This window comes from Podarcis pityusensis (assembly GCF_964106645.2).
Source record: "Podarcis pityusensis genome assembly, chromosome: 8".
In the NCBI taxonomy this organism is placed as follows: Eukaryota; Metazoa; Chordata; class Lepidosauria; order Squamata; family Lacertidae; genus Podarcis; species Podarcis pityusensis.
Window position 1 is genome coordinate 14,359,864 of NC_138033.1, and position 140,411 is coordinate 14,500,274.

The following is a 140,411-nucleotide window of genomic DNA, read 5'->3' on the forward strand; positions in this document are numbered from 1 at the left end:
CCCACCCACCATCAAAGTTGGCCCATTCTCCTGATCAAGTTTCCCAACCCTGCAATAAATTCAAGTGGAGAGAGAGGGAGGGAGGGAGAGAGGGAGAAACACCAGCTCAGTAACTATTGACAGGGATGGAGACCCTATGCTGCCCCCTCTTGATTTTGCTGAATTACACCTCCCACAATTCCTGGGTAAGCGCCAGGAACCACAGGAATCTTGAACCGCTAGGAGATTGGGGTGGCATCATAGGTGTCCACTCCCTGGGGACCTGGTTGCCCAACCCCCAAAAAAATTCCCCATGAAGGGGCCGGGCAGCCACAAATTTTGGTGTTGCATGGCACCCACAGTCCTAGGCACCCACGCTTGTGGGGCCAAGCCAACACTCCTGGGTGGCATGCAACACTGGGAACCAGAGTAGGGGAGAGTTCTCTTGTGCTTAGTTTCTGCTTGCAGGTTTCCCACAGGTGTTGGTGCGACCACTGTGAGAACAGGATGCTGGACTAGGTGGGCTGTTGGACTAGTCCCACATCGTTCTTATGTTCTTAATGCACAACACAAAAGGTACAAAGCATTTTTGCCTAAAGCAAATTCAAAGCAAGGTTGGGTGGTTGCACCTTTGGTGAAATGTTTAAGGATTGTGACAGAAGCCCAAAGGGGAATGACTGGAGGATGGGTAACTATCTTTATCTAAAATCTGAAAATGGATCTGAGATGAGGTGTTTCTTCCCTGTTTCTGTGCTTGCTCTCAGTGCCACGACTGGGGGCCAGGGCAAATGGCTTACAGGTCCTGGATGCTTCTCACAGGATCCAAGGTGCCGCCCCACGGAGACATGAACCTGGGTTCAAATCGCCACTCAGCCATGAAACTCTCAGCCTAATGGACTATATGGAACTGGCGGAAATGACTGGCAGAATCCGTGACCAGGGAGAATAGTCGGTGGAGGAAGATTGGAAGAAATTTAAAGATTATCTACAGAAACACTGCAAAATTAATGAATGTTAGAGTGATGTTGGATTGAAAATAAGTGGTTTCCAGCTGTACAGGATAAAGTTATAGATAGATCAAGATTAAAGATTAGGATTAAAGAAGTTTAAGGGAATGGAAATTTGGTACTTAAGAGGTAAAATTTTAACGTTATATTACAGTGAGATTAAAGATTAGGATTAAAGAAGTCTAAGGAAATGGAAATTTGGTACTAAAGAGGTAAAACTTTGATGTTATATTAAGATTAAAGACTGGGATTAAAAAAGTGGAAAAGAAATTGCTGGACAAACAATTTGGACTGGAATACAAAAGAGGGAGGTATGAGGAAGTCCAGAAAATAAGTAAATTTAAAAACGGAAATGAAAAAGTGATATTGTTTTTAACTATTCTGGGTTTTTTTTTGTTTTTTCTGCTTTTTTGTGTGTGTTTATCTTCCTTTTTTTGGATTATGTATCGTGTATTTGTGTATTTCTTTTTTATGTCTTTCTGTCTAACTTTTTATTGAAACCTTAATAAAAATCATTTATTAAAAAAGAAAGAAAGAAACTCTCAGCCTAATCTACCTTGCAGGCTTGTTAGAATAAAAGAGCCGTCTTGCCTTGCCTGCCTCCATAGAGGTATCTGCTCAAATCCAAACTCAACATGTGGCTAATATGTTAGGAGTCATTCTGCAAAGAAACTGAAAAAGATGCTTGTAACTTTAAGAACTGTTTCTTTAGTTTATGGTGTGGTTTTCTGATCTGATAGGGTACAGCTGGTTATGAGTATAAAGGGAGATGGATTGCGATTTGTTTTTGCCTGCAAAGAGGACACTCACACAGTGTGTTTGTGCTTGTAAGCTTGTAAATAAAACTCCGTTTGAGTATTTTTACACCTCGTGGTCTCTGTCATCTGCTGCCAAGAGATACAGCTCCAACATAATAATGTATTATCATGAGTTTGATCATACTACAAAATATACAAATCATAAGCATCCACATATAATTTATGCATAGTTATGCAAAGGTTCTTAAACAAGAAATAATAAGCATAATAAATTGCTGTCAGGGAACACCGCGACGAAGGCAGGATTCCTTTCAATAGCAATATTGTAGAGGTAGGTGCTCCAACGCAGGGAAAATATATTCAAATCGCTTTGGAATGCAGCAATAAACAGCAAACAATACAGGAACAGAACAGTGTTTCAAGGATAAGTCAACTGTTTAAAGTCAGTGTTTCATAGAATCATAGAATCATAGAGTTGGAAGAGACCACAAGGGCCATCGAGTCCAACCCCCTGCCAAGCAGGAAACACCATCAGAGCACTCCTGACATACGGTTGTCAAGCCTCTGCTTAAAGACCTCCAAAGGAGGAGACTCCACCACACTCCTTGGCAGCAAATTCCACTGTCGAACAGCTCTTACTGTCAGGAAGTTCTTCCTAATGTTTAGGTGGAATCTTCTTTCTTGTAGTTTGGATCCATTGCTCCGTGTCCGCTTCTCTGGAGCAGCAGAAAACAACCTTTCTCCCTCCTCTATGTGACATCCTTTTATATATTTGAACATGGCTATCATATCACCCCTTAACCTCCTCTTCTCCAGGCTAAACATGCCCAGCTCCCTTAGCCGTTCCTCATAAGGCATCGTTTCCAGGCCTTTGACCATTTTGGTTGCCCTCCTCTGGACACGTTCCAGTTTGTCAGTTTCCATAGAGGAGCGGGAGAATAAATGGAATGAGTCATAATATGTAAGGTGTGTGACAAACCGGTTAGAAATGCATCACATTTGCCATCAGATTTGTTGTCTGAATCCAACGGTTGTTCCAGAAAGTCCTTGAATCCCAGGTAGATATTGCACAATACAATAAGAGGGACACCTGCACCCAGTTGCCTTACAGGTATTTACACAGCACAGCAATCCTTTTACTGCAGTTCATTGGAGCAAGTCATTCAATGTTGACATAGGAGCCCCATCCATAAAATGCCCTGTGCACATAAATCTGGGCGCAAGAAGCACTCAAGCTCAGCCTTGTCCCTAGCCCTACCTTACGACACCATGGTGCCTCTCCTTGTGGTCTGCCTTCTTTCCCCACTCTTAGTTGCCTCTCAGGATCCATGTAAGTTATTTATCATTGATCACATCCATTTTCCTACTATGCTGTTAGGGACACAATGAAAGACCAGTACTATGGAATGACATATCAACTGGGCCATCGTTTGATGCTAATCTAGGGGGGTTAAAAACTTTGCTCAAAATGCTCTTGCCACAGACTGATCTTTTATCAAAAGAAAGAGCTGAGGTGTGTGGAAGAGCTAGTCCCACCCCCCCGCATTTGGACTCCCATGCTAGCTTTTGAGTGGATGCATTTGGTGATGGGGAACCACAGAATCATAGACTAGTAGTAATCTGTTAAGCCTGCTGTAAGTTCTAAAGGTAGGTTGGCTGAAATATACAGTATTTAGCTAAGTGCTACTGTGTGTGTGTGTTTGTGTGTGTGTGTGTGTGTGTGTGTGTGTGTGTAGTGCAATGGATGAGCCTAAGTCATGTCCACTAACTTCAAAAGGTCTACTCTTAGTAGGTAAAAAGGGTAATGGAAAAGGACCCCTGGACGGTTAAGTCCAGTATGACTAGCATTGGGAGGCATATTTTGCATGGATCTATCTATTTATCTGTCTGTCTGTCTTTTGGAAAAACACTCGGGAAGGCCACCACCTTCCCAAGGCACCGGGGGGGGGGGTGTCTCTCCGGTGGTCACTGTCTGGTTGTAAATCTTCCTCAGTCCAGAGAGACCGGTGATAAGCGACCCCTCCCTCCTGAGAGGAGCATGCTCGTCTTCTGGCATCTCATAGCAGAATAAAGAGTCAATTAGTAGCTCTAAAACTACTTTAATTTACACTCTATATACAAAGAATCCATCAGCATGTCTGCGCTCTCTCAGCACCAGTACAGAACAGCATCTCACACAGAAGTGAAACTAACTTTCAACAGAACTCCAACATTACTGAGACTTCCTGTCTCACACTCTCAGACACTCACATGTTATAAACAGCATAGTGCTACTTGCTGAGCAGCATGGGTAGATAAAATCCTAACAATATCAACTGTGCCATCATTTGATGCTAATCTAGGAGGGTTAAAAACTTTGCACAGAATGTTCTTGCCACAGACCGATCTTTTAGCAAAAGGAAGAGCTGAGGTGCACACAAGAGCTAGTGTTTTTTCTCCATTTAGATTTCCACGCTAGCTTTTGAGTGGATGCCTTTGGTGATGGGGAATCATAGAATCATAGATTGGGAGTAATCTGCTGTAAATTCTAAAGGTGTTGGCTGAAATATACAGTATTCAGCTAAGTGCTGCTCAGAGTATATATATTGCAATGAATGAGCCTAAGTCATGTCCGCTAACTTCCAAAGGTCTACTCATAGTAGGTAAAAGGGGTAATGGCAAAGGACCCCTGGAAGGTTAAGTCCAGTAGGACTAGCATTGGGAGGCATATTTTGCATGGATCTATCTATCATCTATCTATCGATCTACTATCTGTCTAAACAACCCAGGTAGCTATGTTGCCCGCCATGTAAGCAGCAAAATGCTATTGCCTTGGTTGTTTTCTACTGCTGGTTGATCTTCTCTTGACTTTCTTGACTAAATCTCAACATGCCACAGGCAGTGGTGAGACTGGGGCCATTGGTGGTGTGGGTATGAAAATGTGCCACTCTTGATGACACAGAAAATTGGTGTTTGTTAGTACACCACCTCTATACTGCACTCAAATGCAAGTTGTGTGCCCCATTTTACAAGAGCAGCATGCACAGCTGCCTTTCTGGACATATCTGGGCAGGAGCTAGGGACAGTGCATCCCATTTCTTCACTTGAGATGACATGGGAAGTACCGCCTTGCCCTGCCCTTCTAGTGACGCCATACCTGTTGCCACTGTCTCCGCTTCTCCCCCTGCTCGGCTGCCTTGGCTGTGGGTGGAAAAGCATTGCTAGCACTGATGCCTAATTCAGGTACGATATTGCTGAAATGGCCGAAGTTACTGCATGCTTGCTAGATCATTCGTGGTGGAGGAGGCAGGGCAGGTGGGGCACCTGTGAAGCTGCCACCTTTGGAACTTCTGCTGCCTGAGGCAGTTGCCTCTGTTTGCCTAATGGCAGTTCCCTGCTGGTGCACTGGTGGGGTTGGAGCTGCAAAGCCACCAGTCCAGCACCCAGTTAACATAATTAGCAATTTGTTTAGGCCTGATGAAAGAAGTGCTTCCTCTTGCACAACAACCCATAAAGCACCTTCTGAAATTCACTGCCACAAGGTTTGGTGGTGGTACTGCCTTAGAAGGAATGAAAGTAGAATTAGATCAATCACTGAAGGAGAGGCTCCTCAGTGGCTTTGAGCCATGTGAGCTAAAATTTAGATGCTAAATGTAACCTCCTAGTTTCAGAGGCACCATACCTCTGAAGGCCAAGTGCTCAAGACAAACATCTAGGAGAAGGGTGATGTCTTCCTGCCCTGTGTGTGACCTTCCTGGACCAGGGCATCCACTGGACAGTGAGCCCCGTATTCAAAGCTTTGCTTGAAAAGGAAAAGGAAAAAGAGAATGTGTCTAGGATAGGGTTGCCATTTTTCAAAAACTGAAAATCTGGACAAAAAAGTTGTTGAGCTTTTATTGGAAATTCACAGAATCGAGACTTCCGACATCGGTGTCATATGTCCAGATTTTCCTGGACATTTTAGCGATTTCTGCCCAGACGCTGCTTCTGACTGCAGTATTCTGGCTATGTCTGTGAAATTCTGGACATATGGCAAAGTTAGGGTAGTATTTCGACAACCAAGAATATTAGGGAAGAAGTACAGTCTCTCTCTCTCTCTCTCTCTCTCTCTCTCTCTCTCTCTCTCTGAGAAATGTGCTCCCCAGCTTTCAGTGTCCCCCCCCCCTTACCTACCCATGAATAATTGTTTTGGGCTCCCATGTTTCTGAAGGCATGTAGTAGATCACTGGAAGGTGAAAACTGGGCAAGATGGCATTTTGGCTGGAAAAGCACCTTACTTTTTAGAAACACTTCTATTAAAATTTGTTAATTATAACAACGGCACACATGTAAAGCACCTTGCTTCCGCCAAAGAATAACAGGAGCTGTAGTTTGTCAAGGGTGCTGAGTACAGTTGTACTATGAGGGGTGAGCTACAGTTCTCAGGATTTTGGGTGGAGGCTAAGTGCTTTAAGTATGCTTTAAATGCATGGTGTGTACGCAGCCAAGGTCAGAACCAGGAGGACACATTTCACATTGTGGTGTGTACTCTTGGGAATATGCTGCCCACAGCCAGCATTACGCACTGAATGGGACATCCTGCTTCTATGGCTTTTCCCCATTTTGTTCAATGCCTGAGGGTGCTTCAGTCTCATAGTTGTATGATGTCCTTCTCTCGTCTTCCAGCAGCCTTGAAATGTATACAAGGCTATGATGCTACCCAAGCTCCGATAGAATGTTCCAGTGATTTCAACACCTGTGTGACCATCAAGGATGAGTACACACTGACAGGTAAGGAAGCGTTGGAAGAAGGTGAGGGTCATGGAAGCCTGACAACTATCTGGCATCATGTGGTTCCTCTTGGAGGCTTTGAGAATGATCAGGAATCAGCATGACAATTGACAGGGTCAATGCCTTGCCCAGTGGTGTGCCGAGGGTTGCTGGCACCCGGGGCAGGCAAGCAGCCAATGCCTCCATAGCACACACACCCCTCATCGGAACCAAGTGGGGCCGTGCTACACCACCTACCTGCCCACACAACTCAACTCTTCATGGGCGAACCCCCCTGATGCTTGTGAAGAAGAGTGCCATGCTGTACTGTGGTGGCCTCCCTCCACCCACACCCAGTCTGTGAGGGACTGGGCTGCTTTGCTGTCTTCACCTAGGCAAGGTGGAGATCCCCACAGAAGCCGGAGCCTGTCTGCAGAATTTTGCACCCGGGGCCACTGCCTTCCTGGTCCACCCACCCTATGCCACTGGTCTTGCCTCTGGTACGGGTGCTATTTAGGGAGCCTGTACCTCCCCCTCCTGTGTTTCCGACCTCAGGGCAGTTATGTCTAAGGTGGTTTTTGGTTCAACCTGCTGGATGGTAATGATGGCACATGGCTGTGTATGCCAGTGGCACAAATCCCTTTACTTAAAAATACACTACAACACACCTAGCAAAGTTGCAAACAGGAAGCCTTTTCCACAGCTCTACCTTGAGATGGTGGGATTGAACCTGGGAACTTGGTCACCAAAAGCAGATGCTCCTATGTTTCTATGATTATACTGTGTTCTTGTCTGATCTACAGGCTCTTATACTCTGGGAAGCCATATTCCCTTGGGAGAACTTGGAACCAAGGTGGAAGGACAAGGCAGAGTAGAGACAATATAGTTAGGCAGAGAATGAAGGAGAATTCTGGGGGATGGGGTCTCTTGACCTGCTGTTTGTCTTTTTTTATCTTCCGGTAAACAGACCCAAAGTTTAATGCAACATTCTATACATGTGGGAGAAATTTTTCTTGTGCCCATGCTTTTACCATCACCATAGCAGATGGGAAATATTTGCGCCACACCTCGGCTTGCTGTACCACAGATGGCTGCAATGCAAACTTAAAATGGGGAGGTAAGTCATCATCTGCCCCCTCTCTGACAACAGAATTGCAAATCTGGGTCCCTCCAGGTGTCATTTTCCTGGTGCACCCAGGTTGATTTCTGCTCATGGTGCTATTGGGGCGGTTTCAATCATGTTTGTGTGTGCAAAGGTTTTGGGCTAGTCACATGGCTTCATTTCCAATCAGTGCGCATCCCATTACTTCCCGTGGAACCCCCTTAACTTTTCATTCTATAAATGTATTGGTTTATGTTTTCCCCACTTTTGTTGCTCTATAGCCAGCCCCTCCAGCCAGTGATAACGATGTAGTAGAATCAGGGAAGCATCACTGAACAAATCAAAGCAGGATAAATCCGCCATGAATGCAGTGTTATTGGTTCAAGAACACACTGCAAAAAGAAATTAGAAATTGTTATAACGAAAGAAAAAAACTCTATGTAAAATCGTGTAGAAAAGTTTTCTGCTCTATGGTGCCATCTGGTGTCACAGCATTATAACAAATGTAAAACGTTCTTTCTTTACTAATGTTTCTTTATTACTAATGTATTCTTTATTCTTTATCTGAGTCCATACACAATTTGCATTTGAAATTGGTAGGAATAGCATGGAGTGTATGAAGTTATAGTCCCTCTACCTGTTCTCATCCTAATGTAAGGCAGGCAAAAAAGTTGTTTCTGGACCTCATTCTTCCTGACAATGAAAATGTTAGAAGAAAACAACATCAAAATAAAGTGTTTGTGGGGGAATGGGCTCAGTGGGTGCCTGCATGTTGCCAACCACCACCGCCCCCTCAGTTTGGGAATGCCGTCCATAACAAGCAGGTGTTCTTAGACAGGTGTGGGGAACCAGTGGCACTCCAGGTGTTGCTTAACTGTACCATCCTTCAGCCCCAACAAGCATAGCCAGCGGGCAAGGATGTTGTGAGTTGGTAGTTTACCAACATCTGGAGGGCCAAAGTTTGCCCACACCTGGCGTGAGAAGAAGGAACTCTGAGTGTGGGACAGGATTGTGTGGGGAGAAGCTGACCTCCTGATAATGGTGTTTCTGTGGCCTGCCTGGAAGAGATGAGGGTGGGTTCAGAAAGATGTGGGTCTACAGTGAGCCAGTCCAGAGCTTCTGCTGTTGCATTCACACAACTCCAACCTCCTGCATCCTTTTCCTGCTCCATCATGTGCAAGTACCCCATGTACTGCTGTTTCCCATCTCACTTCTAGCACACACCAGTAGCAGCCACTGTGGTGTGATGGATCAGGCAGGGCAGTTGCATGGGTGCTTGGTGGTCCTCCATACAGATAAACGGCAGAAATGCCAGCATTAGGAGGGTTGCTTCACCCCAAGACACTGGCTGCTACCGGTGCATGTGTGAATCAGGCCTGTCAAGGTACCATCAAGCCTCTTCTTAGATTCCTGTTTAGAAATCCCCACACCGCTTGCTTCTCTCTTCTTTCCTTCCTAGTTCCTCCAGCTTCTTCTAGAAAGAATGGGCTCGTTTGCCCAATTGGATGTTTTGCTGAGACAGAGGAAAGTTGCAATGGTGGAAAAGTCTCATGCACAGATGCAGAAAATACTTGCATCAACGTAACAGGGACCTATGGCCCTAATAAAGGTACTTAGCAGGGGAGGAAGAGGGATTGTGTGGGGTAGAGGGAACAGGTGGGAGGAGAATGCTGTCTCTGGAGCTTCCAGAGATGGTCCAACCATGAGCCAAGATGAGATGGACACCTCATGTGGCAGAGCGAGAGACCTGCTGCCCTGAACCTCAAGTAAGAGTCTTCCAGGGTGTTCTCTGTGTGCATTGTCCTTTGGTGCACTAAAAGGTTTTGGGTGAGGGATTGAATCTGGGCTCCTTCACATAAGTCATTTTCAAATGAGTAGAACCTTGAGATGAGACTATCAAGCTAAATGTTTGAACGTTCAGATTGGCCAAATAAGGAAGTCTTGTATGAGTCAGAATTAGGTACATGTAAAGGAATAGAAGGCACATTTCATCATATGTGATGGACTTGTAGAGCAGCTAAAGGATTTTGGGAGATGATACGCAATGAGATGGAAAATATATATTAAGAGGACTCTCCCAAAAAGACCAGAAGCTTTTCTTCTAGCGATAATTGGACCAGGTGTACCAAAGAATCAAAGAATCAAAGACAAGACAGCTTTCAAGGAGGATCGGAAAATGTTTATAGATTATTTTTAAAATATTGTAAACATGTTAAAATGCTAGCAGGTTTGGAGTAAGCTCACAGCAAAAGTTTTTTTGAGAATAAGGTGGAGAAAAAAAGGTATAGAATCATTATAATATGCAGCAGCAAAAGATAATTTGAGAAAACCAAGGAAGGGTGGAAGGGAAGTTGATTACCAAGGGAATATTGGAAAATTTCTGACTAGTTGTATTTTATTTTTCTAAATTTATAAATAAAATTTATAAACAAACAAACAAACAAACAAATAAACATTCTTTGCCTAGTACATAGTTAAATGATGGGATTCGATCTTATAAGACATAGTGATGATGGCCACCATGTTGGATGATTTTCAAAAAGTATTGGACAGATTCATGGAGGATAAGACTGTCAATGACTATTAACCATGTCTACTTGCAGATTCCAAGTCATTTGTCATGAAGGGTTGTGGAACAAGCAACGTGGGTGAACTCTATAGCCTAATCGGGTTCATTAACGGAACCTGCTACCAAATGCGAACCGCAATATGGAAGTCTGCTAAATCCTCCAGCACCAAGCATATCCTGGGGAAGAGTTCCTTCCTCCTCCTGCTACCCTGTATCTCCAGCATTCTCTTTATGAAGTTTCTCTCCTGAGTTTTATTCCCATGCCAGCCAACTTGTAGGATCCATGCTGTGAGCTTTTGGGCACCGGAATGGACAAATCTGTCAAGATCAGTGCTCTTAAGTTTCTCATTTTAAAAAAATCTTAAATTCAATTCTCCACAATACTAGAGCAATCCACATTTTTTTAATTAAAAAAACACTATTGAAAATCCACCCACATTTTAGCATCAATTTCTCCTAATAAACACAATTTGTAATTGCAGTTTGACTAGAGTTTTGCTAGGATTTCCCCCCCAAAATGCATTTGTACATATGTTATTATCACCGAAATATGCACTTTTGGCACTTCCCCTACATAGATGCATTTTTGTATACACTGTTTGGTTTATGAACTACATTGCAAAATTCTGAGAAACGGGATATTTGAAAGCTGAGTTTTAGTTTACATATTGATCTGGGAAGTGCAAACGAGTTAGTTTCTCATTAATATGCAGACAAAATTGAATTTCTTCCTCAACCCAACTTGGGGACAAAACCACAATGCCTCCCCATCCTCCTCCAGGTTTCTTTTCAGGGTTCCCAACTGTTTTCTGAATGAAATATTGCATGCCCAATAAAGAATATTCAGTCCAAAAACGGTTATATTTACTTCTCCCAGATGACTGTCAATAAGAGTTTAAGGAAGGCTTTAGCACTAAGGGGAGGTCCCAGTCAGAGGCTTCGTGCATGGCTGGGTGGGGTGGCGCAGGTGAGGCTACAGAGGAGATAGTTGTGTTTCTTCCTAATGTAACTTTGTATTGATTCAAAAAGTGATTTGGTCAGTCTGGGGCAAAGCAACACTACTTAGGTTTGTCCAAGATTATTGTATATAAAAAAAGAGATGAACTTCAATTAAAACAAATGAAGAAACTAAAACCCCAAATCAGAAGCAAGCCTCACTACCATTCCAGCCACGCCTAAGTTCCTAGCCATATCTCCATTTTGTCAAGCAAGAAGCCTGAGCACAGCTCAAGGACATAAACCAGAGAGTGGAGCCCAGCTGGTGAACAGTAGCAGATTCAGAAGTGTCGGGTTCCTTCATAGTAGGCACCAGTGAGAGCAGTGAATGTCCTGTGTGAGTGCATGGAGGCGGTTGGATGATGGATGGTGGTCAAGGGATTGAGGTTGAACCCAGACAAGACAGAAGCACTGTGTGTGAGAGTGTTTATGGGAGGAGTTAAGGGCTCCAAGTCTGGAATCTAAAGAGACAGAGCAGCTAGGGGAGAGAAAATAAGCAGGACTCCAACTTTCTCACTTTTAAAACCTGCCAAGATTTTGAGGCCTTCAAGCAATCCATAAACTCAGAAACCATCAAAGCACCAATCAGCTTTTGCAAAATGCTGCGCCTTTGCCTTCCATGTTTGAATTCATACCATATGGGCAAAAATGGATCACCTGACCTCATGGGGACATCAGCTGATTTATCGTTGGGCAGCACACCCATCCACCCGCCATCAAAGTTGGCCCATTCTCCTTATCTAGTTTCCGAACCCTGCAATAAATTCAATTAGAGAGAGAGAGAGAAATATCATCTCAGTAACTATAGACAGGGATGAAGACCCTATGCTGCCCCCTCTTGATTTTGCTGAACTACACCTCCCACAATCCCTTACTGTTTCAAGCTGGCTGGGGCTGATAGTGACCGGATTTCAGCAAGACTTGGATGGCCAGCTCTGCTGTGGACTGATAAGCAGAAGCTGGAAGAGCAAACTGCTGATCTCATAATCATGTTAGACAATAGGTGTTCTAAGCCTCCACAGTTGCTGGGTTTATGCACCTGAAAACTCTAAGAAGCTGCAGCAATGATTCTTGCTCTTCTGCCTAATGTCACTGAAGCTTCTACGAGTCGAAGAGGCTGAGTGGGCACCTATGGGGTAATGCGATCCTGCAAGTAACTCGGTCCCAAGCTGTTAAGGGCTTTATATACATATGGAGGCTGTGGTCATACAGCTGTTTATTCCATTTCCCCAACGTTTCCCTAACTGTTGATTTCCCCATTATCTCTGGCAAGTCACATGACATAAAAGCCATTTGCAGAAAACTAATGGAATATAGTACATATTTGGAACTCATTTCCATGTTATTTGATTCCGGAAAAAATATCAGTTTGCAGCTCACTTAACCTGGAAATTCATGGGAGTAAAGTCATGAAATTTGGGGTGGTTAGATCAGCATACAGTCCTTTCCTGCTATTTCCATGGGGGTCTCATGGGGGAGCAGAAGCATACATGTGTGGAAAGGGTGGGTAAGCAACAACAACGTCCAATGATGTTTGTTGCTGTGTCATGCCCATTGCTGCAAAAGAAATTTAGCATGTCCAGGACATAGGAGCCAACTCCTAGGGCCCCCTACAATAAAACATTTGAGAGTCTGCCCCCCCCCCCAAGTTGAAGGGCATTCCCATTCAAATGGTATGTGTGCACTGAGTCATGTGATTGATTATGTGGGGCGGGGCCCACACAATATTTTACTCAAGTTGGCACCCCTGGTCCAGAATATTGGTCAACAAGCCATAGTTCCGCAACACAACAGGTATTGCAGTATGAAATGAATGTTAGGAAACAGGACAGAAGCACTAGCATTATATTCAAGAAAACAAACACATCTTAAGAGTAACACCTTTAATTTGGCCCCATAACATATTGACAATCAGAGAAGACTTTTGGGTAGATGTGTAATAGGATGATAGGGTCTCGCTCCTATCAGCAGTTGTGCTGTCACGTTCTATGCTCGCTACACTTTTCCGACCAAGCACAAGGAAAGTTCCACATGTCCATGGCCAGCAAGCACATATTTGTTGCTGGTCACTCTCCCCCATTTATCTTTGGAGCCCAGTTGGACCACGAGCCAAATCCCCCCACAGCTGGACTGGAATAGAGATCCCTGATGTAGCTGCCATCTGAGCTCGAGTTTCCCTTTCTCTTTTGCATGTGTTCCCAAGGCCATGCAGACGTCTCTGATCGTCTACCTCTTCCTTCTCCTGCCTGTTACAGGTAGGTCAGTAGGACTTAACTCCTTAGGCCAGGGGCAGCCAGTGTAATGCATTCCAGGCACTGTTGGATTCCAGCTCCCATGAGCCCCAGCCCATTGATGAAGGATGATAGGAGTTGAAGTTCAACAGTATATGGAGGCCATAACGTTGGCTACTCTTGCTGCCTTACACCATGTTAGATTATTTGCCTATCTAATTTGATATTATTTACTCCTGCCTTTGCCAATAGCTCCCAACAGATGGGAGTTGTAGTACAAACTGTGGGGTAACCAGCCTCATATAAGCAACATGCTTATGTCTAATTAATGTATGAAGGGCTTAATGTCATAGAGTAAACTGGTCTGCAAGGCTTAGTTAGGCCACTCCCTCTCACCTTGGGAGGAAGGCAATCAAAGGCCTTTGTTTACTTCAATCTACCAGAGAAGTTCAATGAGTGAAGAGGTTTTGAGCTGGTTGCTACAGTTCAGGCCACATGGCTCTTACAAGCCATTGTTGTGTTTGTATACCAATAATTTAGGAACTTTCACCACTGTAACTGTAGTGGTTCAAGGGGTTGCTCGTGCGTAAGCCGGTGCCCACACCTGGCTGCGTTGCCTAAGTGAACCTTTTCTGTCCGGACAGCCACTCACCCGTGGCTGTCTCAATCGCTGGCAGAATCCATCAGTGGGCATTTCTTAAACTTCTTCCAGCAAAGACGTTCTTTCATGCCCAGTCGCCTCCTACTTTCCCTGCACGGAAGCCTTCTGCGCAAGGAAGGCGTAGGCAGCGGAGGACCCTTCCTCCCCCCACTGGTCCCAGGCAAGGAGTCATGTGACTCCCTCTCAGATTCCCCCATCTGCCCCCCTTCTCCACTGGAGCTGAGCTGATTCCCTTCCCCAGAAGATGGGCTGCCTCTCCCAATCCCGTGACGCTCTCTGGGATCCCTCTGGAGCTCTCTCTCTCCCTCCGCCACTGATGGCAGTTCCCTGACATCCACCTCCTCCTCAGGACCCCTCCCACCCCCGGCACCCTTTTCCGACACAACCTCCTCTCTCTCCTCGGCCGACGATGCGGGGAACCCCCTGAAAGAGCTATCATCCTCTTCTGAGGATTCAAAACCAGCCTCCCATCCGCTGGGATCTCTTCCCACTGGTTGAACTTCCCCGTCTGATTCTTCTCCCTCGGACACCTCCTCTCCCTCCTCTTCTGAGGCAGGAAAACCCACAAAGTCCCCTTCGTCGTCTGTGGGTCCAAATTCTTCCTCCCAAAATCTAGCTAATGGTTTGGGCTTATCCAGGAACAAACTGTGGAATTCTTCCACCAGATACTCGTCAGTGATTGATTCAGCCGGGACCCACGTGTTTTCCAACCGGGGTTCCCCCTCCCAGGCTACCAAGTACTCTACCTGGCGACCTCGCCACCTTGAATCAAGTATTTCTGTGGCTTCGTTACAGTGTTCCCTCTCTTCAACCCGCGGGTGGGTGGTGACCCCTTGCTCCCGTCCCGGGAATTCCCACCCCTCCCTGTATGGTGAAAGTAGGGACCTGTGGAACACCGGATGTATCTTCATGCTGTCAGGCAACTTGAGTTTAAATGCCACTGGGTTCACCTGCTGCGTTACCTCAAAAGGCCCCAGCCGCCTAGGCTGCAACTTCTTGCACCCTCCCTTTAGGGGCAACCCTTGGGATGACAACCACACCCGGTCTCCCACCCGTATAGCCTCCCCCTTCCGACGGTGCCTGTCCGCCTGCCTCTTGTAAACTTCCTTGGCCCGCTCTAAGTTCAGCCTGAGTTGCTGGTGTAAGGCCTCCATTTCCTCCACAAATTGCTCAGCCGCAGGTACGCTCCATCCTTCCTCCCCACGCCCCGGGAATGCCCTGGGGTGACACCCGTAATTGGCCATGAAAGGGCTCATTCCCGTGGACACATGTTCAGCATTATTGTACGCAAATTCAGCCAAAGCTAATTTCTCTACCCAATCGTTCTGTCTCTCGCTGACATAGCAGCGTAGGTATTGCTGGAGTACGCCGTTCGCTCTTTCGGCTTGTCCGTTGGTTTCCGGGTGCCTCGCCGTTGAGAAGCTCACCTCGACCTGTAGCAAGCTCATGAGTTTCCGCCAGAACCGGGAAGTAAATTGTTTCCCGCGATCCGAGATTACCCTCAATGGATCTCCATGCAGTCTGAAAATGTGATCCACAAACAGTCTGGCTGTCTCCTCTGCCGTTGCTGCATGTGAGCACGCTACGAAATGGCACATTTTTGTCAGTAGATCGACTACTACCATGACCGCTGTCTTTCCCCTCGACTTGGGCAGATCTGTCATAAAATCAATGGACACCACCTCCCAGGGCCTTTCCGATGTGGGTAAGGGTTCCAGTAACCCTGGGGGGGCAGCCCTTCCCCGCTTTGCCCTCTGGCATCGGTCGCACCCCCGTACATATTCTCTTACGTCTTCCCTCACCTTTGGCCACCAGAACTGCCTGGTGACAAGTAACATGGTCTTGTGCTGTCCAAAGTGCCCAGCTGTTGGGTTGTCATGGAGTTGTTTAAGTACCTTCCCCCTCAAAGTCTCCCCCGGTACATACAGCGCCCCCTTATAGTACAATAGCCCTTCCTTTTCCTCAAACCCTCCATTGACTTCCCTTCTGTCCCTGAGTTCCCTGATTTTCACCTGAGCAAACTCATCGTGCCTGGTGAGCCCTGCCAGTTCCCGTTTCCCAACCAACGCTCCCCCCCCCCACACACCGATCCTCAGGCAACACGTGCCTGGTCTCTGGGGGCCCCTCTCCTTCCATGTACTCTGGTTTCCGGGAGAGAGCATCTGCCCTTACGTTTTCCTCTCCCGGCACATATCGGATCTCGAAGAAAAACTTGGCGAACTCCTGGGACCATCTGATCTGTCTCTGGTTGAGCACTCGTGCGGTCCGCCAGTATTCCAAGTTCTTGTGGTCAGTTCTGACCTGGATCTTGTGCCGCACCCCTATCAATAGATGTCTCCATTGCCGAAATGCCGCATAGATGGCAAGCAGCTCGCGGTCATACACTGTGTAGTTTTGTTCTGACTTGCTCAGCTTCCTTGAGAAAAAGGCACACGGCATCCAGTTCTGCTTGTCCCCAGGCTGCAAAAGGACCGCTCCAATGGCGCGGTCGGACGCGTCCGTCTCCAGCCTCATGGGCTTCTCCGGATCCCAGTGCAGGAGCTGTTCTTCCGAGGCAAACGCCCTCTTCAGTTTTTCAAAGGATTGCTGCGCTCCCTCTGTCCACGCAAACGTCTTTTTGCTACTAAGACAATCCGTTATGGGCGCTGTCAAGTGAGCGAAGTTCCTTATGAACTTCCTATAGAAGTTGCTGAAGCCTGGGAACCTTTGCACATCCTTCCTGTTTTGGGGGGCTTTCCATTCCAGCACTGCCTTTACCTTCCCCGGATCCATGGCTAGTCCCTTGTCTGACAGCCTGTATCCCAGGAACTCGACCTCTCTGGCGTGGAATTGGCATTTTTCCAGCTTGACCCACAACTGATGCTTCTTCAGTCTCTGTAGCACCTCCCTGACGTCTCTGACGTGTTGCCTTTCATCGTCCGAATAGATTAAGACTTCATCCAAAAAGGCTACGCAATTCTTGTACAGCAGGGGCCCCAACACATGTTGCATGAAGGCTTGAAAGCAGGCTGAGCCCGATTGTAATCCAAATGGCATCACTAAGTACTCAAAAGCCCCCAGGGGGGTGAACATGGTCGTTTTCCATTCATCCCCCTCCCTTATCCTGATCAGATTGTATGCTCCTCTGAGGTCCAGCTTGGTAAAAATCTTTCCCTGCCTCACCCGTGTCAATATATCGTCAATCCTGGGCATTGGGAAAGTCACGGGTTCTGACACCAGGTTTAGGGCCCGGTAATCCACGATTAATCTAGGCTGATTAGTCTCTTTCTTGTCCACAAAGAACACTGGACTGCCCCCCACCGCCTTAGATTCCCTTATGAAACCTCTCTTCAGGTTCTTGTCAATAAACTGCCGCAGCTCCTGCAGCTCCCGGTCAGACATGGCATACAGCTTACCCACTGGTAACTGAGCCCCTGGAAGCAGGTTGATTTGGCAGTCAAAGGGCCTGTGGGGGGGGGGGTAGTTTGTCTGCCTCCCTTTCACTGAAGACCTCCTTCAAATCAGCATATTGTGGTGGCACCTGCCCTTTTTGCTCCAGGGCCAACCCCGCCACCCTGGCTACAGTCATCCTTGGTTCCTTCCCTCCCAGACAGTGTTCTGAGCAGTAAGCTGACCCAAAAGTGACCGACCGCTGATGCCATGACACCACCGGGTCATGTAGTGCCAGCCAGCTCATTCCCAGTATTATTGGGGGTCCTGCCAGCGTGGCCACGTGAAAGGCAATGGTTTCTGTGTGCCTAGCAACCCTCATTCGCATTGGCGGTGTCTGGTGTGTCACTTCCCCTCCCAGGAGCTCCCTGCCATCGATGGTGGTCACCTGCAAGGGAAAATCTAGTGGCAACAGGTGGAGTTGGTGCTCCAGAGCGAAGTCTCTGCTGAAGAAATTACACGAGCTACCAGAATCTAGCAGTCCCTCCACCTTGACGGGGTGCCCGTTTGGGAGTTCTAGCACCACCTCTATGGCTACCACTGCCTTAGGGGGGTCAGGCTGGGGCACTTCTATTGGTTGCTGACCTGGCTGCTGGCCCCGCTGGTTGGCAGCCAGGCGTTGGCGTTTCCCTGCGCCTGCCCCTCCTCCCCCTTCTCGTCGTGGCCTGCAGCCCCCATCATGCCTTGCCAGGCCTTTTGTTGAGGGCAGACCTTTGCAAAATGTTCCGGTCGCTGACAGAGGAAACACTTCTTGGTAGTTTTCCACTCCTTTCCCTCCCTTTCCCTCCCTTCACCGGCGTTTGAAACTTCGCGCACGCGCGCTGCATCAATTTCCATCGGCTCTGCCGCCTAGGAAGGCTCCCTCGGCATTTCAGGAATGCAGTTGTCATGGAAACGTTCCGCCCTTATCTCCCACTTCTGAGTCCGCGCTTCCTGGCCTACCCCGATCGCAAGCACAGTCTTTGTGAGTTCATCCATCGACTGCGGGCGGGGTGCTCGGGACAAATCATCCTTCACTTCAGGGGATAAACCCCCCTCGAACAACATTTGCATAGGTTCAGAGCCGAGATCCCACCCAAGCTTGTGGACTAACATCGCGAACCACGACCAGTAGTTTCTGACGGACAGGCTCCCCTGCTTGCACCCCATCAGCTCCCGGAGCGTCACGCTTTGCTCAACCTTGCTGGAGTACATCGCGTCCATCGCCTGATAGAATTTCTTGTGATCTTTCAATGCATCATTCTGCGTTGCCATTAGGGGCCTGATCCATTCACGCGCCCCATCCTGCAGATGTCCCACAATGTAAGCCACCCTCTCCCCGTCATTGGAAAAGTCATCCTTCTGCAGTTCCAAAGCGTACTGGATTTCTGTTCGGAATGCATTGTAGTCCTGGGGCTTTCCACCAAATTTGTGTACCAGCCCCTGAACCTTCCTCCGTATCGGGGTGGCTCTGACCTGTGCATCCTGAGCCCGTCTCTCCTCCAGCCACGCCGTCAGGGTAGCAACATGCGCCTCCAGGTCTCGGTTCCTCTCTACCAGACCTCGCATCAAGGCTTCTTGCTCTGTTCCTCTGGCCGGCTCTGGCCGGCTCATCGTGCTGCCTCTCCGGTACTACACAAGCAACGTCAAGGACTGACGGATTGCTGTAGTGGTTCAAGGGGTTGCTCGTGCGTAAGCCGGTGCCCACACCTGGCTGGGTTGCCTAAGTGAACCTTTTCTGTCCGGACAGCCACTCACCCGTGGCTGTCTCAATCGCTGGCAGAATCCGTCAGTGGGCGTTTCTTAAACTTCTTCCAGCAAAGAAGTTCTTTCACGCCCAGTCGCCTCCTACTTTCCCTGCACGGAAGCCTTCTGCGCAAGGAAGGCGTAGACAGCAGAGGACCCTTCCTCCCCCCCACTGGTCCCAGGCAAGGAGTCATGTGACTCCCTCTCAGATTCCCCCATCTGCCCCCCTTCTCCACTGGAGATGAGCTGATTCCCTTCCCCAGAAGATGGGCTGCCTCTCCCAATCCCGTGACGCTCTCTGGGATCCCTCTGGAGCTCTCTCTCTCCCTCCGCCACTGATGGCAGTTCCCTGACAGTAACTAAGGCAGATTTTACTGCCTGTGCAACGTTTTCTGAATGCTGTATGGAAAAGCACCATGAATATAACCTTTGGAGGGTTTGTAAGTAAACCATTTTAACTTACCAAGTCTATGGTCTTTTTCTATGCTAGGGGAAGAGGTGAACTTTGGAAGGACCTTTGAAGGACGCATTTTAAGGATCTAACAACCTTTATTTCCATGCTTTACTTTGCTACAAATTTTGTGATTTTATAGCTCTACTGGGGTTCACTCACCAAACAGCAGTTGGCTGGATCTTGGCATCCAGGGAATTCTCCTCCATTTTGTGGTTTGTTATGCCATTTTGTGGTTTACCCAGGGTGCCAAAACCAGATCCTCCAATTGTCCCTGTTTTTTAGGGACAGGCTCAGATTTACAGAAGCCACCCAAAGTTTCTGATTTGATCCTGGAATGTCTCGCTTTCCTTAGGACATCCCTATTTTCATTGGAGAAATGTTGGGGGGTATACAAAATGTCTTGGGCCAGCCCTGAATAAAGCTCACTTGCTACCACCTGACTGGAAATCAGCCCTTTATTTAATTCTGCCATTTCCTTTCCCTTCCAGGAGTTTGCTTGAACTGTGAACGCTGCAGCAGCAGCAACAGCAACAGTGACTCGTGCATTGGGACACCCTATACCTGCCCACTATCTGAAGATGCCTGCCTTATCTTCACCTCGGAGAACATCGTTGGTGGGTGATTGTTTGGCCCTTTGCCAAGGTCTGGGCATGGCCACAGGCAAAAATGGGTAGTGCCTCTCTCTGTGTGTGTGCATTTAAAAAGCAAATCAGGATATGAATGTCAAAAATAAATGAGTAAGTAAACAAAAATTAATGTACTCAGATTGACATTGCTGTTGATTTCTTTTTTGCCTTTCCTCCATGAAAAACCCCAGGAAATGACCGATGGTTCTCCACGTTCAAAGGCTGCACCAAGAAAAAGTTCTGCCCTCCGACGCCCATGGGCTTCACTTTCCCGAACCAGCGCAAACGGAGAGCTGCCAAGTGTTGCCACAAAGATCTCTGCAATGCTGGATCAGTGACACGTAAGCACCTTGGCAGGACTTTTCCAAGCTCTTCCTCTTCGATGGGGTGATTCGCGTCACCAAACTGCACCCCAGCATTGCTCCAAGGGGTACTGGTTGCTCCTGGGAAGCATTGCCATGGAGCATTGTGAACCAATCTCAACCAGCAGCCATGATTTGTAACACGCTTCATTGCAATGGCAGTAGTGACCTCTGAGAACATCTAGTATGAACTAGGTCACATTTAAAGCACGTCTCCCCACCTCAAAGAATCTAGGGAACTGTAGTTTGCAAAGAGTGCCAGGGATGGTACCTCCATGATGGGTTAAGGATGGTTCCCAGGATTCATTGGGGGAAGCCATATGCTTGTGAATAGTTGGAATATGTCCCTAGAGTACAGCCATTAGGTTTGCCATATTTCAAAAAGTGAAAATCTGGACAGAAAAGTTGGTGAGCTTTCTCCCCTCTGTTTTTTTCCTTCAAAGTTGTTAAGCTCTGAATGAGTTATTTTTAAGGGGAAATCGCTGGGTTAGCATACGGCCAGATTTCCCTGGATGTTTAGCTGATTTCTGACTGGACAGTTTTTGACAGTCACTTACCAGCTATGTCTGGGAAATTCTGGACACATGGCAACCCTAGCAGCCATCATGTTCTCACCTTCAAAACCTGGGGGGCGGGGCTGTTTGTGTACGGCGGGAACAGGATTGCAACTCTACCTCCTTCCCAGACTTTTGGGTGTTAAGCTGGATGCATACAAATTTGTTTGTAAATATTCAATAAACCATTTCCATTCTTTTATAAAAAGTTTGTCATTTTGATTTCTTTTTTCCCAGGTAAGTTTAATCATTTCTGCATATTCCATAAGTTTTTGTATGCTTTCTTCTTTTGCTAGGAATTCTTATTCTTTCCATTTTGGGGCAAGCAACATTCTTGCTGCTGTAGTAGCATACATGAATAAGTTTCTGTACAGTTTGGGTAGTTCTCTTCCTATAATTCCCCCTTTTTTTTTTTACGGTAACCATTCTTAAGTTGGGAATAGAATAGTTGCTTTGGAAGATGGCGTTTCTAAGTGGTCCATGTTTCGCAAGCATACAGCTAGCAGGAGTGATCCCACTTGCCTTCTTTTGGTGTGTGTGAATGTGTGAATATGCTCACAGAGAGCCAGTGTGGTGTAGTGGTTTAAGAGCGGTAGTCTCGTAATCCGGGGAACCGGGTTCGCGTCTCCGCTCCTCCACATGCAGCTGCTGGGTGACCTTGGGCCAGTCACACTTCTCTGAAGTCTCTCAGCCCCACTCACCTCACAGAGTGTTTGTTGTGGGGGAGGAAGGGAAAGGAGAATGTTAGCCGCTTTGAGACTCCTTTGGGTAGTGATAAAGCGGGATATCAAATCCAAACTCCTCCTCCTCCTCACAGCTATGACACATTGAAGCTGATCATTGGCAGGTTGAGGACAGATACAAGGAAGCACTTCTTCATGTAAGCACATAGTTAAACCGTGGAACTCAATCCTATGGTAGGCAGTGATGGCCTCCAGTTTTAAAAGAGGATATAGACAAATTCATGGAGGATAAGGCTATCTGTGGCTACTAGCCACAATGGCTACACTCTTCCTCCATACTCTAGTGTTGAGTGGAGGCGGGGAGGGCAGATTGTATGCCTGTGCCCCCTTCTAATTCCTGGATCCAGCACAGATTCAATTCCTGGAACAACCTGCCTAGCTTCCAGCTTGAGGTCATGGCCTTCTAAGTATGGGCTGCTTAGGGAAGGTGGTTCTGTGCTGGACAATAAATACGGTAGTTGGGTCCCCCTCCCTTGACTTGTTGGTAGTTAGAAAGACAAATGGCAGAGGGCAGAGTTGTGTGAGAGCTAGAAGCTGGAAGCAAAGTTGCAGGCTGGGAAGCCAGAGAGACAGAGCCATGCCTGGTTTCTGCTTCAATCCAAGGCTGTGGCAATGGGAGAAGCAAGACCCTCTTGGCATGTTAGTGCTATGAATCCCTCCATCATAGGCTCAGGTTGTATATATGTGCAAAAAAACAACAACCCATATACCATAAAGGCGCCACTGTCTCTGCTGCCCATTATTCCAAAGGAAACATGAACCCTGGGTGAGAGCACTGGAATCTTGCACCACTGGGAGATTGGTGTGGCATCATAGGTGCCAGGGCCCTGGGGCCCTGGGTGCCCGAGGGCTCACAGAATTCCCTATGAAGGGGGAACAAAGTTGGGTGGTTGCTCCTTTGGTGAAATGTTTGAGGATTATGGCAGAAGCCTAAAGGGGAATGACTGGAGGATGGGTAACTACCTAAAATCTGAAAATGGATCTGAGATGAGGTGTTTCTTCCCTGTTTCTGTGCTTGCTCTCAGTGCCACGGCTAGGGGCCAGGCCAAATGGCTTACAGTGTCCTGGATGCTTCTCACAGAATCCAAGGTGCCGCCCCACGGAAACATTAAACTGCCACGGCTGGGAGCGCAAATGTGTCTACTATGATGTTTCCGTACAACAGGGTAAGGCCGCATTCAGACAGCTCTTTATTCCATTTTCCTGACGTTTGATTACCTGATAACTTTCACGTTTTATGCAATCTTTCACACGATTTCACTTTGGGAAATCTAGCAGAACCGAGTGGAATTTTAGTGCCCATTTCCATGCCAATTGCTCAGCTTAAACCAAATCAACATTCTTCTCAATTCCTGCAGGTGATGAGATATACACTTATGCCAAACGTGGCTGTGGGACCAAACATGCCTGTGTGAGCGGGCCACGTACTCTCGGGATACCTGGATTGTACGTAGAAATTTGGAAGAACGCCATGTGCACTCCAGCTGTCAAATACATGCACTAGCAAGTTGCTAGGCCCTCAGAACATAAATATGTTTTGAAACATCTCTTCAGCTTCCTGGAAGATAAGACGAGGTTAAAAAGAAATGAATCCAGGCATCATTATTAACAGGCAATTTCCATTTCCACTAATCCTATGCAATTTTATACCTTGAATATTTTTCTTTGCCAGTGAATAAAATCATGTCAAGAGTGAAGAAGTTTCTGTTTCTTTGAAGTTCCTGGGATGGCTCTAAATCACTGCATGCTCCTTTTTCATGGTTAACAGTAGCCTGTGTTTCGGAACTCACTGCAACAGGCACTTTTGTGCAAGCCAGAAATGCCCATCATTTCTACATTGCCATTCTGTAAGTCAGGCATGGGGAATCTTCGTCCCAGATCTGAACTGCCATGTGCAGCAGTTTCGCTCGCAAGGCCATGTTCTTCAAACCACACCCATCTGCTCCACACCTGATGTTATATGTGATGTCAGGTGTGTGGAAGGTGCAGATGTGGCTGGGTTGGCTGTGTGACCAAGTACCCCAAGGAAGCTATATAGTGCAGCCAGTCCCTGCAGAAAGTAAGGTTGAAGTCATTACCCATCAGGAGGGGATGCTCACATGGGACCACAAGACCCCCAAAGGGTTCCCTACACCTGTCCTAAGTTTATTCATGCTTATTGATACTCTTCGTGGCTTTCAAAAATTATTGCGCTTTGCAAAATGGTATGTATCCCCTTTTAATCATCCAGTCTTATGCGAGCAAGAGACAGCAGGGAGATAAGTCACAGTCTTGGTATAAAGTCAGTGTTGGGCTAGTAACTGGTACAGCCAGCCAGAAAAAGGACATTCGTTTAGTTATGTCATTTGCCATGAACACGTTAATGAGTTGCTTGATAACAGTGCTCCCTGGGCAGCTCAGAGAATCAGCAAAGCATGAAAGCACATGATTCAGCCTTAAAGCAATGAAGACACAGATTTAAATGTAATTAAAATGATGGGTCTTTAAAGTTCTGGGGGAATTAATAAAGCTAGCTCAGTGGTAGATCACCTACTTGGCATGTAGATAGCATCAGAGTGTCCAATCCTTTCACCCCATGGATGCAGTGAATGCCTGGAACAAACATCATTTGGAAACCAGCCCATTGGCCCCAGCCCCAGAAGCCTGAGAAGTGACCATTCATTTGCCTTTGCATGTCGTTATGGCCACCAAGCCCAGAACAGGTGCTGGTTTCACCTGGTGATTTATCTCCTATGGAGTCTGATGGAGCAGGAACTGTTCCACACAGCCCATTCTCCTTGCATACCCCACCTTCCAACCCTGTCCAGCCCTGGAGCTATAAATCCCCATCAGCCAGGCTAAGCCAGTCACCCCTCATGCAACTGCCATCTCAGTTCCACACTTCCTCTCCCTCCTTTGCGGGGTCCCAAGACCATGCAGACACCTCTGATCTCCTACTTCTTCTCCATCCTGTTTGCCACAGGTAAGGGCACAAAGAATCGCGATGGCTATGGGTTGCATCCAATTAAGTTCTACTTAAAGTTGTTGTTGTTGTTTAGTCGTTTAGTCATGTCCGACTCTTCGTGACCCCATGGACCAGAGCACGCTAGGCACTCCTGTCTTCCACTGCCTCCCGCAGTTTTGTCAAACTCATGTTTGTATCTTCGAGAACACTGTCCAACCATCTTGTCCTCTGTCGTCCCCTTCTCCTTGTGCCCTCCATCTTTCCCAGCATCAGGGTCTTTTCAAGGGAGTCTTCTCTTCTCATGAGGTGGCCAAAGTATTGGAGCCTCAGCTTCAGGATCTGTCCTTCCAGTGAGCTCTCAGGGTTGATTTCCTTAAGAATGGATAGGTTTGATCTTCTTGCAGTCCATGGGACTCTCAAGAGTCTCCTCCAGCACCATAATTCAAAAGCATCAGTTCTTTGGCGATCAGACTTCTTTATGGTCCAGCTCTCACTTCCATACATCACTACTGGGAAAACCATGGTTTTAACTATATGGACCTTTGTTGGCAAGGTGATGTCTCTGCTTTTAAAAGTCTACTTAAAGTAGACCCATTGAAATGAAGGGAGCTGAGCTAGACATGCCCACTCATTTCAGAATCAGAATAAAGTGAGAGTAAGAAAAAAACTAATCTAAATTAAAGAGAGAGAACAAAACAAAACAAAACAAAACAAAACAAAACAAAACAAAACAAAACAAAACAAAACAAAACAAAACAAAACACCACCCAGAGTGCTTTCTGAAAGGTAGCTCTACACTCTTGGCTCACACAGAATGTTGTGAACCCTCCCAGCTCTCACCTGGGAGCTTTCCTTTCTTCTCCCAGCCTCTCAGGAGATCTTCCTTTCCCTGCCTCTCACTCAGGGTCCTTCCAGTGGGTTGTTGGTGTTGTTGTAATTTATACCCCTCTCCTCCTCCAGAAGGAGCCCAGGACAGCAAACGCATCCAAAACAAAACATGCATTTTTATTTTCATTTTAAGATGAATTGCCAATGGATTATTGCCACTTGTTATTGTGAAAATTAACACCAGATTTGCCCAGTTCCACCTATCTCCTCCAATATTTGTTTGCCAAAATGGACGCAGTGCTTGACTGTAGTAATATTAAAAATTAAAATGATCAATGAAGCAGTTAAGAACAATTTAAACGTTTTAAAATAATTGAAATGAACTGTAAAAGTGATGGAAATGTGCGACTGACAGTCACATTTCCCTTTTGCTTGTCCACTGCATTAATGAGTCACCCACCCCACCTTTTGCCATGCTGCTTTTTCGCAAAGAGTGGGTGATGCTGGAAGCAACAGGAGAAGAAATAAAGAAGAAGAAGAAGAAAAAGAATTTGAGGAAGGGTGGTCTGCAGCAGAGGAGCATTTGAAGCCTGGGCTCGTTTGTCCTCCCCTAGCAATAAATATGCCTGAATTGCTTCCCCACCACACCCATGACTCATTCCAGTGCCTCTTTGTTGGGCAAAAGATTCCTGCATTGCAGGAGATTGGACTAGATGATCCCTGGACCCTGAGGTCCCTTCCAACTCTACAATTCTATGGTTCTGTTTACCCATAGCCTTTCATATACTAACCTCTTAGGCTCTTCCACATCCATTTACTGCTCCTAACCCTTCTTTTAGATTCCTATTTAATAATTTTAGTTGTTTCAATAATTTTAGCTTTCCAAAATGTTTTACAGATTTTAAATGATTGTTCCCCACCCTACTTATGCTGGTCTATGACCGTAATAAAGATTTAATTGATTGATATGATTCTGTGATTCCTTCCAGGTCTTTGCTTGCATTGTGAGCACTGCAGCAGCAACACGGACTCCTGCACTGGGATGCCAGTTCTGTGTGAACAATCCCATACTGCCTGCCTCACCCTTACCATAGAGACCACAACGGGTGGGTGAATGCATTCATTCATTCATTCATTCATTCATTCATTCATTCATTTCTTTTGCATTGATATTGGTGTTTTTCTTCTGTTATAGTGCCCAAGGTGGGGTACATGTGTGCTTTCGATGCAGTCCCCCAGCTTGGAGCTGCCCAGCTCCAGACTTGCTTAGCTTCAGCAAGGAAGTAGCTTTGTATGCTTTCAGATCATTTCCTGGGATTTGCTTCCTAGGGAGCCGTGTTTTCCCCAAGCAATGAAATGCTGTGTTATGTGTGTGTGTGTGTCTGAACTTTTGGTAGGATGAGGGTTAAGCAGTGATGTAGGAGTGGGGGGTAGAAATTTGTTTCATTTTGCATTTACAGGCAAATCCCTCCTTTCTGAACCAATACATGAACTGGAACGTAGCCATCCTTCAAACTCTGAATTTTGCAGTGCAGTTCTCTAGCCAAGTAATTGTACAGAAATGCATAGGGTGTGGCAAAGTGTGCTTTAAATGCATGCGTTTGTGAAAGTGTCATACAAAATGCATTATATTGGGGGGAACAGTTTTGCAAAAATGTGCATACATTAGTCACAATTGCATACAAAGATAGGTGCATTCGGGGAAGTTCACACAAAAATGTTGAATATTCGCGAGAATGTTTGCTCTCTCTCTCTCAAATGTGTAAACGTGGAGAACTGAACTTAGGCTGAACAAATGAGACGCTAAGAGAATACAAAATTCACAGATTCCCCTACCCCTAATGTCTCTATCATTTCCATTCTTTCGTTACCTGCTTTGGAGTTTGTATTTTTTAAAGTAGAATATATAGTGCAAAGATAAATTACAAAACCAATGCATGTTGCTGGCTTTCCTCTGTGAAAACTGCAGGGCATGACGTGTCCTTGGCCACCTACAAAGGCTGCACCAAGCTCATGTACTGCCCTTCATCCCCCATGAGCTTCACTTTTCCTAACCAGCGCGAACGGAGAGCTGCCAAGTGCTGCCGCAAGGATCTCTGCAACACTGGAGCAGTGACAAGTAAGCATCTCTTCCCAGCTTTTCGACTCTCCTAATCCTCTGCACTGATGTGTAGACACAGCTCAAGAGCATCTGCCCGGCCTGCAGAAGGTCTCAGGTTCAACCCCCAGCATCTCTAGATAGGGCTGGGCAAGACGCCTCTCTGAAACTAGGGAGAGCTGCTCGGTGTAGCCAGTACTGAGGTGGATGGACCAATGGTTTGACTCAGCATCAGACAGCTTCCTGTGTTCCTAAGATGGCTCTGAGTGATGGACAATCATGATACTTGGGGATATGTTGGCATGGAGAACGTCTGAAGGTGCGTCTCCACCCCCATCGTTCAGCCCAGACACTGAGGTCCAGCTCAAAGAGCCTTCTGGTGGTTCCCTCCCTGTGAGAACCACCAGAAGGCCTTCTTGGTTGTGGCACCCGCCCTGTGGAATGCCTTCCCATCAGATGTCAAGGAAATAAACAACTATCTGACTTTTAGGAGACATCTGAAAGCAGCCCTGTTTAGAGTAGTTTTTAATGTTTGATGTTTTATTGTGTTTTTAATATTCTGTTTGGAGCCACCCAGAGTAGCTGGGGAAATCCACCCAGGTGGGCAGGGTATAAATAATAAGTTATTATTATTATTATTAAGAGCAGTGAACCAGTCTTTCCACAGGTACAGCAGCAGGATAGGAGTGGAGAACCTCAGGGTCAAATATGGACTTCAACTCCTCCTTGTCTGGCCCCCAGAACTTACACACCCACTCTCCCCAGGCCACACCCCTTATTAGCCCTGCTTCACCCCGCCCTAAGTGTTTTTGCCTGGCTGGAATGTGTCTCATAGAATAACAAAATCATAGAATCTTAGAACTGTAGAGTTGGAAGGGATAGTGAGGGTCATCTCGTCCAACCCCTTGCAATGTATGAATCTCAGCTAAAGCATCTATGCCAGATGGCCATCCAACCTCTGTTTTAACACCTCCAAGGAAGGCGCTGTCCTGCAACTCTGATCACATTTTCTGTTTGCCTGGAAGGAAGGTACAGAGCGATATGGGAATGTGTGTAGAACCTGGCCTGTTCTTCTTATCCTGAGTCAGATAAGTGTTCCATTTAGTATCATCTGCACCAGGGATGGGGGACTGGTGGCCCTCTGGATGTTGCTGGACTCCAAGCTTGGCCAATAGTGGGCTTCAGGAAAGGTTATTCCCCAGCCCTATATGGAGGTGCAGGTGTTCTGCCAATGAGCTATGACCCCTTACCCAAAGTTACTGGGGATTTGGAATTTGGCCAGTTCTGGTGCACCAACCTAGTGTGTGATTCCTTTCCATTGGGATACCTGAAACTGGTTTGTTGGGAGATAGGAAAACCTGTTCTCCACACATTCTCTCTGCTTGCTCCCAGTGCGCCGACTGCAGACCAGACCAAACGGACTGAAATGTCCTGGATGCTTCTCAAAGGACCCAAGCTGCATACCCACCGAGATAATAAGCTGCAATGGCTGGGAAGACAACTGTGTCTACTATGATTTTGTTGTGGAGCAGGGTAAGGCCTAAAAGTTTGTGGTGCAACATCATCTTATGTAGAAGAAATGGGAAGAAGCTAGGGCTCATTCAAGGGGTGTGGATGGTGTGAAGCAAGCTTTGGGGGACAAGGTGAGCATCAGTATGATGTCATGGTTAGAGTGCTGGATGTAGGCTCTGGAGACATGTGTTCAGGTCCTTGTTGACCAGAAAACCTTGAGCACATCACAATTCTCTCAATCTAGCTTACATCATAGGGTTGTTGTGAGAATAAAGTGGAGGTCTTTGGAGGATACAAATAAGATCTGACTCTAAATTTCAATGTTTGGAAGTTGTGATGGTAACCTTCTGAAGGTGCTTAAGAGAACAGAAATTTAAATCTTCCTTTTTTTAACCCCCCCCCCCGTTTTTCAAATTTACAAGAATCATCATCAAATACTATCACATACATCTTTATTTAGACTTCCCTCCTCCCCTTCCTTGGTTCCCTATACAAACATTTACAAAACTGCACCTCCTCCTTAACTCCTTTTGTTTATTACTCTAGTCACCTTTTAACTGCTAGATTTTAAATTAGCCTTGCTAATGTATTTAATTGTTTACATTTTTTTTTAAAAAAAATAATAACCCATCTATCTCCCCCATTCTTTGTTGAAAATTCTTTCTTCTTGATTCCTTAATCTTCCCAGAAGTTTTGCCATTTCTGCATAGTCCATTAACTTTACTTGCCATACTTCCTTTGTTGGGACAGTATCCTCTTTCCACCTCTGGGCAAATAACATCCTGGCAGCTGCAGTTTCACGAATACCTTAATTCTTGATGCATTTCTGTGGCAGGGGTTGAGAACTGGATCTGGCCAAAGGGCCAGATCCCAAAGTGGCAAACCTTTTGCAGGTCACTTTGGCAGACAGGTGAGGTGTCAGGTGATTCGATGGCTGCTCTTTCCACCATCAGAGGCAGTTTTTGGAAATCAAGAGTGGAGAGAGTGCTTGCTGGCGTTCCACAATCATCTGGTTGGTGATGTTTATGAGTCTTGTGACACTGGCTAGGGAGGAGCATGACCAGCAAGAGATGTCAGAAGGGGAAGAAGAGAACCTTGGGTTGGGAGAATGGAGGGAGATCAAGCAGTGTTTCAGAAGAGGGCCCCACTCTACAGCCACCCAGCTCAGGTGTTAAGGTCAGAGGTGTGGAGCTAGTCTGAGCAGTGACCCCAAGGACAGTCCCACCCCAAAGCCACCTGACTTTTCCACTCATCCACCAGGCATCATGGAGGGGGAAGGGGAACCTAGTGAAGATGCTCCAGCCCCACTCCTGGGCTGAGGTTCCCTTAGTAACGGAGGTGCTATCTGGCCAACCAGAGAGCCAGCATGGTCAGAGATGAAGGGAGATGGTGGGATGCAAGTCCCATCACTCAGGACACACTGCCACCAGCACAGATGTGAACAGACTTAGCAGTCCCTTGCCCCCCAGTAGGAGTGCCTGTTGATAGGCCCAAACTTCTCAGTTGGGACAAGACTGATGGACTCGCCCCATTTCTTAAAGAATGGAATGGAAGGGGCATGTCCAGTGTCAGGTCAACAGCTGTGCTTTGCCTAGGCATGTATCCTCGTCTCTGCCATTTGAACTGATAACCTTGGAACCTGTGCTGAACGGACTTCTTTTATACAACTTTTGGGATCTCTCAAACCAAGAATCCAAGTCTTTCATCAAAGGGTGGGAGCCAGGACAATCACTGTGTGAACAGAATGCTGGACTAGACAGGTCATGGGTCTGATCCAGCTGGGCTCTTATATTCTTCTGGTCTTAAAAAAATAGATCAACAGAAAGTTGCATCATTTTTTAAAAGCACCAACTTTTGCTGCAAATGTATGATGTCTAAGACTCATAGGAGAGTTTTATGAGTATAAATAAACGAGCAAATTAAGTTAATTTGGATATGCAGAAGATATTAAAAATAAATTTAAGGAACCTCAGAAGGAGGGGGAAGGAAGTCAAGTTTTGAAATGTTAAAATGATTGTAAAATTAATGAAAAGCATAAACCTGAAAAGCATAAATAATTTTTTTAAAGGATCATAGGAGAGGATGGGCGAATTTCTTACTGAGCTATATTTTATTTTATTTTATTTTATTTACTGTCCTATACCCAGAGGTTTCAGAGTGGTTCACAGTATAATTCCACCCCCCTCCTTTCCTGCAGATGGTCAGATCTACACTTACGCAAAACGTGGTTGTGCAACCAAACGTGCTTGTCTGAATGAGCCACGTTACTTTGGGATCCCTGGAATGTACATGGAAATTCTGAAAAATCCCCAGTGCACTGCTGCTCCCAAAATACTCACCAAAATTGGCAAGTAGCAAGTACCTCAGGAAAACACATCTCATGAAGAGACTCTGGTTAAACTAAAGATCTGCCGAGGCATTTCTTAAGCAGCCGAATACCATTCTTACCAGGAAATTTTCATTGATTTGTAAGGTGGAATAATTTGCTATTCTATTATTTTGTTTGTCGGCAATTAAATGGAATAAAATCATGTTAAGGGTGAAGGAGATTTGCTTCTTTAAGTTTTCCTGCATGCCACTGGATCCTTGAATGACTTATTTTCATTAAATGTCCCATTTTCATCCTGTTTTGTAGGGAGCTGTTTAATTACGGTTTCCCAATTGAGTCATCATGAGGAAATTGTGGTTTAACAAACCAAGATGTCTTTTCTTAAGATGGTTAGGCAAGAGGAGGATGGGAGAAAGGAGCACTCAGAATCATGGGTACGTTTTGCTCCAATAAACCACAGTTTCTGGGTCGGGGATTATTACATCTGAACCAGGTTATTTGTCTGCTCAGTTGATGGTGTGTTTGGATGTCATTACAGGTACCATCCAAAGCAGCATTATCTGTTAGAGATGCTCTAAGCAGAATCCCTGATCTGGAACATGTGCATAGTGAACTTTAATCTTTAACACCACCTGTATTTGTATGTCTCTTTTGAAAGAAAATTATTGCAAATGGCTACCACCATTCAGTGGCATTGAGTTTCATGGGTTAGTAGGTTCCATTGCACACACATACTTACCCACGTAGGTGGTGCTGTGGTCTAAACCACTGAGCTTCTTGTGCTTGCTGACCGGAAGGTTGGGGGTTCAAATCCCTGCAACGGGGCAAGCTCTCGTTGCTCTGTCCTAGCTCCTGCCAACCTAGCAATTTGAAAGCGTACCAGTGCAAGTAAATAAATAGGTACCACTGCGGTGGGAAGGTAAACTTTGCCTTTACCTTTATGCTTACCCATAGCAACAAAAAGGCCTTTGTTTCCTTAGGTTTTAACTGGTGGCAGGATTTTCTTCTCCCAGGCATTTTTCTGAAATGCCTTGAGAAAGTATACATAGACACAGCTTCAGTCTAGGTACACTGGAACATAAGTCAAGTTAGAAGAAGTTGTGAAATTAGAATAATGCACCAACTTTTTTTCCCTTTCAAATTCTCAAGGTCATTTATTGCTCTTGGCCCTCACAATATCCAGCGGCCATAAGTTCCATAGGTTGATCAGAGTGGGTTGAATGTTCTCTGTCACTATTGGTTCTTTATGGCATTGATAATAATAATAATAATAAATAATAATAAATTTTATTTATATCCCACCCTCCCCAGCCGAAGCTGGGCTCAGGGCGGCTAACAACAATCAAAATAGTCCAACATTCTAAAACATTCATTATAAAATTAATTAAATCAAATTAAAATCAAATTAATGGCAACCATCAAGCAAAATTTTGTGCAGATTGCCAGAGGAGGGGGTCAGGCTGCGCCCTGACCAAAGGCCTGGTGGACACCCAGTCCTTAAACCAAAAAGACTCTCAGGGCAGCTTGCCAAAAATTGGTATTAAAATGCTCCCTGCCCTCAAGATGACAATCTAAAAAGACACAACACATGAGGAAAAAGGGAATGGGAGGGAGGAGGGAGGGAAAAGCAAGCTTAAGCACAAGTTCTTCAAGTTCCAGTTTCCATAAAGCAGTTATATAGGATCTGGCTGTCTCGCCCTTGATAAACACCAGCCGCTTCCGGGGAGCGCACTCTCTTCCACATCCTGGACCAGATCCAAGAGCAGAGTGGGTGACAGTGATTGCTTTCACACAACGGTTTGCTTCATGTCCCTGACGCTTCCCTGCTAATATCCACATTATATTTGAGCTTTCATGTGGTGTGAAACCACTTCCAGGAAACTAATGGAATATAGCAAAAAAAAATTAGTACTCATTACCACGACTTGGAAGGAGTCAAGCGATGGAATTCAGGGTGGCAAATAGCTGTTTTCATGGGGAAACAGAAGTACGTGTGTGCAGAAAGGTATAGGAGTATCAGTATTTGTTGTTTTGTCCCGCTAAACCCACCAGTGTAAAGGTAATTTGGTGTGATGTGCTGGTAGATCGGTGAAAAAGCCGCTGTTCCAGAGCACGACAGGTACCACAGTGTGAAAGGAACTGTAAGAAACCGGATAGAAGAGCTATCCTTGTAACCAGGAAAAATTAATTAAATATTCCTGACGTCTGGTGCATCCAGTGTCCAGGTTGGTAGACTATGGCAGTTGAAGCTGCATCTATGGACATTTCCTCCCAACCTCACAGCTACTGAAGTTGCAAGAAGAAATATGTTCCACCTGCCATCTCCAACAATCCCAGGTGTGTGTGTTGGAAATAACCTTCTGACTTGCATCTCTTACCTTTGGCTTCAGTTTTAGAGCCTTGAGGCAAACATTAACTTCTCAGGAGGTGTCGTCATGGCTGCTAAGCTTGCAACAAGGGAAATGCTTCATCCGATAGTAATTGATGTCCCTGGAGCCGGATGAACACAGGAACTAGAAGTTCCTCAAATGCTACCTTAATGAGCTGAATTGATCTGGACTGAGAACTCTTTCCAATATGTGTCAGGGATTGAGGGGTGTGAGCGGGAGGAGAAATTGGATCCGGTCCACATTTAAAGGTGAACCTACTGACTTTGCACTTTCTGAAACCTCAACGTGAACTGAATCACAGCTTTCCTTCACAATTTGCACCTCTTTGAATTTTGCAATGCAGTTCTCCAGGCAATTTGCGTGTACAAAGATGCATATAGAGTGTGCATGCAAATGCAATATATTAGTGAGAATAACATACAGAAATGCATGGCATTAGGGGAAAATTGCTTTGCAAAGTCTGTGTAGAAGGATAGGTGCCCACTAACATACTGGTGAATTTTTATGAGGACCTTTAAAATCTCTCCCCCACAAACTGATGTCGAAATGCAGAGAACTGAATTGAAGATTGGAAATATGAGAAACTGAAGTTGACAGACACACCCATCTAATAATGTACCCCTCCTACACACACACACACACACACACACATACACACCACTCATCTGCTTTAACAGAGTCAAATCATTGGTTCATCCAGCTCATTTAGAGATGGATGTGTTAATCTTTTTCTACTCTGTATCAGTTTCAGGTGTGCACATTCATAAGTCTGTTTGGTTCTATTTCTACATCTCTCTCTCTCTCTCTCTCTCTCTCTCTCTCTCTCTCTCACACACACACACACACACACACACACATTGTATCAATGTCTGCATTTCTAAACACTTGACCCTAAAATATGGCACTTTTTTTTCTTTTTCTGTTGAGCCAAGCACAATATTACAAAATCAGTAGAAGTGCAATAGCCAAACGACAGTTACATTCCCATCTGCACATTAATCCAACAGGTGTGGATCAGGTCTGTTCATTTTGGAACCCACAGAAATCAAATTCCATGAGCAATCTTAGCTGAAGTATTGTCTACAAGGGGTGGGCATGGCTCTCTTTGGTTTTAGATGTGGGCCTTTCCCAACCCTCCTCAGAGAAGCCTGGGAATACGCCTGGGGTTTTCTGGACGCAGGGCATATGTGGCAGCCTCCCTCCTCCACCTTAAAACCTGCCTCTTTAAGTTTCTCAAAAGGAGATGTCGTCATGGTTGCTAATCCAAGACAGGTGCACAAGTGATTGATGTTTCAGGAACTCGTTCCATCCAGGAACTATTATTGTGATCACACACAAACACATACATGCACTGTGCTCTTTCTGCGGCATTTTCAACCCACAGAGCTGTAAATCGTTCTGGATTGAGAGGTGTCTTCAACACACACACACACACACACACACACACACACACACACACACTTTTCAGACTTGGTCCTTTGAGTTTCTCAGCACAATGAAGATTTCTTTGGAGATCTCTGTCTGGCTGCTGACAACCTTGCTAGCTACAGGTGAGTTGGCTGTTTTGAAAGCCACGGGTGACCTTCTCATGTAAGAGCTTTTCTTGACTCTTTTCCAGGGTCTTAACCACAGGGAGGCTCGCCCACATCGGGGATATTCCAGATCCAACCCTAAGTGTTCAGCTGTCATGAAAATGAAAGCGGAAAAAAGATCAAGTCTCTGACCCAATTACATGAGAAAGGATGCAGGCAGCATTCTGCCCAATAGATCACCACAAAGTACAATATATGTGCCTCCAATTTATGATCTATCTCTTTTGCCCTGGCCACCTGACCTCTTAGGCACTTCACCAACTTCTAGTTCTATGGGCCTCCCTTCTTCAAGATACCAGCCTTTGCAAATGGGCAGACATCCTTTGTGGTGCCCCAACATTTCAAGAGACAATGGGACACCCACCACCTTGTCCAGATAGGGGCTGACACAAGATGGCCGTATGTTCTACATTACAGTGGGGAGTCCTCTATTTGAAATGCTTTCAGAGGGCAGTCCTCTCATTGAAGGTGACCTATATCTGAAGGGCTTGTGTGGTCTATGTCTGTTGGTGACCCCTGATCTGGGAAAACTATTAAGGGGCCCCTATGTGAGACATTGATCTCCTTTCTCTCTCCCTCTCCTCCAGGAATCTGCCTTCAATGTGAACGTTGTGAAAGTGCCACGCAGTCGTGCTCTGGGCCTCTGCAGACCTGCAAAGAGCCTCAGAGTGCCTGCCTCACCCTCACAGTAGAGACCCGAGTGGGTAAGTGGCTCATGTTTTGTTGGCTCGGGTGGAAGGTTACCGTATTTTTCGCCCCAGGGGACTCTGCCTTTAGCTGTTCCTCTTTTCTTTTTCTCAGTTTAGCTTACCTCACAGGGCATGTTGCGAGGTAATCATGAAATTATTGTCATTGACAACTCTAGGGTTTGCAGGGTCCCCAAAGGCACAAATCAACAAGAGCTCCTGTAGTTTGGACCCCTGGAATAGCTGGTTCTTGCCTTCTTCTCATGAAACCAGGCAAAACGAGGAAAGTGGCCACTTACAAAGGATGCACCAAGCTTGAATACTGTCCTCCGGGGCCCTTCACCATCACCACTGCGCCAGAGGAACGCATTCGGAGCAACTCAGAGTGCTGCTGCCAGGATCGCTGCAACAAGGGAGCTTTGAGGTGTATGCATTTCATTTCATTGCCTTGCTAGCTCATTTGCTTCCCTGCCAACCAGGTTTATCAACCATATTCCTGCGTGGCAGAATCCTGGAGTCTTGGCTCCAACAACATGTCTTCATTGGGGAATGGGTGTCATTTGGGCGTTCAGCATCTGCTGTGCATGCAGAAGGTTGCAGGTTCAGTCCCCGGCCTCTCCATGTCTGAAATCCCAGGGAGCTGCTGCCAAACGGTGTCAATGGCTCGACTCAGTACAGGCAGCTTCTGATGTACAATTTTATATCAGCTTTGGCTCTCATTCACCACTTCCACCTTTCCTCCTAGGAGCTCAAGATGGTGCCCAATTTATCCCTACAACAACCCTGTGAGGTAGGTCACACTGAGAGACTGTGACCGGCCCAAGGTTACCCAGTGAGCTTCATAGCTGATTGGGGATTCAATCCCAGGCCTCCCAGGTCCTAGTCCAGCACACTAACCACTACCCCATCATCGGAGCAGAAGAAGCTGCCTTACACTGAATCAAACCAATTGGTCCACCTAGCTCAGTATCACCCAAACTGCCTGGCAACAGCATTTCAAGCAAAGGACATTCCCGTGGAAATGCCACTGGGAACTGAACCTAGGATCTTCTTCCTGCAAGGCTGCTGCTCTACTACTAAGCTACAACCCACATGGCTCTGATGATACATGAAGGAATGCTACACAGAAGTGGTGGTTGCATGGATGCTTCCCTCCCTGTTGTTACCACTTCCTTGCGAAGTGGCAATCCAACGGAAAGGATGTGTGGCATCCACATGCAAAGACCAAAAAGTGGCAGCAACCCACATTTGAATCTTGCTGTCCGCCCCTGCCAAAGGCTTCTGCAACCTTAGGTTGTATCCAGCCAACCTCTGCTCAGGAGATCCTTTGAAATGAAAGGACTTAAGCTGACCGTGCCCATTCATCTCGATGGGTCTGCTCTGAGTAGGATGAGCATTAGGCACAGGAACCCTGAGTGTGAAGGCACTACAACCTCTGTCATTCCATTGGTTGTTCTGTCTGCCGCTGATAGGAGTTGTAGTAGGGGCAACCTCTGGAGAGCCAGGGGCTAACCACCTATGTGCTAGACCTTGAACTATGCTGACAAGTCCTCCCCAAGTTCACTGCCATATTTGTAGACAGTCATCTGTTGGAGAGACTGGATTTCCTGAGATTGGACTATATACCTTGAAAATCCCCTTTTAGGTCTCTGATTCCGTGGCGTTTCAGCACCACTTTTGCAGCATTCAGCTGCTGCTGCTGAATGCAATGTCTTCCAGATTTCCAGAGTTCTTGCTCTGATGGTGTCAACCTGAAGCCAGTCCACACTGAAGGCAGGAAGACTCACTTCCCATTTTCCCCTGCCCTCACTCTCACTTGGCTTTCATTGATGCCTCTAATGTTCCAGAGACTCTGATTCATTCCAGGGTGAGCAGCCTCTTGCTCACCCATCCCCAAATCTGCACTGTTCGCTATTGTTGCTAGGCCTGATGAAGCAATGTGGTACAAGCAGCTCCCTTTATCAAAAAAAGGAGTGGGCAAGCATTCCAGAAGTGTTAGTAGAATAGGATTTTAAATGTAGCTGCCAACCTCTTTGATTTCTTCCCAGTGCCTTTGCTAAGTGAACCCAACCAAAGATGGTGCCCTCCACGCAACTTGAGAGGTTCTACCTGCACGATCGGCGACAAGGTTTTCTGCCACGGTCAGGAAGTCTACTGCATCTACCTCTCTGGCTACGCTGCAGCTGGTAGAGTTGCCAACTTTAGATTTTTAAAAATACGATCCTCAGGGGTGATGCATCCCATTTCACCAACTCAGGTGAAACATGAAGGTGCTTTCCCTTCCCTGACCCAATGCCCCACCCCACTGGAGCCCCCCTACATGGGTTGCACAGCAGCAGCTGAGAAGTACTGACAACAACAACAACAACAATTTATTTATACCCCGACCATCTGGCTGGTTTTCCCCAGCCACTCTGGGCAGCTCCCAACAGAATATTAAAAACACAATAGAACATCAAACATTAAAAACTTCCTTAAACAGGGTTGCCTTCAGATATCTTCTAAAAGTCAGATAGTGGTTTATTTCCTTGACATCTGGTGGGAGGGCGTTCCATAGGGTGGGTGCCACTACCGAGAAGGCCCTGTGCCTGGTTCCCTGTAACCTCACTTCTTGCAGGGAGGGAACTGCCAGAAGGCCCTCGGAGCTGAACCTCAGTGTCCGGGCTGAGCAATGTCGGGGGGGGGGGAGACTCTCCTTCAGGTATACTGGGTCGGTTCCAGCAAGAGCTCACAGAGCTCACAAGATCTTGCTAGAAGCTACTGCTGCTTTTCTGGTCACCCCCGGGGCACCGTCTCTTGGAGTTCTACCACCAGAGGCAGTTGCCTCAGCCTGCCTCATGGGTGGGCTGGTCCTGTCCACCCTGGGTGTGGTTTTGAAGGATGAGCCAGGGCTGCATGGAATCAGGGCTGAACATAGGAAGCTCCCATATATTATTGGTCCAATGCCATCTACACTTGACTGGCAGCAGATCTCCAGGTTTTCAGACAGGACTTGTTCCCCATCTCCACCCTGGAGATGCCTGGGATAGTCACTGTATTACTTCACTAGAGCTCAATAGTAGAGCATCTGCTTTGCAGATGCAGAAAGTTTCAGGTTCAATCCCCGATCTCCAGGTAGGACTGCGAGAGACTCCCTTCCTGAAACTCCAAAGAATGGCTGCTAGTTGGTGTAAACAATACTGGGATTGACCAGCTATCTGGATAGCTCATTTGGTTAGGTGCTGATAACATCAAGGTTGCAGGTTCAATCCCCATATGGGACAGCTGCATATTCCTGCATTGCAGGGGGTTGGACTGGATGATCCCCAGGGTCCCTTCCAACTCTACGATTCTATGACTTGGTATAAGGCAGCTGTCCTTCTCCATGATCATTGGCTAAACTGGCTGATGGGAGTTGTAACCCAACAACAGCTGGGATTCCAAGGTTGAAGAACACCAATCTACCCTGACTGGAAGCAGCTTCCCAGGGATTATGGCCATATGATTTCCCTGACCTATCTGAGATGCCACTGAGAATTGAACCTGGGACTATCTGCATACAAAGCAGGTGTTCTACCTCTGAGCTACAGCACTTCCCCCAAGAAATCATCAGTCAAGGTGGTTGCCTGGAGGGAGTGGAGAGGACTGAAGGAATGGCTCACAGATCCCGGGCATGTCTTGGTTTGATTGTTTTCTCCCATCCCCTCAGGTAGCAAGAATGAGACCTTTGTCAGACAAGGCTGCGGGACACAACATATCTGCACTGATAAGCTGGGCATTTTTGGAATACCAGGGTTGTTCCTTGAAACGCTGACGAAGGCAGATTGCAACCAGGCTAATGAAATTGACTACTCGGACTTCAGAGACCTTTCATGGAACTGAAACACACACACATAAGCCTTCCTTTTGGCTCTTTAGCCTGACTAAATTATTACATCGAATGGGTCATAGCCAGGCAATGTGTGGGGCAGATGGAGAGATGAAGAATATTATGGATTTTCCACCAATACAGTGGTACCTCGGGTTAAGTACTTAATTCGTTCCGGAGGTCAGTACTTAACCTGAAACTGTTCTTAACTTGAAGCACCACTTTAGCTAATGGGGCCTCCTGTTGCTGCCATGCCGGCGGAGCATGATTTCTGTTCTCATCCTGAATTCTTAACCCAAGGTACTATTTCTGGGTTAGCAGAGTCTGTAACCTGAAGCATATGTAACCTGAAGCGTTTGTAACCCAAGGTAACACTGTACAAAATAAAAATAAAGTTGCTGAATGGTTTCTTGTACCTTTTTCTGAACTGAGCAGTCCTCAGCTAGACTAGTCAGACATCCATTATACAAAGGGTAGGGAACTTCAGGCATGGATACTGAATGTGGCCCTCCAGATCTCTGTATCTGTCCATTGAAACTCTTTCCATGCCACACCCCATTTCCCCAGGCCCCATCTCCCACTTGGGATCCCTGGAACACTCTCCAGGCCACAACCCCTCTTCTCTCTTTTCCTCCCAGAGACTGAGAGCAGCCATGTAGTCATGTAGCATGGTTTGCCGGGGCCTGGGGCAGATATGCTTGGGCCAGTGGAAGGTGGGCGTGGCGGGTGAATTGAGCTGTCTTTAAAAGTAACCTCCAAACTCTATGATTCTGTGAACCTGTTTTTGAATTTGAATGACTGCTCTTCTGTACAACAGGGTCAAGTGAACAGCTTTTTTGTAATAAATGGACATCGAGGGGAAATCGCTAAAGTACCAGGAAAGAACTATGGAAAAAAACAACACTCACTCCCATGGGCTCCTCTGTTTGCCTAGTTCTTGCTTTTTTGCCTTGCATGTGGTAATAAAGGTCCATAACAACATTATTATACTGTTTCTGCTCTCACAGGGAACCTGCATGATTCATTGTTTGCACTTCATTTTATGGCTGGCTCTGGCTAGGACCAGAGATGGCCAGGGAGGATCACCTTAAGCTATACACACGGTCCCATCTGAAATGTAATCTGCACCCTAGCCATAAATTGTCACTGTGGGGAACTTGTTCTTTTCTGCTGTACGAAGCCCTCAGTCCCAGCCTGAGCACGGATGAGCACCATGCACACCTGCTTTGCCTTTTCCATCTTCTCTGCTCTGGTGACAGCAGGTAAACACTATGCAAAATCTGCTTTGCAGCTGAGAAAGATTTGAAACAGAAGCAGATTTGGGAGGTGGCGTGGGAAGATAAGAGCTTTGGAAGTGAGGTGGGGAGGTGGCGAAAGGAGCAAGAAAGTGTTTCTGTACAGAGGTGCCAACTTGAATAAAATATTGGGAGAGGCCGGGATGAGCCCTGTCCCACATCACAAAATACGGCATGCACACACCATTTTAATGGCAATGCCCATCATCTTTTTTGGGTGTGTGTGTGTGTGTGTGTGTGGACCCCTCAAATATTTTATTGGAGAAAGCTGGTTTGTAGCAATTCAGACCTTTGGTTTTCTGCGTCAGAAAATGTTGAGACGTGCAACCTTGAGAGTGGTAGATTTTGCTTTGTGCATTTGTCTGGGAAGAGCAAATGAGGTAGGTCAAATATACAAACCCCAACAAAGCTTGCACACATCCCCAGCCAAGACATTGTGACCACCTTAGTGAAAACTAGGCCTCAGACATAGGGGAAGGGGTGGAAGGCTCTGGTGCTTTTAACAATGGCAGAGAAAGAGGGGAATTTGGCAGTTTTCATGCCTGCAGCTTGAATGATGCCCTTCTCAAAATTTTCACCTGCTCTGCTACCAAAGGACCAGGTGGCATTCTTTGCAATTGGCCTGGAAAAAAACCAAGGCATCCCATTTCTCCCTGTAAGAGCATTGCGGCCATTTTGGGCACAATTTTGGGTTGAAGGAGCTTTGGGTATTGTCCATTTGCCACCAGTTTTTTTAAAAAGCCCTGCTTCTTTGACTTGAGGATAGGGATGGGCGGACCTGTCAATTTCAGCTTCTCATTTTTCCTGTTTTAAGCTCGGTTCTCCACATTCCTACAACGGTTTGCAAATTCTTTTCCTGAATCCCCACGGAAATTTGCCAGCATTTTGCTGAGAACCCCTCCCATTATATGTATGCTTATACGCACTTTCCCCTAACAGACAAAGTTTTGCAAAGTCATTTCCCCTCTTTATGAAGCGTTTTTGTATATTTTTTTCCACTGACGTGTGTGTTTTTATGTGTACTTTATCCCAGTATATGCATTCTGTACACATCATGTGGCTAGAAAACTGTGAAGCTGTGCAAATTTCAAAGGATGGCTTCGGTTCCCAAATTGCTTTGGAAAATGTGGGTCTACATCTCTACTTCAGTAGCCACCTCTGAAGCTTTCATCAGGGATTTTGTCTCCCTGTCAGGAAAAGAAAAAGGCTTTAATTTCCTCTTTTAAAATTAGGTGCTTATTCTAACAGGTGTACAGCATCTAGAAGAAACAAGGACACATAAAGGAGATAACGAACGGCACGGGCATCACAGTAAGCACACAAAGAGGATATGAATAATTACAAGCTTCTGAAAGGCAGGCAAAGGCAAGGATCATGGACATGGCAAGAGCAATGAGTAAACAATAACGTATGTTGAGATAAGACAAGGGGGAAGTGCAGGAAGCACCTAATAAAATGGGCAACCAAGAGAGAATAAGGATTGGAGGTGAAAGAGTCCAGATGAAACTATATTTTGCAGTTAAACGCTTAATTCTCAAGACATCGGGGCCAGATTAAAACCTTGAGAGGCCCTGAAAGATTTTGGTGCCCCCAAATATATCTAATTCAAAATATAATCAATAAGCAGCAAAAAAAAAAAAAAAAAAAAAAAAAAAAAAAAAAAATTGAAATGAAACAAAACCTTCAGTAAGGTGGAAAATAATGTTTATTTTTGTATACTTCTATTTTATTTATATTTGAAAAAATAATTCTCCTGCTTTTTCTAATTTCAAAGCCTTTGACCAGATCCTCAAAACTAATCTTACGTTGACACGTCCGCTTCTGTACTTAGCAGAGAAAAGGCATCCAGCCTACCTTGTTGCATAGTTGTTCTGTTGGGATTTTTAATATAATTCAACCGAGAAAATAAACTCTTAGCTGAGAAATTTGTGACCGTTAATGCTAAAAATCCAGCAGTGGAAAATTTCTGTGGTGCTCCCTTCCCTTGATGCCCAAAGCACGTGCTTATTTTACTTAATGGTTCGTCAAAGCCCTGCGAGACATCAAGGCTCCCATAAGAGAAACAGGCTTCCTCTTGGATAAGGTAACAACTTGAGGCACTTCAGGTAGGACGGCAGGGTGTGTTCAGCAGCTGAAAAGCAATATGTGACTGTGAATGTGGTTCTATGAAGTTAGCTCCAACTGCATTTGCTGCTTATTTGTGTCTCCAGCAGGTCTGATGTCTTGTGAAGTCTGCATTGCAGGCGGGGAGATGTGCCATGGGAAGATGCAACCTTGCTTTCTGGGGGAAGACACTTGCGCGAGCATTTTAGGGGAGACCACCCTGGGTAGGCAAAGGAGACGAGGCTCACAGTTGCTGATCGATTTCTCTTATATAGCCTATCTGTTTTTATTGTTAGTCAATAAACACTATGTCAAACTGTATATAAACTGTTAATTACAAGAAAGAAAGAAAGAAAGAAAGAAAGAAAGAAAGAAAGAAAGAAAGAAAGAAAGACGTCTTTCAAGACTTACCTTTCCATAATTTTCATTCCAGCAATTGATGAAGCAAGCCTGTCTTTCTACCAACTCATCGAGCTGAAAAGTCGCCTTTCTCCTATCAGCTAAATCAGTTGGTCTGCCATTTCTAAATATTTCTGCAACTGCTCCCTTAAAGGTGGGGCTTATGGATTTACCCCCGTTTTTCACACCGTACTGTTTTTGCAGCAGTCGTCATCATCATTAAAGATTTCAGATAGATAGGGATGCTTTCTTCAATTGCATAAAAAAAGACCAGCACTGGGAGTTTAGTATCAATGTATAACTGGTTGTTTATGTTATTGTTCTGACTGCTTCCAAAACTCATAACCCTGTGCTCCAAACTAGCAGGGTTGGTGAGAGTGGACAGGAGATATATTTATTATAGCCCTGTCCTCCTGGCCTGGACACTCTCTGAGCCATTCCTAATTTTGGTCTTTAGGAGGAGAGGACAGGGAGGGGTTGCTCTCCAAGACAGTCCAAAACTGTGTAAGCTGTCAGGCATAAGGTGGGAGAGTCTCTTCTTTTGCTTTAAGGGTGGAAGATCTTCACAGGAAAGCCCACCTGTCCTCAGATTTTAAACAGCATTATTAGAACAGGTTTGTAAGCCACCTTTGGCTATGTGAACTTTCTGTTGCTGAAAAGCAGCGTAGAAATTTGTGAAATAAATTAACATAGCTCAACATAAATTAACATACATTCACTCCTTAATTTACATTCAGTCTTTTTGACCCTAAAACAAGTAATCCTGAATTAATTAACCGCAGCTCATACTGCCAAGAAGAATCCAGACTGTTACTGCACTCAACCATACAAATCTATCTTCTGATATTTGTCCAGCAGGTGTCACTGCTTCTTAGCATTACAGAGGTACCTCTGGTTGCGAATGGGATCCGTTCCGGAGGTCCATTTGCAACGTGAAAAGCCCACAACCTGAAGTGCTGTATCTGCACAGGTGCACTGCGTGATTTAGTGCTTCTGCGCATGCGTGAGCGGCGAAACCCAGAAGTAACCCTTTCCGGTACTTCCGGGTCGCAGCGGGACGTAACCTGAAAAAAGTAACATGAAGCAAACGTAACATGAGGTGTGCCTGTAATACCATCTGATTTTTATTTTGATAATAAAACCATTAGGATTCAACAGATTTCTAGGCATATATGGAAATAATGTTTCTAATGCAATTTGTCCGCTCTTTTTCCCATCAGATGTCAAGGAAATAAACAACTACCTGACTTTTAGAAAGCATCTGAAGGCAGCTGGTTTTAGGGAAGTTTTTAACATTTGATGTTTTATCGTCTTTTTAATATTATGTTGGGAGCCACCCAGAGCGGCTGGGGAAACCCAGACAGATGGGCGGGGTATAAGCAATAAATTATTATTATTATTATTATTATTATTATACTCCACCCATCTTCCTGGGTTTCCCCAGCTACCCTGGGCAGCTTCCAGCATATATGAAAACTTAATAAAATGTCAAACATTAAAAATCAACATGTACACTTACACATGCGCAGAGACAGTTCGGTGTAATGTGTGAACGGACCTCTGGAGACCTCATAGTTAATTCTGATTCACCTTCTGCCCAGCCCTGCACTGACCTATCAGCGTATCCTTCTCTTTTCAAACTCTTTCTTTCTTCGCCTAGGCGTTGTGGCATTTACAGGTTCCTTGAAGTCCTGCACTGGGCACAGAGCTTGCAAAGCTGGCATCCGGACCATGACCGTTGGGCCTGGGATCATGCTGCGAAGAAGCGCCGTGTGCTGTAAGAGAGAGAGCTGCCAGAAGCAAGTGGCTAAATGTACGTATCTCCTGTACTTGCCTGGCTTTGAAGATGCACCTCCAGGCCTGAAGGGGGCGCTGTACTAAATGACAAGGACTCCATAGAGTTCTTTTGCTTATTTTAAAGCAGGGGGCTGGCAACCTTTTTGAAGCCCCCAGGCATATTTGCAAAATGGATAAACGACCGTGGGTACCATAGTCATGCTGCAACTCTTCCTTCATCATCATCATCATCATTTTATTATTATTTATTAAATTTGTATACAGTCATACCTTGGATGTCAAACACCTTGGCTTCTGAACAAATCGGCTCCCGAATGAGCGAAACCTGGAAGTGCGGAAGTGAGCGTTCTGGTTTTCGAACGATTTTCAGAAGCCAAACGTCTGACAGGCTTCTGCGGCTTCCGATTGGCTGCAGGAGCTTCCTGCAGCCAATCAGAAGCTGTGGTTTGGTTTCCAAACGTTTTGGAAGTCGAACGGACTTCTAGAACGGATTCTGTTCAACTTCCAAGGGACGACTGTATTGCCCTTCAATTGAAGACCCCAGGGTGGTTCACAACAGAAAACTAGAAACTAAGAATACAAAATAAAACAAAAACAGACCAAATTCCCCCTCCTGCAGAGGACTAATTGTACACCAAAGAAGTGGGTGTTAAACGGGTCCAGTGTAAATTAAGCCAGCAGAAAGCGTACAAAATACAAATTTGATTCAGATGCTATGGTTGGCTGAGATGTCCTAAGCCTGGCAGTGGGGAAAACAAACCTGTAAAATAGGGTTTGAGTTACTGCACCCTTTTTCTGCTTAATTTATGCCATGTTGCCAGGTCACATGACCAAGCTGATTGGGCTTAGGATCCAGCTTAACTCTCCCCTCTTTGGTCCAGCCTTCACCCAGCTCAGCTCACCCAACTGGCGTCTGGCTGAGCCAGGATGGGAGAGAAATGCTGTCATATCTCTGGCTGAGGTGAAGATGAGGAAGCTAAGCTAGCGCCGCCTGGCTGTGCCAGGAAACTGCCAGCTCAGGCAGAGATCTGCTGGATCCTAGCCCTGCTCATCCCAGTGGATCTTGCTACAGATATGTTTCTACCAGCTGAAGCCTGGGAGGAAAGGCATTGAATAGTGTGGGCTTTGGGTGGTTCATTGATCCATCCTTTCTTGGGTTCGTTCTGTTGCATTCTGACTCCTGTGATGGTATTCCCTCTCCTTCCTCCCAGTACCCCCAGTCAATACTACAAGGAACGGCTTCACCTGCCCAGCTTGCTATGCGAAGGATTCGCATTCGTGTGAAGCTGAAGGGTCCATGGATTGTACTGGAACAGAGGACCATTGCGTTCACATTACAGGCATTCTGGAATCAGTAGAAGGTAAGTCAGCAGGGAACAAAGCTGAGGAAGAGAGCTGAATTCAACTGACATGAATCAGTTGGAAGATACCACAGGAGCATCGAGTCCACCCCCCCCCCCCCCGGGGAAGGCAGGAATCTTTTGCCCAATGTGGGTCTTGAACCCACAACCCTGAAATTAAGAATCTAGTACACAGCTCCATTTGCACTATATGTTTAAGACAGTATCATGCCGCTTTAAACAGTCATGACTTCCCCCAAAGAATCCCGGGAGCTGTAGTTTGTTAAGGTTGCCAAGTGTTGCTAGGAGAACCCCTATTTTCCTCACAGAGCTACAGTTCTCATAATGGTTCAATAGTCGACTTCTCTTTTGTGGGAATTTTGCAAATTGTAGTTCTGTGCTTTTGGGAAGCCGCAACTCTTTAAGGTGGCGTGATACTGCTTTAAATGCTTATTTTTTATTGCATTTGTTGTTGTTGTTGTTTAGTCATTTAGTCGTGTCCAACTCTTCATGACTTCATGGACCAGAGCATGCCAGGAACTCCTGTCTTCCACTGCCTCCCACAGTTTGGTCAAACTCATGCTTGTAGCTTCGAGAACACTATCCAACCATCTCGACCTCTGTCGTCCCCTTCTCCTTGGGCCCTCCATCTTTCCCAGCATCAGGGTCTTTTCCAGGGAGTCTTCTCTTCTCATGAGATGGCCAAAGTATTGGAGCCTCAGCTTCACAATCTGTCCTTCCAGTGAGCACTCAGGGCTGTTTCCTTCAGAATGGATAGGTTTGATCTTCTTGCAGTCCGTGGGACTCTCAAGAGTCTCCTCCAGCACCATAATTCAAAAGCATCAATTCTTCGGCGATCAGCCTTCTTTATGGTCCAGCTCTCACTTCCATACATCACTACTGGGGACACCATAGCTTTAACTATACGGACCTTTGTTGGCAAGGTGATGTCTCTGCTTTGTTGGCAATGTGATGTCTCACAACCTTGTAGGCAGGTTAGACCAAGAGGCAGATGACTAGCCGAAGGTCACCCAATGAGCTTCACGGCTGAGAGGGGATTTGTACCACGATCTCCTAGCTCCTAGTCTCACACTTTAAGAACTACAGTAAACCAAACTGGCCAGAGCGACCCAGCTGGAATGGTGATGGATTTCTTTTCCACATGAGGATGAATCAAGAGAAGTGCCATCCGTGGGTTTGTGGTACAGAGCGAGCAACATAAACTCTAAGAAGCTATTGCAATTTAAACGAGGGTAAATCGTGCTGCTGTAACTGACTCCTTTTTCCAAAAACTCTGTTCAGCAGCAGGGCTAAAGCAGTATCATACCACTATAAACAGTACTCTTTTTTGATAATAATTTTTATAAGCTTTCAATTACAATAACAGCCTCATTATAACAATGCCAAATTATAATACAATTAGTAATACCAATCATTCAGATGCCAAATTGAACAATTTGGGTGCTCCACCCTACCCCACATGTTAGAATTGATGGGTGGATGATTTACTTTATTTCCGCGTTCCAAAATCTTATAAATTTCAGTTACACTCCAGTCAAAATAACAATTCCTTATACCGCAACTGCAGTTTTAATGACTTCCATTCGTATTGACACATTCAATGATTTATAAAGCTACAGGTGAAGCATTCAAAGTCTCTCCTTGTTCTTCCTGTGTGTGGCAGTTATTCTGTCCGTAATGTTTCTTCCTGTCCTTGTAATATATTACGTCTATCTTTTGGCACTATAAACATTCCTGGCTTCTTCCAAAGAATCCTGGAAACTGTAGTTTGTTAAGGGTGCTGAGAGTTCTTAGCAAACTCCTTATTTCCTCTACTTCCCAGATACAGTTCCCAGAGTTTCCTGAAAAGAGGGATGGATTGTTAAACTATTCTGGGAATTGTAGGGGGACACGAGTCTCCTTTCAGCACCCTTAACAAATGACAGTTCCCAGGATTCTTTGGAGGAATCTGTGGATGTTTAAAGCGACTCGATACTGCTTAAAATGGATAGCCCAGATGGGGCCTAGAAGTCCAGGGAGTTCGAGAACTAGAAAGAGCCCAAAGAAAATTCATTGGCTTTACAGCAGAGTAGATCAGATTTAATTCTACCGAAGGTTTCGGCTTACACCAAGGCAATGACACCGACCGGAGCTTAACAGATCTCAGAGCAGAACGCCGTGTCCAGAGATTAAAAAAAACAAAAGCAAGAGAAGGATCCATGAGACATGACCCTGCCTCTCTCTTTTTGCTTTGCAGTTGCTGCGAATGAAAGGTTTGCAGCCAGAGGTTGTGCTGTGCCCAGCGTCTGCGAGCATAGCAAGGGGATGGCTGTTTTTGCTGGTGTTTACACTTACACACTGTCCACAGTCAGGGAATGCTACGCAGCCCCTTCTGTGAAAAATGCTGCCTGTCTACACCACCAACACTCCTGGCTGGGGACCCTTTTCCTCTGCACACTGCTGCTTCCAGTGTCCTCTGTCTGCGTTCCGCCCAGTCTCTCATCCTGGCTGATAAAGTGCTTCACTTGATCTCTCTCCTCTTCAGTGACAAGTCTGCCATAGCGTACATAACATAATAGGGCTGGACACAACATGCACATAAACATGCAGACCCTCCAAGTGTCCCTGTTTTCCAGGGACAGTCCCGCATTTACAGAAGCTATCCTGTTTTTCAATATCCCGCTTTTCCTTAGGACTGTTTTCATCGGATAAATGTTGGAGAGTATGGAGTAACCTGTTGACTCTGCCTATGCTCCTCTTCAGTTAAAACCTGAGGGTTTCAAGGTGCCAAACATAAAGTCATATTTACTACAAATATTTAAAGTATAAGTTCATTCAAGCATTATGTTTCAGCAGAGGCAAACACGGCTATTCCTACATAAAATACACATTTATGAAGTACCTCAGGTTACAAACGCTTCGGGTTACAAACTCCGCTAACCCGGAAGTAGTTGCTCTGGGTTGCGAACTTTGCCCCAGGATGAGAATGGAAATTGCATGCCGGTGGCGCGGCAGCAGTAAGAGGCCACATTAGTGAAAGCACGCCTCAGGTTAAGAATGGTTTCGGGTTAAGAACGGACCTCCGGAACGAATTAAGTTCGTAACCCGAGGTACCACTGTATTACAAAAATGACTTTAATAAGTCACATTAGAGTGCTTGTAAAATATTTAATATGCCTACAATCCAGGGCATGAACGAAATGTCAACTATTCTTTATGAATGCTTTTTTTCAGCCACAACCCACCTCTCGGAGTCCATTGCCATTGTTAGAGAACAAGGGAGAAGTTCATTGTGAGCTCCAGTACCTCTTTTTCTAGAAAAATAGCACAGACTTTAGCCAGTGGTGTCCAAACTTTTTCAAAGAGGGCCAGATTTGATGAAGTGAAGGGCCATGAGGGCCTACCAATGGGCCAACCAAAGTTGTTAACCTTTTTTTAGGATTGAGGTTCTTGAGCTTTTTTAAGGGTTGAAGTTGTTGAGGTTTTTTTAGGATTTTACCTAGGAAATAAACTGCCACAGGGGCGAGATTAAACCAAATGGCGGGCTGGATTAGACCCCCAAAACGAACTTTGGACATGCCTGGTTTAGATTGAACAATGAAATCAAGTAAGCAAGGCTGCAGTCCTAGCCGCACTTTCCTGGAGGTCAGCTCAATTCAATTCCATGGGATTTAATTCTGAGTAGATTTGATTAGGATGGCAGTTGCTAATGGCTTTGTGATGGGCCGTTAGCTGTTTCATTTTGTATTTTAGGTGCCAGAAGAATCTGTGTTGTTTTCTCTGCAAAAGACTTAAAAGGGCTGCCACTCTGGAAATTAATTATGTTTGAAAGGGAACATGCTAAGAAGGCAATAGATTTGTAACAGTACCTGTTGATGACTGAGATATGAAGGTCTATCGTATACCCGCAATATTTGCAAAACAAAAAAAAAGGTGGAGAAGAAGGTATATTTCTGTGTCAGTGAATGGAAGAAACTCTTGTGCAAAACAGACCAATTGCAGAATGAAAAAAACACAGGATGAAAATGAATAGCAGAAGGATTAAGACATGTTCACACATCACTACCCTAAGGCGCCATGGAATGCACACAGCTTGCTAGTTTCTCAGTTTCTGAGGTCTACTTTGGTTTGTGGAAACATTTTATCTGACGTTGATTTCACACACACACACACACACACTCACACACACACCACTCCCCCTTCTCTGGGCCAAATAGATTTTTAACGATAACAAACAACATACATAATCTCATTCTCCCCCCCGCCCCATTGCTGGGAGGGTGCGTGGGTTGGATGAGAGTGAAGAAGCAGCTGTATTACAGTAAATGAAGATGTAAACACTGGAGGAGTTCATCCCCAGTAACGTGGGGCTCATGTTTCGTAGATGGGAGTGTTACAGCAGCGTGCCTGTTTTTCATCTGTCAGCCACTGGACTTTATGTAACTGTACAACCAGAATTACTTTTGGGAACAGGCTGTTTAAATTTAGAAGGCGTCTCTCCTTGATTCCCCATCTGAGGCCCTGCATTCCATCCTGGCTCACACAGATACCACCCAAACGCAACTTCTCCCCTCCAGAACTCTGGATAAAATAATACTCCATCTCCCTTTAAAGATATCTGAGAAAGGGAGGGGTAGAGGCGGTTGTTGCTTGGGCAAATAATGCATAGCTTCCTTCCCACTTAGTGCCATGGGTCTTCTGGAACATAGGCCAGAAACACAAGATTTCATAACAAAATAAATTGGCATGTAGTGCAGCGACTTCCCCAAGCAAAACTCGTTCAGTACTGGTTGCAGCATCTACTTCCATGACTTCTCACCGTTAACTCCAGCCAGCAGCAAAGTGGGAGACTTTCAAATTCGTTCTCAAACTGCAGAGCAAAATGGGAGCAGGGGAACAGGATGAATCAGCAGCTTGACATTGGGCCAAGGATCCAAAGTTTAGCTTCTATCGGCAACCAGCATTTTTCTGTCTGCATTGCGACTTGGATGCACTTTCAGTTAGTTTCTGTTATGAGATTATAAGATCTAAGACATAAAACAAATCTTCATAAATGCACAAGGCAAGCACATACACAAATATATAAACCACATGCTGCTTCCAGTACAGGACAGTACAGGAAAACAGTCCTAAAGCCATTTTGACTCTTTCAGTGACCTCAGATGTTCCTCTGCAGTGTGGTGTAGTGGTTAAGAGCAGTAGACTCGTAATCTGGTGAACCGGGTTCACTTCCTCACTCCTCCACATGCAGCTGCTGGGTGACCTTGGGCCAGTCACATTTCTCTGAAGTATCTCAGCCTCACTCACCTCACAGAGTGTTTGTTGTGGGGGAGGAAGGGAACGGAGATAGTTGGCTGCTTTGAGACTCCTTAGCGTAGTGATAAAGTGGGATTGAAGGAAGGTGAGGACAGGTGACCTCACCTAGGCCCGAAGTCACCCCCCCACCAAAGCAGGCTCAAAGCTTCTCAAAACTTTTCAAAATCATTTTCTCAGCAGCTAAGCATCAGAAACATTCCGCTCTGCTGTAACAAAGGTAGAGAACAGTCCATTGTTTCTCAGGCCTTTCTCATGTCTTCTGGCCTTGCTAAAGAACCACATTGCAACTTACTTTCTGTCCGGGAACCATGCCAGAACAAGAGATTGAAACATATCTGAACATGCTGAAAACCCCTTGGCTTCTCACCCCCCCCTTTCCTGGGAAGGGTGCCAAGAGTCCACAATACAGTGGTGCCTCGCAAGACGAAATTAATCCGTTCCGCGAGAGTCTTCGTCTAGCGGTTTTTTCGTCTTGCGAAGCAACCCTATTAGCGGCTTAACGGATTAGCGCTATTAGTGGTTTAGCGGCTATTAAAGGCTTAAAGGCTTAGGGGATTGGCTGCTAAAAGGCTATTAAAGGCTATTAAAGGTTTAGCAGATTAGATAAAGGGGGGGGGAAGCGAAAAAAAAATCTCTAGACTCGCAAGACATTTTCGTCTTGCGAAGCAAGCCCATAGGGAAATTCGTCCTGCGAAGCAACTCAAAAACGGAAAACCCTTTCGTCTAGCGGGTTTTCCGTCTTGCGAGGCATTCGTCTTGCGGGGCACCACTGTAGTCCCAAGACAGCTTTCTGTTCATGCTCAGAGGAACTCCTGAGGGAGGAGAAAGGGGGAGGGAACTGGAAAGGGGTATATATGCTTGTGCACATGATTGTGAACTCGTGCATGCTTTTTGTGACTTATCACACTTGCTCGTTCTACCAGTTCATGGATGGTAGAAATAAAAGCCTTTTCTCCGAAACTATTCCTTGAGTGTCTGTTGACTCCCACTTCCCTTTCCCAGGCGCAATATTTTTCCCACCCGAGGGCAAAGCCTCATAAGGCTACAGGATATCAAATCCAAACTCCTCCTCCCTTTCTTCTTCTTCTTCTTCTTCTGTTTGGATGGAAATGGGAAAAGCCTCCCCATTGTCCCTGTGCTCACAAATCCTGCCTTAAGGGCACATTTGTGTATGAATAGGGTGAGCCTGTGACCTGGTATTTATCATCACAAAAGAATGGCCAGGCTGTCCAGGTAAACCCACTAACAGGTTTCCTTCCAGAAAGGATTCTGCTGTAGACCACCCCTTCTGTGATGTATGTATGATGTATTGAGGGGGGGGGGTCTTGAGCTACAGGGTGGCAATTTCAAAAGTCTATATAAGGGCTTGCACACCATTGTTCTGGGTTCCTCCTCCCTCCTGCTTGGGGGGGGGTGAGCACCCTGTTGCAACAGTTTAATAAAGATCCTGCTTACTAGTTGTTTTGCTTCTCGGTGTTCTCTGGTTCGCCTCTGCTATTTTCTCCTACTGATAGAGAACCTACATAAGGGAGGCCAAATGGCCGAAATATTGGGAAATTTTGGAACAAGATGGAGACAAATTGAAATTGCAGAGTTTCGAGAAATTAAAAAACAAAGTGAGAGATTGGCTTCATTATTATCAGATAATGGAGGCATATAATTTGGATAAGAAAATTGGCTTCCAGGTGGAAAAATTAAAATTAGAAACAGAATTGTTAGAACCCAAAACTAAGAATTTGTCAAGAATGTATAACTTGCTGTTGAAATGGAATACTCAGGATGAAACGGTGAAATCTGCTATGATTAAATGGGCACAAGATGTTGGACATAATATTATGTTTGCTGACTGGGAACAGTTATGGACCACAGGTATGAAGTTTATGGCATGTAGTGCCTTAAGAGAGAATATTATGAAAATGATATACAGGTGGTACATGACCCCAGTCAAGCTTGCAAAAATCTATCATTTGCCCGATAATAAATGTTGGAAATGTAAAGAAACTGAAGGTACATTCTTTCACCTTTGGTGGACATGCCCAAGGATTAAGGCTTTCTGGGAGATGATTTATAATGAAATAAAAAAGGTATTTAAATATACCTTTCTGAAGAAACCAGAGGCCTTTCTTCTGGGCATTGTCGGCCAATTGGTGCCAAAGAAGGACAGAACCTTTTTTATGTATGCTACAACAGCAGCAAGAATACTCATCGCAAAGTATTGGAAGACACAAGATCTACCCACTCTGGAAGAATGGCAGATGAAGGTGATTGACTACATGGAATTGGCGGAAATGACTGGCAGAATCCGAGACCAGGGAGAAGAGTCAGTGAAAGAAGACTGGAAGAAATTTAAAGACTATTTACAGAAATATTGTAAAATTAAGGAATCTTAGAAGGATGTTGGATAGAAACTAAGAGGTTTTTAGCTGTAATGCTTTAAGAGATATGAAAAAAGGTTTACAATTGGGTAAAAGCTTAATGGTAAGGATTTGCTGAACTAACAAACTGAACTGGAATACAAAAAAGGGAGGTATGAGGAGGTCCGGGGAAATAAGTGTAGGGAAGATAGGTTATGGAAAATTAATGTCTTTTTAACTGTTTTATTTTGTATGTTTCTTTTTATTTTTTAATTTTTTGTTATATTTTAAAAACTTTATTCTTTTTTCTGTATTCTGTATTTCTTGAAACTTTAATAAATATCATTTATATAAAAAAAGAGAACCTACATAAGGACTCTATACGGGCTCTTGGGTGCCCCATAAGGGAAAAGGAGCAGATCTGTCTTATAACAGTTTCTATATTTTTGGGTAACAGCTTACTAAAATGAGGAAGGTACAGGTTTCCAGCCACTTCAACAGATGTTTCCCTCTCCAAATTAGTCCCATTTGCCAGGGCTGGATTAAAGAGGCTGCAGAACATTTGCATGGGTGATCTGTGTCATTTGAAGAGATGAAGCTCTGAGGTAGTCTGGTGACTTTGATAACTGGTATGCACAAAGTAGAAAACATAATCTGTTAGTCTCATGAGTTTGGTTCTACTACCCCAAGATTAGGCAAATCAGACATGCTGTAAGGCAGGCTTCCTCAACCTCGGCCCTCCAGATGTTTTGAGACTACAATCAATTCCCATCATCCCTGACCACTGGTCCTGCTAGCTAGGGATCATGGGAGTTGTAGGCCAAACACATCTGGAGGGCCGAGGTTGAGGAAGCCTGCTGTAAGGCATCAATGTTTTATCTCCAGATAGGACAAGTAGGATTGCATTCGGCTTGTACTTGTTTGGCCTTAACTTTGCGGAGAAATGCTTGGAACCATTCCTTTGTTAAACCTTTTTTTCCTGGCCCTGGCTGTGGCATAGCATATGGGAGGGGCACAGGGATGGTTGCCCCAGGAGCAAAATGGTTAGGGGTGCAAAATTTCACCAAACACTGCAGCCTCAATACAGATGTGTGTGCTTCCGTTGCTGGGCTCTGTTGAAAATGACTTCTCCATGTGAACCAGGAATTGACCTCTTCAGACAACAGAACAACTCTTTTTCTCTCATCTCTGCAGCTGCTGGGTGACGCAGAGACCATTAGGCAGTTGAATGTCCATGTGTACTCTGTCCATTTCCTTTCCTCCCACTCCCTCTCTGTGTGGCCCTGGCTGCTGGCAACCCATGCTATGCCACTGCTGTCTGCCCCCCCCCCCATGGGGCTTAGGGGAGAGCCTGGAGATGGTCCGTCTGGCAGGGAATGAGGGAATGCGTCCCAACACTGGGTGGAGGATCCTTATTTAGGGCCCTAGGTATTCTAACATGTTCCCTGTTGCTCCATGGAGGAGGGGGGAGAAAGGTGTGCTGGTTCTCTTTGTTGTTGAAAGGTGTTGCAAGGCCGCATCCCTCATGTTCTCCATCTCAAGCTTTTTTATGCTCCCCAGGTTACCACACCCTTTGTTCCCCCAAGGCACTGCGGCTGAGCTTGTCTCCCATCAAGCAGACTAAGTTCGTGCCCCACCCTGCTCCTTCCTCTCCCTCTCTTATCCATTGCATGGAGAGAGTGGGTGGTGAATAGTGGAGAATGTCCTGTGTGAGTGTCTGGAGGTGGTTGGGGGATGGATGGTGGCAAAGAGATGGAGGCGGAATCCCGACAAGACAGAAGTACTGTTTTGGGGAGACAGGAGGTAGATAGGTGAGGGGGACTCCCTGGTCCTGAATGGGGTAACTGTGCCCCTGAAGGACCAGGTGCGCAGCCAGGGAGTCATTTTGGACTCACAGTTGTCCATGGAGGTGCAGGTGAATTCTGTGTCCAGGGCAGCTGTCTCCCAGCTCCATCTGGTACACAGGCTGAGACCCTACCTGCCCATGCATTGTCTCACCAGAGTGGTGCATGCTCTAGTTCTCTCCCACTTGGACTACTGCAATGCACTCTATGTGGGGCTACCTTTGAAGCTGGCCTGGAAACTGCAACTAATCCAGAATGCAGCAGCTAGACTGGTGACTGGGAGTGGCCACCGAGACCATATAACACCAGTCCTGAAAGACCTACATTGGCTCCCAGTTCGTTTCCAAGTACAATTCAAAGTGTTGGTGCTGACCTTTAAAGCCCTAAATGGCCTTGGCCCAGTATACCTGAAGGAACGTCTCCACCCCCATCATTCACCCCGGACACTGAGGTCCAGCTCTGAGGGCCTTCTGGTTGGTTGGTTGGTTACTTACTTACTTACTTACTTTCTCCCTCTCTTGTAATTTGAATATAACTTGAATTTGAGGACATGCAATAAACGGAATGGTGGAAGATTCAGCTAAAATACGGTGGTACCTTGTTTCCCAAACTTAATCTGTTCCGCAAATCTGTTCCAAAACCAAAGCATTCTAAAACCAAGGCATGCTTTCCCATAGAAAGTGATGCAAAATGTATTAATCAGTTCCAGACTTTTAAAAACAACCCCTAACACAGCAATTTAACATGAATTTTCCTATCTAAGAAGACTATTGATCCATAAAATGAAAGCAATAATCAATGTACTGTACTATAAAATAAATAAGACAGTATTGTAGATGATAAAAATTAAAATTAATATTTTTTCTTACCTGCACTGATGATAGTCATTATTTGGATGGCGGACTTTTATCCATTTCTGCAGTCACACAATCAATCAATCAATCAATCTGTAGCTGAACAGGGTTCCACACAGTCACAAAAACAAGTCAAAAAAATGAAGTCACAAGTCACAGTCCCATAAAAGTTGGCTGTGCCTAGAATAGTAGCTGTTTCTGTTGCATATTTCCTAGAGGCGAGCAGAGCTTTCTTGGCTGTGTTCAGCCCTTCATGCTTTTAACATTGTTTTCTACAGTTGATGACTATCTGTGATGGCCTGGGATTCCGAGTCTGAGAGTGAACCGGAGGAATCCCAGCCGGCACAGGAGTCCCCGCCTCCAGGGCCGGCTGAACTGGGGCAAGGCCTAGATGCTGAGGAGCCTGCACCTGTGCCAGATCCTCAGGGGCAGGCACCAGGTGAGACCATTCTGGCCCCAGAGGTGCTGGAGGACTCAGTGGCTACAGGTGAGCCTCCCCCGGGGCCCAGTAACCCTTCGGCCTCTCCTGAACTGCAGAGGCTTAGGGCAGAGAGGCGAAGGGAACTGGTCTCTCCCAGGAGGAGTGCTCGCCTTAAGGCCAAGAGAGGCGGGGCTCCTGGGGGCCGGGACCGCCCCCGGCCTTAGAAGAAGATAAAGGTCAGGCAGCCCGGTCCCAGGTTGCGGGAGCAACGTCGTTGTGGAGTACCTGCTTTACCCAGACCTAGATCTGCACTCCCAGTGTGCCTGTTCCACGCCCGGCTTCCTGCTCCTGACTCTCCGGTGTTCCTGTTCCTCGCCCAGCTGCCCGCTGCTGACCCACCAGTGTTCCTGTTCCCCGCCTGGCTCCCTGCTTCTGCTCTACCAGTGTTCCTGTTACCCGCCTGGCTTCCTGCGGCTGCCCTACCAGCGTTCCTGGTCCCCCGCCCGGCTCCCTGTTTCGGACCTCGCGTCTCATCTAGTGATTGTCTACCCTGCTAGTGACTCTGGACTGAACTTCGGCTACGGTATTAGTACCTTCCCCCCCCCCCGGGACCAGCACAGTTTGCTCCCGCCACACCCGCACTCCCTCTTTGTTGGGGTGCGTTCGGGAAGAGTCAGAGGCCATGGCCGACCAAGCGGCTACACTGTTGGCAATAGCCCAGGAGAACCAGGCCTTGACGCACACCGTGCAGCAGCTCAGTAACGCGGTTACGGCACTTCAGCAGCGGTTGGACGCCCTGCCGGCTCCTGGGGCCGACGCCCCGGCTCCTGGCAAGTACCCAGTGGCCTTGCCTGAGAAATTTGATGGGGCCCCGGCCAGCTTTCCCATGTTCCTTGCCCAGGCCAAGCTGTATATTCAGGGGCGCGCCCGGAACTTCCCTGACGACCGCACCAAGGTGCACTTTTTGATTAGTTTGTTAAAGGACCAGGCGGCCCAGTGGGCGTTGCCGCTGCTCAGGCAAGACTCCCCCTTGCTGGTGGACTATGTGGGGTTTTGCAATCTGTTGGAGGCCGCGTTCGGCAACCCCCAGAAGGGGAGTCAAGCCAACCGGGCGATTCGGCGGTTGAAACAGGGCAAGTCCACGGTGGCCGCATACACCACGGAATTCCGGCTGCTGGCACAGGACTTGACCTGGAATGACTCTGCTCTTCGGGACCAGTATCTCGAGGGGCTTTCAGACGAGATACTGGACCAGCTGGCCACAATGGAACGCCCCACCACGCTAGACACCCTCATTCAACGGAGTCTACAGATAGACGATCGGCTAGAGGACTGTCGTCAGGCTCGGGGCCGCCGGCACTTTCAGTTCTCGGCACCAGTTTCTACCAGCAGCCCCACAGGCACAGCTGAGTCATTGGAGGAACCTATGCAGCTTGGGGCAGTGCGGCCACGCCTCTCCCCCGCAGAGAAGTCGCGGCGTCGGGAGGGGAATTTATGTCTCTATTGTGGCGGAAGCGGACACTATGCCCGGTCCTGTCCTGAGAAACGCCAGCCACAGGGAAACCGCCAACCCCAGTAGCTGATGGCCCTGGCTACCTGGGGTCCCAAACAGCACAGAATGGGGCCGCACCAATTGAACTACAACACCTTATGGTTCCGGTACGTCTATACCCTCCAGGTGGACCCTGGATTCTTACCCATGCTCTAGTGGATTCGGGGGCAACCCGCTCCTATATGGACGCTGCTTTTGCTGCCCATCATCGGGTGCCACTTCAGAACAAGCCAGAACTGGTACAGGTGGAGGCAATCGACGGGCGGCTCCTGCGTTCGGGTGCCGTTACTCAGGAGACTCAGCCCCTGGTCCTGTGCCTCCAGCAGCACCGTGAGATGCGAACTTTGGATATTGCCTCCATGCCCCGGTTCCCCCTGGTGCTTGGGATGGACTGGCTGGAGGCTCACAATGTGCAGATTGACTGGGTCAAACGGACTGTACACTTCCCAGACCCAAGTTCTCCTGCTGAGACTGAAATGCTAGCAGCTGCGCCCACTGAGGAGGCTGCTGCAACGCTCCCCGCTGAGTACCGGGACTATCACGACGTGTTCGAGGAACGGGGGGCCGACCAGCTGCCGCCGCATCGGTCCTTTGACTGCGGCATAGACCTCCAGCCCGGAGCGCCCCTACCGGTGAGTCGCTTATACTCTTTAACAGAGCCAGAGCGCGAGGCTTTGCAGGACTTCTTGCGCAAGAACCTGGAGCGTGGGTTCATTAGGCCTTCGACCTCGCCCACTGCTGCGCCAGTGCTCTTTGTTAAAAAGAAATGTGGGGAGCTCCGCCTTTGCCATGATTACCGGGCCCTGAACAAAATTACCATCCCAGACCGGTACCCCTTGCCCCTTATTTCGGAGTTGCTGGAGCGGGTGCAAGGGGCGCAGGTGTTCACCAAGCTAGACCTCCGGGGTGCCTACAATTTGATTCGGATCCGAGCCGGGGATGAGTGGAAGACAGCATTCGGGACCCGGTACGGGCAGTTCGAATACCTGGTTATGCCCTTCGGTTTGTGCAACGCGCCTGCTGTGTTTCAACGGTACATCAACCACGTGTTCCAGGACTTGCTAGACAAGTACGTGGTGGTGTACCTGGATGACATTCTGGTTTACTCCCGTGACCCGGCGCGCCACGAGGGTCATGTCCGGACCGTGCTGCAGCGCTTGCGCGAGCACCGTTTGTATGCAAAGCTCAGCAAGTGCGAGTTCCATCAGCGGTCAGTGGACTTCCTGGGTCACCGACTCTCACCAGGTGGGGTGCAGATGGATCCTGGGAAGGTGGCAGCGGTTCGAGAATGGGCGGCACCTCGGAACCGCAAGGACCTACAGCGTTTCCTGGGGTTCGCCAACTATTACCGGACCTTCATTGCGGATTATGCTCATCGCACCACCCCGTTGACCCGGCTACTGTGCCCCAAGACGCCGTTTTCCTGGGACAAGGAGGCAGAGGAGGCATTTCAAGGGTTGAAGGCCTGTTTCCAGAGAGCGCCAATCTTGCAGCATCCGGATCCTTCTCGACCCTTTGTGGTAGAGACTGACGCCTCCAGTACGGCTCTCGGTGCCGTCTTGTCTCAGCAGTGCGGACCGGAAGCGCCACTCTTACCCTGCGCCTTTTATTCCCGCCAGCTCCTTCCAGCGGAGCGTAACTATACCGTGTGGGAGCGGGAACTACTGGCCATCAAGGTGGCCTTTGAGGTTTGGCGCCACCATCTTGAGGGGGCACGACACCCGGTGGAGGTGAGAACCGACCACCGGAACCTGGAGTACCTCCAGACCACCCGCAAGCTGAACCAAAGGCAGATCCGGTGGGCGTTGTTCTTTTCCCGGTTCCAGTTCCGGATCCGCTACATCCCTAGCTCCCAAAACCAGAAGGCGGATGCCCTGTCCCGGAAACCTGAAGACAACGCAGACACGGTACAGCAAGCAGTACCCACCACGATTCTACCACCAGCTGCATTCCTGGCCACCCAGGAGGTTGAGCCACTGCAGGCTCGGGTGCGGGAACAGCAGCGGGTCGACGCTTGGGCCCAGGAACGACTCCGGGAACTGGCCGAAGGGTCATGCCCTCAGTATCCAGGGCTGGTCTTGCATCAGGGTCTTCTGCTGCACCACGGGCGCCTGTACATCCCACCAGGGCCGCTGCGGGCTGAGGTTCTCCGGATGACCCATGATGCTCCAGCAGCGGGGCACTTTGGGCGGTATCGGACCACCCATCTGGTAAGCCGTGAGTTTTGGTGGCCCCGTCTGAAGGCTGACGTGGCTCGCTACGTCGCTGGTTGTGATGTCTGCAGGCGGGCCAAGGGGTCTACCGGGCGACCCCCCGGCCTTCTTCAGCCGTTGCCGGTTCCACCACGTCCTTGGCACACAGTTTCTCTGGACTTTGTAGTGGAGCTACCCCCGTCTTGGGGCTACACCTGCCTTCTAGTTTTCTCCGACCATTTCACGAAGATGGTGCACTGTGCCCCCTGCCCATCCGTACCCTCAGCTAAGGAAACCGCTCAGCTGTACCTTCAGCATGTCTTCCGCCTGCATGGTCTACCTGAGCGTGTGGTGTCCGACCGTGGCGTTCAGTTCACGTCCCGGTTTTGGCGTGCTTTGCACCAGGCCCTCGGAACAGAGGTCTGTCTCTCATCTGCTTACCACCCACAGACTGATGGCCAGACGGAACGGGCGAACGCGGTGCTGGAGCAGTACCTCCGGTGTTACTGCAGCTACCAGCAGGATGACTGGGTCGACCACCTAGCCTTGGCGGAGTTCGCTTATAACAACGAGGTGAATGCGTCCACCCAGCAGACCCCGTTCCAGGCCAGCTACGGTTTTCATCCACGGTTGTTCCCGGATGTGCTGCCGGCATCTGCGGTCCCTGCGGTGACAGAGTGGCTTCAGGAGCTCCAGTCCCAGCAACAGCTGTTGATGGAGCAGCTGCGCCAGGCCAAGGAGGCGTACAGGGTCCAGGCCGACCGCCACCGCCAGGTGGGGCCGGAACTCCACGTCGGTGACCTGGTATGGCTCTCCACTCGCCACCTCCACCCTTCTCGACCTTCGCGGAAGCTGGACGCCCGTTTCACCGGCCTGTTTCCCATCGTGCACCAGGTCTCGCTGGTGGCATTCCGTCTCCGGTTGCCAGCAACCCTGAAGGTTCACCCGGTATTCCACAGGTCCCTTCTGAGTCCGGTGGCCCCACCCGACGAGTTCCACCCGAACCGTCCCCGACCGCAGCCAGTTTTGGTTCAGGGAGAGCCTGAGTACGAGGTGGAACGCATTCTGGACTCCCGATACCGCAGGGGAAAGCTGCAGTATCTCGTAGACTGGAAGGGGTATGGGCCGGAGGACCGTTCCTGGGAACCAGGACCAACGTCCACGCACCTGCCTGCCTCCGAGAGTTTCATGCGGCGTACCCCAACAAGCCGGGTCCGGACCCTCAATTGAGGGGGGGGCCTGGGAGGGGGGATGGTGTGATGGCCTGGGATTCCGAGTCTGAGAGTGAACCGGAGGAATCCCAGCCGGCACAGGAGTCCCCGCCTCCAGGGCCGGCTGAACTGGGGCAAGGCCTAGATGCTGAGGAGCCTGCACCTGTGCCAGATCCTCAGGGGCAGGCACCAGGTGAGACCATTCTGGCCCCAGAGGTGCTGGAGGACTCAGTGGCTACAGGTGAGCCTCCCCCGGGGCCCAGTAACCCTTCGGCCTCTCCTGAACTGCAGAGGCTTAGGGCAGAGAGGCGAAGGGAACTGGTCTCTCCCAGGAGGAGTGCTCGCCTTAAGGCCAAGAGAGGCGGGGCTCCTGGGGGCCGGGACCGCCCCCGGCCTTAGAAGAAGATAAAGGTCAGGCAGCCCGGTCCCAGGTTGCGGGAGCAACGTCGTTGTGGAGTACCTGCTTTACCCAGACCTAGATCTGCACTCCCAGTGTGCCTGTTCCACGCCCGGCTTCCTGCTCCTGACTCTCCGGTGTTCCTGTTCCTCGCCCAGCTGCCCGCTGCTGACCCACCAGTGTTCCTGTTCCCCGCCTGGCTCCCTGCTTCTGCTCTACCAGTGTTCCTGTTACCCGCCTGGCTTCCTGCGGCTGCCCTACCAGCGTTCCTGGTCCCCCGCCCGGCTCCCTGTTTCGGACCTCGCGTCTCATCTAGTGATTGTCTACCCTGCTAGTGACTCTGGACTGAACTTCGGCTACGGTATTAGTACCTTCCCCCCCCCCCCCCGGGACCAGCACACTATCAAACGAAACCAAGAGGGATGCCTGGTTATATACATGAGACCTCCCGTTTGCAAAGTTGATGTACTACCCACTTGGCCTGTATCCCATTGGGGAGGTGCTTTGGCGTCTCCTCCTTGTTTTCCGGGAAGCTTGACTGATCTCTTCTACAGAACAGTTCCCCACCTCCCAACTACACATCCACAGATACGCAGTTGCATCAGGGAGGCAGAAGTGTGGGTTGGATTGGTTTTGTGCATGTGTGTGTTCAAGGCTTGTGAACAACTCTCAGTTGAAATCTAGAATGATGCAGACTCCTCTTTTCATCAGCCTCCTTGCTGCCTTCATAGCCCTGGGTGAGTATGGAAACTTTTTTGGGGATGGGGTAGGGGGGAGGCTTTGCAGTCCCAGAAAAAAATGATGCATGTTTCATCTCACAGATAGTCCTCTGTGCAAAACAATCATCATTACTCCCTGGGGTTCAGAACTTTTGCAGGAGTCCACTCATTAGCATCTGCAACAATATATTGAAATGGGAAACTATGGGTGCTAAGGAAATAATAATAATAATAATAATAATAATAATAATAATTCATTTATACCCTGCCCATCTGGCTGGGTTTCCCCAGCTGCCTCTGGGCAGCTTCCAGCAAAAGATTAAAAATACAGTAAAGAATCAAACATTTAAAACTTCCCTAAGCAGAGATGCCTTCAGATGTCTTCTAAAAGTCAGATTGTTGTTTATTTCCTTGACATTGGATGGGAGGGCATTCCACAAGTGCATCCATCTTCGGTGATATAATATGCATGCTCATTTCCTAGAGTAAAGGCTTGGCTGGGGGAGAAAAGAGCCAAGCTTGGAACTAAACAGACAAGTGAAGCCAAGCATCCTGTTATGACAACCTGCCACGACTTTGCTGATTCGGTGAGATACAATTTCCTGATAAGGCATAAAAATAAAAAAAAAGAGAGAGGGAGGCATTAGGAGAGCACATACTTTCCATGTGTTGTAACATCTGAGCATTCCAAGGGTTGGGAGTCTGTGCTTTTACTCTCACCCGTCTGGCAGTCAGAGAGATGGAAGAGGTGAGAGTTTAATGCCTCTCAAACATACCCTGTGGTAATGTAGTTTTTCCAAGGGCTGTTGACACTACAGTCAACCAGGAGGAAACACAATTCCAAAGAGATTGGAGTAAATTTATGGTTTATACAAATAATAACTGTAGAGATTTGAAAACTCTAGCAGGAATGAAATAAATCTTACGACGTGGACTGGATATAATAAGAAACTGTGGAAAGGAGACTGAAGTAAGAAAACCTGTTGAAAGGAGGGAGGGAAGTCAATGCACGGCAGAGTGTTGGGAATGAATGTGGACAGAAGATTGTTGAATAATACTGTACTTTGTTTGTGTGAAGTGAAAAACCAATAAAAAACATTTATTATTTTAAAAGAGACAATGTGCACTAGCATATAGCTCTGAGAGTTACATGTCAAAGTGGGTGTGTCCAAATTTAAGGAATGGGTGTGGCCTATTGGATTTATTTTTTAAATGACAACGTGAGGTTCGGGTGGGATCAAGAAAAAACCTCTTCGAATGACAATGAATCTGTGAGAGAAAAAATAAAATGGACAGATTTGAGGGGGCCTTGCAGGGGCACAAAACATTTGACATCTCAGCGGGGGTACCTATTAGAATCATATTTGTTTTGCATAATTGTTTTTTTGGGGGGGTTCTTGGAGGGCCACAGAATTTTTTGGCAGCACATGAGATTTATGGAAGCAGTCTGATATAAAAATTAAGAATGGAAAATTTTTGAAACCCTCAACCCCCCCCCCCAATAAACAGCTTTGGAATCATGATCATGGACTCATAGAAAGAGAGGGATAGCAGGTGTCGATGTTTTTTATAAGAAAATGAAATTTCTTTTTAAAAAAATGACATTTAAAAGCACAGCTTGTGAGGTAGCCACCCCCCCCCCCCCCAGTTTAGTGGGACAGTTGCATAAGGAATTGGCATCATATATGGTGTTGGTTTTATTTTTAAAAAACACAATTGGTTTTCCAATAAAGCCTCTAAATAGTTTGCAGAAAAATGGAATAAATAAAATCATTGCTGGGCCTTGAAGTCCTGGACCTTGACTGAATTTTTCTGTTCTGTATTGTTGCTCTTTGGCTGGAGCCCTGGCTGACTATTCCCAAATTCCTACTCTTAGCTGCAACTAGCAAGGAGTAACAACAACAACAACAACAACAATAATTTATTAATTATACACCACCCATCTGGCTGGGTTTCCCCAGCCACTCTGAGCGGCTCCCAACCAAATATTAAAAACACAATACAGCATTAAACATTAAAAACTTCACTAAACAGGGCTGCCTTCAGATGTCTTTTAAAAGTCAGATAGTTGTTTATTTCCTTGACATCTGATGGGAGGGCATTCCACAGGGTGGGTGCCACTACCAAGAAGGCCCTCTGGTGGTTCTTACAGGGAGGGAACCACCAGAAGGCCCTTGGTGCTGGACCTCAGTGTCCAGGATGGACAATGGAGACGCTCCTTCAGGTCTACTGGGCCAAGGCCATTTAGGGCTTTAAAGGTCAGCGCCAACACTTTGAATTGTACTTGGAAATGTAATGGGAGCCAATGTAGGTCTTTCAGGACTAGTCTGATATGGTCTCGGCGGCCACTCACAGTTACCAGTCTAGCTCCCGTATTGTGGGTTAATTGCAGTTTCTGGGTCACCTTCAAAGGTAGCTCCACGTAGAGCACATTGCAGTAGTCCAAGCAGTAGATAACCAGAGCATGCACCACTCTGGCGAGACAGTCCGCGGGCAGGTGGGGTCTCAACCTGCGTACCAGATGGAGCTGGGAGACAGTTGCCCTGGACACAGAAGTCACCTGCGCCTCCATGGAAAGCTGTGAGTCCAAAATGACTCCCAGGCTGCGCACCTGGTCCTTCAGGGTCACAGTTACCCCATTCAAGACCAGGGAGTCCTCCACACCAGCCTACACCCTGTCCCCCAAGAACAGTACCTCTGTCTTGTCAGGATTCAACCTCAATCCGTCACTGGGAGAGGAGGGAAACAAAGTGATATGATTAAACTAAACATCTGAAATAAATTTATTGATTGATTGATCGATTGATTGATTGGGTTTTTATATACAGGAATGTGATACAAATAAGTATACCAAGTTTTCTCATGTACTGTATATTACAAAAAACAGCATAATAAATGTGGAAAGAAATATCTACAACCATATGTTTCATTATTAGTAGTCAATGTATAAGTTCTTGGTTTATGAATTGGTTAAAACAATTAGGGAGAAGGAGAAACCATTCTCACTACAGCCAACCAAAGACAACTAACCACACCCTAAGCCACCCTGAATGTCTCTCATCACCAAGGAAAAATAAAAAAATTCCTTCCAGTAGCACCTTAAAGACCAACTTAGTTCTTGGTATGAGCTTTCGTGTGCATGCACACTTCTTCCAGTGTATCTGAAGAAGTGTGCATGCACACGAAAGCTCATACCAAGAACTAACTTAGTTGGTCTTTAAGGTGCTACTGGAAGGAATTTTTTTTTATTTTGACTATGGCAGACCAACACGGCTACCTATCTGTAATTATCACCAAGGAAATGATTTCTCATTTTGACTGTGGCACAGGAGCTGGAGAGCTGGAGTGGAAGCTGCTGTAATTACGTTATATCAGGACTCTGCATGCAAGTAATATGAAAAAGAGACTGTGCAGGCAATCAGTGTCTCCAGACCTCCCAAACCAATGGAAATTGATGGGTTTCTGTTTGCTAACTGACCCCAGCACTTCACTGTCTCCCAGCGTAATAGCCTTCCTACCCTGGGGACCCCACTGGCTGAAGAGGATAATTGGGATGAGGAGAGAGAGGGGGATGGCGGGTTGAGATTTCATTGATACTCTGGCAGAAAAGTACCGTACTTTTCCATGTATAAGACTAGGGGTTTTTTTTACTGAAAAATTGTGTTTAAAATTGGGGGTTGTCTTATACATGGGTCTTCTTTCTTTGGCAGTCACTTGTAGCCAAGTAAGTTTGTCTTCCATAGTTTTAACAATGAGTCCATAAGTGACTGTGGAGGCCAGTTCTGGATCCACATGTCCTTCCACAGTGGGGACGTTGGTTTCTGGGCGGGAGTTGATCACGGTGTGGATTTGCCAAGTGTGCCTTCCCTAAGCACGTTTCTCCCTTGCGTCCTGAGTTCGAGTGTCTTCAAAGCCCATGACACCTTTGGTAAAGGCTGTTCTCTAACTGGAATGCTTGCAGGCCAGTGTTTCCCAGTTGTCGGTGTTTATACCACATTTTTTTAAGATTTGCCTTGAAACAGTCTTTAAACCTCTTTTGTTGACCACCAGCATTATGCTTTCCATTTTTAAGTTCTGAATAGAATAGTTGGTTTGGAAGACGATAATCAGGCATCCGCACAACATGACCAGTCCTGCCTAGGGGGGACGTGGGATTGGTCGATGCCGTGAGCTGTAAATGGTCTGCAGCGTGTTATTGATGTCTGGGGCAAGGGGTGGTGTTGATTGGGTGTTGGTGTGGAAATTGGGCGGGCAATAGGCTGCTTCTCCCAGCAAGTGGACAGACGTTAGTGATTTCAGGCAAACCCCCCTCCCGTAAAAAAAGCTCAACAACTCTGGGCAATCTTCCCCCATTTTTAAAATTTTTAGTCCCCCAAAATAGAGTATGGGAAAGGTATAAAGAGTTATTAGAACCTAAAATGCCTTCGTGGTTCTCACCCTTAGAGGCGATAGCAGTAAAAAGGAAAAAAATATGGAATCAAACTGGGACATATATAAGGATTTATTAGAAGAAAAAGATAACAAATTGAAACTGAAAGATTATGAGGAAATAAAGCACCACCTAACAGGGTGGATTCAGTACCACCAACTAAATGAAGTGTTCAAAGCAGATTTAAAAAAAAAAGGTTTTGCAAATGAAATTTCAATGTTAGATAAAGAATTATTAAATAAAACAAAGGTAATTTCTAAAATGTATGGAATTTTGTTGGAATGGGAGATGTTTTATGACTTTATCATGTTTTATGACTTTATTGTGTTTTATGACTTCCTTGATATTGTATGTGGGCTGGAACTGGTCTGTGACCGAAATAATAAAATTCATTCATTAACAATTTTAAAAATAAATAAATAGAACATTAAACTTTTTTTAAAAAAACAAACTTCCTTATAAAGGGCTGTCTTCCGGTGTCTTCTAAAGGTTGTATGGTTATCGTATTTATCTCCTTTGCTTAGTGGTTGCATAACTCCATACCCTCCAGCATTTATCTGATGAAAATAGGGATGTACTAAGGAAAAGAGGGACATCAAATAAGAAACCGGGACGGCTTCTGTAAATCCAGGACCGTCTCTGATGATTGGGACACTTGGAGGGTCTGTAATGACTTTAGCCAGAGGGAACCTGCCCAGGGTTTGAGTACACCTTGTTTTGATACATCTTGAGTTCTTAACTCTGGGTAAAGAAAAAAGCGGGAGAAGGAGAGAAAGGAAAATTAACAACATCGACTTTTCTTATTTTCTGTGCTTTCAGGAATGGCTCTAGAATGTGAGCAATGTACTGCGCCGACAAGCCGCTGCTCAGGACCTATGATGCAATGCACCCAGGAGCAAGACACATGTGTTTCTCAGGCGTTGAGTGTCAGCCTTTCTGGGTTAGGTAAGTGGAGATGACCTACAGCCATCAGCAGATTTGAACAAATGCGTAACATCCTCTTGCCTGGGTGGGGAGCAGGGCAGGGCCAAGACATTTGGGCATCTGAGGAAGACCCCCAAATGTCAACCCGCCCCCCATTCCCACTAGGGAAGAAGAGGAGAGGTCCCAACAAAGGAGGAATGGCAACTAAAGCTATTTGAATACATTGAGTTCTCTAAATGACAGAAACAATTAGGAATGGAACAAGCCAAAAGTTCACTAAGGAATGGGAGTGCTATAAAAATTACCATACTTTTTGCTCTGTAAGACTCACTTTTTCCCTCCTAAAAAGTAAGGGGAAATGTGTGTGCATCTTATGGAGCGAATGCAGGATGTGCAGCTATCCCAGAAGCCAGAACAGCAAGAGGGATTGCTGCTTTCACTGCGCAGCAATCCCTCTTGCTGTTCTGGCTACTGAGATTTAGAATATTTTTTTCCTTGTTTTCCTCCTCCAAAAACTACTGGTAGGTGCGCCTTGTGGTCTGGTGTGTCTTATAGAGCAAATACCTAGAAAAACACTGTTCTCAAATAAAACCTTTATTATGCTTTGATTAATTTTTGCAAAAGACAAAACAATTATAATAACCAACAAGCTAATACGGTACCAAGGAATGGAAAACATCTAAAGAAGGCAGTTAAAGAATGGGGGGGAAATGACCCAAATTGAGGTGGTGGACGGAAGTCAATTCAAAAGATTAGAATTGTTAAGGTTTGATCATTAAATACAAGTATGGAGAATGGGTGGTGCGAAAGATAATTAGTGGCTATGTATTTTTTCACTTTATTTTCTTTTACTATGTTACTTGGGTATAGTTTGAATTATAGATGGAAAATGTTTATGGATTTATGCAAAACAAAGCTTAATAAAAATAATTAAAAAGAAAGAAAGAAGAGAAGAGGGAAGATCTATGTCAGGAACAAGGGGTTGAAGAAAGATGGACACCTGCTTCCCCGGGGGACCCTGTTGCGTGAGGCAGTCTCCTCACCTTGCCTCTTGGTGGGGAGGATAGTTCAGCTGGGTTCCTTGCTGTGGTTTAATTCCCTGGAGATTCCAAATGTAACCAGTTACCCTACCTTCTGTCTGCAGAGGAGCTTTGGTTGAGCATTAAGCAAGGAAACAAAGGGCATTTCCTTGACTTGGATTGAGAAAAGTGCTAAAATTATGAGAATGATGCCTGCTACATATCTAGCACATATCTAGTAAAAGGTAAAGGTAAAGGATCCCTGGTAGTTAAGTCCAGTCGCGAACGACTCTGGGGTTGCGGCGCTCATCTCGCTTTACTGGCCGAGGGAGCTGACGTTTGTCCGCAGACAGTTTTTCCGGGTCAGGTGGCCAGCATGACTAAGCTGCTTCTGGCGAAACCAGAGCAGCGCATGGAAACGCCGTTTACCTTCCCGCCGGAGCGGTACCTATTTATCTACTTGCACTTTGAGGTGCTTTCAAACTGCTAGGTTGGCAGGAGCAGGGACCGAGCAATGGGAGCTCACCCTGTCATGGGGATTCGAACCGCCAACCTTCCGATTGGCAAGCCCAAGGCTCAGTGGTTTAGACCATAGTGCCATCCACGTCCCATCACATATCTAGTACCCAGCTCTAAATGGCTTGGGATCCAAGTACTTAAAGGAGTGGCTTCCTGCTATCAACTGCAATGCCCCTGCTGATGGCTTTGCTGGTGGGAGCTGCTGCCCAGTTGACACTGACCCACAACCAGGCCTTCTTAGTGGTGCTGGAGCACCCTCCCTGGTGAGGTGGCATCTGTTTCCCACGTTATTAACACCCAGGAGGAAGTTAAAACTAGGCATTTATTTAATGGCTGAAAGATGCCCCATTGATATTATCAGCTCAGGCCATGTGACTGTTCTTGAATGGTTTCCATTTGTTTTATTTGTTGATTGTATTTCTTTGCTGTTTTCTTGCTTCCGAACCTGGATTCTTTTCAGGGTAGAGGTGGGCTAAGGATTTAATGAAACATGAACTCGAGAAACTGGTGCACGATGGGCCCGTGGCCTGCCTTGAGACCATATGCTACGATTGCTAAATATGCTGCGGTGTGTGGCCGGTGGCTGCCCACATTGAGGCTAAAGCTATCGCTTGTGTTTCACAAGATTTGCCTTCTTTTGATCCCTCCAGAACAAAATGTTTTTGAGAAGGGTTGCGGCTCATCAAAATTGTGCGGCAAAGGGCCCCAAATCATCAACACTGGCCCATTTGGAACAACAGTAATCGAGACTCATTGCTGTGTGGGAGCTGCCTGCAAAACAACATGGCCCCCTAGTAAGTCACCGCTTGTCTCTTTATCCTTTCCTCACTCTTTTCATCAGTTGCTTGCTGACAACCTGGTCACTGAGATTCATCCTGATTTAGACTAAAGGTTGCAGGAAAATGAGAAGACACCCACCTGCGGAATAGTGACAGTTTAGAAGTGGCCATTCTTTTTCCTTTAAAAAGAAATGCTGTTGCTTCCCACACCCCTTGGGAAACCTCAGCATTGATTTGATGTTTTACTGTGGCCTCTTGCTTCTTCCAGACTGCTTCGCCAAAAACAATGCCCTAGGTGCATCAGAACAAATGCTCAACTAAGATGGGATAGAATCAACCCCCCATGTAAGTTTTGTGCAAGCATATCAGGAGGAATGCTCAATGAACAGGTGTCAGGGGTTCAGGAGCAGAGGCAAGGGCAAGGGAGGAAACAGAGAGCGAGGGGGAGGAGGCAGAAGAAAAGATGAGTGATGACGACGACCCGAGATCTCCGAGTCTTTCCAGTGAATCAGAAGATTCACAGAAAGGAGCACCAGTGGCCAGGGCAAGGGGGGAGCCTAGGGGGACACCCCAGGAAGATAGAGCCAGAGGGGACTCAGAGGGGAGCAGTTGGAAATCGGGACCAGCGTCACCGCCAGAGAGCAGGGAAGAGGAAGGGCGCCAGGGATCAAGCGCTGGCAGCTCACAACAGGGGGGAGGGCACGAGTCAGGAGTGGCCACACCTCCATCGGGGAGCGAAGAAACGGTCAGACGGAAGGTGGAAGGTTGGGCGCGCGCGCCAAGTTCAAATGCACAGGAAAGTGGCGCAGTAGGCAGCCCGGAAAGGGAGCCAGGTCCTAAAGCCCGCCGAAAGGAGGGAGAAGAGTCAGGGGGGTCAGCGTCAGCGTCAGAGGAATCCCGGAAGGAAGAGACCCCGGGGGGCAGAGGGACCCAGAGAAGAACAGTCAGGCGGAAAAGGTGGAGCAAGGCTAGGATATTAAGTTGGTGTACAAGGGGCAGAGACTCAGATGGAGCTTCGCCGATCTAACCATTAGACGTAGGGTTGCACGCAGCAGCTTGAGAATGGAAACTGTAACTCAATAAAGACTTTTATTTAATGATCGCTGGCTAGCGTGATCCTCTGTGAGCTAGGATCTGGAAGCAACTCTGACAGTAAGCTCCATCCCAGTAAATTGTGGGCATCTACAGCCTCGCGGAGAGGAGAGAAAGCGGGTGCCTACTAGCGAGCTCACGAACGGCAGACAACATGACGGCCGAACAGCAGATAGCGGAACTCAGAGAAGCAGTGTCGCGACTGAATGCCGAGGCTCTTGCATCCAGGAAGAGAGAGGAGGACGCAGCTGCCGCCTACAGGGATCTCCAGGTCAGGTTGGAAGTGCTTACGAAGCAAGGGCAACTGACACCCAAACCGGAGGGGATTGGGTTGGGGAGACGAACAGGCGGTCTGGTCTCTCACTTCGATGGGAATTTGCAACAGTACCCCAACTTTAGAGCAGATGTAATGTGTGCACTGCAACTGCTGAACAAAGACTTTAGAGATGAGCAAGAGAAGGTGGGATTCATCATGTCCCATTTGCATGGAGATGCTAAAGCATGGCTGCGCAATTTGTGGAGAGATAAGGATCCGGCGCTCCAAAATGCGGATGCCTTTATTAAAGCGATGGATGGGAGCTTTTTATCAAGCATTGACGTGGATCTTGCTCGGCAGCAGATACATGGACTGAAGCAAGGGAGGGCCAGCGTAAGGCAGTACCATGCCCGCTTTTTCGCTTTGGTCAGTGCTCTGGAATGGGACAGAGATTCGGCTCCTGTAAGAGACCTGTTTTGGGAGGGATTGCACGGCTCGGTTAAAGATGAAATTGCGAGAGGGGAGAGACCCCGGACCACGCAGGAGATCGTTCAGAGGGCGCTGGTGGTGGGGGTGCGGCTGGAAGGACGTCCGTGGAGCAGTGGCGAAGGGCGTGGAGGGCGCGAACCAGCCAGGGGCTCCTCCTTCCTTCCCAGAGAAGCAGCGCGTGCGCAATCCACGCCTCCGCCAGGAGGAGGAGCGGAACCTATGGAGGTTGGAGGTGCAAGGGCTCAGTCAGCAGCCAGAGCCCAAACACTGGCAGCAGTGAAAGCGAAGCCTCCTAGAGGGAACAGGAAGTGTTACATCTGCGATGATCCACAGCATATGGCGAAAGAGTGTCCCCAGAGGCTCCACAAGCACACTGCAGCCTCAGCAATGGTAACTGCAGCAACGCAGCAAGGACAACCACAGCAGGGAAACGAGGGAGTCTGGTTGGAGGAAGAGGCACTGGGGCCCAGCCAGACGTGTCAGTGAAGCAGTCCCCAGAGATTTTACAGCCCATGGACCCCCTCCCGCCCAAACCGGTAGTGAGGCTCACCGCGTCGCTCCAGCTGCCCAATGGAATCACCATGGACGTGCCAATCACCATTGACTCCGGAAGCAATGCGGACTTTATAGGGCAGGACTTTGTCGACCGGCACGCTATACAGTTGCTGCCTGCCACGCTGCCCCTGCAGGTTGTCACGGTGGATGGCAGGGAGCTGCTAGGGGGGCAAGTGGTGAAGCAGACGCCACCAATGGTGATGCGACTTGGGAATCACAGGGAAATCATCAGCTTCAATGTCACTCAACTATCGGACACGCCCATTGTATTGGGCATGAGTTGGCTGGACAAGCACAGCCCGACGCTGGCTTGGTACCAGAGGCAGCTGACCTTCGGCTCTTCCTTTTGCGCTGAACACTGCATCGTGCCCAGGCAGGAAGGAGGGGAAGAGGAGTCACAGCTGCAGCTAGGCACGCTGCAAGCGGTTCCCCACAAGTACGCAGAATTTTTGGAGGTTTTCTGCGAGAAGGAGGCAGACAGGCTACCCCCCCACAGACCATATGACTGCAAAATTGACCTGCTGCCGGGGGCGGCGCTGCCCAAAGGGAAGCTGTATTCCATGTCTGAGGACGAACTGCAGGAACTCAAAGAGTTCATAGATCATAATTTGGAGCGCGGTTTCATCCGAGAGTCCAAGGCAGCGGGGGGCAGTCCGGTATTCTTTGTTAAGAAGCGGGACACGCCCCAAAAAAGACTTGTAGTGGACTTTCGCATCTTGAACAGTGTGACCAAGCCATCGGACTTCCCCATGCCCCGAATCGACGACCTCCTCGCAAAGGTACGGAAGGGCAGAGTGTTCACCAAGTTGGACCTGCGAGGGGCATACAACCTCATTCGCATGCGGGAAGGAGATGAGTGGAAGACAGCCATGTTCACGCCCCTGGGCACCTACGAATATAGAGTTATGCCTTTTGGATTGCAAAATGGCTCCCACGTTTTTCAAGCTTTCATGCATCACGTGTTGGCGGGGCTCCTCTACAAGACGTGCGTCTGTTTCTTGGATGACATCCTGATCTTTTCGGAATCGCAGCAGGAGCATGACAGACACGTCAAGGAAGTGCTGAGCAGGTTACAGCAACATAGGCTTTACGCCAAGCTGGAGAAGTGCCAATTCGACGTGACAGAGGTGGATTTCCTGGGCTACAAGTTGTCTGATAAAGGGCTCGCCATGGACAGCGCCAAGGTCCGAGCAGTGTTGGATTGGAAAAGCCCACGCAACCGGAAGGAGGTCCAACGGTTTGTCGGCTTCGCGAACTTCTATCGCAAGTTTATCAAAGGCTTTGCGATGCAGACAGCGGCCATCACGGACACGCTCAGCTCCAAGAAAAAGAAGTTCATCTGGACAGAGCAGGCGGAGCAGTCCTTTCAGGCACTCAAGCGTCTCTTCGCGTCGGAAGAGCAGCTGCTTCATGTCAACCCCAGCAGGCCGATGAGGGTGGAGACAGACGCTTCGGACAGAGCCGTGGGAGCAGTCCTGCTGCAGAAAGACCCACAGGGGGTTTGGAGGCCGGGAGCGTTTTACTCAAGGAAGCTCAGCAAGTCCGAACAGAACTACACCATCTGGGACAGGGAGTTGCTGGCCATTCATGCAGCGTTCAAAGCGTGGAGGCACTTCCTGATCGGCGCCAAGCACACGGTGCAGGTCTGCACGGACCACAAGAATCTAGAGCACTGGCGCACGGCACAGTTCCTGAACCAGAGGCAGATACGTTGGGCTGAGTTCTTTGCGAATTTCGACTTCCGAATAGAGTATGTCCCGGGGGACACCAACATCATGGCGGATGCTCTCTCCCGTAAGCCACAGTATCTGGAGGAGGCAACGCCAGCGGCCGCCATGCACATCTTCGCACCGACAGTGTGGGCGTGCACGGCGGCGACAGTTGACCTGGATGCGGTGCGACGAGCGTTGCAGGATGACTCCTTCGCGCAAGCAAAGATGGCAGAGGTGCACAGGGGCACGGCAGCGACCGACGAGTTCCAGCTGCGAGATGGTTTGCTCATCCGTAAAGGGGCCATCTACGTGCCGGGAGACGAACTTCGCGCCAAGGTACTGCAGCAGCTGCACGACGCGCCCACTGCCGGGCACTTTGGCAAGGAGAAGACGGTGGAATTAGTAGCCAGAGACTTCTGGTGGCCCGGAATGAGAGGGGAAGTCGCGGACTACGTGGCGAGGTGTGACACCTGCCAGAGGTCCAAACCAGTGCACAGACCGCCGGCCGGACTGCTGGAACCGCTGCAAACTCCGTTCGAACCATGGGAGAGAGTGGCCCTGGACTTTGTCACGGATCTGCCCAGCTCGAGGGGCAAGACGGCTGTGCTGGTGGTGGTGGATTTGTTCTCCAAGATGGCACATTTCATTCCGTGTGCGAAGGTGGCCACGGCGGAACAAACCGCCAAACTGTTCATAGACCACATGTTCAAGGTTCACGGTCTGCCGCAGTCTATTCTGTCCGACCGAGGGCGACAGTTCATCTCGAACTTCTGGCAGAGGCTGATGGGCTTCCTGAACGTCAAGATCAACCTGGCGTCGGCTAGACACCCGCAGACCAACGGGCAAGCGGAGCGGGTCAATGCCATCATGCAGCAGTACCTGAGATGTTATGCGAATCAACAGCCTGCGACGTGGGTGGATTACCTGCCTCTCGCCGAGTTCGCCTACAACAACACGAAGCACGTGTCCACGGGGGTCACGCCGTTCTTCGCCAACAACGGGAGGCACCCTAGAACCTTCCCGGGACTGGAAAGAATGGGGGAGGGGGAGCCGCAGACAGCAGATGCGTTCGCGTCGGAGTTGCAGGAGGTCCACGATCAGCTGCGGCGGCACCTGGAGCTGGCTAAACACGCATACAAGGTACAAGCGGACAAACACAGAAGGGTTGGCGAAGAGATCCATGTGGGAGACTGGGTCTGGTTAGCAGCCCACGCAGTGCCGGCCAGGTCGTTGGCGAAGAAGAAACTAGGGCATAAACAACTGGGGCCCTACCAAGTCGAAGAACAGGTCAACCCGGTGGCTTTCAGGCTGGCTCTTCCGGAGGGTTCCAGAATGCATCCGGTGTTCCACAGATCGGTGCTCACTCCCTACAAGGCACCTCACAGGTTTCAGGAACCAGGAACGGCACCGGGTCCGCTCCGAGAGAGAACCGGGCAAGGGGGAGTGGCACAGGAGGAGCGCATCAACGAAGTCACGGAGATTTTGGACTCCAGATGGGGGGAAGAGGGGGTAGAATGCCTTCTCGCCAAGGAGGGCACCCCGGCCAGTGCCAACAGCTGGGTGCCGGGCTACGCTTTAGACGAACCTCTGCTCAAAGAAGAGTTTCATGCCCTCTTCCCACATAGGCCAATGCCAGCAGACTTTTTCGACGACTGGCTTTTCACGCCCACGCTTTCAGCCAGCACGTTCCGGGGGTTCGACTCGGACGAGGAACCGACACGAGACGCCCGTTCCCCGGAGGGGTCACCCTCGGGATCTGCTTCAGAACCCTCGTATTGGTGGGATGATCGACCAGAGGAGCAGTTCCGCAGAAGGTGGCTGGAGGGTCCAGGACGAGCAACGTCTCCAGAAGGCAACGAGGGAGAGACGGACATGGACGTTTTCGGGGACGACCCGGGTTTCGAGCACGGCGGCACAGAGATGGAAGCGGAGGTGAACGTCGTCAACGAGAGCAGGGAGGAAGAACCGGAAGACTTCGGATGGCGGCCCGCCACGGGAAGCGAACTGTATCCGACATTCGTCCCCCTGACACGGCAGCACCCAGATCCCGCACCGGAAGGAGGGGGGGGAAGAGGGGGCTTCGAGGGGGGGATGGATGTCAGGGGTTCAGGAGCAGAGGCAAGGGCAAGGGAGGAAACAGAGAGCGAGGGGGAGGAGGCAGAAGAAAAGATGAGTGATGACGACGACCCGAGATCTCCGAGTCTTTCCAGTGAATCAGAAGATTCACAGAAAGGAGCACCAGTGGCCAGGGCAAGGGGGGAGCCTAGGGGGACACCCCAGGAAGATAGAGCCAGAGGGGACTCAGAGGGGAGCAGTTGGAAATCGGGACCAGCGTCACCGCCAGAGAGCAGGGAAGAGGAAGGGCGCCAGGGATCAAGCGCTGGCAGCTCACAACAGGGGGGAGGGCACGAGTCAGGAGTGGCCACACCTCCATCGGGGAGCGAAGAAACGGTCAGACGGAAGGTGGAAGGTTGGGCGCGCGCGCCAAGTTCAAATGCACAGGAAAGTGGCGCAGTAGGCAGCCCAGAAAGGGAGCCAGGTCCTAAAGCCCGCCGAAAGGAGGGAGAAGAGTCAGGGGGGTCAGCGTCAGCGTCAGAGGAATCCCGGAAGGAAGAGACCCCGGGGGGCAGAGGGACCCAGAGAAGAACAGTCAGGCGGAAAAGGTGGAGCAAGGCTAGGATATTAAGTTGGTGTACAAGGGGCGGAGACTCAGATGGAGCTTCGCCGATCTAACCATTAGACGTAGGGTTGCACGCAGCAGCTTGAGAATGGAAACTGTAACTCAATAAAGACTTTTATTTAATGATCGCTGGCTAGCGTGATCCTCTGTGAGCTAGGATCTGGAAGCAACTCTGACAACAGGTCATGTGGATGATGCTAAAACATCAGGAACAGGTTCTCTTTACAAGACTGAAAATCTTGGGCTAAGAAGATGCTCTGTGCAAAGAAGGAGAACCTGTGGCTCTCTAGATCAGGGTTTCCCAAACTTGGGTCTCTAGCTGTTTTTGAACTACAACTCCCATCATCCCTAGCTAGCAGGACCAGTGGTCAGGGATGATGGGAATTGTAATCAAAAAACAACTGGAGACCCAAGTTTGGGAAACCCTGCTCTCAATGATGGCAAACTGCAACTCCCAACATCCCTGGCAACTGGCTAGCTGAGACTGATGGGATTTGAAGTCCAACAATAGTGGAAAGGCTATAGGTTCTCTGTCCCTGGCTCCATGGAAATCTGACCTAGAATTGGAGGTGTGTGAGGAAATGGGAGAGTGCAGATGTTCAGTGGTAGGGCCAATTCAAATGCCTGACGGTTTAAGAAGGGAGGGCAGGAGGAACCTCTCCCAAAGATGGGGAGGAGACAAAAAATTGGAAGGGGCTGTCATTTCAGGTGAAATGGTGCCCCCATGTATGAAGCCAAAGATGGCAAGAAACATGGTACTGGCTTGTCAAATGTGTGTCCTAGACATATGAGGCACTTAGCAGAATGGGAGGCACTTAATTTTTATGATCTTCTTCCTAATCCCCTTGGCAGCGCTGTTCTTCTTACATCCCAAATCTGATTTTCTCATCTTTCTTCCAGCTCCAAGGAGAAACACCACATTGAATGGAAGGCAATGCTCCACTTGCCCACCTGATGGAGCCGAGTGTAAGTTTCCGCCCATCAAATGTGCTGGAGAGGAGACCAAATGCTTTGAGATATCTGGAACTCCAACCATAGGTAACTATAAATCACCTATTCTTATAAGGGTTTGCTGGAGGAACTTGATTTCTGCAACTCTTGTTGCAGATTGGCCTCATCCACACCTACAATGTTTTCTGAGGAAGGTAATTGAGAGGGTTGTGGGATGGCAACTGTAAACGTTTTTTGAAGACACCAATCATCTAGACCAATTCCAGTCTGATTTTGGAGCTGAATTAGTCTGGGTTGCCTTGAAGGGGTGACCATGATCGAGAGAGAGTCAAGGGGAGGGCAGCCTGACTTCTACTCCTCATCCTCTTTGTGGTTTTGATACCTTAGTATCCTCCTGGACCACACTGTGGGATGGGTTTCGGAGGTACTGCTTTACATTCCCGTTTCCAGCATTAGAGAGTATCATTCATGCAGTTATGCTGTGGAGTTCTGCAGTCATTTGGAGAAGTCATTAGGAGATGTGGAGCATGCTGTTATTGATGCATGCTCCCCCAAAGTCTGTTTCTAAACAGTACCTAAATCAGGTGCAAGTGGGCATGAAATGGGCTGGTGCCTGGCACAGTGATGGGCTGGATGGGGGCCAAAAAACTGAGCTTAAATCCTGGGATAATGTGGGTTTTGTGGGTGAGTGCTTCACTGGTCTGGGAAATCTGTCAGTATGAGATTGCATTGTCCCTTCCAACCCTATGATAGTATGGTGTCTATAGCCCTTCTTGGCCCTAGTGATCCCCAGATTGGATTAGGGTGATGCGTACTACATAGGGCTCCCTTAAGGTTGGTCTAAAAGCTTCCGGTAAGGCAGAATCCCCCAGCAAGACTTATTGAAGGGGGTTCCATATCAACAGTATGAAGCACCTGTCTTAAAAGAGCTGCACAAAATAGAAATGTTGAGAAAGAAAGTCTTGCCTTCATGAATGGCTTACATTGTATACTCCTGCCCAGTCACTTCAGCCTTTGGCAAAGAAATTTGTGATAGTGCCCAATGCTCTGGAGGCTTCACTTCTGTCCACTAAGACAGGGGCCTTCAGTGTGGTGGCCCCTGCCTTTTGGAATGCACTCCCACCAAACATCTGGCAGGCACTACAGTATTGGCATTTAGAGACCTGCTTAAAATCATAACTTCACTCAGACCTGAGGGCGTGAGCCAGCCATGTTTGATGTATTAAGCTGCTCTACTGATCTGAAATGCATTTTGCCAATTTTAGTGATTGTTTAAATCTCCAGCTCTCCCAATAATTCCCTTCTCTTCCTTCTCCTTCCCCTCTCCTCTCCCCCTCTCATGCAGCTACTTACACAGAGGGAGGGAGGGAGGGAGGGAAGGAGGGAGGGAGGAAAAGCACCTATCCTCCTTCATGCAAGGAAGAGAACAAATGAAAGCCGCTAAATGTCCCCCTGTTCCACTCTTGGAATTTGTTTCCTGCCCAGCTTGCCCAGCCACTGACTCCCCCACAAAATAGAAAAGTGAAATCACTGGATGAAGTATCTCTCCTGATAAATGACTGCCGTTTCCTTCAATTCTCTTTGCAGCAGGACAAACCGCAAACACCGTCCTCAAGGGCTGTGCAAATGAACTGGCCTGTCAAGCAATAGAAACAGGCACCAAAACATTTGGGAATGTGATACAAGAAGTCAAGTCAGCTAAATGCACAGTTGCGGCGGCCAGTACCATCCCAGGATCCCTTGGACTCCTCTTCCCAGCCCTTAGCGGGCTGCTGCTGGTCAAGTTCCTTGCTTGATTCCCCAGTTGATGCTAAGATTGGAGAATCCGCTTTGAGCTACTCCTCTTTGCTGCTTGCTTGTGGCTATTATTGAGGCCACCTACAGATGCTGAAGAGCAAGGGCCAAAGGCCACTCTCCAGTCTTGTCTGTCTGGTCCTTGAGAGTCTTCCTTTGACACCTCCCTGCCCCTTTCACCCACCTTGAGTGCTTTTGGCTGCTTGGAATGTGTCTTTGTGCTCCGAAGATGCTTCTAGCTTGCCTGGTTGGAAGACAGAGATGGATGGCTGAGTGTGTGTGCACAAAATAGTCTCCTATGTAAAGGAGAGCTTTACATTCGCTAGTCCCCAACGGTTGCCTCTGGCTCTGCCTACCAAAGGCATGTGACCCCCAGTAGTCTGTGCAGAATGGAATGTGGCCCTTGGACTTACAAGGCTTCCTCATCCCTGCCCATAGTCTAGAAGCTCATGTTTACATCTACTGCCCTCCAACAGGAGCAAAGGGTGATGTTGACCAAGGGCTGGTTGGTGTCTTTACCAGCAGATGCCACTATTGGGTGGCAGGCAAAGGAGGCTGGCTGTGTCTGTACAATACACAACTGGGTCTGGATAGTGGCCAGCAGTCACTAGCGATGCCCTCCTGGCCAGTGGTATTTCCATCCTGATTCAGCACTGGGTCACGTAGTCAGCACGCACCTTTTCACTGAGCTAGGGCTTTTCTCTAGGAACTGGTGAATCTGCCCATTTCTCTCAGTGTCTCCCATTCCCCCACCGCATAATAGTTCATAATAGTTCAGTTCTCCACATTTCTGCATTATATTTCTTTTTAAAAAATGGAATAAAGGTCACAAAAATCATCACCATTTTAGATTCCACTTCTCCTAGCATACATTTTTTGTATGTCAAACATACCCAAAGTTTCCAAGCAATTTCCTGTAATATGCATTTATGCACACTATATTTAATGAGTTTTAATGCACATTAACATATGTGATTATGTACACATTGGTTGCTTGCAGAGCGGTGCTGCAGAAGTGGAGATTCCGAAGGATACCTGCTTTTTGGTTCATGCCCAACCCAATCCTGGAAAGAAATACACTAGCGCCAAAAAACATCATTTAGAAATGTTTAATCTGAAGAAAAGTGCACTCAGTGCCCTGGGCTGCTTTGCAACAGTAGGGTAAGCTCAACTCCACCACAAAATTGTACAAAAGTTATGGGAAAGAGGCAAAAAAGGAGAGCAAGTGGTAAATTGGTATCCTTTGATAGACAGCTTGCAGAACCCTACACAGCTGACACTGATAAGAGCGCTTTGCTTTATTTTCTTCCTCTAGTGATGAAGTCGTCTCCTCTCATAATTCAGTCCTGGTTCCACTTTGGTAGTGGATGAGTGACTTCTTAAAGGCATTACAGATTTTGTTCTCTACTGTTGGACTTTTGTGCAGCATTTTATACACACACACACACATACATTTCACCCAACTTTTTGGGGGGGGAGGGGTCTTTTTTTTTAAAGCTTCTGTAAAACAGCCAAGGGAAAGTTGCTATTGGGAGGTATATAGATGACAGCAGGTAAATAAGCAAATAATCTCCCGGTAGTATGGGAAACATCGACTTCGTATGCATCAAACCCAGGGATGAAGCTCTGGGTTTTCAAATTGTGCCGCAACGTGTGTCCATGTGTGTGTGTGTGTCCATGCAGGGGTGGCGACTTGGGCCCCAGATCATGCATGCCCAATCACACCCGTGATGTAATGTGACGTCAGGATGTCACATTACATTGGCACACTGCAGCGGCGCTTCCAAGGCCTCATGGGGCCTCGGAGGTCATGTCTGATGCCTTGAGAGACATCTGACGTGAAGTCACCTCAGAGGCCTGGCGGGGCCTTGGACGTCACTTCCAAGGCCTTGTGGGGCGTCGAATGCTTTGCAAGGCCTTGGACATTGCCTCGGAGGTCACATCAGGCTTCTGACATGACTTCTGGTGCCGAGAACCCACAAAAAAATGTGAGTACCCAGGCCCCCAAGAGTTGTCTCCAGTGTGTCAATGTGTATGAGAGAGAGAGCGCAAGGGAGGCAGAACTAGCATATACGTCACAGGAAAGTGCCTTAGAGAACTACTACAAGCACAGTTCTCTACCCAGTGATAAACTATAATTGAACTGCTGTACCAGCAATGCCAACAGTTTTTGCCTCTGCTTCCCACCTTCCAGCTTTTCCTGGTATTGTGGTAAAACCGCTCCTTGGGTTGTTGTCTTTTTTAATATCAAGAAGTATCTTAGTTGATTAAGGAACAAATCTAATACTGTGTGGCTTTTTACCATGTATCTTTACTGTGCTATATGAGGCATTCATCCATATTCCCACCACCACCACATATGTATTGATTGAACCTGTGGATTCCAGCAAATGCACATGCAGAGATCTTTTAAATATATATATATGTGTGTGTAAATGAAAGAAATAATATGCTTAGAAGTTGGGGTACTAAATAAAACAAGATAAATAAATCAAGCTATTATGTGCTGTTAGCAGTTTTTATTCACATGTATTTTCCATAGGTTTGCCTTCAGGTGAACTCATCGAAAGGATTTCTAAACATATATAAAAATCCAAAGGTGTTTATTGCAATGAATGGGGGTAAATTCTGGTTTCCTTAGTTTGTGAGAGGCAGCCAACAAGGCTGTCACTCCTTTATTGTTTGTTTGTTCTCTTGATTGAGTCCCTGTCAAGTGTGGGGAGCATTCAGCTCTGCAGATGTTGGTGAATTCAAACTCGCCATCGCCGCCAGCAAACATAGCCAATGCCACTGTCCGGGTTACAGGCAGTCGGAGTCCTGGCTTGGTACGTTGGGACCGTGGTAGAGGTCGGGAAGCAGGAATCAGCAGTCCAGGGTCAGCAGTCCAGGGGTCAGGAAGCCAAGAAACATCTGGAGGGCCAAAGGTTCCCGACAACTGCTGTTAAGGAATGGGCTGCTATTTACAGTTGTGAAAGTCACACAAGAAGAATTCAACATTAATTTATATGCCAATCATGTAGCTTTGTGCACATTCGATCCTGACAATCCACTTGCAAAACTGTTGGCGGTAATTGAAGATTCCAGCAGAATCTTGAAGATAAATTTCATGTTGGGCAAGTCCCGAAATCAGAATGTTTTGGATGGCTGCAGTTAATGAAATAGAAATGATCGCTGCATATGTTTTGCTGATGAACTTTTCACTTATTTTATTTGGTTTTGTAATATAGGTTTTAGCTTTATCAGAAGACAGAGAATTGATCATTCATTTACAGGCACAGCAACTCATGCACAGACAGACCCTGCCAGCCTTTCTAGGATTATTTGGCATCCAGTAATGTGTGTGTGGGGGGGGGGAGACGGCCCACTTTCATCCTCCTAGAGAGCACCATCATTTAGTTTGGGAACTTGGTCCACGCTTTAAGGTGCTAGCAATGGGAGTTTGCTGATCAGCTAAGGCCATTATCTTGCAACGAGATTAGCCTGATTATGCAAGTTTCCGCTTGAAGATTCTAACATTGCAGATACTGAATCACAGGCCTGGAAGGGACCCACTTATATCACCCAGGCCAAACCTATGACACATCATTGTCCTCAACCACAAGTAGAATCAAACCATCAGCCCAGGCTGGGGAGTCCATTTCATCATCTCCTGAAGAGAGCATCAACTGCATGAGAGCATTTTGAGGAATCCCCTCCTCCATCTTCCCACAGCTTCAAAACATATTCCAGCAGTCAAAGGCTTGACTCTGCCCCTCCTCCTGTCTCAATGATTATTCTACCAGCTCTTCTCCTAAACACAAATATAGGGTAGGTTGGTGGGTTTGTAGAAGGTCCATGCACACAGCTGTGATACTTCACCGCAGTTTCAATGTTGAGGAGAAATAAATGTGAAGGATGTGAGGGGTCTATTCAGGTGTTCTGACTTCCAGCCAAGCTCACCCAGACCCCCGTCAAGAAGAGCAGGGAGTCTCCCACAGTGGGGGTATCAGCTGCCGCTAAGGGAAAGAAAGGCTACCAGCCTCAGTTTTCCTACTGCATACCCTCCAACATTTCTCCGATGAAAATAAGGATGTCCTGTTGAGGTGGGAGTTGAGGTCCACCAGCCCAAAGTAGGACCTGTTTGAGTGGTTGGGTGGAGGGATACCAAAGAAGGACGTAAAAAAATGCTGGGGTGATCGGTTCTAGTGCTTTATTAAAGAAAGGTGCAGACTTAGAACATTGTGCAGAGCTGTGGGACAGACACTGCAACAGTGACAGGTCTTCATGACTTGTCCATGCCCAAACAAACTTCCATATATTCATATACCTGAAGGAGCGTCTCCGCCCCCATCGTTCAGACCAGACACTGAGGTCCACCTCCCAGGGCCTTCTGGCGGTTCCCTCACCGTGAGAAGTGAGGTTACAGGGAACCAGGCAGAGGGCCTTCTCGGTAGTGGCGCCCGCCCTGTGGAACACCCTCCCATCAGATGTCAAGGGAATAAACAACTATCTAACTTTTAGAAGACACCTGAAGGCAGTCCTGTTTAGGGAAGTTTTCCATGTTTGATGTTTTACTGTGTTTTTAATATTCTGCTGGGAGCCACCCAGAATGGCTGGGGAAACCCAGCCAGATGGGTGGGGTAATAATAATAATAATAATAATAATAATAATAATAATAATAATAAAAAAAAATACACAAAGCGGCATAAACCAATTTGACCAGGTTTTCCCATTGCTTCACTTGACCAAATGAGGAAATAGGTGGCAAATACCCAAATCTTGCAGATGGTTCCCTTCTGGGCTCAGGCCCCAGCATCCCAAGCCCCCAGATAACGATAGCCTCAAAGCAAGCCAATTAGCCCTTATCAAAGCAAGTGAATATAAACATATATGAGTTCAAGGTTACAACAACTACCAATTAATTGTGGGGTTGTTTTGACTGCCAAGATGGCATTTGCAGAACTTCGGGAACAGTTCACCTTTGCTTCATCACAGCAGAAAACGGAAAGCCCTCAAATTGTGGTGGGCAGGACTCCAGTGGCTTTTGATCTGCTGGCTGCAAAGCTCGATCAGTCCCAAAGATAAGCCCAACAGCCAGATCCCTGAGCTAGGCAAGCCTAGAGCCAACGTAGCAAAAAGGAAGGAGGAACTGTCCCTGCTGTCTGCCACAGATAATAAAAAAAGACTAGTTCGTGCAGTACATAGTTATCTACGGAACTTGCTACCACAATGAATAAGAGGGTTTGGTGAAAGAGGACCTTCTTTAGCACGCACCAAAAACACAAGGCACTTTAAAAAAACCACTGGCTTAAAATCAAACACCTTTTTTTGGTAAATTATCATACCTTCAGTGTTTTTTATTTTGATGAGTGGCCATTTGGTGGGAGCTGCTTTGGGCAGTTTTCTGTGGGAAAGATGTATACAAACTAAATCCACAAATCAAGAAACTAAAGTCAAGCACCTTGATGGCATCATTTGCCCACAGAGGAAGTTCAATCATGTCTCCACCCATTTTGAGGTATGTTTGACAGTTATCTTCTAGAAAACAGCTGGCCACCTCCACGTAAGAAAAGATTGCATCAGAGAGGCAGAGACTTTGCTGCATTCAAGACTTGTGATCCAGCTCTGATTCTGAGTCCTAGATGAAAACCAGAAGGATGCCGACCCCTCTTTCCACCAGCCTCCTGGCCACCTTCATAGTCATGGGTGAGTCTACAAAGCCATGGGCGGATCTTTGATTCAAGGCTTTTGTAACCTGGGAATTTTCCTGCATCCTTGAGTTCACTTCAACCTGTCCATGGGTTGGAACAAAGGGGCTACAGGGCTTCTGCTTGAGTCCACTCATTACAGTGGTACATTGGATTACATACACTTCAGGTTACATACACTTCAGGTTACAGACTCCGCTAACCCAGAAATAGTACCTCGGGTTAAGAACTTTGCTTCAGGATAAGAACAGAAATCGTGCTCCGGTGGCGCAGCAGCAGCAGGAGGCCCCATTAGCTAAAGTGGTGCTTCAGGTTAAGAACAGTTTCAGGTTAAGAACAGACCTCCAGAACGAATTAAGTACTTCGTTCCTGCAACAGTACAGTCCTACCTTGGTTTTCGAACAGCTTAGTTCTCAAACGTTTTGGCTCCTGAACGCCGCAAAACCCAGAATTGAGTGTCCTGGTTTGCAAACTGTTTTTGGAAGCCGAATGTCCAGCAGGACTTCCCACGGTTTCCAATTGGCTGCAGGAGGTTTCTGCAGCCAATCAGAAGCCGTGCTTTGGTTTCTGAATGTTTTGGAAGTCAAACAGATTTCTGGAATGGATTTTGTTCGACTTCCAAGTTACAACTGTATAATGAAACAGGGAACCTATTGGTGGTGTTGCTGTAAAGAGATGAAGGTTGGAGGTAGGCTGCTGACTTTTAAAATTGGTAGCTGCAACCTACTGCACGTTTTCCAGATGATTGTGGGTTTATGCTTATGTGCATGTTTGTGGGGTTGGAGAGGACCAGTGTGGCATTTTCAGTGAAGCTCCAAAGGGGGGGTGGGAATGAGAGTTGTTTTTCATCTGGCGGAAACAAGAAATGGTGGCCAACTCCAAGGATACGCCATTTTGGGGTGTGTGGGTATGACAGATGCTACAGCCTTTGTGGGGTCTGGGGCAGGGCCAGTCCACTCATGAGGCAAGGTGAGGCAACTCCTTCGGGCAGCAAAATCTATAGGGGCAGCAGGTTCAGCCTCCAAGGAATGTATTGCTCCTGTTGCTGGCGCTTCCGCAGTGGCCGCAACAATTGTGACATGCTCTTTGATGGCTGAATTTGCCTTCCCCTCCTTGCCTCTGCCTCTACAGTGGCCTCTTGGTGAATAGGAGGCACTGCTGGTCTCCTCCCCCCTTGTTCCCAATATGGGTCTTTATTCCCCATTTCCTCCCTGGTGAGGGGGGACACAGCGTTGTGGCTTGCCTTGGGTGTCAAAATGTATTGGGCTGGTCCTGGTCTGGGGGCCTGTTTGCTGCTCCCTGTTCAACAAGTACTGTATATCTGAAAATGAACAAATGTTACAAAAATGCATGTTTCCAGGGAAGTCACATGCCTGTTCATTTCCTTGAGTAAAAAGAGCCAAGCCAGATCCTAAGCAGGTAAGCCCAAAAATAAACAAGCAAAAAAATCCCCCGCAAAATTGGAACTGGTCTCAGTATAATTTATGCAACCTTGATGAAACAGTAACCGGTCCCATTTCTTAGCTTCCGTTCTACAGCTTTCAGTCTCTCAGCCATCTTGGAACCACTCCTAAGAATGTAGGCCTTGAACAGCTCAGGTCCAACTTTTCTCAGGAGCCTCTTATGCCTTAGGTGGCAACCAGAGAAACATACCTTGCCCACCACTTTGCAGATTCCATGAGCCCTGCTTCCCAGATAAGATGTTTCAAAGACAACAGTGGTATTGTGAGAGCAGCTACCTTCCATGTGTTGTCAGATCTGAGCATTTGACCACTTGGAAGCCTGCGTTTTCTCCTTTCTCCTTCATGTTTCATCCAGGATGACTCCAACCTTCCTGGTAGTCAATAATAATAATAATAATAATAATAATAATAATAATAATAAACTAAATAAATAAATAATTTTATTTATACCCCGCCGTCCCCAGCCAAGATTGGGTTCAGGGCGGCTAACACCAGGTAAAAACAATTGATTAAAATACAACTTAAAAACAAGATTAAGTACAACGTTAAAATGCAGCCTCATTTCAGTAGAAACGCAAATCAATAGTGAAGAGGTGCCTCTGGAATGGCTCTCATGCAAGCCCTCAGGCAAGCTGGTTTCCCCGAGGGCTGATGATGCTACAGTCGTCCAGGAGGTGGCAGGATCAGGTGATTTATGTTGGATTTCAAATAGGGAGGGAAGAATCTGTCCCTTCCCATTCTCACACATTTCTCATTTTGAAAAAAACTCTTCTCTTTCCTCTAAAACCCTGATACTGCACCCAGACCCCCCCAAGTGTCCCTATTTTCCAGGGACAGTCCCAGGTTTACAGAATCCATCCCAGTTTTTGATTTGATCCTGGAGTGTCCCACTTTTCCTTAAAGGTAAAGGGACCCCTGACCATTAGGTCCAGTCGTGGCCGACTCTGGGGTTGAGGCACTCATCTCGCTTTATTGGCCGAGGGAGCCGGCGTACAGCTTCTGGGTCATATGGCCAGCATGACAAAGCCGCTTCTGGCGAACCAGAGCAGCACACGGAAATGCCATTTACCTTCCCGCCGGAGCGGTACCTATTTATCTACTTGCACTTTGACTTGCTTTCAAACTGCTAGGTTGGCAGGAGCAGGGACCGAGCAACGGGAACTCACCCCGTCGTGGGGATTCGAACCGCCGACCTTCTGATCGGCAAGTCCTAGGCTCTGTGGTTTAACCCACAGCACCACCTGCGTCCCTAGGACGTCCCTATTTTCATCAGAGAAATGTTGGAGGATATGGAGTTATGTGACCCCCGAGGCAAGGAGATAAGTGACTATACAACTCTTAGAAGACTTCTGAAGTCTGCCCTGTATAGGGAAGGTTTTTAATGTTTAATTTTTTATTGTGTTTTCATATCTGTTGGAAGCCGCCCAGAGTGTCTGGGGCAACTCAGTAAGATGAGTGGGGTATAAATAACATCACCACCACCACCATCAAATAAGATACCCCTAATTTAATCAGAAAAATGTTGAAGGGTATGAGATGGTACCAGATTCCCCACCCCCTGCTTGATGCTCACAAACCTCATTCCCACAGGCCCAGTGTGACTAATGGCTTTTCCTAAAGGGACTTGCCCAGAGTTTTACACCTCATTTAGTGAAATTCAGTGGCAAGCTGAGTTTGTAACCTTGGGAAAGGAAAAAGGAGGAGGGGAAAAAAGAGAATTAACGATGTTGACATTTCTTGTTTTATGTGCTTTTAGGAGTAGCTCTGGAATGTGAGGAATGTTCCATCTTTGGAAATAATTGCACTGGACATAAAAAGCCATGCTCCCAGTATCAAGACACATGCAGTGTTTCCGTGACAAGTGTTAACCTGACTCTCGAGGGTAAATGGAAATGACCGAAGGCTACCAGAAGAGTTCAAGAAATGCCTAATTTCCTCTTGTCTGAGTGTGGCTGGTTCATTGATGGTGTGCAGAGGAGGAGTCTGGCTCAGCTGAGGCCCCTGCTGTCAAGGGTGTACCATGGGTTGCTAGTGCCTGGGGCAGGTCAAGTGTTGCACCCTCCCCTGGTGGTCAGCCCCTTCGCTGGGCAGCATCTAATCAAGGGAATCTTTCCTCGCAAACTAGCCCCAACCTGGGAGCAGAGATAAGGCAGAGAAACATGGAACCAGGAGCTCCACTGTGTTGCCTTGACCTCCTATGTTTCGGCAATGCAAGTGGTTCCTTCAGTGCATTCCTGCCTTCCTCTTGCCAGTAGAAGGCTGGCCCAGGGGTGGTTCACGTGCAGGTGTCCCTTCGCTGGCCATGAGGAAAAGGAGGCATCACCTTGGCCTCGGCCTCAAAGGCTTTGCCCGGGCGCAACTTGCCTCCCTGCAGCTCTGGCCTCAATGATGGAGCCTGTTGTGGGCACATCTGGTTGTGCCCCCTCAGAAATTTGCACCTGGGCAGTGCTTTTTTTCTTTAGGGATACTCTCATTTTGACTCAAGGAAATTACCAAAATCGGGGAAAATAAATACAGCAAATGGGAAAAAAGTACAAAGATTCACAAAATGCTTAGGCGTATGCGTACCCCTGCGTACTCCCAGAAAAAAGCACTACATCTGGGGCTACAGCCCTGCCCCCACACTATGCCACTGCCTGCTGGGGTTAAATTCCCTGGAGTTTCCAAATCTAAAAAGTTACCCTACATTCTGTCCTCAAATGAGTTCGCGTGGACCAGTAAGAAAGGAAACAAAGGCCGTTTCCTTGACTTGAAGTGGATTGAGAAAAATGGTAAAAGGATGAGGATGAGAGTGGGGCAAAGTGCCCGCTATGTATCTAGTACACATTCAGTACCCAGCTCTAAATGGCTTGAGATCTCACTATCATCTACAGCAACCGTGTTAGTGGCTTTGGGAGCTACAGCCCAGTTGGCACTGACCCACAACCAGCCCCTCTTAGTGGTAGTGGATTGCCCTCCCTGCTGAGGTGGCATCTGATTCTCACATTATTAACATCCTGGAGGAAGTTAATGTCCACCTAGGCCAGGGGTAGGCAACCTAAGGCCCATGGGCCACAAACGGCCCACGGGGGCCATTTAACCAGCTCATGAGCCGCCCCCGAACCGAGCTGCCTGCTCAGCAAGTCCCCACGAGCTGCACTAAACTGGCACAGCACGGTGCAGGGACTCACTTCCATGGTGCCAGAAATTGTGTCTGTGCAGATGTAGGCACCAGAAATTGTGGCCATGTGCACTGACACGCGCACGTGCAATCTGGCCCATGGAGTGATCTCTGCTGGAGTGAACCGGCCCAGGCAAGGTAAACCTTGCCGACCCCTGACATAGGCATTTGTTTAATGGCTGAAATATGTTATTCCATTGAAATCATTAGCTGAGAAATCATTAATGACGATTCTTGAATGGGTTCCAGTCATTTTATTTGTTAAGTGTACCGCTTTGCTATTTTGTTTTGTTTTGGGTTTTTGTTTGTTTGTTTGTTTCCCACCCTGGATTCCTTTCAGGAGAAAGGTGGGCTAGGGATCTAATAAATATGGAATCATGAAAATGGTGCAAGATACGCCAGCGGTCAGCCTTGAAATCATATGCTATGATGACAAAAGATACTGAGGTGTCTGGTCAGCAGCTGTCCATCACTCATGCTGGGCCGTGCATGCATGTGTGACGTCAAACACTGGAAGGAGGCCCAATGGGGCCCACCACAGCCATGGGGAGGCCTGAAGAGGCCCTTTGTAGCCATGGGAAAGCCCACCAGGGCCTGCCATGAGTGCAGGGAGGCCCAATGGGGCCTGTTGTGGCCTCGGTAAGGTCTGGTGGAGCCCACCAGGGTAGAGAATATTGATGGGCCTGGCCTCCTCCTTCTAAATTTTGGAGGGGCCTCAGCCTAGATGACACCCCTGCTACCCACATTGAAGCTAAAGCTATCTCTTCTGTTTAAAATAACTTTCTTTCAATCCCTCCAGGACAAACTGCTTTTACAAAGAGTTGCTTCTCATCTGGACTGTGCAACAAAGGCCCCCTCATCATCAACATGGGCTCATCGGGAACATCAGTAACTGAGTCTCGTTGCTGTGGGGGAGATGCATGCAATACAGCAAGACCCCTTAGTAGGTCACTGCTTGTCTCGTCCTTTCCTCATCCTTTTCATCGCTCGCTTGTTGCAACTTACTTAGTGAGCAGTCATCCTGATCTTGTCCATTTGCAGGAGAATTAGAATACATTGGCTATTTATTGCGCTTTCATTCTGATTTGCCTGATGGGCAAATTTGTCTGGTAATGCACTTCCCAGTGCATTTCTCAATTAAATCAGCTTTAGCTGTGCAACCTCAGATTGAATCCCACCCCAAAATAGCAGTAGTGTGGAATTTCCCATATACTTGTTGCCAACTTCCTGCTTTAGTTGGGAGCCGTTTCTTAAATATACTGTATTTACTCAAATATAATGCTCACCTTTTTTGGCCAAATTATGTTGCGAAAATTAAAGTGCGCATTAGATTTGATGGCACATTTACATTTGCCAGCAAAGACTTTTTTTGGCTTCAAGGTTCTGAAGATTGAGGTACATATTAGATTTGATGGTACGTTAGACTTGAGTAAATACGGTAATTTGGCAGTCTTGCAGAGTGATTGGGAAATGCACTGGGAAGCGTGAAATGCTCCTTCTGCAGTAGTTTCTCCACCTTTGGTTCCCACCCTGCACTCAGCTCTTACACTGGCCACACCCCAGGAATCAGCTTCGACTGGTTGGCTAAATCAGATGAGGGTAGCTGATGGGTCTCAAACCATTGCTGAATTAGGAACTTGCAAGACAGGGTCCAATGGATTGAGTAGATGAGAGCAATTGTGGGTCTAATGGTCAAGAAGGTGGATTCTGCATGTTCGTAGAGGAAGTGGGGGCAGATGCGGCTGCTCAACCTGAGAAGGCAGCCCCTCTAGGAGAAGGAAAACTCTGAACCTAAACCTCCGCTGCCTTGTGGGATATCTTCAGGGAAGAAGAGGCTAAGGGGTAAATCCTACACAAATCCAGAGTGGAGTCCCTAAGATGGTTGGATGGTACCTTGCACACCTCCTTCCAGCAACTCCTGCAGTCATTGTTGTTGTTGTTTAGTTGTTTAGTCGTATCCAACTCTTCGTGACCCCATGGACCAGAGCACGCTAGGCCCTCCTGTCTTCCACTGCCTCCCGCAGTTTGGTCAAACTCATGCTGGTACCTTCGAGAACACTGTCCAACCATCTCATCCTCTGTCGTCCCCTTCTCCTTTTTCCCTCAATCTTTCCCAACATCAGGGTCTGTTCCAGGGAGTCTTCTCTTCTCACGAGGTGGCCAAAGTATTGGAGTCAAAGTATCCTGCAGTCAAGCTGGTGCCAAATGTATTGCTCTGCTCTGCTTTGGACCACATCAGCAAGCTCAAAAGGGGGGTGGGCCCAGTCATCTGGGAAACCCAGGACCTCTATGCACCTCCTAGGTTGATGCCCTGGAGAGGTCACTTTGGGGGTGCTAATACAGTGATTTGACTTCATCCTGGAAGGGTACTCCATTGCCTCTCGAGATAGACAGATGCCAAGAACGATAAGTTGGGTGTGTACAATGGCAGACCTTGCGGTCCCAAATTTCAGTGGTGCCCTGTGTGCTACCAAAATTGGTGCCCTCCCAATTCTTTCCTTCCATTCTAAAGTACATCATAATTATCGTTATGCATCCACTGCAACTGAAGTGGTTACGCTTGCCTAAATTTGCCTCTGGTGTGTGGAAAAGACGATGTCCGGCAGCATCAAAGCGCAACCTCTTTCTGATTTTTAGGAGGCTAGCTCTATATACGTTTGTATTACTATAGTCCTAATTTTTCACTTAAAGCCTGTATCAGTTAGGATTTCTTTGGTGAACCCTCTATATATTTCGCCAACATCTGTGAGAATAGGAGCCACCTAGAAAGGGGTTGACATTTCTGGTAAGATGGTCCCCCATGTATGAAGCCAAAGATGGCAACAAATACTCTGCTGTCCTACCAAACATGCCATATGAGGCACTTGGCAGAATGGGAGGCACTTAAAAAGTGGCCTGATGAAGGAAGGGGCTGATATTTGCAGTCTTCTTCCCAATCCCTTTGGCCGCGCTGTTCTTCTTGCATCCCAAGCCTGATCGTCTCACCTTTCTTTCAGAGCCAAGGAGAAACACCACATTGAATGGAAAGGAATGCTCAGTTTGCCTACCTGATGGAACTGAGTGCAAACGCATCAAATGTGCTGGAGATGAGACCAAATGCTTAGAGATATCTGGAACTACAAATGAAAGTAACTATAAATCCCATATTCGTACGAGGGGGTGTTGGAGGGATGTGGTTTGTGTGAATCTTGTGGCACAATGACCTGACCCACACCTAGGGTGTTCTCTAGAGAAGGTAATCAAGGAGGTAGTGGGATGACAATCATAGACATTCTTTGAAGACAGTAAATCATCTAGACCTGTGGTTCCCAACGTGGGGCACACACCGCACAGGGGGGCAATTTGATTTTTAAGGGGGGCAATTTGAGAAGGATTTATTAACAGTGAATAGCCTTTTAGGCTTCCTTCACTTTTTGAATAATAAGAATTATATGTCACAGGGGGCGGGCATCAGGATTTTAGAGATGCTTAGGTGGGGCATGGCCAAAAAAAAAAAAAAAAAAAAAAAAAGGTTGGGAACCACAGCCCTAGACGAATCACAGTCTGGTTTCAGATGAGAGCCTTTGGTGTGGTGGTACCCACCCTTTGAAATGTGCTCCCAGTGTACATCAGGCAGGCACGTTCTGGCGTCTGCTTAGAATAATAATAATAAATTTTATTTATATCCCACCCTCCTCAGCCGAAGCCGGGCTCAGGGCGGCTAACAACAATCAAATAATCAAACAATCAAATAATCCAACATTCTAAAAACATTTCAATTATAAAAATTAATTAAAATCAAATTGATGGCAACCGTTAAGCAAAATTCTGTGCAGGTTGCCAGAGGAGGGAGTCAGGCTGCGCCCTAACCAAAGGCCTGGTGGAACAACTCTGTCTTACAGGCCCTGCGGAAAGATGTCAGGTCCCGCAGGGCCCTAGTTTCTTGTGACAGAGCGTTCCAACAGGTTGGAGCCGCAGCCCAGAAAGCCCTGGCTCTAGTTGAGGCCAGCCTAACCTCTCTGTGGCCTGGGACCTTCAGGATGTTTTTATTTGCAGACCGTAGGTTCCTCTGTGGGGTATACCAGGAGAGGCGGTCCCGTAGAATCACAGAAATATAGAACTGTAGAGTTGGAAGGGACCCCAAAGCTCATCTAGTCTAACCCCTTGCAATGCAGAAATCTCAACTAAAGCATCCATGACAGGTGGCTTAAAAGTCATTGCTTCCTTCAGGCTTTGCCTAAAGCACTGATCCAGCCATGTTTGATGCATTAAGCTGATATAGTGATTTGAAATGCATTTTGCAATTTTTAGTGATTCCTCCCTCTCCTTTGTGTTCTCCCCTCCACTCCCTCATTTAACTGTGTAGAAAGAAAGAAAGAAAGAAAGAAAGAAAGAAAGAAAGAAAGAAAGAAAGAAAGAAAGAAAGCACTACCCTTCTCTGCTTCATGCAAGGGGAGGCCAATTGAAGTTCCCCAAGTGCCCTAACTTCCCTTCCCTTTCCCCAGCATCCCACTTGTTGAATTTGGCTCCTGCCCAGGTTAGCCAGCCACTGAGTGCCCACTACACAAATGGAAGAGGAAGAGAAGGAACTCACTGGGCATTGCCACTCTCCTGACATTGACTGTCATCTCCTTCAATTCTCTCTGCAGAAGGACAAACCATAACCACCACCATCCTCAAGGCCTGTGCAAACGAGCTTGCCTCAAAGCAATGGAAATGGGTGACCCATTGCCTTTGGGCATGATCCAACCAGACAGCTCAACTAAATGCACAGATGGGGCGGCCAGTGCCAACCCTGGATCTCTCGGACTCCTCCTCCCAGTCCTTAACGCGCTGCTGGTGGTGAAGCTCCTTGCCTGATTCCCCAGTTGATGCTGAGATTAGAGAGTCCACTTTGAGCTATTCCTCTTTGCTGCTTGCTTGCAGCTATTATTGGGGCCGCCTGCAGATGCTGTAGAACAAGGGCCAAAGGCCACTCTCCGGTCTTGTCTGTCTGGTCCTTGAGAGTCTTCCTGGGACACCTCCCTGCCCCTTTCACCCACCTTGAGCACTTTGGGCTGCCTGGAATGTGTCATTGTGCTCCGATGATGCTTCTAGCTTGCCTGGTTGGAAGACAGAGATGGATGGCTGAGTGTGTGTGCACAAACTAGTCTCCTATGCAAAGGATAACTTTACATTTGCTAGTTCAGTTGCCTCTGGCTCTGCCTACCAAAGGCATGTGGCCCCCAGTGGGCTGCGCTGAAGGGATTCCCATCCCTGCTGCAGAGCTCCCATAGCCCACAGTCTAAAACAGAGCTTTCCAAACAGTGTGTTGCAACAACACGTTTGTGTGTTGACTGCAGTGTGTTGCCCGAACACTCCCCACACTCCTCCTGGGGCTGGAAAGGAGTTAGTTTAACCCCCAGTTTGCGAGTAAAATTGAATTACTGCTTTGAGAAACGATGCATGTCTATAAAGTGTGTCACCAACATGAAAGGTTTGGAAAGCTCTGGTCTAGAAGCACATTTTTACATCTACTGCCCTCCAACAAGTGCAGTGTTGATGGAGGAAGGTCTGGGTTGGTGTCTTTACTGGCAGATGCCATTATTGGGCTGTGTCTGTACAGCTCTCCTGAGTCTCAAGCAGAGCTTATTCCACATTTGGATGTCTGCAAGTGGTTCTCTCCGAGCCTTATTTCAATTTTCTCTTTGTGCTTTGCATTTGTTTGAAAATTGATGTTGCTTTACTGCTCTGCTGCTTTGTCATTTTTGGCATGGTGCATCGTTGATATATTGCAACCTACTTGGATGTTGGTGGTAAGAAAAGGTGGGCTAGGAATCCTTTCAGTAATAAAGGTAAATAAAAGGTAAAGATAATTGCAATAGGTGTGTGAAAAGCACATTTTCTCCAAGTAACCACAAGTGTCCAGACACAGGACGGTATGAGTAAAAGGCTAGGTTTGAATATTGTTATGTAGTGTAGTTTCACCCTGGGCCAACAGGGGGATACTGTATATAGTTTTCACTCAGGTCTGTAGATAGTTTTCACTCAGGTCCGCGCCAGTTATTTTAGGCGGGAACTCTGGGCTGTTGTGGTTACAATGTTGACAGCCGGCTGCCTATAAATACAGGCCGGCTGAGCTGTTCGCAGTCAGTTCTATTCCAGCTTACCATAATAAAGAGCTACTTGAAGAAATCGCTGTGCCGGCTGCTATGTCAACCCACGACTCAACACTGGCGACGAAGGTGGGATGGATGGACATCAGAGCACAGCCAGATGCGGCCAGCCTCTGAACTGAGCTGAATCACTGAGCTGAATCACAGAGCGAAATCACTGAGCGAAATCACTGGGCAGAACCAATTCAGAGCTGACTGTTCTGGCTAGAGCACTGTGTTCCATCCATCGCCCTTCACGCCGGCATCGGAATCATGGCTTCACTTGTGCCTCTACTGCCGTTTGCGCCAGCCTCTGAATCATGGGACTCCTACCTCGCTCGGTTCGACTGCTACCTCCAAGCCAACGAGCTGACAGCAGTATCAAAGGATCGGAAGCGGGGCCTATTCCTCAGCCTCTGTGGGCCTGAGGTGTTTGAGACGGCCCGAGCGTTGGTTGCGCCTGAAGCAGTCCAGGCAACACCATGGGACACGATCCAAGAGAAGCTCCGCAACCACTACGCACCAAAGCCATCCAAGATTGCTGCCCGCCATGCGTTCTACCACCGGAACCAGGCAGAGGGGGAGTCAATCAACAACTACACCACCGCCCTGCGACAGGCTGCAATGCACTGTGAGTTCCGAGACTTAGACGATGCCCTGATGGATCGAATCGTCTGCGGGGTCCGGGACATCCATCTGCAACGGCGCCTCCTAGCCAAGCCAGACCTCACGCTACAGAAAGCCATTGAGGAGGCTGTGGCCTCAGAAGCTGCTGAACGCTCCGCCCAGGAGATCCGCAAGTCCAGCAGCCCGCGTCTTGCTAGGGAGCCAGTTCCGGTGCATCATGAAGAGGCCAGCAGTGAGGAGGCATCCTCCAGTGAAGACGATGACGTGCACCAGACAAAGCGGGAGCGCAGGAAGTTCCAACAGAAGTCCAAGGGCCAACCGGAATGTGCTGGCTGCGGAGGCAACCATTCCCGTGCCAAGTGTCGATTCAGAGACGCCATCTGTAGGAAGTGTTCCAGAAGGGGCCACATCGCTAAGGTCTGCCGATCGGCTCCGTCTGACACCCCCCCTTCATCGACTCGCAAGTCCAAGTCTTCACTCCAGTCTGCCAAGGAAAGTTGTTTCGCTCTCACCAACTGCCGCTGCCCGTCTGGAACCACGATTGGCCAAACCGACTCGCCTACGCGACGCAAGCTGAACGTCACGGTGCTCATTGAAGGAGCTCCATGTGACATGGAGATCGACACTGGGTCTGCCCTGTCCATCGTGTCATGGAGCACCATCAAAAGACTGGTACCCAGAGTGTCCAAAAGGCAACTCGACTCTCACCGCGTACACCTGAGAGACTACCAGGGAAACGACATTCCCGTGGTAGGCGTTGGCCGGTTCCGGATCGCCTTCAAGGATTTTTCGGGCCTGCTCCGGTTGGTGGTGGTCGAAGGTCAGCGGCCAAGCCTCCTAGGGCTAGACTGGTTTGATGCCCTCGGCCTGGAAGTCACCGGCATCAACTGCATCTCTAATGCAGAGACTGAGGGTCTGGTCAAAGACTTTGCCGAGGTTTTTGACGGCACCTTGGGCCAATATACAGGTACGCCCATCTCCTTTAGCCTTGATCCACAAGTCGCCCCCATCAAGCTAAAGCCACGCCGGGTTCCCTTTGCTCTCAAGGCTAAGGTGGACGAACAACTGGACAAACTGATCGCCCAAGGAGTTTTGGAGCCGGTTGACCACGCAAAGTGGGAAACCCCCATCGTCACGCCTGTCAAGCCAGATGGGTCGGTGAGAATCTGCGCTGACTACAAGTGCACGATCAACAAGGCACTTCAGCAGCACGCTTATCCGGTTCCTGTTGTCCAACACCTGCTGCATTCCCTGGGTGAGGGTAAGGTCTTCGCTAAGCTGGACCTTGCCCAAGTCTATCAACAACTGCCAGTCGATGATGCCACTGCTGAAGCCCAGACGATCGTCACCCACCGGGGGGCATTCCGTTGCCGCCGGTTGCAGTTCGGGGTGAGTGTGGCTCCTGGCATCTTCCAAAGCCTTATGGAGCGTCTCCTGCAAGGGCTTCCAGGCGTGGTACCATATTTTGATGACGTCTTGGTGTCTGCAGACTCACACCAGCAGCTGTTCGAGCGCCTCCGTGCCGTGCTGACCAGGTTCCAGGAGGCCGGGCTCAAGGTAAAGAGGGAGAAGTGCCAGATCGCCGTTCCACAGGTAGAGTTCCTGGGCTATCTTATCAATGCCTCCGGTCTTCATCCAACCACATCCAAGATCCGCGCTATCCAGCAGGCCCCCACTCCAAAGAACAAAACGGAGTTGCAGGCATTCCTGGGGCTGCTGAACTTTTATAACATGTTCCTGCCCCACAAAGCCACAGTGGCTGAGCCTCTTCACCGACTCCTTAGCACTAAGACGCCTTGGGCCTGGGGTCATCGGGAGACGGCGGCCTTCAACGCGGTCAAGGCTCTCCTTTCTTCAGACAGTGTGCTGGTACAGTACAGTGAATCCAGGCCGCTGGTCCTTGCCTGCGACGCCTCACCTTTTGGCATCGGGGCTGTCCTTAGTCACCGTTTTCCAGATGGAAGAGAAGCACCGCTCGCCTACTTTTCCAGGACACTATCTCCGACGGAACGGAATTACAGCCAGCTCGACAAGGAGGCATTGGCACTTGTGGCTGGAGTGAAGAGGTTCCATGAATACCTCTATGGCAGGACTTTTGACCTCATCACTGACCACAAGCCACTCCTGGGCCTCCTCGCCGGTGATCGTCCAACTCCACCAGTCCTCTCACCACGCATGCTGCGATGGACTGTTTTCCTGGCTGCCTACCACTACCGGCTCATCCATCGCCCGGGGAAATCGATGGGCCATGCCGACGCCCTCAGCCGTTGCCCTCTTCCAGCATTTGTGGAAGACCCGGCTCCAGCTTCATCGCTCCTTCTGATTGAGGATCTTCCGGCAGCGCCTGTATCGGCTGCCACTGTGGCCTCCGCATCTGCCCAGGATCGCACCATCAGCCGGGTGCTCAACTGGGTGTGGAGGGGGTGGCCACAAGGGCCCTTTGCATCGGAGTTCCAGCCCTTCGCAACCAGACAACATGAACTCTCAGCTCATCGCGGCTGTCTGCTGTGGGGAGACCGCGTCGTGATTCCCCAGGGACTCCGTCAGCGCGTCCTGGAGGCTCTGCACGTTGGCCACCCGGGAATTGTCAAAATGAAGGCGTTGGCTCGGTGTTACGTCTGGTGGCCTAATATGGACGATGCCATCACTGCCTGGGTGTCCGCCTGTCAAGCGTGCCAGGAGTCGAGGCCTGCACCACCGGCAGCTAAGGGACACACCTGGGAGACGCCAAAGACACCCTGGTCGAGGGTGCACATCGATCTGGCTGGCCCCTTTCACGGCCGGACCTTTATGGTAGTGGTGGACGCCTATTCCAAATGGCTGGAGGTCGCCCTGATGCCCTCCACCACTACCGAAGCTGTCATCCGGGTGCTGCGAGGCCTGTTTGCAACGCATGGGTGTCCTGATGTCCTTGTCTCTGACAACGGACCGCAGTTCACGTCAGGCACGTTTGAGCGATATCTTTTGGGACTGGGCATCCGCCATGCCCTAACGGCACCCTTTCATCCATCCAGCAACGGGCAAGCGGAAAGAATGGTGCGCTCGACAAAAGAGGCACTGGCGCGCCTGGACCGGGGAGACTGGCATGAGCGGGTCGCCGAATACTTGTTCGTGCAACACATCACCCCTCACGCGGCCACAGGGAGGAGTCCTGCTGAACTGCTTATGGGCCGCCGCCTCAGGTCACCGCTCGACCGGCTACACCCAGACTTTGCCGTGGCTGAACCCCCAGGCTGTGCCAACGCACCACGGTCATTTGTCCCAGGAAACCAGATCTTTGCCCGGAACTATGTGGGGGACATCCCTTGGGTGCCAGCCACAGTAGTGGGAGTCACTGGACCTCGCTCGTACCAGGTGGCACTCGAAGACGGACGCTTGTGGCGACGGCACATAGACCAGCTTAGGCGCAGGGTTGGGGACTTGGACACTACCGAGGTGCCCCCAACTGCGCTGGCAGCTCCAGAAGAGACACGTACAGATGGCGAGGCCCCACCTACACCTCCCTCGCAAACTGCCAGCGTGGAGCCGAACCAAGCCGTTTCAGAACAGACTCAGACCACTCCACTTGCGGAGGCTCCACTCACAGCAGCGGATCCAGGGGAGTTGGTTCCAACGCCACCTAGGGTCGCACCACAGCCTCAGCGAGAACTGTGTGGCCCTCCGGACTTGGCTACCAGCCCCCGGCGGTCTGGCAGAGTTTCCAAGCGCCCAACTCATTTAAAGGACTATGTTGTTGGACAGGTATCACTGTTGGTCTAAGTATGGGAAATGTAACCGATATGCTTTTGTGCCTAATTGAACCATTACGCGTAGTGCTGTATATAAGGAAACCATTACGATTGTAACTAACGCCTTATCTCGGTGGGGAGGGGTGTTATGTAGTGTAGTTTCACCCTGGGCCAACAGGGGGATACTGTATATAGTTTTCACTCAGGTCTGTAGATAGTTTTCACTCAGGTCCGCGCCAGTTATTTTAGGCGGGAACTCTGGGCTGTTGTGGTTACAATGTTGACAGCCGGCTGCCTATAAATACAGGCCGGCTGAGCTGTTCGCAGTCAGTTCTATTCCAGCTTACCATAATAAAGAGCTACTTGAAGAAATCGCTGTGCCGGCTGCTATGTCAACCCACGACTCAACAAATATAATGCTAAGTTAAAACATGAACCTGCAATTCACCCCTAATTTCTGAGCAGTGCAAGATATCAGGGGTCCAGGTTCTGTGTTTCCTTTGGAAATGAGGCACAGCAGAGACTGTGGTGTCTTTATGGTATATGGTTTATTTACACACATACACAAACTGAGTCTGGATGGAAAGAGCTCAGAGCATTCACATTTCAAGAGGGTCTCTTGCTCCTCCCATGGGTATGGCAGGATTGGATCTAAGAACACATCAGCCATGCTCTTTGTCTCCTTGTTGCAGCCCACATGGGGCTCTTTGACAACTTTCTTCATCCTTGTCACAGCTAAGAGCCTGAAAAGGATTTCTCCCCAGACTACAGGCAGTGACCATTTCACAGGGGGAGGGGGTCCATTCCTAGCCTTCATACATGTCGGCAGAGCATGCATAAGCACTCTGCCCCACCCCACCCCATTACGCCTCAACCAAAGGACCCATGCGTCGGCGATCACACATCAATTGGATGCACCTAAAATGGTCGCTGCCTGTACATTATTCAAAAACGGAAATCCTACACTAGAGGTTTTCAACCTTTTCGAGTCCACGGCTCCCTTGACCAACTACATTCTTTCCCCGACACCCCTGTGGGGCTCAGAAGCCCAGTTATGTCACCCCTTGCCTGCAGAGGTGGCAGCCTCTCACCCCTTTTCGAACTCCCTCCCTGGTGGAGTCTTCCCTCAGCCTCCACTCTTCTCCCCTCTCCTTGGGAGTCCTCCGGGCAGCTGCTGCTGTTGTCCCTGGTCTCTGAGCACCCCCCCATCCCAACCAGAGGTGCCTCCTCACATTGCCCCACAAGGACCTGGGATTGTCTGTGCATTCTCATCTTGTGTTGATTGCAGTAGCCATTGTAGCACCATCCTGTTCTTTGTTTTATTATCCATTCCGAGCAGCAAGAGCTGATGGACTGGCTGGCTGGGCTCCCTCGCCTACTTGCTTGCTTACTCCATGGTCGCCTCAGCTCCTGGCAACCAGCACCCCCTGGCCAGCCCCAGAGGCACCATCCACCTAGGGAGCTTGTAGCCAGGGCTGCTGCAACAAACAGCTGTGCAAGCCCTTGGGAGGCAGAGACGCAAGAAGGCATCAGAGGAGGGAGGGAAGAAAGAGGGACAGAGGCCGGTGTTGCCCACGGCACCCTTGACCATCATTCAAGGCACCCCAGGGTGCCACGGTATGCTGATTGAAAACCACTGTCCTAAATCCTTTTTGTCTTTGGCCACTAACACACAGCTGGAGGAAATTCCTGCCGTGCCCCGATCCCAATGACAGACGACACACGACGGCATAGCAAGGTCAAGCACGACAAGCCCTAAAAGTAGGGAGAGGTGGGCAGGTGTTCTGAATGCACACACCAAAAGAGGAAGCTCTGGGTCACATGTATGGGCATAAATAGGTCCCTTGAAGCGTTTAGACTGTGTCCCATTGGCCAGATTGTACCCAGCTTCAAGGGACCTACCAATCCGGTGTTGTGGCTAACTAATGGTACCCACCCACAACACAGGGTGTTGGTTGTCCAGGTCTCACTGCAATACATGCCCTCTTTAAGGGAGGACCCGATTTGGTGATTTGCCTGTTTCACTTTCGGCCTTATTGCCAAAGGTGACGTCATGTCCTTTAAAAGCAAGATTATTCCTATTAAGCTATGGCAAGTTTCTTTCTGGAAGAAGAGCACATCGAAATGATTTTTCAGGCTGAATGAGGATTGTTTTGTGGAAGAATGGAAGCCTTTTCCAGAAAATTTTATGGCATGGTGAATTCGCAAGCAGGATTTGAACTATGAACAACAGAAGGAACGAGAGATTATTGTATGGTAGTTATTATATAAAAGAGAGAAGACAGAGTGCCACAAGGGGGAGAAATTAAAACACCATGGAAAACGGGGTGGGAAGTGGGGGAGGGAGAGGGGCAAAGAAAAACTTAGGTTTTGGAGTGTACGTATATGTGATTTTTTGGAAATTTAATAAAATGTAATAAGCAATGAAATGAGTTTTCAGGCTTCTTTTCCAAAATGCTACATCACTTGGTGCTTTTCTATCACATGCTAGATCTTAAAAAGAGAGAGAGGGAAAGAGGGGGAATAAAAAGGAAGGCTGGCATCAGTCTTGGTGGGCCTTCCAAGATGGGTGGGCCTTGATATCTGCCCAACCATGTCAGACATCAAGGCCTATCAATCCTGTCTGGTGTTGCCACCAGGCCTTCCCCCGTATCCAAGCCCAAAATTATTGCTGGAGAATGTTTGGATCAGCACCAGTAGATGCTTTCTGTCTGGATGATGCTAAACATGTTGCTTTAAAACGTTTTAAGTGCAGCCGAGCACTTTGCGATCTGACATTTCTTATCGGCTCCCACAGTCGTGCACTTACGGGCTGGACAATATCCAGCATGGTGTCTGTTTCACGTTGTCTCCCCCGGCATTACAGACACATGGGAGGTTGGCCTGGGCCAACGTTAAGAGCCTCTCAACTTTCATTTTAAAATAACCCTGCAAAGATCGTAACCCAAAGTTCCCCGCGGGAATTCTGTAAGCCAAAGGCAAGTCTGAGAAGAATGACTTGCAACAGCAAACCCATCAACCGTCCTGGAAAAACCGGGGATATCCCAATTTGGAAACTGTGTTTTTGTGCATTTTTGGGACATAATCTCTTTCCCAACCCCAACCCCCAAACACTATCTTCAGGGGTCTAACCCGTATGGGAAAACTCTCTATTTGGGTTGAGATCAATGACCAGGGTTTCATTTTTTCCAGATACAACATATGGCTAATGTGTTAATAAGGGAACATGACCCTTTGAGAGAATGCATACCTTTTGAGATGTTTGTTTCGTCCTCAAGATTAAAGGGTGTATAGGGAAAGCTGTGCAGAATGCTGTCAGAATTAAATTCGATTCCAGGTGCTTATCAAGAGCAATGGCAGAAAGACAGACGTAACAATATTTCTGTTGTCGACTGGAAATGGATTTGGAACTTAGAGCACCATTAACTGTATGAACCTTAAAGAAAACTCTTATGAAGGGGGAACTCAGATGGTATTTCACCCCATTAAGAATGACCCAAATTTTTAGGACTCAAATATATAGGAAGGGTTAGTCTCACATCCATCTTGGAACCATTCCTGGGAACACATGCTCAAGTTCCAACCTTTTTTCGAGAAACGCTCTAGCCCTTTGGACACTAGGTGGCAACCACATAAATATACTTGATCGCTGGAGAGCTCTTAGATGCCTACTCCCTCTTTCTGGGAAGTGTTGGTCTGCAATAAACCAGCCCAGCTCTTTCAGATGCAAAGATCTTTTGCTGCAAGCAACGGATTTTCAAACCTGGCTCTGATTCTAGTCTTGAAACAGATGTCTGGTGCCATGAGCAGTGCTTTCCTCACCTGCCTCCTTTATATTTTCATACCTGCAGGTAAGTGTTTTGTGATTCATGGTTGGTGGTGGGGGGGGGGGCTCAGAGAGGTGCAGGACCAAACTTTGGCTTGTATGTGCTGAGCATTGGGTCTCCCGTCCATTCCTCCACTTTTAAAACACTTTTTAAAAGGTTTGCATATGGTTCAGCTGGGCATGCCGAAATTCCCAGTGTGACCACAGCTGTTTGGTGCCATAATTTGCCCAGAGGCACTTGGTACCTTGATGCTAATTTGATTTGGGACCTTTGTGTCCCCCAGAGTCCTTGAAGCACTTAAGAAATGGCCCTGATTCATGGGTCCCCAGTGTTCTGTTCAGGGCTCATTCTAGAAAGCATGGGTCAGAGAGGTTTTTGGTTTGTCCTATGCTTTCTAGACCCTGGTCCACATGGTTTTTTGTTTCTCCCTCCGCTTTCCCTTGGAAAACCCACTGTTTACTGTTGAATCGGAACAAATGTCTACCTGCGGAAAAACCGATTATTCTGAATCAGTGGTAAACGGTGGGTTTTCCTGGGGAAAAGCTGTATGGACCAGCGCTCAGTGTGGGAAAGTGGGAGGGAGTGAAATAAGGACACACTCCATTCTCATGCACTGTGAACAGAGCAAACAATATGAATCTTAAAACATAGGCGCTACTGCAGAGCCGTGGTTTCAGTGTTGTTTCAAGTGCTCAAGCTATATATATCATTTATGGTTTTCTTATTTGTCGAGGATTGGAATTTAGGCTATTTCTGCTAGGGGTTACTTTTGTACTTAAGCATTTATTTATTTATTTTGCTTTGTTATTAGGTTATTATGTTTTACTCAAAGTTGCCTTGGGAGACTTCCAGCCGTTAAAGACAGCCTATAAATATTTCAAATGCATTAGTGGAATAAACAACACTTGCCTCCAGCCTCCCCCCAAATATCTTGCTTATTGTATTGATTGATTCTGATTCCTAGCATTACTTTGCCTCTGAGTGCTCTGTTTAAAACAACCGACACATTCCGCTAGTGGGCCTGAAGGTTTGTATATTGTTTTGCAAAGCACTTACATAGGATCAGTTCGCCTTTAAGTTTTGCCCATATTCATAACCTAATCGTCACACCCCTTTGTATGCCGAGCCAGTTACTGTGCTCTGTAAGTGAGGTTTTCTGGAGATGCCACCTTATCAGGACATCTGTTCCACACAGTGTACGAATTGGGCCTTTAGTGTGGCGGTATCTGCCCCTTGGAATGCCTTCCCCTTGATTATTAAACAGGTGCCACTTCTGTTGTCTTTTTGGCACCTGCTAAAAACCTTACCCTTCCAGTGTGGTGTAGTGGTTAAGAGTGGTAGACTCGTAGTCTGGTGAACTAGGTTCACGTCTCCGCTCCTCCACATGCAGCTGTGGGGTGACCTTGGGCTAGTCACACTTCTTTGAAGTCTCTCAGCCCCACTCACCTCACAGAGTGCTTGTTGTGGGGGAGGAAGGGAAAGGAGATTGTTGGCTGCTTGGAGACTCCTTAGGGTAGTGATACAGTGGGATATCAAAACCAAACTCTTCTTCTTCCACCAAGTCTTTTCAGCTGAGATCTTTCAGATCTGCATTGGAATTGTTTCTAAGTTTTTTAAAAAACTAATTCATCCCCTGTTGTTTGACACCCTGGGCTCCTTTGGTAAGAAGGGCAGGATATTTTAAAGAAGCTGACCTTTCAGTGCGGCAGCACCCACACTTTGAACCTTGCTTCTAATTCACATCAGGTGGGCTCCTTCACCATACTCTTTCTGACTACTGCTAAAATGATTTCTGTTTCAACAAGCCTACCCGGAATCATGGGACGTGGGTGGTGCTGTGGGTTAAACAACAGAGCCTAGGACTTGCCAATCAGAATGGGCTCCCGTTGCTTGGTCCCTGCTCCTGCCAACCTAGCAGTTCAAAAGCACATCAAAGTGCAAGTAGATAAAAAGGTACCGCTCCGGCGGGAAGGTAAACGGCATTTCCATGCACTGCTCTGGTTCACCAGAAGCAGCTTAGTCATGCTGGCCACATGATCCGGAAGCTGTACACTAGCTCCCTTGGCCAATAAAGCGAGATGAGCACCGCAACCCCAGAGTTGGTTATGACTGGACCTAATGGTCAGTGGTCCCTTTACCTTTACCTTTACCTTTACCTTTACCTTTACCCAGAACCACAGAAAGTTGATTTGTGTTTCAATGTTTTGTTTTGTTTTGTTCTTTTTTTAAAAAAAAACTTGCCGTGGATTTTAAATATTTTTGGAAGGTTTTATAAAGCTGTTTTAAACTCTTTTTATTGTTTTATTCTTTCTGTAAACTGCTTTGAGGTGAGGGTTTTTTTAAAAAACAATGAAGTGGTTTATATATTTGATGAAATAAAATAACTAAAATAAATATAAATAAAATGTTCTGTGGCTTTTTTTTTTTTTAGTCCTGACAATTAAAAGAAGCCGGCTGACACCTGTTTTCCTTTTCCTTTAAGGGTTTTCCCTGGAGTGTTGGAGTTGTGAAACAACTGGAAGGAACTGCCAAGGGCAGAGGCAAACTTGTCCCATTGATTACGAAGAATGTGGTGTCCTTCAGTTGGAGAGGTCATTTGGTAAGGGCAAAGGGCCTGAATTTGTGGGGAAAGTTTGGAATTGTTTTGACTTTTCTCTTTCATGCACCTGGGCTGATTGGATCATGCAGGATAGGTACTCCTCATCTGCACCTTAAATTAACAACAGTATCATACCACTTTAAACAGACTTCCCCTAAACAATCCTGGGAAATGTACCAGTAGTTCACTAAAGGAACTGAGAGCTGTCCACCCCTAAATGTGTTCTGCAGGGTCTCCCAGAGTATGTTTTGGAAAGGGGCAGGCAGAGGCAGATTTAGGAGAGCCTGACTTGTTTGCCTGCACTGGGTGCTAAGCCAAGAGGGTGCCACAGGGGTTGCCACAGTGATGTAGATCAGAAGGCGAGAGGTAGTGGGGTTCCAAATTTTGAGACCGCTGAAATTTGAGTGTCCAATATCTGCCAAGGCATGTATCTGCCAAGGAAAGGTAACTTCCCCCAATCACCCATCAAAATTGGTTTAAACTGGTATCTTTGTTGATTGTATTGATGGTGACTTCTCTGTATTATTGCTATTTTATTCTGTTTGTATAGTTACTGTTAACTGCCTTGAACACCATTTGGTGGAAAGGCAGGGTACAAATTTAGCGAATGAATACAAAATAATAACTGTGCAGGGGGAAGAGGTGGGGAAATCCAGCGGTGCTACCTGGGGTTGATGGGAGTTGTAGTCCAAACCATCTGGTGGGCACCAGATTGATGGACAAAAGTGAGCTCGATGGAGCTAACCGTAGCTGCAACCAGGTCCATAATAACATTAGGACAATAAGATATTGAGCTCCGTGGCCAGGAATTTTCTTGCAGCGGATACTTCTCTGCTGTATCAAACATCACCTCTCTTTTCCTACCCCTACAGGACAAAATAAGCAGACCACTGTGAAGAACTGCACCCAATCTAACAACTGTGGCAAAGAACTTGCAGTTTTCAATATGGGCAAGAGGCGGACAATACTGGGCAAGATTTCGTGTTGCACAGCAGATGACTGCAAGAGCATTAACCCCTGTAGGTGACTTTTATGCCTCCTTATCTCTCCCTGCTTACCATAATTAAGTCGGCGGGGGGGACGACGACTATCCAATATCTTCTTTCTTCCACACAAACCTTTTCCATTTTAATCTCACTGGGCTTGTATCAGTGAATGGCTTGATCCAGGGTTTGCCGAAGTGGTCTCAAGGGCACCAATATGCCCTCCGGCACCTACTAGGGCACCTCTCAAAACTCTGCCATGCAGGAAGAAGAGAAGAGTTTGGATTTGATATCCTGCTTTATCACTACCCTAAGGGACGCGGGTGGTGCTGTGGTCTAAACCACAGAGCCTAGGGCTTGCCAATCAGAAGGTCAGTGGTTCGAATCCCCGTGACGGGGTGAGCTCCCATTGTTTGTTCCCTACTCCTGCCCACCTAGCAGTTCGAAAGCACATCAAAGTGTAAGTAGATACGGCTAATAAATGTGGAAAACTGTTAGCGTGGCAAATGAAAAAAAGACAAAAACTTAACACCATTACCAACTTGGAAGTGGAAGGAAAGAACATCCAGAATCCAGTGGAAATTAGAAAATGCTTCCAGAGGTACTTTAAACAGCTATATACACAAGGGCCACAGAAAGAGTATGATTTAGACAAATTTTTAAAAACAAATGGACTTCAAAAAATCTCTCAAGAAAATAAGTTAATGTTGAATTACAAAATAACAGAACAGGAGGTGGAAGGTGCCATTCAGAACATGCAGTTGGGCAGATCTCCAGGGCCAGATGGCTTAACCTCAAAATATTATAGGTCCTTGAAGGATTGGATAATTCAACCATTAAAGGAGGTTTGCAATGAAATTCTGGAGGGGAAAAAAGTGCCAGAGTCGTGGAAGGAAGCTTATATTACACTAATACTGAAAAATGAGTCTGAAAAGACACAACTTAAGAACTACCGCCCCATATCCCTGCTTAATGTGGATTATAAAATTTTTGCAGATATTTTGGCTAAAAGGTTAAAAAAAGTATTAGTGGAGGAGATACATAAAGACCAAGCTGGCTTTCTCCCGGGCAGACACTTGTCTGACAATACGAGGAATATAATCAACATTTTGGAGATGCTACAAGTGAATATTAATACTAAAGCTGTTTTAATTTTTGTAGATGCGGAGAAAGCCTTTGATAATATTTCTTGCAGTTTTATGAAGAAAAATCTTCAGGGGATGGGGGTTGGTCAAGGGTTTGAAAATGGTATAAGTGCAATTTACTCAGAACAAAAGGCTAAACTAATAATTAACAATGTGGTGACAGAGGAATTTAAGATAGAGAAAGGGACACGACAAGGCTGCCCAATTTCCCCATTGCTGTTTATTTCGGTCCTGGAGGTTTTGCTAAATATTATCAGAAGGGACCGTCTGATTAAAGGTATACAGGTCGGAGCTAAACAGTACAAATTGAAAGCTTTTGCAGACGATTTAGTATTGACGTTACAGGAGCCAGAATCTAGTACTAAAAGAGTATTAGAATTGATTCAGGAATTTGGTCATGTGGCAGGATTTATGTTGAACAAGTTAAAAACTAAGGTGCTTGAGAAAAATTTAACACCGATTGAGAAAGAGAGGTTTCAGAAGGAGACAGGTTTAACATTGGTTAAGAAAGTAAAATACCTGGGGGTTAACGTGACTGCTAAGAATTTAAACCTATTTAAAGACAATTATGAGAAATGTTGGTCAGAAGTGAAAAAGGATTTAGAGATATGGTCAAACTTGAAGCTTTCCTTGTTAGGTCGAATTGCTGTTATAAAGATGAATGTATTGCCAAGAATGTTATTTTTGTTTCAATCATTGCAAATCTTGGACAAAATGGACTGTTTCAAGAAGTGGCAGAGAGACATTTCTAGATTTGTCTGGCAGGGCAAGAAGCCCAGAATAAAATTTAAAATATTAACCGATGCAAAGGATAGAGGTGGATTTGCCCTGCCAGACATTAAACTTTATTATGAATCAGCAGCATTCTGCTGGTTGAAAGAATGGCTGCTTCTTGAGAACACAGACATTTTGGATTTAGAAGGTTTTAATAATGTTTTTGGGTGGCATGCATATTTGTGGTATGACAAGGTTAAAGCACATAAAGCATTTAAAAACCATATTGTCAGGAAAGCATTGTTAAATGTCTGGATAAGATATAAGGACTTACTTGAAAACAAAACCCCAAGGTGGTTGTCACCGATGGAAGCAAAGGCTCAGAAAAGGCTCAATATGGAGGCCAAATGGCCGAAATATTGGGAAATTTTGGAACAAGAAGGAGACAAATTGAAATTGCAGAGTTTTGAGAAATTAAAAGACAAAGTGCGAGACTGGCTTCATTATTATCAGATAATGGAGGCATACAATTTGGATAAGAAAATTGGCTTCCAGGTGGAAAAATCAAAATTGGAAACAGAACTGTTAGAACCCAAAACTAAGATTTTGTCAAAAATGTATAACTTGCTGTTGAAATGGAATACTCAGGATGAAACGGTGAAATCTGCTATGATTAAATGGGCACAAGATCTTGGACATAATATTATGTTTGCTGACTGGGAACAGTTGTGGACCACAGGCATGAAATTTACGGCATGTAATGCCCTAAGAGAGAATATTATGAAAATGATATACATGACCCCAGTCAAGCTTGCAAAAATCTACCATTCGCCCGATAATAAATGTTGGAAATGTAAAGAAAATGAAGGTACATTCTTTCACCTTTGGTGGACATGCCCAAGGATCAAGGCTTTCTGGGAGATGATATATAATGAATTGAAAAAGGTATTTAAATATACCTTCTTGAAGAAACCAGAAGCCTTTCTCCTAGGCATAGTCGGCCAATTGGTGCCAAAGAAGGACAGAACTTTTTTTATGTATGCCACAACAGCAGCAAGAATTCTCATTGCAAAGTATTGGAAGACACAAGATCTACCCACCTTGGAAGAATGGCAGATGAAGGTGATGGACTATATGGAATTGGCGGAAATGACTGGCAGAATCCGAGACCAGGGAGAAGAGTCGATGGAAGAAGATTGGAAAAAGTTTAAAGACTATTTACAGAAATATTGCAAAATTAATGAACGTTAGAATGATGTTGGATAGAAACTAAGTGGTCTTTAGCCGAAATGTTATAAGGGAATATGAAAAAATGGTTTCTTAATAGGTAAAAATCTAAAATTACAATATTTTATGATTAATGATTAGGATACATAAAGAGGGGAGGGATTTCTTGAACTAATAACTGAACTGGAATACAAAAAAGGGAGGTGTGAGGAGGTCCTGGAAATAAGCAAATGAAGGCTAAGCAATGGAAGGAAGGAATTGTTTTTAACTATTTTTACTTTGTATTTTCTCTTTTTTCTTTTTCTTTTTGTTTTGTAATACTCTGAAAATCTTAATAAACATCTTTAAAAACAAAAAAAACAAAGTGTAAGTAGATAAATAGGTACTGCTCTGGTGGGAAGGTAAACGGCGTTTCCGTGCACTGCTCTGGTTTGCCAGAAGTGGCTTAGTCATGCTGGCCACATGACCCGGAAGCTGTATGCCAGCTCCCTTGGCCAGTAAAGCAAGATGAGCGCCGCAACCCCAGAGTCATCTGCGACTGGACCTAACGGTCAGAGGTCCCTTTACCTTTACCTTTAAGGAGTCTCAAAGTGGCCAGTCTCCTTTCCCTTCCTCCACCACAACAAACACTCTGTGAGGTGAGTGAGGCTGATAGACTTCAGAGAAGTGTGACTAGCCCAAGGTCACCCAGCAGCTGCATGTAGAGGAGTGGGGAAGCAAACCTGGTTCACCAGATTACGAGTCCACCACTCTTAACCACTACACCACACTGGTTCTCAGGAGAGGCTGTTTGCTGTTCCTCCTCATTTCCCGCTTCTGCTGGCTTAACTTCTTGTTCCTTGAAGATACACCCTAAGACATGCCTGCATTTCAATGGGTACCAGTGGGCTGGGCCTCTACTCTGTTCTGAACGGAGGAGAGGTGCAAATAACTTCTCTGCGTGTGACAGTGATATGCAAATGTCATAAATAATAATAATTTGGTTGCAATGTCTTATCTTATCTCAGGTCTACCTGTCTCCTCTTTCTTGCAGTGCGTCCTAGAAAAACCACAGTTAATGAATTTAGATGCCCGTCTTGCTATTCTGTGCATGGCGTGTGTGTGGAAGAGTCTATGGAATGTTCCGGAGATGAGCACTATTGCGCTCAGTTGTTTCAGACCCCAAGTACAGGTAAGTCATTTTGACGTACTCAAGATTATCCAATAAGAAACATCTCCCCTTCCTAATTCTTCTGTGTATTTTCAACTTTACACATGAAGAGGGATTTGTTTGTTAAACCACCATGGGAATTGTAGCTCGGGGAGGTGGCAGGAATTGCCTCCTAACTATTCCCAGAATGGTTTAGCAAGCAACACTCTCCTCCCAGGGAACCCTGGAGATTGTAGCTATGTGAGCGGAAAAGCTCTCAGCACCCTTAAAAAACTAGAACGTGGAATGTTCCCAGAATGTGGCCCGAGTCCCTTTTCACATCCTTGGGTAGTTTTGACAGCAGCTTTCATATGCAATAGCCCACTGAGGGTTGCCACCTGTCCTGTATCATACAGGATTGTCCTGTATTTCAATGTAAAATGCTACATCCTGTGATGATACAGCTTTGTTCTGTATTTCAGGTCTTCTCTCTTTCTCTCTCTCTCTGTGCCAAGTTAGGGAACCTTTTCAAATGCATGTCTTTGAAAGGGTGTGTGAACAGGCATGTATGTAAGCTCTGGGTAGCCAAACACAGACAGATTTATAAATTCATGTGTATGTGTGTTTACATGTGTGTGTACCAAATTCCAGAGGGGCCACCCTGTTAGGCTGCAAGAGATTGCAAGATATTGCTTTGAAGTCACTTCAGCACCAGATGGGGGGGGGGGGGGAATCGTTCCCCAACCACCCCGCCCTGCCCTGTCCCGTATTTTGCCAAAGCAAAATAGGCCTCCTCTGTCCTAGTTTCTCCACTTCCTGCATCTGGTTCTTGGCCAAATAGCAATCCACAGAGAATTAAGAATAGCATCAGAGAATTGTAGCATTGGAAGGGACCCCGAGGGTCATCTAGTCCAACCCCCTGCTGTGCAGCAATCTTTTTGCTCAATGTGGGGCTCCAACCCACGACCCTGAGATCAAGAGTCTTATGTGAGCTATCGAGAGGGAGAAGAGTTTCAGGGCCCTTCCATTCTCCCGATGTTGACTGCCATCTCCTGCAATTCTCTCTGCAGGAGGGAACACTGTGACCATCATGAAGGGGTGTGCAAACAAGGCTTACTGTGATCAGATGGAGAAGTTTGCCTCTGCGGCCAAGATGAGGTTACTTGAGACAAGCCATTGTGTACTAGCCTCCAGAGCAGCTAGCATCATTCCAGAATTGTTTGGACTTTTCCTCTTCAGCCATGCTGGGCTCCTGTTTGTGACAGGCCTTCCGTGATCCCTGAGCGATTTTGCCTTTCCACTCAGGCATTATCCAGAACGTCGCCTTTTTGTGAAGAACGTAGAGCTAAGAGAGTAAAATCTTCCAGGAAATATTTTCAAAAGAAAGAGTGCTTCCTATATATATAATATAATTTTATTATTTATACCCCGCCCATCTGGCTGGGTTTCCCCAGCCACTCTGGGCGGCTTTCAACAAAATATTGAAATACAGTTATTTTATTTTTATTATTTATATTTTGGTAGGAGAACGGACACACGTGTAGCATTTATAATGCTGCAGATGATGAGGAAACATGTTTTGAATAGTAACTCTTTTGCTGCTGTAGTTCAGCGATGGGGAACCTGAAGCCCTCCAGATATTGCTGGACAACGATACAAATATTTATTAAAAAATCTATTTATGGACTGCTATTTCATTTTTTTAAATCCGCAAAGTGCGTAAAATCATACAGTAAAAACATATGAAAAAGTTAAAAACAGACACCAATTAACCACTGTGGAAAGCTGTATTCTTAATTGCCTGCCTAGGCCTGGGGGAATAGAAAGGTTTTCAGCAGGCATTTAAAAGTTGGAACAAAAGGTACCTGCTGAACTCTCTTGCAGTGTTCCACAAGGCTGGGCTGATGATGTCATCAAGCGCACCTCACAAACTTGGGGAATGAGCAACAACCCTCACGCAGATGTAGAGACGCCAGGTTGCCGCCTCCCCCCAAGACCGAGGAGCCCTGGCATGTGGTGCGCATGTGTGACATCATGCATGCGCCATGCTTGCATTGTTGCGCTGTTGTGAGGAGGTGGAGCTCTCTGGAGGAGCCGGCTGCTGAAGCTGCAATGTTTGTCGCCTGATGTGTGTGGTGTCGCACGCGCATGACACGCGGCGAGCCCCCCAACATGGAGGTGGCTCGGTCCACTTTCAACAAATATGGAGGGGGCCAAAGATACCTCGGGCCTGTAGAGTTGGTGTGCCTGTGCAGATGATCTCATTGCTCAAGCTGGGGATATAAGGGTTCAAGCGATTCCTGAGGCACCCTGGACCTACCTAGGTTGATGGCAGGGTGGGGTGGAAGGAAGGAAGGAAGGAAGGAAGGAAGGAAGGAAGGAAGGAAGGAAGGAAGAAAGAAAGAAAGAAAGAAAGAAAGAAAGAAAGAAAGAAAGAAAGAAAGAAAGAACCAACTAACTAGTCACTGGGATGCTCTCCATAGGATTGCACCTTTCACATATCTAATTGTCTGTCTGTCTGTCTGTCCCTAATCTCCACCCCGTTCAAAAATAAAACTTCCTAGGCCTGTGTAATGAGATGATGAGCCACTATATGATGTGTGTATTTCTTTACATGCTTGCCTGTCACAATACTGATTGTTGAAGTGCAAAGTGGAATCAGGGGCAGAGTTGCTTTTGCATGATAAACGACTGTATATTGACAATTTCTTTCAATCAAATGACTACATTGTAAATGTTAAGAGCATGCAATGGCTCTGCTTGTGGACCGGAATATTGTTATTTGTATTTCTAGCCTACTTTCTAGTTGAATGAATCCCAAAGCGGCTTACAAACAATAAACAGTGTTCGATACTCCCATTGTTCTAAGCGCATTTTGTGACAGGGAGTTTCATTAGCGGGAGGGGTTTCTGACCTCTGGGCGCAGATTTCAGATAAAAACTGCAGAGTAGAAGGAAAGGAGGACCTTTTTTCTGCCTCCCCACTTCCATCTACTCTCTGAAGCCTGGAGAAGAGACCCTCTTAAGAATATTAGGGGGGTGGACAGGGGGAAGAACTAGACCATGTGAAAAATGAACATAATATTTTAGCTGCAGTTCATTCATTTTCAGCTTTGTATTCTTGTTGTAACAAAAGTGCACCTAGACATTCCGTTGTTGCGCCCATAACCTATGTTTAAGGTGCCATTTAGCTCCTGGCTTTCATATCTCAGTTTCTAACACTGACAATAAATAACAGTAACAGAACATTGCAAGTACAGCATAAATCATGTAAGATTCTTAACAAATCACTTGAAAAATAATTACAATCTGTAAAACACCATTAGCAAAGCAGCAACGGAAAAATAAGAGGTAAATGGAACTGATTTGGTTGCCTTTCAAAGCGTGTGTCTTTTTTTGGAGAGAGAAATGAAAGTTGTCCATGTTAGGATGTTGAAACAATTCATAATTCTGTACCACTGTGCTGCTGCTGGTGGCACTGTGAAATAGACTTAATCGTGTTTATTGTCTAGGGTGCAATGCCATCATGATGAATCATGAAAGCGGATGAGAACTGGGAAAACATTGCGTGCTATGCAGTACTTAAAAGCATTAAACAATTATGAGGAGCCTTATCCAAATAGGAAATAAGATTCCCCCACTTCCCTAGAGACCTTTCATCAATGGTTCCCTGCAGCTGCTCTGAAATAAACATTCAGACCCGAGACTTCATCTGTAGGGAGCTGTGGGGGTGGAGGGAAATAAAAGTGGAAAATCTGCAGAGCATTATTGGTCTGCAATGGGATATAAGGTCAAGAATGGGTAGGTCACTAAGCTATTTCCCCTTTGTTCCAGCCTGTTGGCAGGCAGTGCTGAGGATCCTTGCTTTGCCCCGGGCACTTGCAACCCATGCTACACCACTTCCTCAAGGGTCATCTTGTACAACCCCCTGCAGTATAGAAATCACAGCTTAAGAATCCATGATAGATGCTTTAAAACTTTCAATGGAGGAGAGTCCATCACTTTCTAAAGTAGTCAGTTCCACTGTCATTTCTAATGGTTAGTGGGAATCTCCTTTCTTGAAACTTGAATCCATCGGTCTGGGCCCTACCCTCTGGAGCAGCTTAAGCAAAACGTTTTGATTTCCACCTTCTCTGATCTGATCTGCTCTGATGTGAATGAAGCAGAGCTGTGGCTGCAGTGGCAGTTATAGAACACCGAAGATGGAACGTCCAGGACAAAATGGAGCATTTGCCGTAGCTGAGCGATGATCTTCCAGGCTGAACGAACCTCAACAGAGGATAACAGGACCTTAACTGCTGTGGTGTCCCAGCATTTTGGAGAGTCGGTTGAGATGGACAGTCCTTAACGCAACATGTTAAAGCAAAAGGTACTTTGTTAATTGATATATGGTATACATATATGGGGGATGCGCGTGGCGCTGTGGGTTAAACCACAGAGCCTAGGACTTGCTGATCAGAAGGTCAGCGGTTTGAATCCCCGCAACGGGGTGAGCTCCCGCTGCTCGGTCCCAGCTCCTGCCAACCTAGCAGTTCGAAAGCACGTCAAAGTGCAAGTAGATAAATAGGTACCGCTCTGGTGGGAAGGTAAACGCCGTTTCCATGTGCTGCTCTGGTTCACCAGAAGCAGCTTAGTCATGCTGGCCACATGACCCAGAAGCTGTATGCCGGCTCCCTCGGCCAATAAAGCGAGATGAGCGCTGCAACTGGACCTAATGGTCAGGGGTCCCTTTACCTTTTATACATATATGTATACACAGGAGCACATCTATACTTGTGCACACCCCCACTGGACACCACACCATGTGATTGGACGTCACATGCATTGCTCCACCTACTTTTGTCTGTAGCCACTCCCATTACCGCTCATCAGGGAAGGTGACCCTTAGATTTTTTTAAAAAGCATCTCAGCCCCTGTTCTCTAAAGGGACTTCCCAGATTCGTGCTGCTGAAAGGTCCTGGACCTAGTCTGCTTGGAGCAATAGCCAGTGTTTGTCAAGGTTAGAGCAGACCTACTGAAATTAATGGCTATGAGAAACTTCCAGGAAGCCTCTACAACAGCTGCGCGGATGCTACTTGCCCAAAGATGGAAGGAGGACAAATTACCTATAAAAGAAGAAGGGTTGAGAAAGATGATAGACTATGCCAAAATGGTGAAAATGACCTGGAAAATCAGAGATCAAGAGGACAATAAATTTAATAAAGAATGGGGAAATTTTATAAGTTACTTGAAAAAACACTGTAAGCAATTAAAAACAATGGCAGTATTTAAAAAACAACAACACCTGCAATGAAGGGAGAATTAGGATAAAAATGGAGTTTTAAGAAAATACGTAAAATATGGTACAATACAGTTTGAAAAGAATATCCAGGGAAACCATGGGGGGAGGGACAGAAGTTCTAGGATTCTGAGAATCCTATTTGGAAAACAATTACGATTTATGTGTGGTGATAATTGTTAAAAGTGAAAATGAATAAAATAAATAAATAAATGCACTGCAATGAAGAAAAATAATGGGGGTGGGGGGTGGGAGAGAAACTTCCAGGCAGCCTCTGCTGAGCTCTCCTGGACACAAGTAGTAAGTTGCTCCCTCTAGCGGCCAACATCTTGTCCCAGAAATAGCTGTCATTCTAACAGAAGGGATCATCCACATTCCATTTGCCTTGCTGCTTCCCCCCAGGAAAACCTGCAGCTTACCTCTGAATTGGAACAAACAGCAATCAGGTTTTCTGCAGGTGGCCATTTGTTCTGATTTAGAGCTAAGGAATGACGGAAAGCAGCAGGGCGAATGCAGAAGCACAGGATAAGGGGAAAACCTCTCAAATTAATGCTTTCTAGGCAGGGGACCAGCAGAAGTGAGGACAAACCCTAAGAGGGATATGTGTGGATGCTGTCCAGTTTGTCCTCCTTTGTAAAGCTGCTATTGCTGTGATGATATTACTGTATCTTGGGCTGAGTCCCTTTGATGGGGTGGGAGGGGAGCAGGGCAGAAGGCGGGGAAAGTGTTTGGCCGCTCTCATTCCCTTTCTAGAAAGCGTTTCTCTGCTTTGTACTGTAGAATGGCCCTGGCATAGTCAGAGACATCATTGCACCCCTGTGGTTTGAATCTCAGTCCTGGCCTGGAATTATGAACACTCCTCTGAGTGTCTGCCTCCTTGCCATCTCCATAGCTGTGGGTGAGCATGTTCGGCTCCTTGAGATGGGAGGTCTTTGAGATCTTTTTTTGGTTGGGGGGTTGCTGACAATACCCAGCTTGTGTCAAAGAGCATCAGCAGTGGCTACTCCTCTCACCTGGAGCAGGAATGAATGTCCCTGCTGGTGTCTTGCAGATGAAAATGGCGACATGCCTGTTCAACGTGCCTGTTTACACAATAAATAATTTTGAGATGACATTTCTTGACTGAAAACCTCTGGCTGGGTTTCATCTCTCTCTTGTGGCCTGTTTTGAGTTCTGCTTTGCTTTTTTGCTTTCCAACCTTTTAGTTCACCCTCCTCAAAAATGTACCTCAAATCTTGGGGTTCCCCAGAATATGCTGATACCTCCCTCTTGTTTCTCAGTAGCCCTATTCTTCCTATGCAGCCATTACCCATCAGCAACTATGTTTGCTATTAGAGGAAGTGACAAAGTCATTTTCTGGCTACAGAGGCCCCCAAGAAAGCTGCATTTAAAACAATGACGTTTAAAGCAAGCAAAGGAAGCCTGCTTTGGGTAGACTGGTGCTAAAAAGATGTTTAAAGTAATTCCCTAATGCCAAAAACTAGCTGGAGGGTCACCATCTGCTTGGCTGAGAAGGCAGACTCCTGGCAGCAACCATTCCATCAACTGAGGGAGGAAGAGATGGGAAGCAGGGCTGCTCCATCGGTCCAGTTGAAAGACCCGCAACTTTTGGTTCCTTAATTATGATCCTTGAACTGTTTCCATCCCAGCTGGTCACCAAAAGAGCATGTAACAAAGAACAGGCAACTGAACTAGATTTCCTTCTTCCTCCTCCCTTCCCATCTCCTTTTGCTTCATGTCTTTTCAACAGTGTCATGTAGGGTTGCCATATTTTGAAGAGCAAAAATGAGGACACATTTGCCGACTTCTACTTTTAACTGTGGATTGCTATGATGACTCATTTTACATATCCATGAACAAGAGGGTGTGTCTTGGAAAAAGAGGACATATGGCAACCCTAGACTGAGGGCAGGGGCCATCTTGTTTTTAACAGATCTATAAGCCCCTCTGGAAGCCTCTTTTGCCCAAGAGGAGCAGGCTAGTTGTTGTTTTTTAAAAAATGAATCAATAAACTCAACAATGAAGAAGGCCATTTCTCCCAGTACCTCAGCATCAGAGGTAGGATGGAACCCTGGTAAAGGCCCTCTAGTTACTATGACAGTAGATAGGCAGATGCAAGCAGACATTCAGTTAGGCTCTCAGGTCTAAGAACTCCCTGTTTCCCCTGCATTTTAGGGGATTATACGCTGGACAAGAGTTGTAGCAACAGCAGTGGGACCTCTACTGGTTCTACAGCACTTTGTTCCATTGGTTTTGACAAGCTGTGCACCCTTCAATTGGAGAGCACAGGGGTTAAGCATGCAAGACACACATTCAGAAACCACCCCAGTTTTCCCTTCTGTTGGCAGATATAGCTTGATGATCTATACCAATCACTCTTCAGAGTAAAGTATTCCTTCTCCGTGTTGGCACCCGCTGCAGATATTAATATTGCACAGTTTGAAGTGACTGGAAGCATAAGAATGGACTCTTTTTGGAAGAAATCATTGTCCAAACCCATAAATTTTTTATGCAAAGTTTGCTTACAGAACTTTCTTCAGAAACATAGCAAAATACAGTAAAGGATACATCCAAAATATCCATAAGATTTTGTGCAATGTCCAGCTCTGGCTCAGTATCTTCTTAGAAATAAGAGATAATTTCAAAAATCCGAGCTGTGTCTCTTCCCCACTTCTAGCCTGCTCTGTATTCTGCCTAAGTCCATGCAGATTCTTGGAGAGATTCATTTACATCCTTACTCTCAGAGAGCTCAAGAGGAAAAAACCCAGCCACCACCCTTCCAAGATGGCGAATTTGCAACTCAATACCTTCACCACATGATCAAAGCTTGCAACATTCACATGTTAGATGGCAGAAAACAACAATTACAGTCGTACCTTGGATCCCAAACGCCTTGAGAGTCAAATGTTTTGGCTCCCGAATGCTGCAAACCCAGGGTGCAATTCTCAGAGTGGGGTAGCAAGCGATCCTACTTCACAGAGAACTCTGGGAATTGCTACTCTGTCAGGAGAACAGGGGTTTTCTAACAACTCTCAGGACTACAGTTCCCAGAATGTGTTGGGAGAAGCCTTGACTTATTCAGATTGGCAAAACACTGTCTTAAATGCATAATGCAGATGAGGCCTTAGTTCAGTATCACCCATTGTACCTGAATGCACTCTAGACTTTCACTTCCCCCCAGTATACATATTTTAATTTCCCTCTTTGCCCCATATTGTCATGACCTGATTTTTACTGGACTCCTTTCTTGGATTACTGGGTTGGAGGTGGAGTTTGTCAAATGCTAAGACTTTCCCCTCATTAACCATTTTAATGAGTTGGTCATATGGATTTGAATTCTGTGGTGGACAACATCAAGTGAGAAAAATGCTTTCTGAACTACAGATGCTGCGTACATCCAACACTCCCGTCAGTGACTGAAATAAATTGATTCATTTATATAGCCAAAGCACATGGTTCTGCCCCCCCCCCATAAAAGAATCCTGGGAGCTGTAGTTTGTTGAGGATGCTGGGATTTGTAGCTATCTGATGGGCAAACTACAGTTCCCATGATTATTTTGGGGAAATAATGTGGTTTAAATATATGGGGTGTAAATGCTGCCTTTGTCTCATGGCTAGATTTACTGGATAAGAAACACCTTCCCTTCCCCTCTCTTTTCTGTGTAGTTTTTCAATTTTGCATTATTCTCTATATATGTGTGTGTGTGTAAATATCTGTGATTGGGTTGAATGACAGGTGATCTAGATAATCCCAGGGCTCTCAGGGGGCAGAGCTGTGTCTTCCTGTGAAAAGATAAGAATCCCTACCTCGCCTCTCCATCCTTCCCAATGATCTTCCCCTTGAAGCAACACTGTACAGAATGGAATCCTAGGATTCAATCCTGCAGGGTGCAGAATGCTGCTCCTTTGCGAAAGGTGTTCCCTGCAGAGAAGGTGGTTGAGTGTGAGCATCACCACACAGGTTGGACTCTTCCATTCACCAGCTGGAAGGAACCTAAGGACTCGATTCTGCCGGGTACATTCCCATATATATATTTGAAGACTTTATAAATCACCTTTGATTTGGAAAAGAAAGGTGGCCTTTAATGCTTTTTATATTTTCCTAGAAGCACCTTTTAAAGACATATTTAAATAAAATCCATCTTTTTATTCCTGACTAGGCAGAAACACACATACAGAATCATGTCATTTTAAATAGTCACAATGGCACATACTGCCCTAAATCTGCCTCTGCTGTGTTATTCCATCTCTGCTTTGTTCAAATTTCTGCTGTTGTTTAAAACTGCCAAATAAAAACCTGCCTTCTCTTTTGTTCCCCTCTTCTGACTTCAAGCAAATTCATGACTGTTAGGCAGTACTGTAAATTCTCCAGGGGGCGCTGCATGATGACAGCCTTACATTCACACACACACACACACACACACACACCCTATGCCTCTTCCACTAAAAATGGAGTATCCCTGCCAGTTAGGGTTTATCCAGACTCTTGTGCCACAGCATTCCACATTTTAGCACTCAGTAGGGAGCAAACAGCAATTCAGCTTTTCCTCGGATCAACATTTTCTTCTGATTTATTGCTAAAGTGTGGGTTTGCCCTGGGAAAGGAGTGGGGCAAGGGGGGAAACCATTTGGACCTGTGCTTTCCAGGAAGTGAGGATGATCCCTACGTCCCTAGGAAGCTGCCTTAAACTGAGTCTGACCACTTGTGCATCTAGCTCAATACAGTGGTACCTCGGGTTACATACACTTCAGGTTACAGACACTTCAGGTTACAGACTCCGCTAACCCAGAAATAGTACCTTGGGTTAAGGATGAGAACAGAAATTGTGCAGCGGCGGTGCAGCGGCAGTGGGAAGCCCCATTAGCTAAAGTGGTGCTTCAGGTTAAGAACAGTTTCAGGTTAAGAACGGACCTCCGGAACAAATTAAGTACTTAACCCGAGGTACCACTGTATTGACATATTGAGCGCTCCAGGGTTTCAGGCAGGGATATTTCCCTGCCCTACCTGAATCTGGGACCTTCAGAACAGATGTTCTACCACTGAGCTACAGCTTCTTCCCAAAGAGCTTGGATCGCTCCGTTGGTGCTGATAACGCCACAGCTGCAAGTTCGATCCCCATATGGGACAACTGCATATCCTTGCTATTGCAGGGTCCCTTTCCAACTCTACCAATCTACAGTTCTATGAATTCAATCCAGTGGATTTACTTTTTTATTCCTACCTTTTATAGCTTTTATATACCAATTCCATAAATACAAATTGCAGAAAAGCAAACACACACACACACACACACACACACAAAACTTATATAATTATGTATATATAAAAAACTGGCTTCTGTTTACCTAGGGATTACCCCACATAATTAAATAAGCACAACATAGGTTCGGGTCTGAGATTTAATTGGGAACATGTCATAAATTATTATTCCCCCCCTCCAAAACAATTACTTTTTTACATGTGCAGCACCACACATGAAACAGTCTCCCCTTTTCCGCTGGCAAATCCAAAATTTATCTTCTCTTATATTATGTATTTGAGTCTCCAGATACCCACTATGCCCCTTGTCGAAGGGCTCACTTACCCTTGACCTATGAGGGGTCTGAGAGATGTTTCTTTTGTCCCACCCCTTTCCCTAGGAAAACCTGCTGTTTACCATTGAATCTGCACAAATGCCAGTGGATTAACATATGTTCTGATTCAGCAGCAAGCAGTGGGGAAGTAGTGGGGCAAAAGAAAAAAATCTCATGGACCCATGCCTGGAAATCATGGGACAAAATGGAAGAAAACACGGAACAAACAGAAATGTAGATGACCCCTAACAGTAGTATTTACGTTTCTCGGCATCAATGCAGTTAACTAACATTGTTATCCATTCAGTTCCCTCTCAAGCTTCATTCCTTGCATGTATTTCAATGGAGCCCCGTCATGTTAAATGGCATTTGCAGCTCCCATTATTTCCTACGGACAGTCTTCTCATTCATTTTAGTGCATCCTCACCTAGCCTCCAACAAAAGTTCATCTATCAGTCTTGGCAGGGAGGGAGCAAATGGCTAATGAAAGAATTACCTCTTGCAATCAGTTCAGAGCCAGATCATGAATTGCCTCCAAACTTCATCCCCCGTTCCCCCTTTGGTACCTCCATTTAATTTATTCTTTCCCATCAACACACTATCCTAAAAGCAGAGTAATGGGGCTGCATGCGTCCAATGTGCTTGCACAAAGCTTACACAGAGGTAAGGTGAAGGAGCCTATGGGGAGCGTTTGTTCCAATTTGTTTTGCAGGAAGGTTAGACTTCAATGATAAATCCAAATCCTGGTTTGCATTTGCGGCGGTTGGTGATACATCTTTATCAATCATTTGTTCCACTTCTTTTCCACCCCACAAAAAGTCCTAAAGAGAGAGTAGATTTGTTGCGACAGAACGCTTTAATCCACTTTCACTGGGCAATTTCTGGGATGTGATCGAATCCCTCTTTGCAAAGGACTGCTAGCCTGGAGGCAATCCTAGAGGAGGCGAAGAGCGATGAAGGAAACGGCAGTGGAGATCTCCAGCTCGAAGTGGGAAAGAGGCAGAAGAAGAACCTGCAGCCTTCTCTCACACGTGATCCCACCTCTCTCCTTCCTGCTTTAGACTCTGAAAAGCAAACTCTAAAACACCCAAGTGTTACATCCACAGTTGCAACCGCTTCTTGTCCACATCGGTGATTTTTCCAAGCTGCAGCTGCCTCCCTCTCCCTCTCTTCAGCTGGCAATGACATTCAGACAGGAGGAGGAAGGTCTTTAAAATAAGGGAGGGAGGATAGGTGGGAAAGAGGGGGGTGGGGGGAAGCACGGAATCATAGGGAAGCTACAGCAGAGGAGGGGGCAGGGAATTCACTCTCACGCCTGCTGTTTCTGAGGTTGAAATTTCTAAAGCTGATGAAGAGTCTAAGAGAGGTAACAGGAAGCGAACATGGGCTCCACACACAAAAGCACTGGAATTCCTCCAGAGAAAGCATGTCTCCCCTTCCCCTTTTTAATAACTTTCCAGAAAGTAGTAAATAACAATTAAAACAATCTTTCCCTTCAAAGAAGTTTTTTGGCTTGTAGATGGCTGTTTTATTGCACTGGTTTTTGGCTGCTTCTTTTTTAACTACTTCAGCTTCTTTGGTTTATCAGAGTCACTCTGCTGCGGATGTTTTTTCTTTTCTTTTTCCATCCTGTGGTGTTGTAGCATTTTAATGTATCTTTGATGTTGTAAGTGATGCTTGAAGTAGTTCATCTGGGGTTGGATTTTTATGTGGGCCCCTTTCCGCTCTTTGTAAGAAAGGGCAAGGTACAAATGTTTTTTAAACAAGGAAGGAACTGAACAGACCTGACTTCAGCAGAACCCAGGGTTCAAACCTGTTCTCTGTCAAAACCTGAACGCAGCAAAATCTGCAGATCGACTATGTAGACAGGAAGCCTCTTGGATATTTTGTTTGCTGGTGCTCTTGGACCCAATATGTCCAAGCCCCCTTTTACTCAGGGTTTATGTTCCAAGGCGCTGCACATTTAAGTGAAATCTTGTATATTTGAAGAATTAAATGGCCTCAGTCCAGTATACCCGAAGGAGCATCTCCACCCCCATCATTCTGCCCGGACACTGAGGTCCAGCTCTGAGGGCCTTCTGGGGGTTCCCTCGCTGCGAGAAGCCAAGTTACAGGGAACCAGGCAGAGGGCCTTATCTGTAGTGGTGCCCGCCCTGTGGAATGCCCTCCCACCAGATGTCAAAGAGAAAAACAACTACCAGACATTTAGAAGACATCTGAAGGCAGCCCTGTTTAGGGAAGCTTTTAATGTTTAATAGATTATTGTATTTCAATATTCTGTTGGAAGCTGCCCAGAGTGCCTAGGGAAACCCAGCCAGATGGGCGGGGTATAAATAATAAATTATTATTATTATTACTAGTGAAGAAACCTGCAAACACTCCGTTCTGCCCCTGCCCCCTTCCAACCCTTTTTGTGACATTATCAGGTCACTTCCAGGTTTTGGTGTGATGCATGTGTGTGCAGTCACACACATATTGAATGCACATAGATGGGTTGTCTGTATAGCACTTATGGAACATTTAGCTCATCGTTGGAGGGTGATAAGAGGAAGGCAGCCCTGTTTAGGCAGGTTTTTGATGACTGATGTTTTAATGTATTTTTCATCTTTTGTTGGAAGCCTCCCAGGGTGGCTGGGGAAACCGAGCCAGATGGGTGGGGTATAAATAACAAATTATTATTATTATTATTATTATTATTATTATTATTATTATATTACCAATGGTCTCCATTGGAGGGAGACTTTCTGTTCTTCAGCAGGCAATGGTGTTTCCATCTAGCCTTTCCCAGACTATGACTTTGAGAACAGCAGCAGCAGCAGCAGCTAGGAAGAGAGTAGTTCAGGGATACGTATATATTTAAATAGTCTTATAAGTTGTGCTTCTTTGTTTCTCAGTTTGATCCTTTTACATGGTTTTGTATGTTTTGTCGTATTTTATGCATTGCGATTTGCTGTTACTTTCATTTATTATATATTGGTAATTCTTTATTGTGGTTGAACTGTTTAATTATTTGCTGATATTTCATTTTACTCTTTGCTATTAGATTCTAATGGATCATTGACTGTTGCTATGTTTGATAAAAGTTGTTTATTTTAAAGTTATTGTGACTTTTATATTCGGTCAGATGGTTACTATTAATGTTTGATGTTTTATTATGTTTTTATGTCTTGGAAGCCCCCCAGAGGGGCTTGGGCAACCCAGTCAGATGGGCGGGAAATGAATGAATGAATGATTGATTTAATATCATTTGCGTTATTAAGTGACGTAATCTCCCATCTCAGACACAGCAGCCACTAGGGAAAAATAATCTTAACACTTGTTAAGGAAATGCCAAAACTTTCAGTTTCCCAACTTAGTTAGAACCTGGTCTTGTGGGTCAGGGGCACCAGATCCTGCCCAACTTTGTGAGTGCCCGGCATGGGCCTATGACATCACTCGCACGGCACATGTGTGATGTCACACAGTAGGAGGAGGCCCAACTAAGTCCGTCATGGCCATGGGAAGGCCCAGCGAGGCCCATTGTAGCCTCCAGAAGGCCTGTTGCAGTCAGAGGCTTCCCACCACTGCTATAAACTAATACGTAGCAATGAAAACAGAGTTTAGACAGGAAACATCTGTTCCTGTTGCATGTTAGTAACAGTTCTTCAGTTTCCTCCTAAAGTGATGGTGGTTTTGGTCTCTGTAAACATTTGGAAAATGTCCTGACATTGAATAGAACAATATTTCTTTAGTTCCCTCTAAGCTACTTCTTGTAAAAGCTGCTGTGACCCTACTTGTTACTCACCCTTTTGGTTTTGAGAACTGGGAAGAGAATGGGTGTAGTATTGTTTAAGGCAGGCTTCCTCAACCTCGGCCCTCCAGATGTTTTGAGGCTACAATTCCCACCATCCCTGACCACTGGTCCTGCTAGTTAGGGATAATGGGAGTTGTGGGCCAAAAACATCTGGAGGGCTGAGGTTGAGGAAGCCTGGTTTAAGGCTCCTTCCTGTTTCTGAGAAGTGTTTCTCTTTTCTTCTGCAAAACTCCCCAGTTGCAGAAGAATCAGAGATGGTAACCTACAGTCAATGTACCGAGGGTTTTAGAACAAATTTTTGAATTTGGAGAGGTAGCAGGTTTCAGACTTGACAAAAATAAGACAAAAACAAGGCAACAGAGGACTGCTGCCCTTATTTCCTGTTTGCAGGCTTCCCATGGGCATCTGATTTTCCTCCAGAGATGAGTCATAATTTTCTTGAGTGAGGGGCAGCCCCACAGTTTGAGTACCTCTGGGCCAAGGGTAGACAACATAATGCCCTCCAGATGTTGCTGGCCTCCAACTCCCATCATCCTTGACTGTCAGCCAGGTTGGCTGGCTGCAGCTGAAGGGTTTTGAAGTTGTTGTGTAGACACTCGATTCACCTTGAGCTCTTTATTCTGGGGAGTAATCTCTGATCTCACGAGAGGAAGAGAGCCCTCCGAACACCATCCAGAGCACAGCAATATTTATACATTGCTGACCGCACGAAACACAGAGACTTCCTCAAATATAACATGGAAAATTTGAAGCAATATTTCAGGATGTTCCAAAATAGATGCTCGCCCTTTAAATTCAGCTTGCATAGCAGTTTCTGCTGCTGTTACTGGCAGTTGGGGGTAAAACATGCTAGAATATTTTTGCACAACTTTTATTTGTAGCTAAGCAGTACATGGATAATCAAACGCCATCCTTACCGTCCATTCCGTGTTACTTTCACTTCTCTGATTGACTAAGGCTAGGTTCAATATTCTTGATCCTTAATCCTGAGCCAAACTTTATTGATTTCTCTAACAAAGTATAGCAATATCTGGAGGTATAGGAGCCAACTCCTAAGGGCCAAGGTCCGTTTGACACCCCCCCCCATAAAATATCTGAGGGAGCTGCCTCCCCGCCCCCAAGTTGATGGGCATTGCCATTCAAATGGTGTGTGCGCACACTATGTTGTCTTGTGGTTGATTATGTGGAGTGAGGATTACCTACTTATTTATGCTACAATTGCCACATACTGTAATATTTCTTCTGCATTTGTGATAAATTGCCTTTTGATTGTGGCAGCAGCTAAACTCTGGAACTCCCTGCCGATCGACATCAAGCAGGCATCTTCAATGTGCTCTTTTTGGTTCCTGCTAAAAAAAATGTTTGTTTAGGCAATCATACTCAGATATGCAGAATGTTGACACACGTGTTAATGTGGGTGTTTTTGTTTAAATGTTTTTAAATGTTTCAAATACAGTGGTACCTCGGGTTACATATGCTTCAGGTTACATACGCTTCAGGTTGCAGACTCTGCTAACTCAGAAATAGTACCTCGGGTTAAGAACTTTGCTTCAGGATGAGAACAGAAATTGTGCTCCGGCGGTACGGCGGCAGCAGGAGGCCCCATTAGCTAAAGTGGTGCTTCAGATTAAGAACAGTTTCAGGTTAAGAATGGACCTCCGGAATGAATTAAGTACTTAACCCAAGGTACCGCTGTACTTGATGATTTCATTGGTTTAGTGTCTTTGTAAACAGCTTTGAGGGTGATGTTTCCCTTTCTTCCAATCACGTTGTATATAAATTTTACGAAATAAATAAATTCCATCCAGTTTTGCCCCTGACCACTGTTGGCATGCCCTGCACCAAAAAAAAGTTTGAAGGAAATGTGGCTTTCAGACTGAAAAGGTTCCCCCCACCTTGCTGAATCTGATCATCACACAAGTTCCTGCTGATGCAAGCAGGGAAGTGATTACTCCTTGAGCTCCTGAAGGAGTGCCTCACTCTGAAAATACAAGTCTTGTAGCAGTGAGCATCAGAGCCTGACCTCCTATTTGTCTTCATTTTTCAGGGCGCTTCTCAGGGTGCTGTTTCCAGACTTTTTCCAGTCAAAATGTTCCTCAAATGCACCAAGGTGCTGGATTCTTCAGAGCTGCTTCTCTGCAGGCAGACTTCGTCGCAAAGCAACAGGGCAGCCACTGCAAATGAGAGAATTTATAATATTCAAAGGGCACAGCCCTGTAATCAAAATACTAATATAACAAATGATACCCGAGGTATGGGAATTGATTCCTGTTCCCTTGCTGATTAACCACGCAGGTGCATCATTTCAATTTACCTTATACAAGGTGATAAGCATGCAGAAATATTATTCAGCTATCTCTTTTCTGACTGACTCCATTCTACTGGTTCTAAACCAACTCATTTTGGGGGCTATGTCCACAGGAAACATGTTGACCTTTCAAAATGTCCTGCCTTGCCCTCCAGTGGTATTATGGCAAGCCAAGAGAGTTGTGTGCATCCTTGAGTGCTGCCTCCCAATGGTGATAGAGGTAATTAATGATCTGTTGCCTTCTTGGAGAGTTCCCAGCCTTCCCCTATATGGCGCTGTTCAGTTGTTGTTTGACTCATCCCCCCTGACCATTGGCCATGCTGGTTGCGATTTTTGGAGTCCAATAACATCTGGAGGGCACAAGGCTGAGGAAGGCTGCACTGTTAGGTGAGAGGTGAAGGAATGTCAAGGACTGTGCTGAGGAGGGCTGCACTGAGGAGGAATGGTGGGGGAGCCATCCCCTCCCCCTGATTCTGATCCTGATCCTGAATCTTCCCAGGAGCAGGGGGACAGTATAGATTTGGAACAGTAGTTTGCAGAGGGGCAAAGTTCAGAAGGCAGAATCTGGGAAATGCTGGATGGGGAACAACTAGGAGATGAAACACTGGAAGAGAGAGGGTTAACAGATTCACAGTCATTATACAGCATTCTTCTGCTCTCCCCAAGGTTGAGAAGAGCTCAGAAAGTCTCAGAACAGAAAGCGCAGAGGGTACAAGCTCAGATTACAAAATGCAGAAGTAGATTAATAGAGACGGAGGTGGTGTGGACCTTAATTGGGAGCACCACCATTCTAGGAGACGTGTCCTTTATTCTCTCACTGTAATTATTAAAGATTCTAACTGGTAAGATGTTCCTTTTGTCTGATCCTTTCTTTACTGTCATGGGGGAGGAAGCCAATTCCCCGAAGCCTGACAAGGAACTTGGAAGCTTACCAATGTACCTGGTGATTGGTCAGCTATGGGTCAAGGGTATCCCTGTACACTGGATGGAATTTACCTGATGTGGGTGAACCCTGGTGGGCTTCACTGGCAGTGGTACACATGATAGGCAACAGTAGCACTTCAAGCAGTGTCAAGCAGCTTGGGCAGACAACTAAAATTTCCCACAAATCACTGGGTTGAGGCATGATGCCTCAGAAGCATTGCGGGAAATTTAAACAGCAGCTCTCAGCATCCCCCCAGCCACCCTACCTAGAATTACTTGCGAGTGGCAGGATGCAACATGCTCCAAAAGTATTTCTTCTCTCTCTGGATTTGGCTTCTTCCACCACCTCTTTGATTCCATTCTCTGATTGGCTCAGAAACCTGGAATATCATTGGCCTTCTGCCTCCTGGTGCTTCTAGAATCTCTACAACAGGGGGTCCTAAGCTGTGGTCCATGGACCAGCCATGGCCTGTAAGTTTCATTCAGGTGGCATGACTTTGAAAATACAATTAAGAATCATACAGTGTCTGCCACAGCACTTTACAATTGCTACAATGGATTAAAAAACCATGGCCATCAGTAATTTTCAAGAAGTCCAGCCACTGCTCTAGAGAGCATGGGGTGGGGTGAAACTATGAAAGAATTACTAAATTCAAGAAATAGAAACATACTTGTGAGCAAGGATGGATCCTGCAGCTCTGGGCTGGGTGGAATGTAAGGTGTGCATAAACCAGGGGTCCCCAAACTAAGGTCCACGGGCTGGATAAGGCCCGAGGGCCTTGTTTTTCTGGCCCGCAGCAACCCCCGCCACCTGCTCTTACCGGCACTGTGCTGCACAGCTGCCCACTTCCGGGTCGGAGGAGCACCGGAAATAGCTTGTGCACATGTGCAAGTGTTATTTGGGCATGCGCATGTGCAAGCATTATTTTTGCATGCACAACCATTATTTCTGGTGCACATCTGGGTCGGAGGAGGCCCATACACATGCACACACACACTATTTCCAGTGCTCCTCCAACCTGGAAGTGTACCAGAAATAGCGTTTGCACATACGTATGGGCACACACTCCCCCGCCCTCCGGCCCGCCGCACGATCGATGCTAGAGACACCGGCCTGAGGCATGGTAAGTTTGCTGACCCCTGGCATAAACTGATAACAACATGCAACCAATCAGCTACAACCAGCCATGCCCTGGCACCCCCTGATCTTTCGTTCCACCGGCAAAAATGAGAGACCTATCCACGGGACACTAACACAAAAACTCATACACTATGTAAGGAAATGAAAGTTTACTGTTGCTCCTCCTCCTTTCTTTTTCATCCTCTCCCCCCCCCCCCCCGAATTTCTCTTTTCTCCACAACTCCACATTATGAACTTATATAATTTCTCCAAGTTATAACGATAAATTCTCCAACTGAATGGCATAATTCAGTTCACTACAATTCGAAAACAGAGACACTGAATACTACTGTTGTTACTCACGAAAATCTTTCATGAATACTGAATACTACTGTTTTCATTCAGCGAATACACTGAATACTACTGTTGTTACTCATGAAAATCTTTTAATAGAAACAAATTGGGCAGGGGAAGAGGCACCCTAGATTAAACCACCTAAGGTCTAGTTGACAAGAACACAGAGACTCTGGCAGTTTATCTCAAGGTGTGCTTAGCTCCCAAGGAAGCCTGTTGAGCAAGCAGGGAGCAAGGGGGGGGGGAGAGCTTTGCTACGTTGTGCTATATACTTAGTAGCAAGAGAAGTGTGTTTTAGCTATTGCTGGCCCACATGCCCTATTTGCATTGGTGAGAGTAAGTTAGAGAGTAAGCTCTGAGGTTGTTTTTGTTTTTACAAGCAAGCGGTATAAAGATCTTACAAGACAAGTGGAGTGGAGTGGAGGACTCCCTGGTCCTGAATGGGGTAACTGTGCCCCTGAAGGACCAGGTGCGCAGCCTGGGAGTCATTTTGGACTCACAGCTGTCCATGGAGGCGCAGGTTAATTCTGTGTCCAGGTCGGCTGTCTACCAGCTCCCTCTGGAACACAGGCTGAGACCCTACCTGCCCGTGGACTGTCTCACCAAAGTGGTGCATGCTCTAGTTCTCTCCCGCTTGGACTACTGCAATGTGCTCTACGTGGGACAACCTTTGAAGCTGGCCTGGAAACTGCAACTAATCCAGAATGCGGCAGCTAGACTGGTGACTGGGAGTGGCTGCCGAGACCATATAACACCAGTCCTGAAAGACCTACATTGGCTCCCCATACATTTCTGAGCACAATTCAAAGTGTTGATGCTGACCTTTTAAAGCCATAAACCAGGGGTCGGCAAACTTTTTCAGCAGGGGGCCAGTTGACTGTTCCTTGACCTTGTGGGGGGCCAGACTATATTTTGGAAAGTATGAATGAATTCCTATGCACATTATGTGTTATAGCTAATGACTTGCAGTTCAAACCTCCTCATGTGCACAGTGGAAGTGGGCTGGATGCCAAAGCACTGTCGCTGTTGCAGCCAAGACGGATGTTCAACAGAACATCCAGTATGTTTCCGAGCACAATTCAGCTGGACTTCTGAGAGATCCCCGCCCTGCTCCAGCACGCTCGCAATTAGGAGTGGGATCAGGCAGCTCAGCATGGGGGAGCGAAGCCTCCACACCACTTCTGAGAGATTCCCGCCTCCATTCCTGCTTGCACACAAGTAGGAGTGGGATTGGGCAGCTCAGCTGAGGAGCGCCTGGCTGCCTTCAGGTGCTCTCAGCAACTATTCAGCCTGACTGCCTTCAAGGGGTTGCAGAGAATCTGAGGTGGAGGTGGGGGCTCCTTTAAACTTCTCCCTTGAGGGGAGTGCAGCTGCGAACCCCTCAATGGAAAGTGTGACGGAGCCTGCACCTCGCCAGCTGATGAGCCCGATCCAGCTCTTGTTCCCATGCAGAAGTGTGGCACCCAAAACAGAAGTAAAATTACAATATAAAAAAACCACAAGATACATAATAAAATAAAGCTAGCTCAAGCCTGAGGTTTTCGTGCACAAACATTATTGAAACATTCTTAGTAGTGAGGTTGTGGTCGACGCAAGTTAAGTCCTGTTAAGAGCTACCATCTACCCCAGTGGAGGCTGGGTTTGGACAGAGCACAATTTCTTTCAGGAACTGGCTGCTAATACACCATTTGGGAGTTCCCTCAGAACGAAATGTTCTTGCTGACAAGCATCTGTTGCTTCTGTCTAAGCTGCTCATATTGTAACAAAACAAAGGGAGGGCTGAACTTAACAATAAGCCAGTTTTTCATAATGCAGAACTCAGGCCCCATCCAAACAACACATCTAAACAGTCCTGAACACAGGACTGTGGCAGTTTATCTCAAGGTGTGCTTAGCTCCCAAGGAAGCCTGTTGAGCAAGCAGTGAGCAAGAGGGAGGGAGGGGGGAAGCTTTGCTATTGTGAGTATCTTTTTGTGCTACGTTGTGCTATATACTTAGTAGCAAGAGAAGTGTGTTTTAGCTATTGCTGGCCCACATGCCCTATTTGCATTGGTGAGAGTAAGTTAGAGAGTAAGCTCTGAGGTTGTTTTTGTTTTTACAAGCAAGCGGTATAAAGATCTTACAATACAAGTGGAGTGGAGTGGAGGACTCCCTGGTCCTGAATGAGGTAACTGTGCCCCTGAAGGACCAGGTGCGCAGCCTGGGAGTCATTTTGGACTCACAGCTGTCCATGGAGGCGCAGGTTAATTCTGTGTCCAGGACAGCTGTCTACCAGCTCCCTCTGGTACGCAGGCTGAGACCCTACCTGCCCGTGGACTGTCTCACCAAAGTGGTGCATGCTCTAGTTCTCTCCCACTTGGACTACTGCAATGTCCTCTACGTGGGACAACCTTTGAAGCTGGCCTGGAAACTGCAACTAATCCAGAATGCGGCAGCTAGACTGGTGACTGGGAGTGGCTGCCGAGACCATATCACACCAGTCCTGAAAGACCTACATTGGCTCCCCATACATTTCTGAGCACAATTCAAAGTGTTGATGCTGACCTTTAAAGCCCTAAACCAGGGGTCGGCAAACTTTTTCAGCAGGGGGCCAGTTGACTGTTCCTTGACCTTGTGGGGGGCCAGACTATATTTTGGAAAAAAAGTATGAATGAATTCCTATGCACATTATGTGTTACAGCTAATGACTTGCAGTTCAAACCTCCTCATGTGCACAGTGGAAGTGGGCTGGATGCCAAAGCACTGTCGCTGTTGCAGCCAAGACGGATGTTCAACAGAACATCCAGTACGTTTCCAAGCACAATTCAGCTGGACTTCTGAGAGATCCCCGCCCTGCTCCTGCACGCTCGCAATTAGGAGTGGGATCAGGCAGCTCAGCATGGGGGAGCGAAGCCTCCACACCACTTCTGAGAGATTCCCACCTCCATTCCTGCTTGCACACAAGTAGGAGTGGGATTGGGCAGCTCAGCTGAGGAGCGCCTGGCTGCCTTCAGGTGCTCTCAGCAACTATTCAGCCTGACTGCCTTCAAGGGGTTGCAGAGAATCTGAGGTGGAGGTGGGGGCTCCTTTAAACTTCTCTCTTGAGGGGAGTGCAGCTGCGAACCCCTCAATGGAAAGTGTGACGGAGCCTGCACCTCGCCAGCTGATGAGCCCCAATCCAGCTCTTGTTCTCATGCAGAAGTGTGGCACCCAAAACAGAAGTAAAATTACAATATAAAAAAACCACAAGATACATAATAAAATAAAGCTAGATCAAGCCTGAGGTTTTCCTGCACAAACATTATTGAAACATTCTTAGTAGTGAGGTTGTGGTCGACGCAAGTTAAGTCCTGTTAAGAGCTACCATCTACCCCAGTGGAGGCTGGGTTTGGTCAGAGCACAATTTCTTTCAGGAACTGGCAGCTAATACACCATTTGGGAGTTCCCTCAGAACGAAATGTTCTTGCTGACAAGCATCTGTTGCTTCTGTCTAAGCTGCTCATATTGTAACAAAACAAAGGGAGGGCTGAACTTAACAATAAGCCAGTTTTTCATAATGCAGAACTCAGGCCCCATCCAAACAACACATCTAAACAGTCCTGAACACAGGACTGTGGCAGTTTATCTCAAGGTGTGCTTAGCTCCCAAGGAAGCCTGTTGAGCAAGCAGTGAGCAAGAGGGAGGGAGGGGGGAAGCTTTGCTATTGTGAGTATCTTTTTGTGCTACGTTGTGCTATATACTTAGTAGCAAGAGAAGTGTGTTTTAGCTATTGCTGGCCCACATGCCCTATTTGCATTGGTGAGAGTAAGTTAGAGAGTAAGCTCTGAGGTTGTTTTTGTTTTTACAAGCAAGCGGTATAAAGATCTTACAATACAAGTGGAGTGGAGTGGAGGACTCCCTGGTCCTGAATGAGGTAACTGTGCCCCTGAAGGACCAGGTGCGCAGCCTGGGAGTCATTTTGGACTCACAGCTGTCCATGGAGGCTCAGGTTAATTCTGTGTCCAGGACAGCTGTCTACCAGCTCCCTCTGGTATGCAGGCTGAGACCCTACCTGCCCGTGGAATGTCTCACCAAAGTGGTGCATGCTCTAGTTCTCTCCCGCTTGGACTACTGCAATGTGCTCTACGTGGGACAACCTTTGAAGCTGGCCTGGAAACTGCAACTAATCCAGAATGCGGCAGCTAGACTGGTGACTGGGAGTGGCTGCCGAGACCATATCACACCAGTCCTGAAAGACCTACATTGGCTCCCCATACATTTCTGAGCACAATTCAAAGTGTTGATGCTGACCTTTAAAGCCCTAAACCAGGGGTCGGCAAACTTTTTCAGCAGGGGGCCAGTTGACTGTTCCTTGACCTTGTGGGGGGCCAGACTATATTTTGGAAAAAAAGTATGAATGAATTCCTATGCACATTATGTGTTACAGCTAATGACTTGCAGTTCAAACCTCCTCATGTGCACAGTGGAAGTGGGCTGGATGCCAAAGCACTGTCGCTGTTGCAGCCAAGACGGATGTTCAACAGAACATCCAGTACGTTTCCAAGCACAATTCAGCTGGACTTCTGAGAGATCCCCGCCCTGCTCCTGCACACTCGCAATTAGGAGTGGGATCAGGCAGCTCAGCATGGGGGAGCGAAGCCTCCACACCACTTCTGAGAGATTCCCGCCTCCATTCCTGCTTGCACGCAAGTAGGAGCCGGATCAGGCAGCTCAGCTGAGGAGCACCTGGCTGCCTTCAGGTGCTCTCAGCAACTATTCAGCCTGACTGCCTTCAAGGGGTTGCAGGGGATCTGAGGTGGAGGTGGGGGCTCCTTTAAACTTCTCCCTTGAGGGGAGTGCAGCTGCGAACCCCTCAATGGAAAGTGTGACAGAGCCTGCACCTCGCCAGCTGATGAGCCCCAATCCAGCTCTTGTTCTCATGCAGAAGTGTGGCACCCAAAACAGAAGTAAAATTACGACATGAAAAACACACAAGATACATAATAAAATAAAGCTAGCTCAAGCCTGAGGCTTTCCTGCACAAACATTATTGAAACATTCTTAGTAGTGAGGTTGTGGTCGAGGCTGGGTTTGGACAGAGCACAATTTCTTTCAGGAACTGGCTGCTAATACACCAATTGGGAGTTCACTCAGAACAAAATGTTCTTGCTGACAAGCATCTGTTGCTTCTGTCTAAGCTGCTCATATTGTAACAAAACAAAGGGAGGGCTGAACTTAACAATAAGCCAGTTTTTCATAATGCAGAACTCAGGCCCCATCCAAACAACACATCTAAACAGTCCTGGCTTCCCCCACAGAATTCTGGGAGCTGTTGTTTGTTAAAGGTGCTGAGTGTTGTTAGGAGACCACGGCTCCCCTTAAAGAACTACAGTTCCCAGAGTTCCCTGGGAATAGCATTTGTTAAACCACTCAGAGAAACATAGCTCCATGAGGGGAACATATGTCTCCTAGCAACTCTCAACACTCTTAATGAACTACAGTTCCCAGAATTCTCGGGGAGGGGGAGATACTGCTTTAAATGTATAATGAAGATGGGGCCTCATTGTGCAGAAGCCCCTTGATAATGAGGAATAGGGATGGAAAGATTGATCTGTTTCCGTTTCTTTCTGTTTCTCATTTATCCAGCCTTCAGTTCTACACTTTTCTGCACCAATTCAGAATTTAGCAGTGTCAAAATACAGACCAAACTAGTTTTTTCTCTTTCTCCCCCTTTCCAGGAAACTGCCTGGCAGAGGAGCCCAATAAAAGAGAGTTTTGTTTCTGGATTGCAGTGGGAGAAATGTAAGATGAAGAAAGAAAAAAAAGTTGAGTTCTGCAAGTAGTTTGCAAGCTGGAGAAAGGGGTGTCAGAGCAACGTGAGCAGGCAGCTTGAACCCAACATTACAGCCTGGGACTTATTTGGATTCACAGCTGTCCATGGAGGTGCAGGTCAATTCTGTGTCCAGGGCAGCTGTCTACCAGCTCCATCTGGTACACAGGCTGAGACCCTACCTGCCCGAGGACTGTCTCACCAGAGTGGTGCAAGCTCTAGTTCTCTCCCGCTTAGACTACTGCAATGTGCTCTACGTGGGGCTACCTTTGAAGGTGTCCCGGAAACTGCAACTAATCCAGAATGCAGCAGCAAGACTGGTGACTGGGAGTGGCCACCGAGACCATATAACACTGGTCCTGAAAGACCTACATTGGCTCCCAGTACGTTTCCGAGCACAATTCAAAGTGCTGGTGCTGATCTTTAAAGTCCTAAACAGCCTCGGCCCTGTATACCTGAAGGAGCGTCTCCACCCCCACTGTTCAACCTGGACACTGAGGTCTAGTGTCGAGGGCCTTCTGGCGGTTCCTCCACTGAGAGAAGTAAAGTTACAGGGATACAGGCAGCAGCCTTCTCGGTAGTGGCGCCCACCCTGTGGAACACCCTCTCATCACATGTCAAGGCAATAAGCAACTATCTTACTTTTAGAAGCCATCTGAAGGCAGCCCTGTTTAGGGAAGTTTTTAATGTTTAATGCTAAATTGTGTTTTTAATGTTCTGTTGGGAGCCACCCAGAGTGGCTAGGGAGACCCTATAAATTATTATTATTATTATTATTATTATTATTATTATTATTATTGTTATTATTATTATTTTCCTGGTGTTCCTCAATTTTGTAATGTCCTTCTTACCCTGCAGTACCTATTGCATTATAGAACTATAGCATGTTGTCCTGAATTTCATTCACACCAGTGGCCAGTGTCACTGGACAACATCACTATTCCATCACTCTTTCCACATGTCCATGCACCCAGAAGGAACTTTGTGCAAATACACTGCCTCAAAGTTTGTCACATTACTCCCACAATTTCTCTGGATGCAGCGTGAGAGGAAAGGACTGGGAAGGAAGGGGGGCAAGCAAAGCAGGGAAGCCCCGGGCAAAAAAAGAGAGAGGTACACTGTGCTGGCATGTACCCCCTCAAAAAGCCAAAGAAATTCTTCTAGCCAAAGAAATCATAGAATCATAGAATCATAGAATTATAGAGTTGGAAGAGACCACAAGGGCCATCGAGTCCAACCCCCTGCCAAGCAGGAAACACCATCAGAGCACTCCTGACACATGGTTGTCAAGCCTCTGCTTAAAGACCTCCAAAGAAGGAGACTCCACCACACTCCTTGGCAGCAAATTCCACTGTTGAACAGCTCTTACTGTCAGGAAGTTCTTCCTAATGTTTAGGTGGAATCTTCTTTCTTGTAGTTTGGATCCATTGCTCCGTGTCCGCTTCTCTGGAGCAGCAGAAAACAACCTTTCTCCCTCCTCTATGTGACATCCTTTTATATATTTGAACATGGCTATCATATCACCCCTTAACCTCCTCTTCTCCAGGCTAAACATGCCCAGCTCCCTTAGCCATTCCTCAAATGTTGGCTGGCGTGACATGGCCCACCATCACTGCAACATGATTTAAAAGCAAGGAATTCTGGTAGCTCTTGTGAGCTATCCATATTCAGCAGTAAGATTTTGGCTCCCAGAAGTTCTCATAAAAAACAGAGGGGTCAGAGGGCAGA

At 47.0% G+C, this 140,411-nt stretch overlaps 7 protein-coding genes and 2 long non-coding RNA genes across 10 annotated transcripts; 7 read left to right on the plus strand and 2 right to left on the minus strand.

The window, feature by feature from the left end:
• Positions 1 to 2,938: 2,938 nt before the first annotated feature.
• On the plus strand, positions 2,939 to 9,191 carry LOC308483162 (phospholipase A2 inhibitor and Ly6/PLAUR domain-containing protein-like; the record flags this gene model as incomplete). Its single annotated transcript, XM_081016749.1, has 4 exons — positions 2,939 to 3,074; positions 6,392 to 6,493; positions 7,440 to 7,589; positions 9,034 to 9,191. 4 exons carry the CDS (start codon positions 2,939 to 2,941, stop codon positions 9,189 to 9,191), a joined length of 546 nt encoding a protein of 181 aa, XP_080872875.1.
• Positions 9,192 to 12,167: 2,976 nt separating this feature from the next.
• On the plus strand, positions 12,168 to 23,624 carry LOC308482484 (phospholipase A2 inhibitor gamma subunit B-like). The gene is made up of 6 exons (XM_081015582.1): positions 12,168 to 12,275; positions 13,343 to 13,394; positions 20,128 to 20,253; positions 20,457 to 20,606; positions 22,950 to 23,090; positions 23,283 to 23,624. Exons 2-6 carry the CDS (start codon positions 13,346 to 13,348, stop codon positions 23,426 to 23,428), a joined length of 612 nt encoding a protein of 203 aa, XP_080871708.1. The 5' UTR covers positions 12,168 to 12,275; positions 13,343 to 13,345; the 3' UTR covers positions 23,429 to 23,624.
• A 1,205-nt stretch (positions 23,625 to 24,829) lies between these two features.
• LOC308482351 (phospholipase A2 inhibitor gamma subunit B-like) lies at positions 24,830 to 31,850 on the plus strand. Its single transcript, XM_081015376.1, has 5 exons — positions 24,830 to 24,886; positions 26,686 to 26,802; positions 27,666 to 27,815; positions 29,187 to 29,327; positions 31,504 to 31,850. The coding sequence occupies exons 1-5, from the start codon at positions 24,838 to 24,840 to the stop codon at positions 31,659 to 31,661; spliced, it is 615 nt and encodes a 204-aa protein (XP_080871502.1). The 5' UTR covers positions 24,830 to 24,837; the 3' UTR covers positions 31,662 to 31,850.
• Positions 31,851 to 35,331: 3,481 nt separating this feature from the next.
• Positions 35,332 to 44,640, plus strand: LOC308484365 (phospholipase A2 inhibitor and Ly6/PLAUR domain-containing protein-like). Of its 2 annotated transcripts, XM_081019261.1 has the most exons (6): positions 35,332 to 35,575; positions 36,205 to 36,321; positions 36,577 to 36,729; positions 38,352 to 38,489; positions 39,992 to 42,756; positions 43,656 to 44,639. In XM_081019261.1, the coding sequence occupies exons 1-5, from the start codon at positions 35,521 to 35,523 to the stop codon at positions 40,162 to 40,164; spliced, it is 636 nt and encodes a 211-aa protein (XP_080875387.1). In that variant the 5' UTR covers positions 35,332 to 35,520; the 3' UTR covers positions 40,165 to 42,756; positions 43,656 to 44,639. The 2 variants fall into 2 exon arrangements, with proteins under 2 accessions (XP_080875387.1, XP_080875388.1); XM_081019262.1 differs by lacking the exon at positions 36,577 to 36,729 and having other exon boundaries at positions 43,656 to 44,640.
• Positions 44,641 to 49,727: 5,087 nt separating this feature from the next.
• Positions 49,728 to 63,768, minus strand: LOC308484564. The gene is made up of 4 exons (XR_013989987.1): positions 63,640 to 63,768; positions 57,468 to 57,751; positions 51,904 to 52,111; positions 49,728 to 49,854 (listed from the first exon to the last, which is right to left on the minus strand). It is a non-coding gene; the product is annotated as an uncharacterized lncRNA (long non-coding RNA).
• On the plus strand, positions 63,767 to 83,638 carry LOC308484416 (phospholipase A2 inhibitor NAI-like). The gene is made up of 5 exons (XM_081019358.1): positions 63,767 to 63,962; positions 69,193 to 69,318; positions 71,486 to 71,629; positions 79,299 to 79,436; positions 80,937 to 83,638. The coding sequence occupies exons 1-5, from the start codon at positions 63,911 to 63,913 to the stop codon at positions 81,143 to 81,145; spliced, it is 669 nt and encodes a 222-aa protein (XP_080875484.1). The 5' UTR covers positions 63,767 to 63,910; the 3' UTR covers positions 81,146 to 83,638.
• A 2,308-nt stretch (positions 83,639 to 85,946) lies between these two features.
• On the plus strand, positions 85,947 to 102,370 carry LOC308484463 (phospholipase A2 inhibitor gamma subunit B-like). The gene is made up of 6 exons (XM_081019442.1): positions 85,947 to 86,829; positions 90,051 to 90,176; positions 92,254 to 92,397; positions 94,451 to 94,582; positions 96,083 to 97,388; positions 102,347 to 102,370. The coding sequence occupies exons 1-5, from the start codon at positions 86,766 to 86,768 to the stop codon at positions 96,175 to 96,177; spliced, it is 561 nt and encodes a 186-aa protein (XP_080875568.1). The 5' UTR covers positions 85,947 to 86,765; the 3' UTR covers positions 96,178 to 97,388; positions 102,347 to 102,370.
• A 3,201-nt stretch (positions 102,371 to 105,571) lies between these two features.
• On the plus strand, positions 105,572 to 116,402 carry LOC308484369 (phospholipase A2 inhibitor gamma subunit B-like). The gene is made up of 5 exons (XM_081019266.1): positions 105,572 to 105,773; positions 108,232 to 108,348; positions 109,221 to 109,367; positions 113,451 to 113,588; positions 114,617 to 116,402. Exons 1-5 carry the CDS (start codon positions 105,587 to 105,589, stop codon positions 114,820 to 114,822), a joined length of 795 nt encoding a protein of 264 aa, XP_080875392.1. The 5' UTR covers positions 105,572 to 105,586; the 3' UTR covers positions 114,823 to 116,402.
• Positions 116,403 to 121,309: 4,907 nt separating this feature from the next.
• LOC308484573 lies at positions 121,310 to 130,228 on the minus strand. The gene is made up of 2 exons (XR_013989998.1): positions 129,699 to 130,228; positions 121,310 to 123,599 (listed from the first exon to the last, which is right to left on the minus strand). It is a non-coding gene; the product is annotated as an uncharacterized lncRNA (long non-coding RNA).
• Positions 130,229 to 140,411: the final 10,183 nt, after the last annotated feature.

Excerpts from the sequence above, each read along its gene's own strand:
- LOC308482484 (XM_081015582.1), top strand. The coding sequence starts at position 13,346 with ATGCAGACGTCTCTGATCGTCTACCTCTTCCTTCTCCTGCCTGTTACA. Across the intron at positions 13,395-20,127 it reads CCTTCTCCTGCCTGTTACAG|GAGTTTGCTTGAACTGTGAA; the intron begins GTAGGTCAGTAG and ends TTTCCCTTCCAG. Across the intron at positions 20,607-22,949 it reads CAATGCTGGATCAGTGACAC|TGCCACGGCTAGGGGCCAGG; the intron begins GTAAGCACCTTG and ends GCTTGCTCTCAG.
- LOC308482351 (XM_081015376.1), top strand. The coding sequence starts at position 24,838 with ATGCAGACACCTCTGATCTCCTACTTCTTCTCCATCCTGTTTGCCACA. Across the intron at positions 24,887-26,685 it reads CTCCATCCTGTTTGCCACAG|GTCTTTGCTTGCATTGTGAG; the intron begins GTAAGGGCACAA and ends GATTCCTTCCAG. Across the intron at positions 27,816-29,186 it reads CAACACTGGAGCAGTGACAA|TGCGCCGACTGCAGACCAGA; the intron begins GTAAGCATCTCT and ends GCTTGCTCCCAG.
- LOC308484365 (XM_081019261.1), top strand. The coding sequence starts at position 35,521 with ATGAAGATTTCTTTGGAGATCTCTGTCTGGCTGCTGACAACCTTGCTA. Across the intron at positions 36,322-36,576 it reads CACAGTAGAGACCCGAGTGG|GCAAAACGAGGAAAGTGGCC; the intron begins GTAAGTGGCTCA and ends TCATGAAACCAG. Across the intron at positions 36,730-38,351 it reads CAACAAGGGAGCTTTGAGGT|TGCCTTTGCTAAGTGAACCC; the intron begins GTATGCATTTCA and ends ATTTCTTCCCAG.
- LOC308484416 (XM_081019358.1), top strand. The coding sequence starts at position 63,911 with ATGATGCAGACTCCTCTTTTCATCAGCCTCCTTGCTGCCTTCATAGCC. Across the intron at positions 63,963-69,192 it reads TGCTGCCTTCATAGCCCTGG|GAATGGCTCTAGAATGTGAG; the intron begins GTGAGTATGGAA and ends CTGTGCTTTCAG. Across the intron at positions 69,319-71,485 it reads TGTCAGCCTTTCTGGGTTAG|AACAAAATGTTTTTGAGAAG; the intron begins GTAAGTGGAGAT and ends TGATCCCTCCAG.
- LOC308484463 (XM_081019442.1), top strand. The coding sequence starts at position 86,766 with ATGAAAACCAGAAGGATGCCGACCCCTCTTTCCACCAGCCTCCTGGCC. Across the intron at positions 90,177-92,253 it reads TGTTAACCTGACTCTCGAGG|GACAAACTGCTTTTACAAAG; the intron begins GTAAATGGAAAT and ends CAATCCCTCCAG. Across the intron at positions 92,398-94,450 it reads CAATACAGCAAGACCCCTTA|AGCCAAGGAGAAACACCACA; the intron begins GTAGGTCACTGC and ends CCTTTCTTTCAG.
- LOC308484369 (XM_081019266.1), top strand. The coding sequence starts at position 105,587 with ATGCCTACTCCCTCTTTCTGGGAAGTGTTGGTCTGCAATAAACCAGCC. Across the intron at positions 105,774-108,231 it reads TTATATTTTCATACCTGCAG|GGTTTTCCCTGGAGTGTTGG; the intron begins GTAAGTGTTTTG and ends TTTTCCTTTAAG. Across the intron at positions 113,589-114,616 it reads GTTTCAGACCCCAAGTACAG|GAGGGAACACTGTGACCATC; the intron begins GTAAGTCATTTT and ends TTCTCTCTGCAG.